The following is a 141,284-nucleotide window of genomic DNA, read 5'->3' as shown; positions in this document are numbered from 1 at the left end:
TGGAGAATGAGCTGCCAGTCCCCCACACATCCAGCCGGGCCAGCATCACCACCAACACCAGTGGGACCAATAGCAGCAGTGGCTGCAGCAGCAGCAGCGGTGGTGGCAGTGGCCGCCCCACTGCACCCCAGATTTCTGTGTACAGCGGTATTCCTGACCGGCAGACTGTGCAGGTAAAATCCTATCAGCCTGGGATGTTATCCCTTCGTTGACAGGGCTGCTCAAAAGGAGTGTGGGAGTGGTCTGGTGGGATAGACAGGACAGCTCCAGAAAGGGCAAAGGGAGTATGGGCCGGTGGATACATACTTGTGTGTGATTAAGAGGGGGAAGTGGTACCAGATGTGTGCAACACAGGAAGCTGTGATAGAACCTAGATGGGAAAATCCCTGGCTCCCCCAAGGGATGGATGGTGAGAATGCTGCCTGCGGAGAACAGTTGTGTGAAACCATGAAGGCTAAAACTAGCCAAGAACAAAATGACTGGGAGCTTCCGCTCAGTCAAAGTCCAGACCAGTCATCTAAGTGGCCACTGCATTTAAAGAACTAACTTAAGGGGGCTGCAGGGACGGCTCAGCCATTAAATCGTTTGCTGTGCAAATTTGAAGACATGAGCCTGGGTCCCCAGCACCCACTTAGAAAACTCTGTAGCACCAGTGCTTTTAGGAGTGGAGACCTTTGGCTCCTTAGAACTCATTGGCCAACCACCTAGCCTAGTCAATGAGCTCCAGAAGTGAGAGCTCAAAAGGAAAAAAAGGTTAACAGTGATCAAGATTGGTATCTGACATTGACCTCTGGTCTACACATGCACACACATGTACTAATATGCACACATACATACATGTGCATGCACACATACCCAACACACATACACTCACACATACACAATACATACATGCACACATATATAATATGCATATACATACAAACAATACACATACACACATACATATAAACACACATGCACACACACAATACACACTCATACACACGCACACATGCACAACACACATACTCTCACACACACACTACAATCATGCACACATCTATGACACAACATACATACACATATACACATACACACACACAATATACACACATGTACAGGTACATATGCACAGGCACACATGCACATGCAGACAAGCACACACACATGGACACATTCACACATAAACATTCACACATACACATGTATATGCATATGCACACATACACATGCAGACATGCAGGCACACGCGCGTGCGCGCGCACACACACACACACACAAATTTAGGGCTTCTGAGAACAAGTGGCCCCAGACAATTCTTTGTCCTTGAGACTTTATCACTTCTCTAAAGTTGGCCAAGTGCACAGTCCTCCGGGGAGTTAGACACAGTGCAGCTGTGATCGTGCACTGCCACCAATCACGGTATGCTCCTGGCACCGTGCTAAGCATTTTACATTACAATCTTTGTTTATTGTGAGACAGGATCTCACTCTATTCCAGATTGGGCTGGAACTCACTGTTCAGCACAGGCTGGCCTAGAATTTATGGCAATCCTCCTGCCTCAGCCTCTCAGTGCTAGGCTTATGGGCACATACCACATGGCTGACCGCATATGTCTTCTTCAGTTATGAGAATGACTGTTATTAGGCACAGGTCTACACTTGACGAAACAAAGGCTCAGATGAGGTAATGGCTAACAAGGTAAAGAGGGAGGAAAGAACCTAATTCTCCAGGGTCCTCTAGCAGACGGCCTTTCCCACAGTTATTGTTATCTGTTTCAGCATCCTTGTAAGTAGGGCAGGTCAGAGAAGCCACTACTGAGAAATGTTTAAGTAACTCGGCTGCTGCCGTTTGGACAAACTAGGCAAGTGACCTCATCCTGCCTTGGTCTTAAGCCCAGAAGAGGGGATGAGGGAGAAGGCACGGCAGAGTGGGAAGCCTGGGAAACTCTGCTGTAGACCAGGTCAGACATCCTGGCCTGTCACCCTCCCAGTTATCGCTGTTCACACTTCATCAAGTTGCATTTCCCAGCCCCACCGCAGGCTCTTCCTGGCCCTCCCACACTGGAGTCTTTAGCTCTGGTTTTCGGCATCGCAGTCAAATGTGCCCACCTCCTGGCACTCACCAGAAATGTAGGCAAAAGGCTGTTGGGGTTTCTGCTCTGCTGGGTCTCTGCATTCAGGACCCAGACAGAACCACTGGATTCCTGTCGACTCCAGACAAAGTCACCCCTGGTGTGGAGGAGTCACAGATCCCTGCCACTGCTGGCTGGGCTGCTGGGGGATCACTTTCAGGAATCTGAAGGAACCGGGCCTAGTGTGGGAGTAAGTACAATGGAGCAGGAGACAGTGGGACAGAAAGAATACAAGGCCTTTATGCAGGGTCTCAGAGTAGAACTCACTGAGGCAAAGAGGGATCGGAAATGCATTCATAGAAGATGGGGTTCTGGGGGATACCAGAGCCCTTGGAGGATCTGTGACATCAGCCTGCTAGAACTGAACCCCAAATCCAAGCCAAGAGCCCTGGAGCCACTTAGGGGAGATCCTCACCAGAGACTCTCTGCTAGTCACTGCTGGTTAGCGACAACCCCAGACCAGAGACCGCACTGGGGGAGCAGGGCGAGGACCTGTGAGGAGCATCACATGGGAGGGGTGGCCAAGAAGGGAGGGGAAAGGTTTCTGGCTCTTTTAGTGCTGGTGTTGAGCGAGGAACAAGGACCGTCCTTTGCCGACGACTGCCTGGGGGTAGCCCCTACCAAAAGGAAAGGAGAGAAGAGATGGGGAGAAGGAGACTTAAACCCAGTATGTCTCCTCCGTGGTATGGCCGTGTCCACAGAGGCCACAAAGGCCTTCTCAAGGAATGGCAGGACTCAGAGAGCTCCAGGTTGGCCTTCTAGGGAAACAGTCACTTAGATGTTAGGCAACTTTCCTGGCTCCTCATGACCCTTCAGATTCACCTTTTCTTCCAGCCCCTTCTGCTCACAAACCTTACATATGAGGGTCCAGAGCAAGGGGGAGCGTCTGCCAAGCCTGTCGTGGGAGGCTGTGTTTCCCGAGTTGTGGGCTGAGGAGTGGGGCTGAGGCAGAGCACCCCGTTGGGCAGGAGCTGAAGACAGGCATCTGACAGATTAAGATAGGCAGGCATAAAACTCTGCAAATGGTTCTCTGTGCCGCCTGGGGAGTGACATGGGGCCCTTCTCTGGGGAACTGGTGTTGAGGAAGCATGAATGCAGAGAGGGCACACTGTGTGGCAGTCCATACTCCTGTTTCCTGTCCCACGCTTCTCAGGTGATCCAGCAGGCCCTGCACAGGCAGCCCAGCACGGCGGCGCAGTACCTGCAGCAGATGTATGCTGCCCAACAGCAGCACCTCATGCTGCAGACAGCTGCCTTGCAGCAGCAGCACCTCAGCAGCGCACAGCTCCAGAGCCTTGCAGCAGTGCAGCAGGTGAGGGGCGGGCTAACTCGGGCGCCCGGGCTCTTTCCGAATCTATGGTCTAATACGGGAGTGATACGAGAGGAAACAAGTCCTATTGCTCAGAGTCCCCACAAAGTCCCCAAGCAGCGTGGACTATTGTCACATGTCCTTAAGCAGGTGAAAGACAGATACCAAGGCCTACTGCTTGTGAGTGGAATATCCGGGTTCTCACCCACTGGCCCAGCAACCGCTGGGTGAGCCCACTTAATGACTTACCCAGCAAGCCTGCCTGTCTGGTGATGCTCTCTCCACCCACTGAGGGAGACATGACGTTCACTGACGGATTCATTCCTTCACCCAATGAAATGTCTTATGCGCCTTCTGTGGGTGAAACTGATGTCAGGCACAGTGTGTGCTGAGCCCCTGCCTCATGTGCTGCCAGTGACCTCATGGATGAAGTGGCTGGGATGGAGGTCTGGAGAGAGCTGGAGTTGTTTGCTGGGCAGTGGTGATGGCCAGCTGTCAGAGCACCAGGGCTCTCAATGGTTCCTCCACAGATTGAGTTATTACTGCTCCTTTATGAGACAGGAGGCCAGGTCCATGTGGATGAGGGAAATGAGGTTAGGCCCTAGGGGCTGCTCTTCTGATCTCTGTTCATAGCACTTCCTAGAAAATAAGGGTCCGTGAATCACTGAGATGGAACACACGGATGACCAGAGTTTGTTCTTTCCAGGCAAGCCTGGTGGCCAACAGACAAGGGAGTACTTCTGGTAGCAGTGTGTCCTCACAGGCTCCCGTCCAGTCTTCCTCAGTGAGTATGCTGTGGGAATGGCAGGCAGGGCCCACACCCAGGGACTGGCTCTCGCCTATGAGGCTCCCTAGTTCCTGGATCCAGTGAGGGGAAGGAAGCCTTAGCCATGTAGGGTCATAGCTGGAATCTGTTGTTCCTGCCAGGAAAGAAATGGGTGTGCTCTTTCTAGCTCCCTCATCATTCTGGGGCCAAGGCGTGGCTGCTAACTGTGCTTGCGCCATAGGGTCCAGCCTGCAGCTGTGTGTCCAAGCCAGGTATGCGACAAAGTTAGAGGAACCACCCAGAGCCAAGAGCAGGAGATGGTCCTAAAGGACGCCACATAGGCCATAGAACAGGAGAAGAGGGAGGCAAAACAAATAGAGGGGACACTGCTCGCCCGGCCCCCTGGAACACTGCTCATCCCGACCCCCTGGGACACTGCTCACCCTGGCCCCCTGGGACACTGCTCACCCTGGCCCCTGGGACACTGCTGCCCTGGCCCCTGGGACACTGCTCATCCCGACCCCTGGGACACTGCTCATCCTGGCCCCCTGGGACACTGCTCACCCTGGCCCCCTGGGACACTGCTCGCCCTGGCCCCCTGGGACACTGCTCATCCCGACCCCCTGGGACACTGCTCACCCTGGCCCCCTGGGACACTGCTCACCCTGGCCCCCTGGGACACTGCTCACCCTGGCCCCCTGGGACACTGCTCACCCTGGCCCCCTGGGACACTGCTCATCCCTGGCCCCCTGGGACACTGCTCACCCTGGCCCCCTGGGACACTGCTCATCCCGACCCCCTGGGACACTACTCATCCCGGCCCCTGGGACACTGCTCACCCTGGCCCCCTGGGACACTGCTCATCCCGACCCTCTGGGACACTGCTCACCCTGGCCCCCTGGGACACTGCTCATCCCGACCCCCTGGGACACTGCTCACCCTGGCCCCCTGGGACACTGCTCATCCCGACCCCCTGGGACACTGCTCGCCCTGGCCCCGTTTTCTAACGTGCATGTCTCTCTCATCAGCTGAACCTGGCCGCCTCCCCAGCAGCAGCCCAGCTTATCAACCGGGCACAGAGTGTCAATTCAGCCACAGCCTCGGGCCTTGCCCAGCAGGCCGTGCTCTTGGGCAACACGTCCTCTCCTGCCCTGACTGCCAGCCAAGCACAGATGTACCTCAGGGCACAGATGGTGAGTGTGTGTGTCCTGGGTGTGTTCCTGGACTTCAGGGACACCATCAGGAAAGATGGGAGATTAGAAAGAGGAGCAGAGAAAAAAAGAACCAGGCCCAGGAGGAAGGGGGTGGAAGAAGCCCAGAGACTGAGTAGGAGGCCCTAGAGAGCTCAGGAAGCGTCAGGTCCAAGCTGGAGCCAGGGAAAGTCACCCACAGCACCTCCCTTCCCTCCCCAGCTCAGAACTAACTAGGTCGGTGGGACAGGGTGCATCCCCAGGCAGTGCCTAGAACTCAGAGGTGAGCAGACAGATACAGAGTCCAGCCGCTCCACAGAGATGAGCTGCTCCCGTGACAGTCCCTCAGCTTGCCCCATTCTACTTCGGGTGAGCTTGTCCCTCGCGCAGAGCCCACCTGAGCTGGCGGTGGCATGCCCGGATCCTTCAGGTCTGCCCCAAGGGGTCCTTAGGTCTGGGAACAGCAGACTGAGAAGCAACACTAACCATGGACTAACCATGGTGGGCCCAGTTGGCAAGTCCTCGCTCATGTGCCCGTGCTCAAGCTAGTTTTCTCTTCTGCCCGTGAAGACAGTGTAGCCCATCCCTGCCTCCGCTGTTATGGCCAGAGCATCGCACTCAGAGCTGCTCTGGCCTTGTTCCCTAATTTCTCTCACTGGTTCTGAGCTTGTCGCTGCAGGTACTTTCCCCTTCCCAGGCAGTGCCTCAGAGAGCATAAGACGGACTTCCATGTCCCCAGAACACTGGCAGCCACACCTCACTTAACTCTGTTCCCACCGGGGTCCCGATGCCCATGTTCTGCCCACTAAGAGCAGAGTGTACACAGAGGGAATGATCCAGGGGGCCCAGCATTGAGATGAAGGGGAGGGAAGGCCCCTGTTCAGACACGAGCTTACCCACATGCACGCAGAGACCGGGCCACACAGAGGTCAAGGTGCCAGCCAGCACCGACTCATTACCTGCGCCCCTCCAAATGAGATGCCATCACCATAGCTCCAGGCAGTCTCCTTCCTCTGCTGTTGCTGCTTCTAGACCCCCCCTCCCCACCCCTGCTGAACCAGAGCTAACCAGAAGGTGACCATTGTGTGTACCTGATTTAATACTTTTTGAAAGATGCTCTTACTCTGATCTAGCCCTGGAGACAGAGCTGTCTTAGACCTGGAAGATGGGCCCGTGACAGCTGCCCCAGGTTCCTCCTCACCAGGGTTGAGGAGACAGTGGCTGATTCTGAGGAGACAGAGTCTCTCAGAACGAGCTCCTCACAGAGGGCTATCCCCTAACTGTCTGGCTTGGTTCATCACACCCCAAGCCTTTTAAGACATCTGTTCAGTGTCCCTGGGCTTCCTGCCATCTTGGCTTGTGCCGTGCTTGCCTACCCATCTATTCCCTGGCTAGAGCGCTCTACCCTGTGGCTGAGTCCACACCAGGCAGGTAAAGGCACCTCGTTTCTATTCCCTGGCTAGAGCGCTCTACCCTGTGGCTGAGCCCACACCGGGCAGGTAAAGGCACCTCGTTTCCTGTGATTCCAGGCCCAGCCAGGTGGCTTGGTGCAGGTAGCTAGGAGCCTAGGCCGCACTGTTCCTTGGTAGCTCGGTGCAGGTAGCTAGGAGCCTAGGCCGCACTGTTCCTTTGTCCCCTCAGCTCATCTTCACGCCCACGGCCACCGTCGCTACTGTACAGCCTGAGCTCGGCACTGGCTCCCCCGCTCGGCCCCCTACCCCTGCCCAGGTGAGGATCCCGGGCTTGTGGGTGGGCAGGGGGGTGGGCAGCTCTTAGAGGGACAGGGGTGCTGGCAGTGGTAGGACTCGTCTGTGAAGCAAAAGGAAAATGGACTCGCTCATTAATTCCCATCCGGCTGGCCTCAGCACCCCTTGGCTGTTTTGTCCCCTCTGAATATAGGTACGTAGCAGAGGGCACTGTAAGCCAGCACTCAGGGGTGGGGTTTGGAGGCAGGGGAATTCTGAGAGAAGGAACAGGATGGGTCCTGGCCTCCTGTCTTCTGCTACAGCATGTAGGTGATGTTCTGTGTGAGAAGTCTGGGGAACCTGAGAACCGACCTCTTTACTCTGTCTTCCCACCCCATGTCCAGAAGGGGACCCACACTCAAGGATGGAGAAGCTAGGTTAAGAGTCCGGCACTGCCTCCCTTTGTCCAGCAGAGGGCAGCAGGGACTAGGCTGAATAACATGCCTTGGCACTGCCTGGCATTGACCTGATTGTGAGGACAAGCTGATCCTCTGCCTGTCATTCTTGTCCTGGGTTTTTCCATACCGTGCCTTGCCTTAGTGGCACGCAGCGAATCCCGATAGTGTCAGAGGGGTGGGAGAGTAAGGAAAGAAAGGCGCTGTTTCCCTGCCCCTGGCCATCCCAGCTGGGCAGTTCCAGAATTCAGTTCTGATCACTGGTCACTAACCATACTTCCTGTGTTCTTTACAAACTCCACCCACTCCTGGCTTCTCTTTCAGCCCCTAACTGCCCACCACCCCGTATGTCTCTCTTTCTGCTCTCTCTTTTCTATCTCTGTCTCTTCCTCTCGCTCTCTCCATTTAGAGCCCACTTTTGAGTCTGTAGTGCTGGATCTGCCCTGACTTCCTCTCAGGCGTGTGTTGCTATTGCCCCAGCCCACATTCTCTGGACTCTCACAGGTTCCCTTCTTTTCAGATACAGAACCTGACACTTCGAACACAGCAGACACCAGCAGCAGCAGCCTCGGGCCCTGCCCCTACCCAGCCCGTCCTGCCCAGCTTGGCCCTGAAACCCACACCCAGCAGTAGCCAGCCTCTGCCTGCCACACCACAGGGCAGGACCGTGGTTCAGGGTTCCCCTGCGGGTGCCAAGCCTAGTGTGACTGACAATGTGACGGAGCCACTCAAGACAGATGGCAACAGCAACATGGAGGCCCGGCCTGGGCCTGACCGAGCCACTGTTCCTACTGTGGCTACTCACCCGCTCACTGCACCAGGTAAGGTCCCAACACAATGACTTCTGGGTTGTGGATGAAGAACCTTCCAAACCTTCCTTCCCGTGCGTGCATCAGGACGCCAGCCTCTCCCTGACCTCTCCCGATCCTGGGTGTTTGCCAACTCCAGGCTCCAGTTCGTGCTTAGTCTGACTTTAAGGAAGGAAACCCCATTCTTGATAAGCTTTTTCACTAACATGGCCCTGACTCAGGGGAGCTGGTCACAGCCTTGGCCCTGCATGGGTGGAGACTGGTAGTTGGACTATTTTGGGATTCCCAAAGTTACTGAAAAGGATGTGGCCAGCCAGAGCCTGTGGGAGCCAGAGGCAGAGGAGAGGCAGGAAGCCGACTCTCATCCCTTCACAGCCCTCAGCTAACTAACGTGGGCAAGGTTTTCTGTTGCCCTGAGTATGCAGAGGCCAGGGAGCTCAAGGAGGGTGGCACTGTGGCCTGTTCTGTGTCCAACCAAGCTCTGAGGCCCACAGGAGAGTGGAAGGCCCACCTTACCTGGGAGACAGGAGCCGGGAAAGGCTTACCGGCGATCGCCACACTTGAGAGTAAATCTAAAAGGTTGGAAAAAATAGCTGATTATTCCCAAGGCATATTCTGCGAACAGGGATGAGTCTGGTCTGAGAGTGGCCCCCAGCCCTGCCAACTGAGCCTCCCAGCACTGGTCAATAAGAACATCTGCCAAGGATTCTGGACACAGACTTTCTAATCAAAGGATCAAGTGCAAGCAATTCAACAACAGAAATAAATATAGCGAGAACATACTGCGTGGATTAAAGACAGTCCCTGTGGCCAACCCTGTGGGCAAGCCACTGACCCTCATGCTCACCCACACCACTTAGATTCCGATAGGGTCCGCATGCTCTTTGAAGTTTGCTGGAGAACCTCTCACTAGATTAAAACCAAGGTGGTTGGGCTGGGGGGTAACATAGTGGTACAATACTTACCTAGAATATGTCAAGCCCTGGCTTTGATGCCCACTGTCACCAAAAAGGGTTTTTGTTTTTTTATTTTTCAAGTTCAAGTATGATTCCTTACCTAAGAGAGTATACAGTTAAAAGCAAATCCACTCAGGTTTTTAATCCATTGTCGATGTGGCAGGCACAGATGTCCAACCCAGAGGACGCAGCACCTGAGTCTTTGTATATAGCCCAGGCCAGCCTAGAACTCCCCGTCTTCCTGTCTCAGCCTCGGGAATACTGGGGTACGGGATGTGCCAACACACCCAGCTGGCAGCCAAGTCCTGAGGCAGGAGCGGCAGGAGCCCAGCTCACCAAGGAGGGAAGTCAGGCGTCCCAGACAGGCAGAAGCGAGCACAGGTCAAGCACGGGGATGCAAGTCACTCCTTCACCTTTTGGAGACCACAGAAATCGCCCAGGACAAAGGACAGGTTAACTGCCTGGCATAGGTCCTGCCTGAGGTGAGGAGAGCCCCCCACCCCCTGCAGAGGCCAGAGGTTCCCAGTCTCCCACCCGCCTGGCGTCGCATTTCCAGAAACTGCTCCAGCCTCGTTCTTTGGTGGAAAAGGAGACTGAGACTGAAGGGCCAGACTTAGGGGGAGCCACGTGTGCTGAGAACATTAGGCCGGAAGTAGGGCTCCAAAGCTGCTCCTCCCCTCCTCTTCCTCCTCCTCCTCCTCTCCTCTCCTCCTCCTCCTCTTCCTCCTCCTCCTCCTCTTCCTCCTCCTCCTCCTTCCTCTTCCTCCTCTTCCTCCTCCTCCTCCTCCTCCTCCTCCTCCTCCTCCTCCTCCTCCTCTTCCTCTTCCTCCTCCTCCTCCTCTTCCTCCTCTTCCTCCTCCTCCTCCTCCTCCTCCTCCCCCCCCTCCTCTTCCCCCTCCTCCTCCTCCTCCTCCTCCTCTCCCTCCTCCTCTTCCTCTTCCTCCTCCTCTTCCTCCTCCTCCTCTTCCTCCTCCTCCTCTTCCTCCTCTTCCTCCTCCCCCTCCTTTTCCTCCTCCTCCTCTTCCTTTTCTTCTTCCTCCTCCTCTCCCTCCTCCTCCTCTTCTTTAGATTCAATTAAAACATTTAAAATTTTTATTGAAAAAAACCATACAGTATATTGATCATCTTTTCCCCTCCCCCAATTCCTACCAGATTCTCCCCACCCCCAACCATCCGACTTCTCTCTCTCTCTCTTAAAAAAACACACACAAGCAAACAAAAACCAAGAAATACACATCAAAAATGGAAATCATACAAGCCAAAGACCAATAAGACAGAAACACCCAAACAAACAAAATGAGGTAAACTTTCTACAAAGCTAGCACTGACTTTGGTTTGTGTTGGCCAATTACTCTTGGATATTAACCACACCTATCCTAAAGTATGGTTAGTAAACCAGGGAGACGCCACTGGAGAAAACTAGTGCTTTCTTTGCCAGTGGCTATCAGTTGCAGATAGCACGTTGGTTAGGGCTGGGAGCCTGTGTCCATTTGCCCCTCTCTCTCTTCACTGATAGGTCTTGTGTGTGCTGTCACGGTCTCTGTGAATTCATACATGAATCAGCCCTGTTGTGTCTGGAAAACACTATTTCCTTGGAATTACCAGTCACCTCTGGCTCTAACGATCTTTCCAATGTCTTTTCCAAAAGGGTCCCCAGGCCTTGAGGGGAGGGCCAAAGCCCCACTTCTAAGTTCCATCACTGGAGCCATTTCAGGACCTAGTACCTTGGGAATCCCATTCCTACCCAGACCAAAGTGTAGCTTCTCTCTAGATCAAAACCAGCCCCAAATTCTAAGGATTTTGAAACAAAACAAAGCAGGTCTTGAGTGTCTCCAGAGACGGCTAGCATCTCTGTGATCTCTAAGAAACTGGACAGAGAGAGGAAAGATGCCCACGGGCAGTCTGTCCTTCGTTGAGAGCATGCCCCTTCTCGCTACCTTTGAGAGAGCCCTTTCTCTCTGAGAAAAGCTGAGGCCAGGGAGATCTCCCCAGGAACTTACATCATGCAGTCCTCAGAGTCACAGGTAATCAGTGAGGGGCTGGGTCCAACTCTACACCTCATATCCTCAGTTCCTGCACCCTCAGTCAGGCCAAGAGCCACTCCCAATTCTTACAGTGATTTGGAGCCTCCTTGCTTCTCCTCTCCTAACCCAAAGCTCAAAGAGGCTGGGGGTGTTCTATCTAAGGCTGTTTGGGGATTTGCAGATCCAAATGGCTACCTTTCTGTGCTCTTGAGCCCCAAAAGGTCAACAGCCTTGAAAGGCAGGCTTGAGGGCCCCGGCCTAGGTGTGGTCTGAGCCTGACAGTGTGGGTGTGATGCAGATGAGACCGGTGGCCCCACAGAACTTTCCGTGGAGCAGCTGTGTGCTGAGGAATACAAAGACCCTCTCCCCAGAGACACAGATCAGTGGGCTTGGCATTGTTCCTGCCTCCCACTGTCTGGCCCATTCTTCCTTTCTCTCCCACCCCCTTCCCTTCATAAGCCTCTCTACTCTTCAACTCCCACCTCCCAAAAGGAAGGCAGCTGGGGGAGGCTTAGGAGCCACTGGGCCTCTCTGGGCCTGTGGAAGGAACAAAAAGACTGAAATAATTCTTTCAACCTGATGGGGGGTGGGAGACAGAGCAAGCAAAGCAGCACCTGTCAGACTGCACAGTTCCTCAGGCGCAGAGGTGATGGCTGGCCTTGTGCCCAGCCAACCCACTGTGTGTCAATGAGGAAGGGGCGAAGGCGGGAGAGCCAGGCAGGCAAGCTTGTGCTTGTGAGAGAGCAATGTGCACTGGAGGAGTCTGTTTGGTTATGGGAGCATTTTTTAAAGCTGGCTGGCTGCCCCAGGAGGAAGGTAGGCAGTTGAGACTTGTGGGGGGCAGGGGCAGAGTAGCAAAGAGGAATGTGTCTTCCCTGGGGGTGTCTCCTCCAGAGAGGCAAGCCCTCCTGCCCCAGCTGGGACCGCTCCCACTGACAGCTGTTTGGGGGCAAAGCCCCTCCCCCATGGCAAGCTCCCTGCTGTTCCTGCTCCTGTCACCTTGGCAACCAGCTTCTTTAGGCTGTGCAAATAGAAAAGGTCCCTTATGCCCTGAAAGAGTGTGGATGGGGGGAGGGGAGGCAGGACAGGAGAGCAGAGCCGAAGATGTTGGGCCTTGGAAGAGAAGGCAAAGGGTCTGGCCTTGCCCTTCTTAGGGCTAGGGGGACTGGGGCACAGAAGCCAGAAGAGGTCAAGCAGAAGGGTCCTGTGGGCCCGGCCTCTGGGGCAGCCGAGACCTAAGGTAACCTGGCCATGCTTGGTCCTTTGAGTCATAATTCTGTGATAAACTCCAGTTCCTGGGTACCACTCAGGCCCAACGGTGAGGAGACAGTTGCTGACCAAGAGGAGTGTGCTGTTGTAAAAGAGAGTTGTTGAGTCTGAAGATCCTGGGTCCCTTGCACTCAGATATACCTCCAGATGCCAGGTCTTTGTTCTGTCTCCTCATTGGCTCCGAGGGGGGATCTTCTGATGGGCAGGCCTGCCACGTAGCTGGTTTTGTTTGTCACAGAGTGGATTTGTGTCAGGGTGCAGAGGTTTCCATCTGTGGTAGGCTGGGCGTAGTGATGCTTGCTGGTTCAAGGATTCTTGAGTTGTGTGTTTTCCTCCCAAAGCAGCTGCTAAATTAACGGGCCACACTTTCACTGGAAAAAAAAATGCGTTAAACAGCTAAGCATGCAGCTTATTCTGCTATCCAGCTGCAGGGCGAAATTGCCGGCAATTTTGATGTTAAAAATCCTAGAACCAGCCTTGAAAGTTATTTCTGCTATGTAGGACCAGATTTAGATTATGAAGACTCTTAGACTCAGGGAAAACTCAGAACACATCAGTTATCAGCAGGGAGGAGAAGGTGTTTACCCAGCATCCTTCACTGCATGGGTGGGTGTCAGTATGTGCATGCACGTGTGCCTGTGTATGTGTGGCCATGCATGTGTTTGTGCCAAGAAAGAGAGAAAGTCAGTTGCGGTGTGTATCTCCTTTCTCCCACGGGTGGGCGTCCCATCTCACAAATGAAGACTACGTGTCCAGAGAACAACCAACCACCATTCCCAACCACATTCTCCGTGTCAACTGTTCCATTCAGTTCAAGAAATATCCATTTGACACATATTTTGTGCTCACTGCTATGCCAAACCATGGGAGGTGCAGAGCTGAGCGAGAGCTGGAATCCTATGAGAGGCTGTGGAAATCTGAGCCATGCTTTGAAAATGGACTAGGAGAGCCGCCTCAGCCAGCACTGGGGGACACGGCAGTCCAGAGCGACTCACAGGGAAAGCTCGCAGGGGCCCTTCGTTGTCTCTCCCTCTGCACCTCCCAGGCCTGACACCCTCACTCCATGGACTGGCTGTCTGTCTTGCCCAGAGGCAGCTGACAGAGTGATGGTCTACAGGACACCACAGCCTTAGCCCAGTACTGCCGTGTATTGTCGGCTCCTTTATTTATCTTCGGGTAGCTTCACTTTGTCTTCTCTTCCCTACTGTGTGTGACACGTTGATCACGCCCGTGGTCTAACGCTGACTGTAGGGCCTTTGAGACCCTGTCACACTGCCCGCATGTCAACTGCCATGCTTAAAACGGAGCTCTTACACTGACTGCTAGAGCCACTCTTCTCTCTTCTCATACCCAAACTGTGACTGACTTGCCCTGAGTGTGAGTTTGTCTGTCTGTCTGTCTGTCCGTCTATGTACCTTTGCCTACCTACCCTTTTCGTTGTCTCTCCAGGGTCAAAGTTCTCAACAGCCATGGCAAGCACTCATGGGCTTGCTGTGTTCACGTATGCTTGCTGATATGTTGTTTGCTCATACGCAAGACACCATGCCTCATCTGTCAGCTTCAACCCCCCCCCAGCCTTCTGCATGGGAGATGCCACTGGGAGCTCCTTCAGTTCCTGCTTGTAAGATGAGAACACTACTCATAGGCTTACTGTTAGGAGAAGGTGAGATTTATCATGATAAAATGATTAAAGTCATTTGAGACATTCAAAGCTATAGAGCATCTAAGAGCAGCTACTATGAGCCCAGTGTAATAGAGCACGCCTTTGATCCCATCACCAGGGAGGCAGAGACAGGCAGGCCTGTGCTCAGTGTGCCCAATGCCACCTTGCTCGCCAATGCTAATAATCCTCTTGCCATTGACTTTTGAAGGCTGATTGGGCTAAACCCATCTTTGGGGAGCGCTGCCTTTGGCAGTGTCCCTCCAAAGCTGAATCCTTATGCACGTGTTCTTCATAGTCTAAGCTGCTCTCCTGTCACATTTGCCAAACCTCACAAGAGCCCCTGTCAGCCATCTGATCTGGCTTCAGAGAGGTCCACTCCACAAGCAGGTAGGACCTCTGATGATCAGGTTCTAGCAACGCTCAGTGTTTCCTGGCCTTTCCCCTGACCTTGCACTGCCTCCTGGGAATCCTAAAAGGCCAATTCGCTGCTCTCAAACAGTTTATTGGTAGTGTCAAGGGGAGAAAGATCTCCTAAGCAGAGGGGCTACCTGCAAGGAGTCGCAGGTGTGTCCACTCATCCCCGGTTGAACTGCTAAGATTTGTCACTGATAGGTGTCGGTTGGTCTCAAGGCTCCAAGTACGCAGGAGACAACAGTTCACTGTTCCAGAAGTTTCCCACTCCAGCCGCAGGCTGGCATCTGCCCAGGTTTTTCTGGGTATCTGAAACTTATGGAATCACATGATCAAGGTAGGATGCTCATAGGGAAGAAACAGCATCTCTCTTTAGTAACCACTACATTTCAAGATTTAGAAAGGTAGCATAAACTTCTGACATCTATCCACTGAACAAGCATTTCCTGAGCACCTACCACAGACTAAGTACACGGTCCCTAAAATGGAGTCCAGTAAAGAGCATTTAGTGGCCCTGTCAGATGGTTGTCCACAAAACACTGGCTCATGGGGCTCACCAAAAAGCACCCGTTAGGTGCCAAGCCTGTTTTTATGCCTGAGTGCCTCTTACTATTCCGTGGTTGTGTGTTTCCTTCTTGATCACCAGCACTGCCACCCCACACCATAACAGAAAGGGGTGGTAAGACTTTGCAGAGTTCTGATTGATATCTTTGGAGCCCTTCCGCTGGGTTTCTTAAGAGCAGTGGAAGTTGCAGTGGGTCCTTAGGAAGAAAGAAGACAGATTCAGAGATTTCTGGGTATTTAGAGTCCACAAATGAACCCCATCCTAGCTATAGGGAGTCAGTCAGGCATGGTTTCTTCAGTGGTAAAAGCCCCTTCAGTGCCCCCATATTGAACTGGGAGAGCCTTAGAGAGGGCAAGAATAAACTAACCTGCTTTGGTTGGCAGCAGCCAGTGTCTGAGTGCCCTGTAAAGGTGTAGAATATTCTGTTGAACTGTGCAGAAGGCAAAAGAAACTCATCTTTTAAATTAAACAAATGCATGTCCTTTCAGTTAATCATAAAGTATGTCTTCAACTCAAAAATCATTCAGTCCGGCTAGAAAGATTAGGGCATATGTATAGAAAAGTATGCCCCAAAATTCGATTTCACCAAAGACCCCGTGATGAAAAGCTGCTGTCTTCATTGACTCTTAGAAAGGGACACACTGTCTGTCAGTCAACTGACAGTGCTCCCCTGTGCGTCCCAACTGGAAGATGCTAATGTGGAGGAAGGGATCAATGTTTAAAGATCAATGGCGTGCATATTTAAGCCAGGCTGTGCTACCTCACAATGGATACGACAGAAGAAGCATCAATGAAAACAGCAGTAGCTATGGGTCCTGGCAAATGGAAAAACCGGGAAGATAGCCTGATCCAAACCCCGAAACCAGAGGTCGCTGAGCCAGAAGGAGCACTTTCCAGCAAATGCAAGCATTGCCGCTGAGGCCCCAGGGCACACAGCGACATGCCCTCTCCTGGCACACGTAAGTCAGCCAAGGTTGCTGAAGCAGGTCCAAGAAGGTAAAGGGCCAGGATGGGACAGGCTTCCAGGGAGAGCAAACCAGTGAAAGGTCCTACCTGTCAGTCACATTTGCGCTCAGAGAGAAGCAGTTTTGTGGGAGAAACAGATCCCACAAATGGAGCCCTATCTCGTTATCATTCAGTGAGTATCACCGGTTGAGCCATCTACCACATCCAAGTAGTTTTAGAGGAAACAAGGAGGATACATAAATTCTGCCCATCAAGGAGATTAGTGGTTTATGGAAATAACTATGACATGGGCATCGTGCTTAACCCCATTTTAAAGATGGTGACACAGAGATCCAGTGCTAACCAGTATCACACAGCTGCTGGGTGGCAGAGCTGGCACTCAGACCCGAGTACACTGGTTCTAGACCCCCCACTAACCCTCAACATACTGCTTCTCAGAGACTGCAGAGTAGAGCATGCTCAGTGGCAGCTCAGAGAAAGGAAAGATCCTGGCGATGGTGCAACCCAGAGGAAGAGGAGTAGCATTCGGTCTGTGACCCGAACCAAATGGCAACACTGCTATAAAGGAAGCAGCAAAGCTTGCTTGGTCAGATAAATAATTAAAAATAAAACATTAGTTTATGCTACAAAGAGATATTGAATGCCAGGGCTTTGGACAACTGGACAAAGGGAAACCCTTGCTGCCTCTTAGTCGGGGTTGTATCTGTGCACTGGGGCGATTCATTAGAGCTCTGTCCGTAAGATGGATTACAGCGGGAGGAAACCAGAATCAGGAGGACATAGTAGAAAGCTACTGCAATATGCCGAACAAAAGGATTTTTGACCCAGGATAATGCCGCAGTTAAGCCATGGTCTTTGCTTTCTATCAACCTCAAAAGATTAATGACACACACTTCCCCAAAATGCCTTCCCTGCTTTGATCTATGAGCTCACTCGCCCCTATGAGCTTCCCCCTAGCATGGGCAGATATGGCATCATTTGTCCGGGAACAATTGTAGTTTCACAGAAGTGCCACAGTTTGGAGCAAGCGTAGGCGGCGACTCTCAGGACAGGGGCCAGGAGGCCAGCAGTTCCCTTTCCAGAGATCTTGGTGTGTTAGCTCTGTAACCCAGTGCTGTGGTCCTCAGCTGACTGAGAGAGACGGTGCCTCAGCTCCCGTCTCTGTAGCGTCCTTTCCACTGCTGCTTGGCTTTGCTGCTTCAGGCCAGTGGCAAGGCAACACATCCTGGTGGGAAACCGTGGCAAAATGAAAGTCGCACCCTAATGGTCAGGAGCTGAGTGTGTTCTTTGCCTCCTAACTATACTCTTTATGTCTTTTAGCTTTAGAACCATTTTCCTCTTCAACTTTGTTTTTCCAACTTCATAAATCCTGAAATATTTTGTTCATGTGAATGTTCGTGTGTGTGTGTGTGTGTGTGTGTGTGTGTGTGCGTGTGAATGTTCGTGTGTGTGTGTGTGTGTGTGTGTGTGTGCGCATGTGCGTGCGTGCGCGCACAGGCCAGAGGCATTATGTGAGCACATGGGATCCCAACTGATTCTTATATTTTCATAGCAAGTAATTCCCACATTGGGCCCTTTTCCCAACTACAAGACATCCTGAACTGAAAACCATTTTTCGATGTAGAGCTGGAAGACATGTGCGATCTCCTAAACCAGATCTCTGCTGCCCTTGTCTTGGGACCATCGTCCCCTGATGCCCTCCCCCAGACCTGGCTCGTCTCCAGCTCTCCCTCAGAGGGCAGCCTGTGGAATGGCTCTGGCCAGGATCTCATCCACGGTTATTCTAGTGGCTGGAACCTGACGCGGAGGCCCTCAGCACCTTCCAGGCGTCTCACTAAGCCTTATCTTTATGCCCAATGAACAGTTTTGGTTTTGGTTTGCTTTGTTTGGTTGGTAAACTCGGAGCTCTCCAATGAGGGATTAGGAAGCAGGGCTTAGGCTGGAACCACTGTACAGTTCATAATCCCCAAATGCCTGCTGGCAGTGTCTGCGGGGCTCCCCCTCCCCTCAGGACCAGCCCCCCCCTAAAATCACACTGATCCCCAAGGGTTTTTGGTTCATCACGTGTTGTCCTCGAAAGGCCCTGCTGAGCTGGCCTGATGCACTCCGTCTCCATAGGGGCCAGGCCTGGAGGCCGTTCTGCTCCTGCCATTCCACTCGTGCTTTCTGCTACCTCTCCTTTCTGTTCCTTCTTCCCTATTCCTGTTGACAACCTGCTTGGAATTCCACATGGGGCGATGGCGACAGCTAGAAACTTGCGTGTAAAGCGGTGAAACTGAAGAAGACAAACCTCCCAAACCCAGTTTGAAGCCTCTATGGCTGCAGGCGCGGGCTCCGTGGCTGCAGACACCGGCTCTGTGGCTGCAGACGCGGGTTCTTGGCAAACGTTAGCTTGATCCCGTAATCTGTCTGTCCTTATGTGGTTGTACAGACCTGGTGTGAGTGTGCAGCTGTGGTCCTCTGCGTCTGGCTGTGTACCTGTTCACTCGGCTGTCTAGCTGTCAGAGTCACTGTGGAAGGGGGCACCTCAGTAGGACATATTTAGCTGACCTGTTTGCATTCTGAGCTGGCCTGGATGCTCCCTGAACTGCATTTCCTGGGTCATTATTACATATAAGGCAAAACTAAAATCACAACAGGGACTACTAAAAGATGTAAGAATCCGAGGGCTGGGGGATGTGGGAGAAGGCTCAGGCAGTAAGTTGCCAGCCGTGCAAACACAAAGACCTGATTTTGGATTCCCAGCATCCATTAAAAGCAAACAAACAGACAGACAACGACAAAAGCAAAACAAAATGGAAAAAAGAAACAAAAAACAAAAAAACGAACAGGTGTTGGAGTTTGGATCCATAACCCCAACCCTGAGGGAACAGAGAGGGACAGATCCCTGGAGTTCACTGACCTGCCAGCCTAGCCAAAATGATGACTTCCGCTACCGTGAGACACCCTGTCTCAAAAACAGTGAAGGGGAGAGTGCTTGAGGAAGACACCTGGCTTGGACTACTGCCTCCTCACACACGGAGATACACATGCACATGTCACATACCCACACATGCAGACACACATGCACATGTGCATATACATGCGCGCATATACATGTGCGTGTACACACATACATGTATACACACACAACAGATTTTTACATACCAGATCTTTACTTCAAAGAGCCAGGCTTGTTAAAAATGGAAAGAAAACTGGCAACATATGGGAACACTGGGTCAGGACAATAAACTGGTATGTTTATAACATGTCCTGTTAGGTACTAGTTTGAATTCTGGGTAAAGGGGACATGGTAGATGCTAAGGTAAGGATCCCCATCTGGAAAAGAAGATTTAACAGAAGAGAGGACTTCCCAGCTCTGGCATTAGGCAGGCCGTCTCCATGCAAAAGGAAACAGGGAGGAAAACAGGGGACCCTGGAAAACTGCCTTTGTATGTGAAAGGGACACAACAGAGGAGGTGACCGTGCCCTCTAATCTGACTTTTCTCTCTGTAGCTTACGCTCAACTGCAGCCACACCAACTCCTCCCACAGCCTTCATCAAAGCATCCACAGCCCCAGTTTGTGGCCCAGCAGCAACCACAGCCACCACGGCCTACACCCCAAGTCCAGTCCCAACCCCAGCTTGCCCCAGTCTCTCCAAGCCTGGCCCTACAGCCCAGTCCAGAAGGCCATGCCATGCCTCTAGGCCCAGTGACACAGGCCCTGCCTCTCCAGTGCTCTACTGCACATGTCCACAAGCCAGGGAGCAGCCAGCAGTGCCACCTTCCCACACCAGACAGCGGGTCTCAGAATGGACATCCTGAGGGTGTGTCCCACGCCCCCCAGCGAAGGTTCCAGCACACCTCAGCTGTGATCTTACAGTTGCAGCCCGCTTCTCCAGTGGTAAGTAGGCTGCTTTCAAGGCATTGGGAACAGTAGGGAGGGCCCTGGCTCAGGTGGTCCTGCACCCCAGGGAAACCAGAGCAGTGTCCGAGAACACAGAGATGGTTCACCAGACATCTGTCCTGCCCCTTGACAGCCCCAGCAGTGTGCTCCCGATGACTGGAAGGAAGTGGTGCCAGCAGAGAAGAGTGTGCCTGTGACCCGGCCAGGCCTGTCCCCACACCAGCAAGCCATCATCACTGCCGTACCTGGTGGCCTGCCTGGACCCAAGAGTCCCAACATCCAGCAGTGCCCAGCTCACGGTATGAAGTGTTGGGGAAGGAAGAAGTTGGCTTTGCCAGCCGCTTCCTGACACCTCTTTCTTGGCATCTAGGAGGGGAGGTAAACTGCCATAAACCTAGAAAAGCACACAGAAGCTGGGTAGCTGGAAACGGGGAAGTGAGGGTGTGGGCCAGGGACAAAGGTGGCCGGGGAGCTAGAGAAGCCGGAGGATCAGAGGGAGAAGAGGAGTGGACCCTGCAGCTCTTTTGCCCTTGGATTTGAATGCTGCATATATGTGGGCCAGGCCGATAGTGGAGGTGTCAGAGGGACTGAGATTAATTATGGCCAGAGGACTGCAGAGTCTCTCAGAGAGGGGAAATGCCTCAGAGGAGAGCCAGAAGGGGACTCGGAATGAGCTCTGCTTGCCAAAAGCGTCTTTGAGGGCACCGTGCTCATCTCTGGGGTCTCCATCTGTCTATCTGAGTGACAAGTGGACTCCCATGGTCTGGGCTTCAGGACACTCTGCTGGAGCTCTGCACCCTGTGGGGAGAGTCACAGTGGGACCTCCGCCTTCTGTCGCCATCCACTTGCTGGCCTTCCTCTCAGCCAGTCCGTGTAGTGAGCTTGGCCTAGATCTCAGAGCGCCCGGAGCCGAGCCGAGGGCTGCCGACAGCTCCGGGCACAGTGCTCTGAGAGCAGAGGTGGGGGAGGCAAGGGGAAAGATGCTCGGACATTGGAGATTTGAAGGGAGAAACACTTAGGGATGCAAAAACAAAAGGTGAGGTAGGAGAAGGCAGAGTCTTCTAAGGAGTGGGGTGGGATGGAGAAAAAAGAAAGGAAAAGATACTGAAGAAAGAGCTCTAGGAGCTGAGAAGATGCTAAGAGGGCAGGCGCACCCTGTGCAGGCTTGCACGGACAACGGTACCGAAAAGTACCAAGGCCGGGCCATGGCTCGGTGGCGCAACATTTACTGGGCATGTGTGAGACCCTGGGTTCTATCCGCAACTCTGAGGAAAGGGAGGTGGGGAGGGGAACAGCCCATCCCCTTACAGAATCCATTCTAATTATCAGAAAATTATCTTCTACTCGCACCAGAGCCCGCTGTTCTGGAACTTGGTCGTCATTGGTTGTGACCCTGTCTTACGAGTTTACAGCTCCATCTCACAATGCTTCTAGAAATTTGTCCTGACCTGGGCAGACGTGGGTCTAAGACCTGAGATTTTCTTTTTTCTTTCCTTCTGTGGCATGCCAAGTCCTCATCCCCACATTTCTAGTCATGCTTCTCTGTGTTCTAACTTTCCATTGATTCTCTTAAAATGTAGCTCCCCCAATTAAGCTCACTAATTCCAAATATCAAAAGCTACCGTCTCCATAAGGCAGGAGGTATTAAGAGGCAGGACTGTCCCCTAGGTACATGTGGGATGGTCAGAAAGAATAGACACTATGTGCTGAGAACCGTTCTAAGTCCTTAACTCACCCATCCCCCCACCACCACCACCAGAGGGTAAGTGTCATCACCCTCTTCCTTCTACAGTGGGGACAAAACCCAAGAAGGAGCAGCTCCAGGCTGCGGTGCTGTGAGACGGCAGCTCCCTGGCTCTAACTTCAAGCGTGGCAGCTCCCTCACCCACCTTTATCGGGCCTGGTGCACATTTTATTCCTCCATCTAGCAGGAACAGCCCTTGGATTAGTGGATTGTGCCAACCGGAAGCTGGGTCTTTGGCTGTGGCTGTTTCTTTGACAGGAGTTGCCGCCCCTCTAGGTCTCCTTGGTCTCCACCTGTACTATTTATATTCTGAGCCCAAGTCCGTTTACTTAGGTCTGCCCAGTGATTTTGTGTGGACTTAGCCCACAGTTCCAGAGACTAATAACTGTTCATAAAGCTGCCAGACTTTATATAGATTTCCTCCCAAATCCCAGGAATAGCTCTCGGGGATCAAAATTCTGTTATCCTCCCTTTAAAGATGAGAAAACTTAGTTGCGGAGTCAGTGGTGGGGCCGGAATCTCTTGGTCTGAACTCTGACGTCCCTGGTGTGAACTCCGCTGCACAGTGTGGTCATAGGTGAGTTACAGGAATAAGTATTACCCTGCTCTCTATTCTAGAGGGGGAGACAACACTCAGGACAGAGCCGCAGCCCAGTTCCCTCCAGAGTGTGTGTTCTTTTACCAACCTGCCGATGGTTAGGAGCTGCCTGAGGATCCACACAATGGCTCTAGTCTGCTCGCGATAACACTCTTTGTTCAATATAGTTACCCAAAATCCCCCTAATCAACCGGGATTTGCCTTCCTTCTTCTGGTTGGCCCATAAGGTCCTCAATTTTCCTGAAATCCAAGCAAGGCAGTAAGAATAACACACGCATCCTGCTCTTGAGGGCCCCCATCTTCCAAGAGAAGTCAGCTTTGTACAGCAAGGGCAATTGCCAGCCGCCCAAGCCTTACACAGCACGGGTTATGCATGTTTGAATGCCTGCTCCAAGGCAGAGCACTGTAGGATGGGTGGTAAGGCCCTGAGGAGTACGGACTGGTCCCTACCATCAAGGAGCTTAGAGGCTGCTAGGGAAGACGAACACACAGGAAATTACGATGAAATCAGTAATCTGATAAGTGCCACAGGAGGCTCTTAGGCAAGTGCTTTCCAAGTTACAGAGGGAAATGTGACTGCCAAGTGGAGATTAGCAGGCTAAATTTCAGAGCGGAAGTGGCATTGCTGTGAAGCAGGGGTTGGCAAACCATAGCCCGCAGGCTACATCTATTACCTTGGCGGTGTCTGTACATAACAAATGTAATGATCAAAATAATACTATTTCATGATGTGTGAAAGTATATGGGATTCAGATGTCAGCGTTCACAGTGAAGCTCTGTGGAAACAGCCACACTCACATAGCCATTACGGCAGCTCTCAGATTCAGCAACAGTAAGCTGGAATAGCTGGGACACACAGCGTATACTGTTTCCTTCCTCTGTGGTCCCTCCCTGAAGAAGTTTGCCAACTGATGGTCTCTCGTCCCTTGTCCCCCCGGTTTTTAAAACCAAATGTGAGTGTGTGAGAATGAACAATGTGAATTCTACTGCAAAGAAGGTTTGGAAGTTTGGAAAGTAAAGGGGAAAGAGGACGAATGAGGAGCGAGAAAGGGAGAGAAGTAAGCCTGCAGGACACAGAAAACGTGGACAAAGCAAAGTTGGTGGGGGCAGCCTGGTAGAGGACGGTAGGAACGAAGAAAATTAATGGATGGGAAATACTGAGACTAGACAGCAGTCAGGAATTGAGGGATGGGAGTCATTGTATCCATCAGCAGCTACTGTTTGAGGGTGGTGCTACTCTAATGTCTGAGTACCCTCGGGCGCTCCTAGCCTGCTTACTGAGTGCTTACTGTCTCCAGGACAGTTCAAGCTACCACTGTGTTTGGGAAAGAAAACTAACATTTATTGGGCTCCCACTGTGCACCAGGCACTGCAGGCAATTTGTAAATCAGTTAACCCTCACATTAAACCTGGCGGTAGGGATTACGCCTTTTATGGAGGTAGGACTGGGTCCCTTTGCTCATTACTTCACCTCTGATCCTCGCTCCCAGTGGGGAGGATAATGACCACTTGGAGGGTTATTGTGGACAATAAGGGAGAGGGTGCGTGCACTTCGCCCTGACACGCACTAACCCTCAATCATTAAGACTCGTCTCCGAGACCCCACAGTGAGCCACCGGGGCGGGGGTCACAGGCCACGGTCCTCGGGGGCCCGGAGCCCGACGCTTTCGAGCCTTCCGGAGGACGCGGGGCGGGGCTCGGGTGCACAAAGGAAGCGCGCGGGCCTCGTCGGCAGCCGCTCCGCCCCGCGCCGCCTAGCCCCGCCCTCGCCCCGCCCCAGCGGAGGCGGCCCGGGAGCCGGCCCGGACGCGCCGCATTGTTTCCGCGGCGCCGCAGCCCTTGAGCTCTCGCCGCAGCCCGGCCGTCGCCTACCGCCCTCCCGGCCCCTGCGCCCGCGCCTTGCGCCCTTTGTCCAGGCCGCTGGGCCCTGCGGTCGGATGCGCCGCAGCCCCAGGCCCCGGCTCGGAGGCTCCCCGCGCGGAGGACGCAGCCCGCCCGGGCCCCGCTTCCAGGCGGCGCCGGGCCGAGGGGCTGCGTAGGCCCCGCCCGGTCAGGCCCGCCGGGCCCCGGACAGGTCAGTGCTGCCGCGGGGGGGATCGTGCGGTGCCATGAACGGGCGCCGCCCTGGGCCTCGCGGAGGCCTGTGGGCCGCGCCGCCGCGCCCGGCCTCCGGGGAGGGCCCGAGCCGCCTCCGTTCCCTCTCGGGCCCCATGGCCCCGCGGGGACTTGTATTGATGGGAAAGGACAAGTTGTTTTGTGCCTGTCCTCTTCCGTTTTTAGGAGAGCGTTTTCTCGCCCTCCCGTGCCAAGCGAAGGTATGCTGCATCTGCGGGCTCTTTACGTTAAATCCGGAATCTGTGAGCGTCTGTTTAAGTTGACGTCCAGAGAGGCAGGTAATGTGCACGGCCAGAATGCGAACCGGTGAAGTTGTCGCCAGAGCGCCTAAGCCCTGCTTCCCTCGTCGGGTGCCAGTTTGTACCAGTGAGACCCTCCGGCACCTTAGCTGCTAAAGATTTCTCTAGATTAATACTGACAGTTCTATCAACTTTCCTTCCCTGGCCAGACCTAGTCTGCCTACCTTTCAGCGCTGTCCGCTGAGCTCACTCTTATTCCTGCTTTACAAATCAATGACAGCTTTACCCTCAGACTTTTCCCATCCTTGATCCTTAATCCCTCCATTAGCATATTAGGCCCAGAGGGTCTCTTGGGAAGTGAACTTCCGACCGAAATCCTCCGGCTGTCCGCAATTTTCCTAGGATGGACCCACTTTAAACTATTCCAAATCCTCCGGCTGTCCGCATTTTTCCCAGGATAGCCCCCACTTTAAACTATTCCAAATCCTCCGGCTGTCCGCAATTTTCCTAGGATAGCCCTACTTTAAACTATTCCAAATCCTCCGGCTGTCCGCAATTTTCCCAGGATAGCCCCCACTTTAAACTATTCCAAATCCTCCGGCTGTCCGCAATTTTCCTAGGATAGCCCTACTTTAAACTATTCCAAATCCTCCAGCTGTCCGCAATTTTCCTAGGATAGCCCCACTTTAAACTATTCCATCCCATTGCCTGCCTTAGCTTTCAATTTCAGGTTTAGAAAGTAATGTCACTTTCACTCTACCAGTATAATGTTCACTGCACTGGCCTGGCCTTTTTCAGCCATTTGGCCCTGGGGCATTACTGGGTAATCCAATTATCATTCACCTGGGATTTTTCTAACCCCTCCTGAGTCAACCCAAATGTTAGAACTGCTAAGATTTCTAGGTCAGTGTGAACATTACAGGCTAATGAAGCAAGGGAGTTGTTCCTTGTTCTTGTATTTCTGCACGCGCGCGCACACACACACACACACACACACACACACACACACACACACACACACACACACACACACTCCCTTCCCATTCTCTCCAGCTTTTATTCCCATACAAAGCTACAGACCTGTAGCACTGCCTGTTGGCTAGCGTTTAGATTTGAGTCACCAGGGATATAGGAAGCCCCATCATTTTGCCTGGAAAATAGAAAGTAGTGTATTAACAGAGTAGTCATCAGGACAAGAGACTTTTTTTCTCTCTTGAATCTTCCCACAGCTGAGCAGCTCTGGTCTTGTTCAGTTCTATTTTGCACATTTTATCGGACTCCTGCTTTATGTAAAACATTGTTGGGCCCCACAGACTGTTTAATAAAAGATAGCCCCCAACATCCAGACTGTTTGGAAACCTTCAGACTTTTGTCCACAAACTATTTCCCACCGTTCATTTCTGCTCCCGAGTGCCAGCACGGGTGAGGTAGGGATTTGGCTTCTTCACAAGGGTGGCATGTTCTACCGCGGGTCCAGCAGATGGGGAGTGGTGCTCTCTTGGCACCTGCTCTCTCCTGGCACTGTCGTTAGAGTTCTGCTTCCCTGCTCACCCAAGATGTCCCAGGCTTGTCTTTATATACCACGGAGAACAGATGTCTTTTTCCCCCCTGAAATTTTAAACTTGAGAAAGCGGGTAGTGTCTTCGTTCCCTGTGCTGTGGACTCGGGAATACTTCTTGTTTCACTCCCTGCTCCCCTCCTGTAACTGTTCTGTGCTCATGGCTTGGGCATTGTTGAATGTTGGTGTTTCATCCTGTAGCCATTGCCTAGCCCTTTGCACCTCTGGGTGTTTGCTTATGGCCCTGGGAGTGGAACCCACAACTGTGGACCCTTTCCACTTTCTCCTGTGCTTAGCTTGTCCATTTAGTTCTGCCAAGTGGGCTTGGTCCACACGGTTTCCTTCCCTAACAGTGAAGAGGAAAACGCCAGCCCCTTCCTTCTGTGGCAGAAGCCGTTCTCTGGCTGCAGGTCTGCAGTCTGTGTGCTCCACACCCTCCTTTAGGAAGGCGTTTTTTTTCCAAGTCTGCTGTTGACTTTAATCTAAGCCGCTGACCCTGAGATTGCCTTTTCTGCCAAGAGACCCCTTCCCCCAGCTCTGACCTGTGCTGCGTGTTTGCTCTGGCTCAGCCCCAGAATCCACTCTTTTCAGACCACATCCTCTTTCCTGCCTCACTCATTTCCTGTCTCGCATGCTTTGGATCTTTACTTCTGATTTCTTGGAGGCAGAGGGAATAAATCGGAGAGGGATGGAGGGAGATACAGCTTAACATTTGAATCCTCCTCGTGGGTAGCGTACATGTCCTTTCTTGCTCATCTGCTCCTGAGGTTGTCTTTTTAGGGAAACACACACAGATAAAACAGTTACTAGCCAAGATTCCGTGCTAGAGAATGCTACAGGGGAGTAACTTTTCTAGCTTTTTTTCTTTCCTGTTGCTAATATGTTGAGGTGACTTGCCTGCATTCTAGGTCTGCTCTCTTGACCTCTGAGGCCCATCTGTCTCCTATTCAACCCTTCCAGAAAGCCAAAATGAAAGCTAAAAACTAGGGGACAGGGTGGTGACTCTGGACCTGTATTACATGTTAGAATAAAACTAGCACTTTTCTCTTGAGTGAGTTCAGTTTGTATTGAAGTTCTTCCAGCTGCCCAGTGTGTAATCTCTAGGCATTTGGTCCCATGCACAGAAAAAATTCTTTCATGACAGATAGTAAGGTGCCATCTTAAGTAGTGGCTTCTACCTCAGTCTTATGCCTCTTGGCAATGGGATGATGAAGGTGATGGTTTGCAGTAGTTGGGGAAAATCTCAAAAAAGTTGTGCTCTCCCTTTGGAGACCGTCTTGAAGCAAGGACCTATGTGAGCTTTCTACCCCTGGGGGTAGCAGGGTGCTTTTAAGCACTGTGGTTGGGCCTTGTTTAGTGACAGAAACCTCTCACCAATGATTTAGTGATTCAGAGCTGGCCTCCCTTCAAGGTAGAGGCCTGAAAGTACATAGATTTATGACTTAGCTGGTAGTGTGACTTGGCACAAACTTTTAATACACTCAAGTCACCATTTGAAAGTCTTGGAGCATGTTTTTTTGTGCCACTTAGAATAAATATAATCTACAAATTAAATAGATGTAGGTTTCATTTTAAGAATTAATATTTAAATTTTCTATTTTGAGTGCCTAGCTATATTAGAATACTAGTTTGGTATTTGTAAAGATATTCAGAGGCAAAGTATCTTTAATTCTACCTCATATCATAGATACTTGAGGAATTGTTATGAAAATAGCCATTTACCTAAGATAACATTCTTACTAATTTTAGATTTTTTTCTATTAGTAACAAAATGGAGTCTAACCAACATGACCAAGAAATGAGCTGTCTTTAACATTTATTTTAGATTTATTTAATTTTCTGTGTGTGTGTGTTTTGCCTGCATGTGCACTGCATGCATGGCCCAGTGCTCCTGGAAAGCCAGAAGAGGGTGTCAGATCCCCTGGAACCGGAGTTACAGACCACTTTGGTTGCCATGTAGGTGCTAGGAGCCAAATCTGGGTCCTCTGCATGAGCGGCAAGTGCTCTTAACCAGTGACCGTCTCATCCAGCCCCAAAACGGTTTTACAGTTAACCAAGGGTTATAGAATACAAAATTAGTAGGGAGGTATGTGTACATGTTCATGTGTGTATGTATGTGTATGTGTACATGTTCATGTGTGTGCATGTATGTGGTGTCTACCTTTATTACACTCCTCCTTTTCGACACAGGATCTCGCTGAACCTGAAGATCACTGATTGGCGGGATTAGTTGGCCAGGAAGCCCTGACAACCCTCCTCCTGCCTCTGCTCCCAGCACTGGGGTGACAGGCATGTGCTGGGAATCTGAACCCCTAAAGCAAGCACTTCTACAGACTGAGCGTCGCCCCAGAATTACCAGCTTTTGAAAATGGGAGTGTAGTCAGAAACAACCTGATTTCAATAGTAAGGTCTCACTCTGGGATTTACTGTAACGACACACAGGCCCCTTCATGAGCTTTACCCCACACCCCGCTGTTTAGTGAAAGGGGACATGCTCTCCCTGTCTTTCAGTTTCCAAGCATTTTAGTTCAGATGAGTCCAAAGAACACTGTACATTTGCTCAAGAAAGACTTGCTATTTGATGTAACTTGCCAGAGGAATCCAGGTGTTAGAGAGGCTCGTTTTTCCCTTTCCACTTTCTGTAAGCACGCTCACCAGTAACCGTATTACTCCCCTCTCTGTTAAGAAAAGATGACTGATGAATGCTGTGTTCTAACCAAGTCCTCTCCAGTAGATCGGGGAACCAAGCCTGATGCCGTGCCGGAACCCTTGGCAAGAAAGCAAAAGCTGGTGACTACTGAGAGTTCTTTCCAAAGCCCTAGCTTCAGTGCTCTTGGGCTTCAGACACTGCATATCATTCCTAGTTACTGATATCGTCAGAATATTCTAACCATCCTTATGTTGCCCAGAGCACACAGCTGTATTGACATACAGAACAAGCAAAGCAAATGGCACTCTAAAATTAATGTGAAACAAACACGTGTTTTTAAAAAGCGTGTTTGTTCCATTTTTCCAGACATCCAGTTATCAGTACTCAGCAAATAAGATGATTGAAAGCTTAAACAAAAATAAATAAATAAATAATATTTTTCTAAAACTGCAAGTGGCTCTGCCAAGCCCGATGTCTGTTCCATACAGACAGATCAGACGTATATCCATGCGCAACCTCCTCTGTCATACGATTAAATACACACTAAGGAAAGTAGTGCTTTCTGAGAGAAGCCATCAGAACTGACTGGTTAAAGCCATCTGGACAGCTGAGCCTGGGGCCACCCAGCCTTGCCGCCATTTGTCACCTTTGGTGATCCTAGAGTTAATAGCCAAAAATAGTAAAGTTGGCACATCAGGGGGCAGGGCTGCCTTTCCTCATTACCAGCCTGAAGATAATTAGAACATTTACTGAAGATTTCTAGATTTCTTTTGTGAATGGAAAACTCTTTCTTCCATGATTTATTTTTAGCATTTTAAACTGATTTTCTTTGACAGGTAAAACCACTTCCTGGCCTTCTAAGTTCCACCCTAACCCTTATATTCCTAGGTAGGGGTTCTTCCTTTAACTTGACTCAAAAAACCTTCCTTTGGTTTCTGGGTTTCTTCTGTGTTGTTTCCTGATGATTCTTAGGCTCTTTATGAAAGATGACATAGGAAGGAAATCTGGTGTTTGTCTCCTTGGCCTTTGGATTAACAGTCTTGGTGCACTGACTTGGCCTTCCCTGAAGAGAGGAGAGTGCGTCTGTTATGTTACAGTCTTGTCAGAGCAGAGGTAAACAACGACTGACTGGAGACCGACCTCGTGTGCAAAGGCAGGGCGCACGGTAAACCCTTGGGAGGCAAAGCAATGGGAAACAGGAACAGGCCTCTAGGACTGGGTGATGTCAGCCTTAGTGAGAGTGAGGTCAGGGCCCCTTCTGAGTGTTGTGCTTCCTGCTTTTACTTAAATTCCTCTCTGCAAGCACAACAGCTATGAGCGTGTATGTCATGGTTGAAGACATTGAGGCTTATAATAACTTGATGACACCACAGGCTAAGGTTTAAACCCAGTGTCTTTATGCTTCTCTGTTTACTCAAAACCAGGATACTTTAACCGACTAGACACGGTGAAGACTGTGCCTAAAGCTACCACAGGTGGAGCCAAACTGAGCCCAGACCTGACCCAGAGCCAGGGTTCTTCCTGCTCTGCCATCCCTGATTTCTTCTCCTGGACTTGGGATAGCTCTGTAGAGCTTCTCCCTTGGTCCCAGATGCCATGTGAAATGGTAGTGTCTGCCAGAACCCTGGTGGAGACAAGCAGGGAGACTCTGAGCTGGGCCTCGGGTGCAGAACAGACAAGACTTTGCCTTGCCTCTGCAACCAGGACTAGCCAGCATTCCTGGTGCTGGAAACCAGCATAGCTTGTCGAAAGTCACTCTGTGATCCTACAGAAGCTAATTCCACCACCACAGCTCCCTCTTCATCTGCACTCAGCCTGAGAGCTAGAGAGCAGCTCTAGCTCTGGGTGGAACTCACCCACTGCTCTCTTGTCCTCAACTGCATGGGGGAGGGTGGCTGCTGCCTGCTTTGATTACTTCCCTCCCAGCTCTGGGTGACAGCTTGGAAGACATCCAGCTGTTTACAATTCCACTTCTGCACACTCTAGCCTGTGATTTGGGATGAGTCGTCCAGGCCCTCTCTGCCTATGTCCTGAGAGATGGCATGAAAGTCAGCTAGCTGTACAGTAATGGCTGCCAGGAGGGAGGGTTTGGTCCTCCAGCCAAGACTGTAGACAGAGACATTCAGCACTTACCCAAAATCCCGAGAAGCTCATTTGCCCTCTGGGCCTGCTAACCAGTGTCGATGAGGTCATCCTGTAGTGACACTCAGTCTGGCTCAGGTACTTTCCCACTCTGCTGGCCAGCTCCCTCCGCCCTGACCTAGGTTTGGATCCAGAGTCTTGCTTCTGTGCCTGTAAATCTCCCTGCTGTGCTGGCACAGTGTCCTCCAGGACCCCCTGCCACCGCTGTCTCTTCCTTTCTCTGGAGAGGTTCTTCAGAACAGCTACAGTTGGCCCAGCTGAGGAAGGAGCTCTGAGGGCAGGCTGAAGCCACAGCCATGGTTTTGGCCTCCAGGCACCAGGTCTTCTGTCTCACAGCTCTATCCTTAGAAGAACTGAAAAGGTGACAGGCATTGGCTCCTCTAGGACTCAGAGGGCCCAGTGTGGGAAGGAGCCTGTAATTTTCTCACCACTAAGAGCTCCTTTGGTATATGCCCTAGAAGATACCATCTTCCAAATGACATTCACTCTTGCTGGGTTTCCAGAAAGCACACCTGTAACTTGTGCCATCTGCATGGGAGATGCATGTGTGGTCATCGTCTAAAGTTAGTGTAAAAATTGGGGGGTGAGGGGAGAAATGACTCATCCTAAATTGTAGGTGTTGGAAACATGGCATTAAATAATGGTGTGTGAGGCCTATTGAAAGAGCATGTGCTCTTTCCCTTCTGACATTTTGGAATGTTAAGTGTAGGGCCTGGATCCTGATTAACCGTGCTCCTTTTCTTATTAGTCCAAGGCTCCATCTGGGAATCACTCATCTAGATCATTGCCAGTCCCCAACCCTATGTCCCAGACCACACATGATGGATGCCTCAGCCTCACTGCCTCGGAATGCGTTTGCATTTCCTGCCTCCTCCCTCAAGTGCCCTCACATTGGTCCCAGCCAGGAGCACAGCCCTCCCCTCACTTACACAGCCACTGCCGGGAGATGAAGCCACCATGTCCTGCTCAGGTCTTTCATGACCTTTGGTGTTCTTGGTGCTGTGGCAAAACAGGCAGCAAGAACAACCTAAGGGAAGAGGGTCCGTTTGGCTCACAGTTTAAGGATGCTCTTCACCATGTCACAGTAGGCGTGGTTCTGGGAGCTAGAGGCCACTGGTCACGTTGGAATGGTGCTGACCCGTACTCAAGGTGACTCTTCCCACCTCCATTAAACCTCTCTGGAAACATGCTCACAAACAAGCCCGAGGTTTAGCTCACACGTGACTGAGCCCCTCAATCCTGAAGACTAGTTGCCTCGTCTGGAAAAGTAGGGCTTTAGACTTGGCCCTTTCAACTGGATTTGGTCTCCTCACCTCCCACCATACCTGGGTCCATAAGCAGGGTAGGAGAGGGTTGGAAAGGGTCTGCTCACCTGAGCAAAGCAACTAACAACAGGACCTGAATGGCCAAAACCCCACCTGCTTTTTTTTTTTTTTTTTTATTAACTTGAATATTTCTTATATACATTTCGAGTGTTATTCCCTTTCCCGGTTTCCGGGCAAACATCCCCTCCCCCCTCCCTTCCTTATGGGTGTTCCCCTCCCCACCCTCCCCCATTGCCGCCCTCCCCAACAGTCTAGTTCACTGGGGTTCAGTCTTAGCAGGACCCAGGGCTTCCCCCTTCCACTGGTGCTCTTACTAGGATATCCATTGCTACCTATGAGGTCAGAGTCCAGGGTCAGTCCATGTATAGTCTTTAGGTAGTGGCTTAGTCCCTGGAAGCTCTGGTTGCTTGGCACACACCTGCTTTTTTAAAGAGTGTTCGTCCTGCAAATCTCTTTGTGGCGTGCCTAGATTGAACTCCAGCCCACCACTCCACCTCTACCATGCCTGGCTTCTACTCCGTCCAGGGAAGGGACACCTCCCTCACTTTCACAGTGCCAGTAGTTTCTTTGGGGATTTGAATATAAAGAGATTATAAAGTGGGCCCCAGACTTTTCCAGGCCTAACCACTCCACCTTCAGCTTTCCTCTCTGTAAGGTGACCTGCTGCTGGGACCAGCTGTGGCCTCCTGCTGTCTCCTGGATACAGGCTCAGCAGGCATCATCTTGCAGGTGCCTCCCTTACATTCTCAACTGGCTGAACAAAAGGAAGCACAGAGCAAGAGTGAGTGAGTGAGCTGTGATGGCAGTGCTGAGCCCGGAGCAAGTCTGCCGGAGTGGCTCATTTGTTGAGCCAGGCTACCAGTTACTATCTCCTTAAATTCTCTGTTAATTTCACTAGCTTGTTCTCATGCTGTAGCCAGCCAAGACATCCTTTGTCAACTCAAGCTTCTACATGTACACACACACACATACACACACACCGGGAAAACCCCTCCACATTCTAGTATAACAGGTAGTTTATGTGTCTGTATGTCTCATCTGTGTATAGGAAGGACCTGGTTCTGAACTAGCCAGGATTTTCAAGTCTCGGACCAGTTTGATCTCGCTTCAGCTGGCTGGAAAGTGTCTTTCTAGGTGCCTCCCTGCCTCTGCATCTAGAGGTCATCCTACCTTGACAAGTTTCTGCATCTGAGTTGGTGTTCTACCTCTCCTGTGCACTGGCAGGCGCTGCCAGTGGACTAAAGAATAGTAGCTGTCTAGGGTAGCCTGCAGAAGTGCCGCACACCAACTAAGCCTCTCACTGTCACAGCTCAGAGTAGTCTAAGTCTCACCTATGACAGATCTCTTTGTAGTACCAAGGAGATTGTATTCTGTATGGTGATGAAGACTGACTTATTATTATTTTTATTATTTTACATTAGAATTCTTTGCAGTTTAACATGCCTTAAGCATGTGTCATATATTGGACATTGGATTAGTCTCTGGGGACAGAGTTAACTGGGTCACAGCCCCTGCCTTTGTTAGAAGTGACCAGTCCCAAAGAGACTGTCAGAACAGTGGCATAGACAGGGCCCCTGGGTAGGCGTCCCTGTTCAATTCTTGCAAAAGCAGTTGGGAGCCTGTGATGAGATCAGCAGTGAGGAGCAGCCTAATTGCTGACCTTGTGTTTACTAAGACAGCACATACTAGTAGTCCAGTGAGGTCAGCTTAATGGCAGTTCCAACCTGCCTTTTCCCAGTGGGGCTTGGCCTATTTCCTCCTGCAGCCCCTGGAGCTAGAGGAGTGCCCGCCATTCTGTGGAGGTGCTCACTATAGGAAGGCATCTGAGACCTGTGGGAATCCCCAGCAGAGCTTTCAGCGCCAGGCATTGGTGGAGCTCACTGAAGAACCCAGTTCCAGGGACAGAGTTCCTTTGTCTCTTTTCTTTGCCTCAGGCCAGCAGGGCGGGTTTCTGCAAGTTTCACTGTCAAAGCGGCTCCCCCCCCCCCAACCAGCTGCAAAGCAGTCTGGGAGAGTGGGAAGCAGATTAAATTAATCTCAGTGTGCTGAGCATGGCAGGGGGCAAGACCGGTTGGTCATTCCAGAAATAGCCCAAACCCTGTTACAAAAGCAGGTGATGAACTGTGGGCCTTCCTGGTGGTGGCAACGCCAGACAGCTGTGAACCTTTCCTGGTCACAGAACACCCTTCTCTGCCCCTGGGTTCTGTCTCCTGTAATCTGTCCCAGGGTTATGTCAGCATGAGGAGTTTGTCTATCTTGAGAGAGAGAGACAGACTTAGACAGACAGACAGACAGACAGACACACACACACACACACACACACACACTGACTGGAGATTTGAGAGCCCTTGCTTCCCATCTGTGAGCATTGATTTGTACCTCAGCAGGTAAATGCCTGGAAGACTGCCCTCCTCTGTCTCACAGGTTCTATCAACAGGTGCCGCTCTAAGGCAGGAAGGAAGGGTGGGGACAGCTAGAAAGAGCCCACAAAAGGGGGCAGGGTATCAGGAGCAGTCGGGTGAGTGCCAGTGACTGGTGGTAGGCAGCCATGATCCCAGAGCAGCAGGCTTCTTCCAGTTTAATCCCATAAACAGCACCAGGAGTTTGTAAAGCACACCCTTCCTTCAGCCTGTGCCTTCAGGCCAGAAAGTGGCTGTGTAGAAGCAAACAGGAGCCAGGTGCAACGGTGCACAGCTGTGATCCCAGCACTGGGGCTGGGAGAGAGCTCAGTAGGGCCAGGACGGGAGGATCTGAGGCTGGCCTGAGCAACTTGGTGAGGTCTTTCCTCTAGATGGGGAGACAAATAGTGAACCAAAAACAGCTGTGAGTGAGTTCTCTTGAGGTGCACACTTGGTGGTCATGTTAAGGTAGGTCCTAACATCTTTATTTTATAGCCCTTGGAACAGGCTGAGCAGGCGAGGGTGTGGCATAATCCACTCACTGATGGAGACAGTCCCTAAGCCCTGTCTAAGCCCATGTTTGCTCAGCGTACATAGCCAGGGTTACTGGGCAGAAATTAGCAGAAAAACAGATTTGTGCTCATTATGAAGAACTTGTACTCCTCAAGGTAGCAGCAGATGGCCTCAGAGTTATTTCCTCTGTCGCTAGAAGCATTCAGACAGACAAGTGCTAAAAGTCACTGGGCAGGGAGCACTGTAGAGGATGATGTTTGAGTGCTGATTACAGACTGGAGACTGGTCTTGCTCTTAGTGGTCCACAGGGTGTTCAAATCCACACAGGCTGTCCAACTGGTCTGTAATTAGAAGGAAACAGCCATCATTAAGTGTAGTATTCAGCTCTTATATTTGAACAACATTTGTCCATCATTTTAAATAAAATCTGTATTTCTTTATATATTTAAAATTTTAGAATATAAAAACAAAGGAAAATTAAATAAACACAGACTTTAAACTTTAAAAGAGAAACTTAGTTTGATCGCTTGTGTTATTAGCTCCATCCTAGCTATTTCTAGGTTGTGAAATTGGTAGAAGTCTTTATAATTGATAAAAAAGTTAAAGTTATAATTTCTAACATTGGTACAAAATTTATCTTGATACAGATTTGAGGTTTTCATTAGTGTGAATTTCTTGTATTGATACAAACATCGGGATTGGTATTGTTACTCTTAGATAGGCATTGTGCCTGTGCAACACATTTAAGAATACAGAGCTTAGGGTTGGGGATTTAGCTCAGTGGTAGGGCGCTTGCCTAGGGAGCACAAGGCCCTGGGTTCGGTCCCCAGCTCGGAAAAAAAAAAAAAAAACAAAAAAAAAAAAAAGAATACAGAGCTTAGACCCAGTCCTTCTCTAACTGCTATTAAAACTGTTCTTAGATGATCAAACAGTACGAGTTAAGTAAGGGCCAGATAGCACATTGGCGTTCGGAGTTAATTGTAAAAGGGTGTTTTCGCGATACTTCAATTAGAAACGGCTGAGAGTAGTCAAGGCTTAACAGCTCACATATACGTTACATAGGTAGTTTTCAAAGGCATTAGAAGTCCACAGAATGACATTTAGGCCATTTCTTTATTAAGGATCATTTGACTAGAGACCTGTCTGTTCCACACAGTACCCCTTCTTGGTTCAAAGAAGAAATTGAGCATCAATGGCATTATTTCCAATTGTGGCAAGACAGCCACTAGGCAAGAATTTCCACAATTCACCTACAGACAAAATACTGTCCGGAAAAAAGACACACTATGCAGAATAGCCGACTGGTAGCTCTGCCGAGACAGGGTAAGCAGTCCTTCATGATTCTGCATTACAGAGAACTGTCAGATGATCCTGGGTCAGAAGACTGAAGATTGATGCTCCAGTGTTTTAAGAAGTTAAGAGACTGTCCAGGTAGTCAGCCGTCTCTACAAATTGATTAAGTTTTGGAAGCTGTGTTTTGTGCTTTCTGTATTTTTAGGTAGTATTTAAGTTGCTCTCAGATTTTGATGGGGTTGAAGACTGGTCTTATAGTCTTATAGCCAACCCAAGCTGTTTAGCATTGAGAAAGATGATAGAGATTTGAAAGAAGGTTTTTTAGATGGTATTCAAACTAAAACCAGGACATAATTCAGGTATAGAATTGTGTAAGCCTTTTAAGTTAGGATAGATGGTAGAGTGATTTATCTAATTTGACAAAATTGATGGACTGGGTATTAAATATATCTTATACTTTATAAATTACATAATTGTAATAGTTATGCTCAGTTTATATCTGAGAGAACGAGCCTTTTAATTGGACAAAAGAGGGGAAACGTTGTGGGTTGCCGTGGTGCTATTTGTATTCTGATGTTAATTCTCCTTCCCCGTGAGGAGTGGATCCCATACTCAGGTGGTTTCATGGGAACCTTCTCCCCATTCTAACTGCTCAAATGATGACTGGAGCGTGTGATTGGGCAGTGGAAGGGAAAGAGGGGGCTGGAGGTTTTAGGTGTGGAGGAGGGGGAGACGAGGGAGTGGAAGGAAGATGGAGCAGAACCACATGGCCTGGAGAAACTGCAAGTAGCAGGGATCTCCTAGCTGGGGAACAGAGCAGTGCGGTGGTGAATCTGCCCAGTCTAGGCGCGCAGCTTACAAATATTGTAACTGAGTTGTGTGTTCTTTGCATGGGCTTAAAGGGGTTGGAGATTTATTTACTACAACATAAAATTTGGGTTTTTTTTTTCCATTTCTAAACACTTTTACTGATTAAAAAGATTCATTCTAAAGGAGAGAATTTCTACTTGGGGGTAGTGGCACACACCTGTAATCCTAGCATTCAGGAGGTAGATGCAGGAGGATCTCTATGAATTTGAGGCCAGCCTGGTCTGTAGAGTGAGATCAAGGACAGTCAGAGCTGAACATGAAAACTTTATCTCAAAAATTCAAAGCAAAAAAAAAAGAAAAAAAATGAAACTCTCACTAGTTTTCTACAGAAAAACCAAACCTAATAAAACTTATTTCACATTAACACAAACACAGAAAGGGTATTTTTTTTAACTTGCTGGTGTGGCTTTGGGCCAAACGCAAATTAAGGTTTAAAAAAATTATTTGTGTGTGTGTGAGCACATGCACAAGCACAAACACATATATTAATGTACTGGTGTGGAGGTCAGGGGGCAACTTTCAAGGTTTGTTCTCTCTATAGTAGGGTCTGGGTGTCAGACTCAGTCATAAGGCTGTAAGACACTGATACCCACTGAGCCATCTCACCAGCCACAGGAATTGGTGTTTAAACCCCTTGTCAGTCACCTCTCCTGGGCAGCTTCTGCTCAGCTGTGCGGTCTGTTCCTCATTGGGGTCTGGAGGAGCGGGGGCCAAAGGCATGTCGTAGCGAGTACTTCGTCGTTTGGGAGGTCGGCCCTGGTGTTTAGAAACAGGAGAGCTGTAAGAAGGTGAAGCAAAGGTCAGAGATGTGCTGAGCCCCTAGACATGGTTACTAAAGTGCTCCTGTTGTTATTTCCTTGTGTGCATGAGTTTTCCATTTTCTGGGAATATTTTGGGTTCTTATTATGAAATACCATCTTCATAGAAAGTGTCTTACAAAAGTCACCTAAGTAACACCATTACTTTTATCATGGTAATACTGTTTAAACTTCGTCATACAACACTGGCTGATGCTTAATATCAACAGGCTTACTGCAATAAAGGAATGGCTTTTCCGCTTTTCTTTTTTAGGAAGTTCCAGGTTAAAGGCACCTCAGCTCACTGAGCACTTGGTGGTGACAGAAAACAGCCTTGGGAAAGGGACCGGGGAGTGGGCTCTAAAAATGTGGTGTTGATGCCCTGTATCTCTGAAGCAGTGCGACATCACTTGGGAGATGCTGGCAGAAGGAGAGGAGGCCAGCCTGATGGGTGTGGGAAGCACCCATCCCACTCTCCAGAGCATTTACTATGTTGTTATCCAAAGGAGAAGTTGGGAAAGCTGTCCACGGAGGGAGGGGGGGTCCTTCGCTGAGGGCTAAATGGCGTGCATGCTGCGCTCTGAACAGGAGGTATGATTAAAAAAGCAGGGGTCAGCAGAGAGAAATGGTGGCAGTGCTAACAGCTGCAGCATTGGAAAAACAAAATAACCGTGTAGCTGAGTGCAGTGGCCTCCCAAGGACGGCGTGTGCTGGGGTGCCCTCCCTCCCGGAGTGGCCTGGGCATCGCTCTCAGTGCTGTTAAGATCTGGCCCTCCGAGGAATCTCACAGAAGGTGACTTTAACCCTGTCCACCAAGCTGCTCTGTTATACCAGGAGCCTGGGTTTAGTGGAACTTCTTGGTTTGCCTGTAAATATCTTGGTCACTATTTGGAATTCTCTGTAAACTGAGTGTTGCTCTGTCTAACCCAGTACTGGCTGAAATTTTACCTCCTCAGGGACAGAATTCTGGACTCTTCAGCCTGGTTAGATCTGTCTTGAGTAGACCTTTTAAAAATGCTGCTGGGCATAGAGCCAGATTATTGCAAAACTGATAGCGTTCCCACTGGGCAGTGCGGCCACTCGCACTGCACCCCTTGTAAGTAGGTTGTGGGGGTAGGGACTGCTTCGATGACACTGTGGGTGTTGGCTGTCCATCTCCAAGCTGGCCTCTGTTCTGATTGAAATCAATCAGTCTCTTTTCTCTCTCCCCCCACCCCTCTCTCTCTCTCTTTCCCTCACAGAGACTGGGCAGGGCATTGTTCATGCACTGACCGACCTCAGCAGCCCCGGCATGACCTCAGGGAACGGAAACTCTGCCTCCAGCATCGCCGGCACTGCCCCCCAGAATGGTGAGAATAAACCACCACAGGCCATTGTGAAACCCCAAATCCTGACGCATGTTATCGAAGGGTTTGTGATCCAGGAGGGGGCGGAGCCTTTCCCGGTACGGACTACTTCTTTTCCCCTCTTTTTTTAAAAAGTATAATTTGGATGTGTACTAGAATATTTTTACAATTCCATGTAAAACTTCTGAAAATGTGAACAGTTTGTTCTTCCTTTGCTAATTCCCCCATCCTCCAAATGTTGGAATAATTTCTCTCTAGGATTGAGTTTCTCCAGAGTCCAAAAAGACTTGGTGATCAAGGCTAAGGGTTAGGGTTAGCTAAGGTTAGGGTTGACAGGACCCCTTGGTTACAAGTTTATGCACACAGGATTAGGTGTACCCCTGACCTGTGACCCCTTAAATAGAGGTTTCCCTGGGGATATTCGATGAAAGACAGTGGGCTTTGGAAAAGTATATATTATTGAGTTTTCAATACCAAAATGTGAACAGCAAAACTTTGGCCAGTTAGCAAAGGAACCTGTTAGTACAGAGTTCTAGCATGTGAGAGATCAAGATGGTGGCATGGGAGTGCAGTCTGAGATGTGCTTTCTGGGAGTAAAGCCTTAAAGGGCGTGAGTGAGGTCAAGGGCCTTCAGACAGGACCCTGCTCAGGAGGACTGTGTGTATTGGACCCCCACCCTCCTGGCCATCTGCCTATTGCTCATGCTTTGGACCCATCGGAGGTTTTACAAGTCACCAGGAGACTGACCTTGACTCCTACAGTGGATGAGCCTATTTCTGAACCACCAACAGACAGGCACATTTGTGGCCTCTCTTTCTGGAGGTTGGCCAAGGCCAATGGCAGATCTCCCGGGAGTAGCTTACTGTATAAGGAGCTAGCTCTGGTCCCTGCCCCTCTCTACTCCACTCCAGTCCTCCTGCTTGTGGAGAAACACTGGGAACCTCTGAGCCTGCAGAGTGAAGGCAGACAGAACTGCAGCTCACATCATCCTAGAGCCACACCTCTACCCATTGAGCTGACCACCAGTTACCCAAACAAAGCAAGGGCCAAAAAGAGGCAAAGCCTTGGGTGTTGCCGGCCACAGGGAACATGTCCTCTGTGGCTGAGGTCAGTGTGTCCTGCTCTCCCACGTGGCTGCCTGTTCCTGTGGCTTGGCTGTGGTCAGGTAGAGGACAGTATGAAATCAAAACAGGGTGCTGAGTCTTTTATAAGTACACCCTCACACGTAGCCCTGCCCTCCTGGTGCCCTCCACCTGATCAGGGAGGGGTGAGGGAAATCTGATACCTGCCCATAGACGCACCTGGGCAGAGACTGTCTCTGACTTCTTGAGCTGTCCCTGTACTCTGGTGCCCACTGTTTCTTGATTTGGGAGCCAAACAGTAGAACAGACAGAGGCTTGAGTAGAGCATCCTTGGATGATGGCATGCAGGTGGCTGGGGGTGGGGGGTGGGGCTGATATCTGCCTGGCTATTGTGTACCTGTAATATAATGAGGCTGCACAGCAGGGAGTCCAGATCTAACCTGGTGGCCTCCATGTCACCTGTCCTCTAGGTGGGACGCTCGTCCCTGCTGGTGGGGAATCTCAAGAAGAAGTATGCACAGGGGTTCTTGCCTGAGAAGCTTCCACAGCAGGATCATACCACCACTACCGACTCCGAGATGGAGGAGCCCTACCTGCAAGGTACGAGCCAGCCACGGGGCTCAGATCTCCTGGCATAGGCAGAAGAACAGGCCTTACACTTCCCTGACCAGGACTGAGTAACATTCCTTCCCACTGAACATTTCACCAGCAGCTCCTCAACCTGTCCCTGGAGAAGGTAGCACCGTGGTGGGAGGAGTCTAAGGCCATGGTCAGGCAAGGACTACATTTAGCTCGTGTGAGCCTTCTGCTTCCTCCATGGTCATGGAGAAGGATGCTGCTCTGCCCATGTCTGCTGTGCCTTGGCCCAGTGTGCAGGATCCATCACCAAACACTCAGGGCAACCCCAGGGGGAGACCTAGCTTTGCAAAAGCACAGGCAAAGCTGGTCATTTTTTGGGTGGATGCCACTGGGTGCCACATCCCAGAGACATGAAGGGGCAGGATAGGGAGCACCTGTGCCTGTCTAGAGCCTGTCACAGTCCCCCCCACATTCAGCCATTTCCATACTTTACAGAATCCAAAGAGGAGGGTACTCCCCTCAAACTCAAGTGCGAGCTCTGTGGACGGGTGGACTTTGCCTACAAGTTCAAGCGTTCCAAGCGCTTCTGCTCCATGGCTTGTGCGAAGAGGTGAGTGGATGAGCCTCACTGCCAGGCCCTCCCCATCCAATCTTTCTGTAAGCATCTACCTCGGATGCTGTAGTAAAGCCCGTCCATCCTCTGTCCCCTGGTCTGCTGAGTTAGGGCACTGTGTTCAAGTGCACCAGCTGAGCTCACAAGGCCCAAGAAACCACAGTGGAGGGTTATGAGAGGAAGCATTGCCGACCAAACCCAGAAAGTAGCCTGCTAGCTGTGCCCTGAGGGCAGCCATGCACAGAAACAGTGTAGCCCAGAGCTGTGGCAAGCCTTTATCCAGCCTGGAAAACTGATGGTGATCAACCACTGTCAGTTATTGAGAAGCTGTTCCGAGGCTGGGCACGGTGCTGCAGATCTGTAACCACAGACTTTGAATGAGGCTAGCCTCCACTATAGTGGGGCTACTGAGGAGACCTTGTCTCAACCCCAGACAAGGAACAGGCGGACAGACAGCTAGGCAGACAGAGAGACTTGGTGCCAGGGCCCTGCTAGTCAGGTGACCGTCTCGGCATCTCGGTTAGCAGCTAACTAAGTGCTGTCAGCATTGCCTATCACTGTGCCCTCTCTCTGGGCTGGAGAACTCCAGCATGAGGAAGGAGTGCTTGTGGCCACCTCAGGTGGCCCAGATGATGAGTCCTCGGGGCTTTAGGCTCACACATGCCCTGTGCTCTTTGTAGGAGCAGCTGTACCTTTAAAGCCCAGAACCCGAGAAGAACTCTGTAGGCTTCATAGAGGGTGCTGTGTGTGGTGAGCCGGGGCTCCCGTCCTCAGCCGTGGTGCCCAGGCCGTGCTGAGGGAACCTCAGCCCCTGGTCAAGCTTTGTCAACTCCAGCAGGGCAGCAGCAGGGGAGTTTCTTAGCATCACAGTGTGTGGCAGCCACTACGCACCCATGCTCTGGGGAGTTGAATTAAGAGTGTCACTGGCAGTCCTTCGTGTCCTCATGAGACCAGTTTTAGAAGGCAACTGCTACCACACCCTGCCTCCCCGGGAAGGGCTCAGAGCTCAAGTGCTTGCCCAGAGTCACAGAGTCCTGTCAGCGTCCTGGAGTCAGGATTTGTACCTGTAGACAGACTGGGATTTTCCCAGACAGTGACTGTTTGTGCCACCTAGGGCCCCAGCTCTGACTTGTTTGCTCCTGTCTGACAGGTATAATGTGGGATGCACCAAACGGGTGGGACTTTTTCACTCAGACCGGAGCAAGCTGCAGAAGGCAGGGACCACAACCCACAACCGCCGGCGGGCCAGCAAGGCCAGTCTGCCCACACTTACCAAGGACACCAAGAAGCAGGTAAGAGACCGCAGAGCCCACTTCCACATTGCTCCGGCTTCAGTCAGCGTCTCCTTCCAGCATTCTGCTCTCACCCTTACAGGCCTCACAGCCAGCCTCCCGGGCCCTGAGGAAGGTCCTTCTTTAGACCTATCCTTTCCAGTAGTCTTTGCCCAGAACTAGCCCCTCTTGGGGTTACCATCCATTCCTATTTCTTGGGTCCCGTCCTCGTGACCCTGTGAAGACAGGCTGTTCTGTGTCCTCCCTCTTGGGCCAGGAGAGATGGCAGTAGCCTCCACTGCCTTCTGCCCCTGTGAAAACTGGAGGGCTCTATCAGGACCATGGCTATTCAGCTGTTAAATAGTTTCCTAGTGGTTCAGAGCTAGGAACTCTGCTATGTGCTAACGATCCAAGGACATGGTCTTGAAGGAGCTCACACCCAGTCTGGCAGTCTTTGTCCTTCTGTCTGTCTGCTGGGCAGTGGTGGCGACAACTCTGTCTTGCACCTTGCTAAGAATCTGCCAAAAGCTGCAGTTCAGAATATACACATGCCAAGAAGTCCCCCTTGCTAGTCCGAGTCACACTGAACACCACACAGAAGAGACGTAAAGCAGATCACTGTGGCACGGTACAGTAGTGGGACAGTGCTGAGGGACTGAGGGTTCTGAGCAGGAAGCACAGCAGCTGCCCCTCAGGAATAGTGAACCCAGCAGAAGAGGGGGCTGTGCCCATCTCTGCCCCTTGTTGACGCCAGAGTGGTCTGTACCCCAGTCCTGAAGAACGATGTTTCTCTCTGCCCCCAGCCCTCAGGCACTGTACCCCTTTCAGTTACTGCTGCCTTGCAGCTGGCACATAGCCAGGAAGACTCCAGCCGGTGCTCAGATAACTCAAGCTATGAGGAGCCCTTGTCACCCATCTCAGCCAGCTCATCCACCTCCCGACGGCGACAAGGCCAGAGGGATCTGGAGCTCTCTGACATGCACATGAGGGACCTGGTGGGCATGGGACACCACTTCCTACCAAGTGAGCCCACAAAATGGAATGTAGAAGATGTCTATGAGTTTATCCGCTCTCTGCCAGGTAAGTTCCTTGGAACTTCCTTGATGGGGTAACAGAGGGAGTGGGGGACCTTGTCTCCCTCCAGGAGGAAGCAGGACTCAGGGTGCAGCGGTAAGGGCCATACGGTTCCTGCATGTGAAAGCTTCTGTTCTAGCACAGCACAAAGTCTAAGGGCAGAACTGAAACAGGCTCTGGCAAGTTGAGAGACTGCCCGTGGGAGCAGCTTGAGCAAGGGCAAGGAGAAAGACGTGTGGCATGGTGGGTGCAGTGTGTAGCCCTGGGGATGGAGGAGACAGTTCTGAGGCTGGTGTCGAGGCTCATACTTGGAAAGGAAAATGATGTAGCATTTCATTTCAGAGTCCTCCATAGGAACTGACTTCGTACCTTTTTGCTAGCCTCATGCATCCACTGCCAGGTAGCAGTGAGGTGGCCATAAGCCTGTTGCAGAGTGCAGTGTGGTATAGACGTTAGGAGCAGACTTGGAGGTCAGACACGACCTGGTCCAGTTCTAGTGCTCTCACGTAGCCTAGTGTGTCTGTTGTCCATCACCAGACCCCACACTTGTCAGAGCCCAGTTACTTCTGGTAACGACTTAGGAAGCCTCTGTAACCCTAACTCAGGGTCCCTTATGAAAGGGCAATTTTGTGTCAGCCAAGGCCAAGGCAACCCGGAGGCTTCTGGGGTTATAGGGTCATCTCATACATGGTTTGTAGGAAGGGGCTGGCTGTTGTCAGGAGGCCTCTGTATGAACCTTGTGTACCAAGCATGACAGCAGGTTTTCCCCACAGCTAGAGAGCCATCATGCCCTCTTGGACCCAGCCTCAGAAATCACATTCTGCCATTCCTACAATGTCTCATTGGTCACACAAAATAAGCTCTGTCCTTTGGGGGAACCCCCAGGCTGTCACAGTTAAGGTTTCTATTGCTGTGAGGAAACACCACAACCAAAAGCAAGATGGAGAGGAAAGAGTTTGCCTGGCTTACAGGTCCACATGTAGTCCATCACTGACGGAACTCAGACAGGTCAGGAACCTGGACACAGGAGCTGATGGAGAGGCCATGGCGGGTGCTGTTCACTGGCTTGCTCCTCATACCTTGCTCTGGCAGATTCCTTACAGAACCCAGGCTCACCAGCCGAGGGGTAACCCCACCCACCAACGGTCACTAATTAAGAAAAGAGCCTTCAGGAGGCGTTTCCTTGAGTCAAGTCTAGGCCTGAGGAGCGCTGGCCCTACTGCACAGGTGTGGTGCCCTGACACGGTTGTTCCTGCCCACCACACCCCAGCATCTAAGAGCAACTGAGGGAAGAAAGGGAACATTGAAGCAGCTCCGACCTACACCAGCCCTAGCCCTTTTTGCCGTTTCCTTCTGAGGATTCAAAGCCTGGAGCTGTTCTTACCCACTGGTGCTTGGTCCTGTGCTCAGAGTAACCTGCCATTTCTGTGCAAGGCAGCCTGAGTGTTCAGTGCAACTTAAATCACAGTGCTTATTATCATTCCTGCTTTTATTTTGTGTTACCTCTGAGCTTTTCAGTCCCACCTGGAAATACTTCTGACAATATAATTTTAAGATCTTTATAGTCGGGGTTGGGGATTTAGCTCAGTGGTAGAGCGCTTGCCTAGGAAGCGCAAGGCCCTGGGTTCGGTCCCCAGCTCCGAAAAAAAAAAAAAGAACCAAGAAAGATCTTTATAGTCTCTGAGTCTTGTTGGGGTTCACTCCATCAAACAAAAGTACACCCCAGATTACTTTCAGATAAGCCTTTCTATAATGTTGGACTTGTTCTGGAGCTCTTAGGATTCTTGGAAGTCCTATAATTGGTCAGAATTTGTGAGGCCAGCCCATGTGCACTGTGCTTCCCCTCCAGGGCATCACTTTAGGTCTACAGAAGGCTGGGGCTTTGTTTAAGACAAGATCTTTTATGTAGCTCAGGCTAGGCTTGAATTTCACAGCCTCCTGCGTGAGTCTCCCAGTGTTTGGATTACAGGTGAGAGCCACCACAGCAAAGGCTTAAAGGGAACATGGAAGTTACACCAGCAGCCTCATCCCAGCCTAGAGACTGCTTTAGGGTTTTTCTGGTTGGTTGGTTGGTTGGTTGGTTGGTTGGTTGGTTGGTTGGTTGGTTGGTTGGTTAGGGTTTTTTTGAGACAGAGTCTCATTATGGAACCCTGACTGTTATAGAACTCTCTCTGTAGACCAGGCTGGCCTCAGACTCACAGAGGTCTGCTTGCCTCTGCCTCCCAAGAGCGGAGTTTAAAGGTATACACCACCACACTGGAAACTGTTCTAATCCCCGGCCTCATTGGCCATCTGAGGAACCAAGGGCTTCCTGAACCAGCAAATACTGATGATGGTATACAAAGCCACTTTCTTTCCTTTTCCCTTCCTCCTCCCTCCAACAAAAAGCCAGGTAACACCCTTAGGCCGCTCAGCTCACTGGGAGCTTTACACTTCAGTTCCCAGCTCCGTCCTGCTGCATTTGCTGCTTCCTGAACAGGGAAGACTCAGGGCCCCAAATCACCTTAGGCAGTCATTGCTGCTCTGCCTGTCCTAGCCACTGCTGGCCCCAGTACAATGCTTTCCCTACCAATTTAATTTTAATGTCTCACCTCTCTGTAAGGTATAAAGTCTGTATTATTGATTTCTGTATTATTGATATGTTTCTGTGACACAAATCACTTCAAAACTTAGCTTTAGGCAGTAATGATTCATTCATCTTCTCGAAGTTGTGTGGGTCAGCGTTTGCTGTGGCTCCAGTCGAGCCATAGGCAGTCCCACTGAGGAAGCCAGCAGGGACAGCAGCATCTGTGGCTAAGGCTAGCATCTACTTCCAAGCAACTCAGTCCCATGACAAGAGGTCTCTTCTGCTATCACTAGCATCTGTCTAGAGGGAGCTGATGGAACATTCTGATGTGGTGAGAGAAGAGGCAAGGCTGCTGTTCTCCCTCCCAAGTTTCAGCAGCCACATGCTGGTCTCTAGCAACCCTACACCTAGAACAGCTCGTGGAGGCAGAGGTCTGAAGAAGCGTGTGCCCACAGAGGCCTGCATCATGACTCCCCGGCTTAGTAGTTAGCCTCTCAGGCTGCGAGACAAGAAGAGCAGTACTGCCCTGCGGTACCACACTGAGGCTGTCCCGAGCTGATCCAGGGCTTGTCCCTAACTGATACTGTTTGTCCATGGTCCTCAGGCTGCCAGGAGATCGCTGAGGAGTTCCGTGCCCAAGAGATTGACGGGCAAGCCTTGCTGCTGCTCAAGGAGGACCATCTAATGAGCGCCATGAACATCAAGCTGGGCCCTGCCCTGAAGATCTACGCACGCATCAGCATGCTCAAGGACTCCTAGAGTCTGCTGCTTGCCCACTGCGCCACCAGGCAGCCAGGGTTCTAGCCCCAGGCGGGCCCCGCCTCCTGATGGAGCAGAGCCACACAGACATTCCTGAGGAGCCCAAGAAAGGGCCAGTTTGGAGGGAAGGGCTCTCCCTAGGGGTGCAGCTGTGAGGAGGTCTGAGTACCTCTTCAGTGGCTCTCAGGGGCCATTTCTGTTGGAAGGGGTAGAGGTAGGTGGCACAGAAGATGGGGCTTTGCGCTTGTAAATACTAATAGCACTGGCTTCCTCCAAAGTCCCAATGTTCTAGCCCCCCCTCTTCTCCTTTCTCTGTCCCCCATTTTCCAGGGGGTTTATGGTCAGGGCTCCCCAACCTGAGTTGGGTTATTCCCAAGGGCAGCCGCAGGCCTGGACAGAGGTCTTGAAAGCCCTTGCCTTCTCTCCCCTTACCCCCTCCAGGCCTGGTTAATCTTCCGTTGCCAGCTTCTCCCACTTCAACCTGTTCCCACAGCACCCAGGGGTTCTACCCCTGTACCCACTGCAGGTGGAGAGAGAGAAGCTGGGCCCAGTTTGGCCATGCCTGCTGGCACAGACGCCTTAACGCTGTGTGTATGACTGTGTGACTGGGAGCCTGGACTGGCTGACAGGCCGTGAGAGCCCTCTGGCATCTCCAGGTGTTTTGTAGCAAACAGCCACTTAGTGCTTTGTCCTGGACTCCACTCAGCCTGAGGCTGGGGAACATAAAAGGCAGACCCCAAGAGTTGGCGATTAGAGGTCCCCTCCAGATAGCAGGAGGTTTCTAGGAAGGTCTCCACAGCAGACTTGCAGTGCGTCCTGCTGGTTGGCAAACAACATAAGCTACAGGGACGAGACCATGTGGCCCAAAGGCTGTGCCGACTGAAGGCTGGCTGGAGGCACTGTGGACGCAGCCTTTGGTTTTCCACTCCATACCTGCTCATAAGACTTGTATAGCAGTGCCAGCTACCTAAGGAGGGGCAGGCAGGAAGGGCCAGGGCCTGCCCCTGTCCTCACCAACTCTGGGAAGTCAGCTCTTCCTGAGAGGGGTAGGCACCTTCTCAGCTTGCTATGCCCTTTTCCCCATACCTCCAGGCAGGGTTGGAAATGAAGGACTTTTTTAACCTTTTCTTTTGTTTTTAAAAAATAAATGTGTAAAATCTGCCTCTCTGTGGCTTTCTCCCAGGGGTTATGTGCCTGATCTTTTGTTCACCAGTGAGGAAAAGAGTGAGCACTGGGTTGGGGAAGGATGTATTTATTAAACTTGGCTAGGACTGGATCATTTCATTGTCCCGACCCCAAATCAGCATCCCTCAAAGTAAAAAACCAAGGACTCTTCAGCTCTGAGCCTCCCCTCCTGCCATTCCCACCAAGGCCACATGGAGAGGCTGCATCCTCCATAACACTTGAGCCAGATCCCAGACTCCTGCCTCCAGGAGGTGCCATCCAGATGGAGCTGCTCCTTCTTCACAAGATAGAGGGACTTGGGAAAAGCTTTGGTTCACTGGGCACTGACCAGTCATTGTATGCTAATCCTGTTATAGAGGAATTCAGAGGGGAAGAGGCACCTGAGCCTCTCAGAGAGGAAAGAGCAGCTGTGGTAATACTGTAAAGGCCCAGAGAGGGCAGGACCAAAGCTGGACCCACTGAGCTGAAAGCTCCCAGCTGCTAGCTGGGATTGGCTGGCTGCCTCGTGTATGAAGGTGACAACCCAGGGCGTACATAGCCTAAGCCTGCCACTAAGCTGCAGTCAGCTGGGCTTTTCTTAAGGTGCCTCTGAGCCCACCAGAACCTCTACAGGGAGGTTGGACATGGTAATTTGAGAATCAACACTCCTAACCCTGGGAACATAATAAAATGGGATTACTCACGGGGGAGACACTGAGTAACCCTCTGTGAGACCTGGGAAGTCTGGTGTCTCTGAAGCTTTACCGGGGAGTCCCCCTAGTCAGGAGAGCCTCCACCTGTCCTTTGGCTCCCCGTGGGCTGTGTACTTCGGCAGCCAGGATGGCTTTGGCCGGTGCTGCCACTGGGACCTCTGTTTTCCTTGGTTGGGGAAGAAAACAGGTCCCACTCAAGTTTGCTTCTTAAGTGTGTGATGGTGAGGAAGCCAAGGCTACTCAGAAATAGGTAATTTTAGGTCGGCCAAGTTGTCACATCAGATGAGACAAGGTTGGCTTCAGGTTGTCACGGCTGGTCTGGACCTTCACCTCCATAGTGGTAAGGATATGGGTGAGCCTGCTCCTGGCTGTGGCTGAGCCTGAAGGCTGTATTCTTAAGTAGATACTTGTTCCTGGTCTTTACACTCTACGTAGACTCACGAATGTTTGGTCAGGACATTTTCCTGCCGGGTATTGCAGCACATACCAATCCACACTCCGAGGCAGAGGCTAGCCGGTCTCTGAATTTGAGGCCAGCCTGGCCTACAAATTTGAGTTCCAGGACAGCCAGGGGTGGTTATTTTTAATTAAAAATTTCCAACCTTGGAAATATAAATATATACACTTTAAACATGTGAACATGGGCTGGAGAGATGGCTCAGAAATTAAAAGCACTCCTGACTGCTCTTCCAGAGGTTCTGAGTTCAATTCCCAGCAACCACATGGTGGCTCACAATCATCTATACCGGGATCTGATGCCCTCTTCTGGCATGCAGGCGTACATACAGATAGAGCACTTCATACATAAATAAATCTTTAAAATACGCACACGTGTGAATAGTCCCCCTTCTGTACAAACAGTTTAAAGCTCTGTCAATCATTTCCCTATCCAACATAAAAATACCTATTACACCACTAAGCTGACTTGTGGGCTCTCCATACAGATGCAACTTTTAACATGACTACCAGTGCAAGCTTCAGAGTCGAGATCTGATGTGACTCAGACCTGGTGACAGTCATAAGCACCCCGAATTACTGGGGAGCCAAATCGCTCTGAGGACTGAAGTTACCCATGTCACAGTGCTCAGAGTTTTTTGGCTCTGGCTGGTGTGAGTGCCCTGTGGGTGGGGATGTAAATCCCTGACCCTGACCCTGACCCCTCCCGGAAACAGCCCCTCCCACCCCTGCTGAAGAGCTCCAAAACCCAAAGCCGGGAGGAGAATGGGTCCATACCTGTTACCCAGGCCTTCCCACCGGTCAGTCTAGGCCTGTTCGCCCACTCTTTTGTAGATGGTTGGCCCCACGGGACTTGCCAGCTCCACCCATCAGTTCTTTCCTGTAAGCCCCACCTCCAGTTTCTGAGTTTATTGGTGATGCATTCCAGACTGCCTCGGGGTGTGGTTCCGAGTCCAGAAGGCAGAGAGGAACTGGTTTGTCCCCCATACATTGTCACTTTCATTTCGAGCAGGTCATTTCTTCTATCTCTCTGGGCTGGAAAAAACCCGCATGGCAGGTTTTCACCACTGACTTCTCCCCATGGCTCTGGAGGGACTCAGGTGAGTGGGTTCAGTGCCGGCCAGATGGGAGGTACGATTCTAAGCTCTAGGCTGATGGACTCAAGAGGGGTTTAATCAAGAGGTTGAGTACCTGAGGGAACAACGGAGCTCCAAGAACAAGAGGGGAGGGGCGGAGAGAGGAAGCAAGGCAGAGGGAAGCTAGGGAGATCCCTTCCTTTGTCCTGTGTGAGGCAGAAAGCCAGGGTCCAGAGCTGCTCTGCTCCCTGTAACTGAGAGCTCTCGAAAGCAGAGAAAGGGGCAAAGGAACGGGGATTGAGCGCTGAGCCATCTTCCACACTGAGCTGGAGTCCACAGGTCCTCTAGCAAAGGTGGAAGAGTAGGTCACACTGGTCCTTCTGGAGTAAAGCTATCTAAACTGGTGCCCTAGGGAAGCAGAGGGTAGAACCGTGTAGTCATCCCACTCCCATCTGGGTCCCAGCTGTCCTCACCCAGCCCTTTGATTCAGCTTGGGCCACTCAAAGCCAGCTCTGCCTGAATGCTCCCACTAAGGCCCGGTGTCCAAGATAAACACTGGTTTCCCTACTCTGGGGTGGGAGAGAACAAGGGAGAGGACTGGCTAAAAATGTGCAGCAGTTGCCAGGGACAAAGGGAAGTCCATGCCAGCTTCTCCCTGTAGCTGCTGCAGAGCCACTCCAGCCTAGTACCAGGGTTCAGAGTGGGCTTCAGGCAGAGTGGAAAGGGTCAGGTTTCTCATGGGAACCACACTAGCTAGATATGAGACCTCAGGATCCAGGGACCTCTGTGAGAGGAACTGGGCGTCACATCTGGTAGGTCAAGGCTTAGCACCAGCACGTACCAGCCACTTCCCTGAGTACGTGAGACCCAGCCTCCCCACGGACAGAAGGGTAGCAATCCAGGTTCCCCTCCAGGCACTTAACTCCTGGAGCAAATGGAATTTTAAGCAAAGAAGTAGCAGTGGGGTGGGGGAAGAACGTGAAATTAAATCTAGGTTCATAACTTCATTCAGTTCTAGCAAATGATCATTAATGCCACCAACAGGTTCTGGGACTTGGTACCAAGACTACAGTCTGCTAGGAAAATGAGTTCCTAGGGCAGACACGGACTAACGGGGAGGTTTGGGGAAGGTAGAGATGCAGGGAGGAGGACTATATGTCAAGGATCTAGGAAATGGATAGAAGCTGGAGGAAGTGGTTGGGCAAAGACGGGGTGACAATCCCAGTGAGTTTTGGCAAACCCAGGAAGTTAAATGGTCGGGGCTGAAGGGTGGTACCCAGCATCCTGACTGGGAGATGGCTACACAAATCCAGATGTAAAACAGCGAGGCAGAGAGAGAGGATGTTGCAAGTGAGCCTGAAAGGAGCGTCTGTGTATGCAGAACCCGGAGACACAGCTGCTGTGACAGGAGAACGTGGTTCTGGGACCCCAGGAACACAAAGGAGAGAAAGGGCGGGGCAGGCAGGAACTCACAAGCTGGTGGTGTAGATGCTGTTAGTTTAAGGTGTGTGGGCGACACCTGGGCAGGCACAGCCATCGAGAGGATACGAGATACCTGTGGCTGTTGCCTCAGCCAGAAACTAGAAATATGGGATGATGGGCACGCTACAGAAGTTACGGGCTAGTTAACAGAACGGGCGTGGCCTTCTCGCGCATCGTTGTAGACAATCGGAGAGCACTGAGTCAAAAGCAATTGTTACAGGCCCTGCCTCTGTGCCTGGAGCTTTTCCGCAACCACCATCACCAATCTGGTGGGTACTCCCATAATCTGGCTATAACAACAAGCATCAACATGGGGCCACTGAGCACCCCCAAAGCAGGCTGTGTTAAGTCGAAAGTAGAAATTAGACTCAGGATTTAGACTTAGAAAAAACAGGCAAGGAAATATATCAATTTTCCCACTGATGACATGTCCACAGGATGTTTTGGATGTGTTGGCATAATTAAAAATAGGTAAAAATGATTTTCACCTGCTTCTCTTTTGTAACGTGGCTACTGCAAAGTGTGGCGTCTCAAGGTACAGATCACATTTGGTCCTAGGGGCTTTGCTGTCCTAGCATCCCCCAGGGGAGGATAATGCAGCTCCTATGAACACTGTGCCTGTCAGCACATGGACATGCTAGAAAAGGCCCCTCCCCCACCTCCAGAACTGAGCCCTGCCTCGCCTTGGAGTTCTGGTCTAATCTCTCTCTGTTCCACGGTGTGCACGCCTCCAGCTACGCTCCACTGTCACATACACATCAGGCATTTCCCCAGTCCCCGCTGAGCTTGCCTATGTCCATTTTTGTCAATTGCTTTTTGTGCGTTGGTTGGCTGGTTGGCTGGCTGGCTGGTTGGTAAGTTGATTGGTTCTTTTGGGACACGGTTTCTCTGTGTAGCCCTGACTGTACTGGAACTCACTCTGTAGACCAGGCTGGCCTTGAACTCAGAGATCTGCCTGCCTCTGCCTCCTGAGGGCTGGGATAAAAGGTGTGCACCACCATCTCCCAGCTTTTTTTTTTTTTTTTTTTCTTTTCTTTTTTTGGAGCTGGGGACTGAACCCAGGGCCTTGGCCTGGCAAGCACTCTACCACTGAGCTAAATCCCCAACCCCCACCTTTTTTTTTTTTCTTCTTTTTTTCTTTTTCTTTTTTTCGGAGCTGGGGACCGAACCCAGGGCCTTGCGCTTGCTAGGCAAGCGCTCTACCACTGAGCTAAATCCCCAACCCCAACTTTTTTTTTTTTAAACTAGCACACAACACTGAACAGTATGGCAGCTTCACTGTGACGATTTCAGACAAAACTCATCATACTTTACTCATATCTATTCTCCCTCCTCTCATTAGTCCCCTTCCTCCTACAGATACACATATTCTTTACTCGTGTGTGTGTGTGTGTGTGTGTGTGTGTGTGTTTGCCGCGAGCCCACAGTGTGCGCACTCGAGTGCATGTGTGGTGGTCAGAGGATAACCTACAGGGAGTCAGTTCTCTTTCCTGCTTCCTGTTTCCACGTGGGGCCTGGGGACTGCACCCAAGTCGTCCACCAGGCTTGCCAGCAAGCAACCTCCACCATCCCACCAGCCACCATGAACCTGTCCAGGTCCTGCTAGAACATTCTCAGACAGCCTGCTGTAGAAATGGGAGATCCGGTGACAGGATAGGACTGAAGGTGACCCCCACAGAGCACAGGCTGTGTTTCGGAGGCTCCTTCGTCCTGCTAAGGGACCTGACCATGCCATTATCCAGAGGGGCTAACTCTCTAGTCCTTCATTTAAAAATCAACGCAGCTTATGAAGACCTGAATTTGAACCCAGAACCTACATTAAAAACAAAATAGGGCCAAGTGTTATGCTACATACATGTTAGCCCAGCCCCGAGGAGCTGGAGACAGATGGATTCCTGAGACTCTGCTCAGTCTCGTGACAAGCTCCCAGCTACAGAAAGACCTGTCTTTAAAAACAAAGCGGAAGCTGGGACCATGGCTAAGTGTAGGGCGCCTACCTCGATCACGTGAGACCCTAAGTTCAATTTCCAGCACTGAAAACGGGGAGGGGCGGTGCCAACAGGTCTTTAGAAGGATGCTGAGGTTGACCTCTGGCTGATCTACATACACACTTACATGCTTACTTCCACGTGCATGAATCTGCACACGCATGAACAGGTCCACGTAACACAGACAGGCAGCAACGAAAGAACATCGTAGGCACCTGAGGAGGTGCGGGAAACCCCTCCTCTAGTAATTTTAACGTGCCTTTAAGTGCTTGCTTTTGCCCCCATTTTCTGGGGCCTACTTTTACTCTTGCTCAGTAAGTGCCGTGATGCGTGTCGTTTTTAGATGCTGCCTTTTTCCCTTGAGGTTCCCGTGGGGAGCAGCTTTTCCCTTGTCTTCATGACAGGTGCATCTAGCCAGTCCCTCTGGCTAGACACCGGAACCCTTTTCAGGTCTGTCCAGACCTGAGACCTGAAATCCAGGCAGCGGTCAAAGGAAGCTGTGTGTACCCCAACTGCAAACCTTTAACTTCTTCAGCTTCTATCTATCTCTATTCTTTACCGTCCGCCACAGGACAGGACCCTCCACCCCTATTATCCCACCTCCCACCTCCCACCTCCCACCTCCCACCTCCCACCTCCCACCTCCCACCTCCTCCCACCTCCCACCTCCCACCTCCCACCTCCCACCTCCCACCTCCCACCTCCCACCGCCCACCTCCCTCAGCTTCTATGCCCTCACCTGGCACGCACATCCCTAGGGCTCAGTGCTGGGCTGGCCTCCTCCATCCCTGTGCTCCCTCCCATAACACTCCTGTGCTCCTGATGAATCCCAGAGCTCTCTGCTGAGCTCCAGGCTTTACCCTAATTAGAAAGATGCAGTTTGGCCCTTGGATCCAGATGCTCTTGGATCCAGATCCCTCTGCCATCAGTGACCACACCCTGCCCATTAACCCTGCCCAGATTCTTCTCGACGCAGCCACCGATGCTCTGCCTCACAGCCCAGCAACCCTGGCCCCTAACTGGGTTTCTTGTCTCTAGTCACACTCTCCAGCCCAGTCACCACGAACAGAGAACAATCTGAATATGTATATTTTCCAAATGAAATTACCCCCCCCCGTGATCCTCCCCCCACACATACTAAAAACCTTCCCTTAACGGGAGGTCCCTGGGTACACTGCTGTTTCCTTGTTGGAGGCTGCCCTTCCCCCCACATCCCTTTTTAAATAGCTTTTAGTTCTCTGAGGTCAGCAATTCCAGGAAGTCTCTGAAAGCCTGGTGCCCGGCCCATCCCCTCCCAGGCCTGTGTGCTACAATCAGGGTTCACTGCTCTGCTCTTACTTCGCCTTCCCCGATCCTCACTCCACATCCCGAAGGCAGGGTTTGCCTTCCCATCTCTCTTACCTGATGTCTTGGAACCAGCACAAGGCTCGGTGCCACAATGTGACCAAGAGCAGGGCCAAACAGATCCTGGCGTATGACCATCTTCTATACCAAAAGGCATCTTCTTCAAGCAGATGGGCAGAGGCTGGGGCTGTTGGGCATCAGGGGACAAATACTGAAAGCTAAGTAGCAGCCCAAAAGGCCAGGATAGTTCCCACTCTACCAGCAAGCCAGGAGACGACTTCTCAGACTGTATGCTGGCAACCTGGCTATTTTCCTATTTTCGCCATAGCTTTTTTTATTTTTTTTAAGGGCGATCATTTTATAAACAAAATCTGCCGCTGGGTTCTAATTTGCATGTCTTTGCCTACTAGTGAGGGTGAATGTTTTTCCATTGATTTGCCTACTGAATGCATTTTTTTTTCCTCTTTGAGAGTTAAGCCGATAGTTTGACATAGGCACTGTTAAAGGAGGTTGGTCTTTCGGGAGATGGCTCTGGGGGGCTGAACAGGGAGTGAGCTGGCCAGGGTCACCCGGAGTTGGCAAGGAACAGGAAGGACAGAGACAAAGAGGCCAAGGGAAGCGACCTGGGGACTTTCACAGTAGGTGAATGTGGGAGAGGGACAGGCTGGGCTGCATGCAGTTTTCTGGCTTAGCCGCCCTCCTGAGGCACCCTGTGCAGAGAGGATTCCCACAGGAGCAGAAGTTCAAGGCGGGCTCTTTGAGTAAATCCTAGGCACGTACGGTGTGGAGCTACTCCAAGAGATAAAGGAATCTGATGTAAGTGCCCTTCTTGAAAGAGATCACAGAGACTGTCGGGGGAGTTATAGGGCAGGCGGGGAGTGGAGCTAGGACTTATCAGAAGGAAGAGACCGCAGGAGCCGGGTGCATTGGCAGTGCCGTCAGCAGCCGAAGTCCAGTCCCTTGGCTGGCGTGAACTCCAAGTTCAGGCTCAGCCTCAAGGATGCTGCTATTCTAATTACTCCATCTCACTCGTAAAGACTGATGCCCGGAGGGCCAACGTTGCTAACAAAGAGTGTGACACCAGAGTTCAAAACCTGGGCCGCATACCTGCTCTATACGATGAGGTGCTTACAGACAACAACCAAAAAACCAAAAAACCGCAACCAACAGACAAACCAACATAAAACCTGACCCCGGTCAAATCCCCATGCCCACTCCCTGTCAGCCAGGCCTGCGGCCTCTGAGCTATGTGGGAGGAATACCAGCCCAGGTTGAACTGGCTGCCACCGACATGCCTCTATCTGCCGAGCTCCTCACTCTAGCTACCAAGTCGTCGATTCTTTTCCCCTCTTGGACCTCCCTCACCCCCCCATCAGTCAGCTTCACCACAACACATCAAGCACACCAAACCTAAACGCCACTGCCCTCCAAGCCTGCCCAACTTAAACCCTGCCACACTGCTGTCCAAAACAAAGGAAAAGACTCAGAGCTCCTTAGACAGGAAGAGGAACTTCTCCAGCCCAAGGCATGAGGGGCAGCTGGGTAGAGGGTAGGGGGTTCTTATGCATCAGCAGAAAGATTCAAGGGTCAGCAAAACCTGCGAGGCATAGGACAAATTGTCCGGGACGATGGCCTCTGTGGGAGGAGTGAGAGGAACGAGGAGTGTGTGTTGGGACATCTGTATGCGCCCTCCCTGCACCTCTGGAGGGATGTGGGACACACCGATCCCACGGACCCCCTATAGGCAGAACCGCAAAGGCTCTGCACTGTGCGAATTCTTGAGTCCTTCTGAACGTCGGTGCTGTGTGAATAGAAGAATAGGTTCTTGCTTACAAGTGAAACAAAGCAGGAAGATCGGGCAGTCGTTCCTCCCGTGTAAGTCAGTCTCTCATGCCCTTCCCCATTCCCACCACCCCAGGGCCAAGAAGAGACTCCTGTGGCGCCTCTTCCTGTCTGCGTTTGGTCTCCTCGGCCTGTACCATTACTGGTTCAAGATTTTCAGGTACACTTCCTTCCCTGGGGCCGGGGCTAAAGTGGATCTCTCCAGGGGCCTCCTGGGGGAGGGGAAGGTGGTAGCTGGCTTAGCTTGGGCAAACATTCCAGCTCTCCTTAACAAACAAAGACCACACCTAGTGTCTCTTCCTGCTTGCACCGCCCACAGGCTCTTTGAAGTGTTCATCCCCATGGGCATCTGCCCTATGGCCATCATGCCTCTGCTAAAGGACAATTTCACAGGAGTGCTGCGTCACTGGTAAGCAGCCACTATTCTCCCGCTCGGGATGCCCGCAAACTATATAGGTCTGCCCCAGACCCCTGCTCTCTGCTCTCCCACACAAAGGCATTCTGGTTTGGGGGAATCCAATGGGGGCCCATCGGGTCACACGCCACCCTGGTTATCAGGTTGGGTCTAAGATAGGGATGCTTGGGGACAGGTCTGATATGCCTGAGGGTCCCTAGGGCCCAGTGATGGGGAGATGGCAATAATCAGGTGCCAGGCAGCTAAGTGAATACAACTGTGTTTCTTCCTGCTCATGGCAGGGCCCGGCCTGAAGTCCTGACCTGTACCTCTTGGGGAGCCCCAATTATCTGGGATGAGACCTTCGACCCACACGTAGCTGAGCGAGAGGCGAGACGGCAGAACCTTACCATTGGACTGACTGTCTTTGCGGTAGGCAGGTAAGGCCCAGAGAGGAGCTCACGCTTCTAGGTAGGGAGCAGAAGGGTGTGCCCACGGACAGGTATTCACGAAGCCTTCTTCCATACCATGGGAGCTCCTAGGGCAGCTACAGGCTATACCCACTTTTTCAGACTCTCGGGCAAGCACAGAAGCACTCTCGGCTGAAGGACAGGTGAGGTTTGGCACACATGGAAGCACTGGGCTTGTAGGGAGGACATAACAGAGCTTTTCAGGTCAATGATGAGGAAAGGGGGTCTAGCAACTGGTTAAACTAAAGTGCTTAGCATAGGTGACTCAGCCTAGGGGTGGCATTACCAGGAAGTCTGAGGAAGGAAGAAGGGCTAGGAGCTCAGGAATTTAGAAAGGGCGTGCCTCCAGGCTAGGCACAGAAGGACATGAGAGCAAGGAGCATTGGAGAGTGATATATTGGCAGCGACAATTAGCAGATCACAGAGCTCAGTGAGGTAAGCCTGTGGGTGGGTGAAGGGTCAGGGTACGTGGGCTGGATGAATGGGTGAGAGAGGCTCTCACGTAGTGACATAGTGACATTTTGGAGGGGCGACATGAATAATGACCATGTCCAGGGGGAAGCTACAGAAGCAGGTGACTGAGGAGGACAAAATCGTTGCAAGTGAGGCATACAAAGGTGTAAATGTAACTCTTATTTATACGCCCGAGATGTAATGGTTGTCTCAGAAGTTTACTGCCTGTCTGCTAACCTAGGCCTAGTCCTGGAAGCTTCCAGCCTCTGTACAATCTTATCTAGGCCTAGAACGTTTTCAGCCTCTGAGACTTACTGCTGAATAAGCTCACCCTTTCTAGTTCTTCCTGAGCTCTGGCTGGCTCAACTCAACTGCGGTGGCTCAAACTCCTCTCCAAGCTGACTGATTCAAACTGGATCCTCTTGCTGCTGATTGAATTGCTCTGCTCAGGCCTCAGACTAACTCTGGCGGTCTGTTCTAATCCTCTGGCTCCTTCTCACTCTCTGCCTCATTCTGTCTTCACCTGCGTCTAGCTTGTTCTCTCTGCAACCTGTCTCTGTGCAGTAAAACTGTCTCTGCTTCTCTCTGCGCTTCTTCCCCTCAAGTAGCCTCTCTTTCCTTTCCTCATGAGAGTTGGGCGGGCATATCCTACTCTGTCAGATCTTTCTATGATTCGTCACTTTGTCCGCCACACAATTAGACATCACTTTTAAACGTGAGCTTTTCCTTCTACAAACTAACGTAACCTTCATTGTTTGGGACTAAAGATGTGGCCTAAGGGCAGGTCTGTATTGCAGCCAGAGGGATTAAAGGTGTGGGCTAAGGACTAAGCCACACTACAACACAATCTCGGGGGTGACAGTGTGAGCAAATATCCTGCAACACACAGGGTGGTCCTCAGCTGTAGAAGGAGCTAAGAAGAGACAAAGGGCAGGACACTGCCCTCCCATTGTGGACGAGAGGGAGAGTCCAGGGGGATGACCACTTTCCAAAGTGATACAAAGGGGACTCCTGACTGGGTGTGGAATCAGACCTACAACCCCAAGTCACAGAACAATGGAGTACAGGACAGGGTAGGGAGTGGGCCAGGCTCCTGTGAAATGAATGGGAATGCTCACCTGGGAAGAAACACCCCCAAACCTGGGCAAAGAATTCTGAGCTACTGGATATCCCAGAAAACCGTTTAAGGTTTTTCCAACCGTGTCCCAAACACCCACAAAAAAGACAGAAAGCTAGGAGTGTCACTGCAACACAAGGCGACTGAAAGATCACTAGGGCTGGCCCAAGAGCAAGGGGACAGAGCTGCTGCACCCTTGGGGCCACTCCTCTGGCCTGTGTACCTGTGTGCCTTAGGGGGCCAGGGGCTCCGGAAACTAAGAGTTCAGGACTGTGAACCCTACGCTTTGAGATGCTGACCCATGACCCCAGATTTAGAGCATATGCAGGTCAAAGGACTGGCCCCAACTGCAGGGCGAGCCAACTTTTGCCTCCTCCCTTTAGAATTCTGTACGTGTTGTTCAAGTGACTCTAGCTTTAAACAACAAAGCAAACAAACAAAAAACAAACCAGCATGCACACTTAGCAGTGTGTGCTATGTGGCAAGCATTCAGGCTATTTGGCTTGGTCACTGTTCCTTGGAACTGCTGGTGCCTCAGGTTTTGAGGGAGGCAAATTGTCAAGTGTTCTGAGCAACCTGCTGTCCTTGGAAAGGAAAGCAACAGACTTTATGGCTTAAAATGAGTAGCTATAGTCAGGAATTCAGGAAGTCCCAAGAGGGCCTGTTCACTCCTGGATGTCTGGGTCTCCGCCAAGGAATCAACAACGAAAGACCCATGGACGCCTCTCACTCCACACAAGTTCCCTCCATGACTGGCTTGGGCTTTGTATTAATTTGTTTTGTTTTGTTTTTATTGCTGTGATAAACATCATGTCTGAAAAACACCTTGGAAAGGAAAGGGTTTCTGTCAGCTATTTCAGTTGGTAGTCCATCAAGCGAAGAAGTCAGGGCAGGAACCTGGAGGCAGGAGGGATGCTGCTCACTGTCTTGCTCCCCATGGCTTGCCCTGCCTACCTTCTTTTACACCTCAGGACCCAAGGGTGGACGTAGTGGCTAGTCATTCCCACATCATTGCCTACAGTGCACTCTGATGGTGACGTTTTCTCAGCTGAAGTTTTCTCTTCCCAGATAACCCTGACTTGGCAAAAAACAAACAAAATGAACCCCCCAAAACAACTAAACAGCACAGGCTTGCTTACATCGTAGCAGTCTCTGGTCCTGGGACCCCTTCCACAAGGCTCAGAGTACTTCAAATACCCCCTGTCCTTCAAAGGTGTTCCAGCTCAGTACTGCCTGGGTCAGAGGAATCGGGAGTCCATATTTAAGGGGAACAGGGCAGGGCAATACATCCAGGCAGACGGCAACAGCTTTCAGTGTCCGTCCCCCCCCCCCAGCCTTGCGCTTGCTAGGCACGCGTTCTACCACTGAGCTAAATCCCCAACCCCGCGCTTTCAGTCTTTTAATCCACCACCTCAAAGCTGGAGATCTGGGATTGCATGGCCTGGTATGGGCAGGGGTGGAGGGTATCAGGACTGACTCTGGCCTGACTGCCTGGCAGGTACCTGGAGAAGTACCTGGAGCACTTCCTGGTATCGGCAGAGCAGTACTTCATGGTCGGCCAGAACGTGGTGTATTATGTGTTTACCGACCGACCGGAAGCAGTGCCCCACGTGGCTCTAGGCCAGGGTCGCCTGCTGCGGGTGAAACCAGTGAGAAGAGAGAAGCGCTGGCAGGACGTGTCAATGGCTCGCATGCTCACGCTACACGAGGCTCTGGGAGGGCAGCTGGGCCGAGAAGCTGACTATGTGTTCTGCCTGGACGTGGACCAGTACTTCAGCGGTAACTTCGGACCCGAGGTGCTGGCAGATTTGGTGGCGCAGCTGCACGCCTGGCACTTCCGCTGGCCGCGGTGGATGCTGCCCTACGAGAGGGACAAGCGGTCGGCTGCCGCGCTGTCGTTAAGCGAAGGCGATTTCTACTACCACGCCGCGGTGTTCGGGGGCAGTGTGGCGGCTCTGCTCAAGCTGACGGCCCACTGTGCGACTGGCCAACAGCTGGACCGTGAGCATGGCATTGAGGCACGCTGGCATGACGAGAGCCACCTCAACAAGTTCTTCTGGCTGAGCAAGCCCACCAAGCTGCTGTCGCCTGAGTTCTGCTGGGCAGAGGAAATTGGCTGGAGGCCAGAGATCCACCACCCTCGTCTGCTCTGGGCACCCAAGGAGTACGCACTGGTGCGAACCTAGCAGGCCACCCTGGCCAGGCGGGCACAGGAACGTCTTTGGCACTGCGAGTGTTGAATGGAATTGCAAAATGTTTCAAAAGCACGAAGTCAGAGCCAGTTACACTGCCTTTGGAAGGGGGACTTCGGAACTCAGAGGTCCTGTGCCTGGGGCCATACACCCTTGTCAGCTGGCCAGAGAGCCTTTTTGCTCCAACCAGATGCAAATTATGGAAAGGCAAGAGTTTGTCAGCTTACTTTGCCTACAAGGCCTTCCTTAGCCCTTGGTAATGGTTGGTGTCTCAGCTTCTGTCCGGACCTTAGGTTTGACAGCTGTCTGGAGCCATTCCTGTGACCAGGACCTGCAGTTTCTCTTCTCTTTCTCCTCACGGTCTTCTGTTCTACTTCAGCCCCCAGCTCTCCATTCTCTGCCTGTGCTAACATGCAGGTCCCTGTCTGCATTTGTTCAACTGCTTCTTCCTCCGTCATCAGGAAGGTTTCCATTCCTGCAGCTGGGCTGGCTCCCTGACCCAGTGAGCACTTCCCCTTCAGCTCCCAAGCAGCTGGCTGCCTTGCTGCTGTTGTAGTGTGGCTGGCAGACCACTCGGTTGTCACGGCCTCTGCCACCACCACAGCTGTCTCTTCATGTTCCTAGACAGCCCTCAGCCTTGGCAAGGCCATTCAAGGGAAGCCTCTTGTGGGACCCTACAGCTCGGTCGGTGTCAGGAAAGGAGCATGGGAGAGTGTCAGCTCTCCTCCCCAACCCCATCCCTGCATGCTAGCTCACTAAGGGCAGCTGATCATCTACTTTTACAGCCATAAAAGAGGTGTTTAAGCCAACCCAGCCTCCTCTCTCTGGGATATTCCAGATGTTCCTTCCGCTAGACCTTGTCTCTGTGTGGGAATGGTTATGGAGTCTTCTAGAGTTCACAAAGGCTTTGGCAGCAGAAGGTCTGTTTCAAATAACCATGGTTTTAAGGCTGTGCCTTCAGGAGCTCTGACTGTTGTACGGCACTCTCTAGGTTTCCGAGGGCCGTGCAAGAAAGACACCGGGTGTGGCATGGGGCTAGCCCAACACCTGCTAACACAAGAGTCAAGTTGCCCCTCCCTGATGACTGTGCTTGTGATAGGACCGTGAGCACCGAGGGGGAGACCGTTAACAGTAAAGGGTCTGAAGAACTTGTTAGCACACGTAGTAAGTGTAAGAGATTTTCGACTTTGCTTAACACCACTCAGGGCTCCAGGAAAGGATGAGACCCTCCCCCAGCTCCTTTCACCCCTGACCTTACTGCTTCTTTTGACATATTTTTTAAAATAAAGAGACTGGGGCACAAAGAGGGACCAAACTGCCCCGACACAAGACCTGTTCGAGCTCTTGTGACATCAGTAGCAGGAGAATGGGGATTAGATCTTCCTCCTGGCCCCTTTAGGGATGAGCCACTGAGAGAGGAGAGCGGGCGTTCCAGTCAATGGCTCTGCTCTGCTATCCCCCTTGGCTGTACAGCGTGTGCATATTCGAGGAGTACTCTAACAAACAAGCAATTTCAAAATGATCCTTACGGGATTTTCTTCTATAGAGTGAATACTAAAAAAGGAAGGAAGGAAAAGAAGGAAAGAGGAAGACAAGAAGAGGAGATGGTGGCTGAATTTCCTCATCCACATATTCACTACCATTCTCCTCTGTAAGAGAGACACGGGGCACTAGGGATAGCTCAGTCAAGTAAGCGTCTGTGTCTTAGTTAGGGTTTTACTGCTGTGAACGGATGCCGTGACCAAAGCAACTCCGACAACATTTCACTGGAGCTGGCTTACAAGGTTCAGAGGTTCAGTCCATTATCCTCATGGTAGGAAGCCTGGCAGCGTCCAGGCAGGCCTGGCACTGGAGGAGCTGAGAATTTTACATCTTGTTTCAAAAGGCAAACAGGAGAAGACTGGCTCAGGGGCAGCGAGGAGGAGGGTCTCCAAGCCCACACCCACAGTGACACACTTTCTAATAGTGTGGGCCGAGTACTCAAACACATGAGTCTAAGGGGTCAAACGTATTCAGACAACTACATTCTGCTATGCCGGCATGGATGCCTGAGTTCAGATCCTAGGGATCATGTGAAAGCAGGCATACCGGCACATACTTGGCATGGGGAGGCAGAGTCAGGATGATCCTGCTTGAATCAGTGATCTTCAGGTTCAGTGAGGGACCCTGTCTCAAAAACTGTGACGGAGAATAATGGAAGAACATACCTGACATCCACCTCTGGTCTCTGCAGGCACATGCATGCACATACACATGCATGTGCACACGCACACATACACAAGGACACACACACACATGCACGCAGCATGCACACATATGCACACACACATGCACATGCCACACCATTGCGTGGCATGTATTTTACAGACTGGGCTGTTTACCCAAGCTCCTGATTTTGTACTTTAGTCTCCATTGCTCTCAAGTAGGGTAATCACTCTATTTGTCTGGCCACACCCTGATAGTGTTTTACAATCTGATTGTATTTACTGGTATTGCTTCCGATATTGCTTCCCACGTCGAGCAAACTATCCTTTTTGCTTCTCAGTGACTTCTACCTGCACCAGATGAACAAAAGCCAAGCCCTTTGGACTCTAAAAGAGGGTGTGAATGGGTTAAATGTGATTAAAGGCAGATGAATGCTGGCTATGAACTGTCGTGGCTCTTCCTTGTGTGAGACAATGCTTGTCCCCCATAACAAACCCCATGACACTCACCAGTTCTAACAAGCTCCGTCCTGCTGAGGAGCTGACGATAAACCAGAAACATCTTACTGTGAGCCTTCCCTTCTATGAAGTGCGCGCGTGCGTGTGGTAGCAAGTTCCTTATTTCTGCTGGAGATTAGTTTATTCATAGGAAATGTGAGAAGTCAGAAGCCCTCCTTGCCACAAGGGAGGAGGTGCCGTGATGACTCCTAAACCATCTTGCTTCCTCCCCCTCTCTGCCTGTCCCCATTGCAAGCAAGGTCATAGGGAGAGAGGGAGAGGGATCCTTCTGAGAACGGAGGATCCTGGGTTTATAGAGGAGTAAGGGGAATGAATGAGCAAGATGTTCTAAGACCCAGACTCTGAGGGAGACCCTCTGAGGACTGGACAGAGGATGCAGGAACTGGCAGGTGCAGTAAGATGGTAACCTCCTTGGGAAGTTTCCCACCCCTCTCGGAGGCAGGAGTTAGAGATACGTGGGACAGGAAGGAAGGAAAACCCCACCCCTGCAGAGATCCACAGTGGCCACAGCTGTCCTCGGGTCCACAGGACTTGCCTATCTACTCCCAGCAGAGGGGAAGAAAACCAGAATCTTGTTCTTTGATCGTCAGCACTACAGACAACATCTAGATGTGGCTATGCGCCCCTGTACTGTGCCCTTATGGGTGCTACTACCCAGAACCCCCCCAACAGCTCTTTCCGTCTATGGGCTGGGGGTGGGGTGGGAGAGTCAGGGTAGGGTTGGGGTGATACCTGGAGCATACCCGAATGTTTCACACCTGCGGGTGACTCTACCTTACCCTACTAAATGGGGTGCTATTACTGATTTCATTGGACAAAAGGTGCAATCGGGCATCGATCGAGAGGTCAGATAAGTGACTCATTGTCCTTACATTACATTGTCCTTAGCAGCTTACATTCCTGAATGCCAAGAACAAACAGGAGATGAAATGTGGCCGGAGGCTGAAGACTGAGGTGACCCCTGTCCTCAGTCTCCTCTGGTCATTTCTACGTGCTCTGCCTCCTTTGTCTTCTGCTCGGGTCCGGCTGAACACAGCGATCCCAGCACGTGGTGTGAAGGGTCTCCCAGTTCACCTACCCGCCATCTCTTAACTAACTTGGAGTGGAGAAGCAGCCTGGAGAGGTGGCGTTATACAATGACTTGCTGGTAACTAACCGGCTCTTCAGGAAAACAGGAAATGGCTCCGTTGACTGAGTCTTTCCTGAGAAAGCCTGAGGACCCAAGGGCTGAGGGTGGTGGCTGGCTGTAATTCCACAGCTGGGGAGGCAAAGACAGGCAGATCCTTCTGGCCAGCCGGCCCATTCAGCGAGAGAGCCGGACTCAAAAAACTAGACTAAGAAAGTGGGCAGAGCCTAAAGAGTGTCACTCGAGGTAAACCTTTGGCTTCCATATTCCTGGACATGCAAACACACCCTGGTTAATTACAAGTCACCAAATGCTCCCGGGTGTGTAGTTGGGGGTGGTGTGCACCATCTGTTCTACTGAGCCAGGGAGGCCACGGCCCCTCTGGCTGCCTCTGTGTGAGGACTGAGTCAGGTGGTCATCTCCGGCCAATCAGCTGTGAATAGTGTTCGTAATGTGACACGGACATAGCTCAGAGTCCAGCTCTTCCTGGCATGGCAGGACAGAAGTCAACCTTAGAGAAAGTCCAGCGGCCTGTGAGGTTACCAAAAACATGGCGGCTCTATGCTAATTCATCCTCAGTTCGAGGGTAAGACAGGGTGATCGTTATAGGCATAAAGTGCAGCCCCAGAGGGCTTAGTCCTCAAGGGTGGAGCCAACTCTTGAAGGCTCTGACCCAATCAATGGATTTACCCATTGAGGAACTTGCAATACGATGGCATTTGGGGAAACAGCCTGGCCGGTGAAGCAGGTCACCAACCGCTTGTCTTTCACAGTGCCTCTCCCGCTCTTTGTCTCTCTCGCTCTGAGGTGAGCACCTGCACCCAGCCACGCCCTTCCATATGGATGTTCTGTCTCCCATAGTCCCAGCAACAATGGAGGAAGCCAACTAGGGGACTGGACCACCGGCAGAAGCCACTGGCCCAAGCCCATGTTGCTTCCTATTCACCAGCTGGTATTTGTCACAGGATGAAAAGTCTGGAACATGAACAATTTATACCGGAGAATTAGGTCATCGCCACGACTATCCTTTGGGATTGGTTTGTGGGAAGATTTTGGGAAAATCTTGATAAAGTCTAGAATGCTATAGGCAGAGATCTTGGGGAAGTCTGCTGGGAGCTTGGACAGGACTGTGAAAACAAGACCCTTTGCTCTCTGGGTTTCAGATGGGAACGGGAAACTGAAGCCCACTCATGTTCCACTGAGCCAGAGAATTCATCCATGCCCCTCCTGCATCCACATCCTTCGACACTGACATTGGCCCTATACAGGCCCAGAACCCATAGAGGCATACCTTGTCCCCTTTCATTCCTGTTGCTCTGTATCCTGGCTGCCACAGGGGTGAGCATCTCCCGATACACACTACACACCCCTCTCCCTTCCATGTTCAAGCCTGAGGCCTAAACTGATGGCCAAGAGCCACTGGACTGACGCCCTAAGTCCAAAGCAGTCAGTACTCCTGTGAACTGTCCTACCCCGCCCCAGGTATTTGTCACAGTGACAGAGCCTAACACACATTCTGGTTCCTTCCTGGGGAGACGTACTTCAGATCTGGCGATGACCAGGAGCTGAGACATCGCCACAGGGCCAACCTTGATCAACTGGGTGGCAGCAATTCTAGTTTCCTGCTCCTCCTCCTGGATACCAACACACTAACTCCACCGTGGAGGAAAACCTATGTGAGCCCGCTCCTATCCCAACACTAGGAACAGCTTCCGAAAACCAGACCCTTGGGGTGGGCGATCAGAAGGTGGGGACACAGGGGTTGGGGATTTAGCTCAGTGGTAGAGCGCTTGCCTAGGAAGCGCAAGGCCCGGGGTTCGGTCCCCAGCTCCAAAAAAAAAAAAAAAAAAAAAAAAAAAAAAAAAAAAGAAGGTGGGGACACAGGAACCAGCATACCCATCTCGAAACTAGAAAAACTGGCTATGTGCAACGTCCCTGCCATTCAACTGGGCAAAATGCTTCTCTTGGGTTGCGGTCCCTTCCGGGGTCATTACGTAGCATTCCAGCACACAGCATGGAAGCCCACAGCAAGCGGCCATCACCCTCCTCGCCAAGCCTGGAGCAGAGTAGTGCCAAGATGGTCTCCCACACAGCACCCTACACAGCACCAGGCAGTCTACACCTCCTCCATCCCCGCGGTGTGTAGACAGTTTATTCTTCACAACAGAGAATTACAAAGAGCAGAGGGGCCGCGTCCCTTTGTCTCTCGCCCCCTTACGCGTTGTTCTCCGCATCCGACTTGTTTGGCTTCGTTCCCCTCTTTAGAGCCGAAGCTTCTCTCCTGGAGCTCCGAGAGCCCTCACCTCCCTGCCACCAAGATGTAGACTGAAAAGCCAACAGACTGTTTTCTCTTTTTTAATAAGGTAACTATTTCTAAATATGGTGGCCTGGAGGTCCCATAGAAAAAAGCAAAGGATGCCAACGGTATTGGAACAGCATATTTACAGGGTAGTAACATGCGGACGAAAGCTACAATACTGAGTATCAGACGACGCAAGTCAAACGAAGGGGTTGGGGTGGGTGGGGGGCTGAGACCCCTCCCAGTGGAAAAGAAACCCCAGGAAACGTTAAACTGGTAAATCAATGGCGAGTTAAGGCTTAAAAAGTGTATAAAAATAACACAGTTAATATTCAAACGGACTCCAGATACAGAATATATAGATGAGTTTTGTCTAGTTTTCTTCTCTGGGGGTGATGTGGAAGGGGGCTTCTCTGGGTTCTGTACATAGTTCCTATATACACGGACACGCATGGCTTTCGGATTGGGATATGTCTTGGGGGGCTGGGGGCAGGGTCTGCTCCTGGGGCCTCCTTCAGAGGCTCCTATCCCTGCCGCAGGGCCTGGGGTCTGGGTTGGGGGAGTCCCCGTCTCATCCGTGGAGAGAAGGACAACCCCTCCCTGGGCACTGTACCCTTCTGGAGGAAATTCTGGGAAGGGCACTTAGTCCCAGGCCCCCTCCCTCTCCATCCCCCTGCCCACAGTCTGGAGTGGTGGGAGAGGTAGCCGATAGGTTTCCTGGCCAGCACCGAGGTAGACTGGGGTGGTCTTCAGGGCAGCAGGGGAGGGGCCAGGTCTCACCTGGCACACCCCCAGCCCATTCCCTGGGCTCGCCACCCAGCCGTCACTGCACCCTTTGGTCCCGCAGCTCTCCAGACCTCTCTCATTTTCCATCCCCTAAAGCCAGGCAGGCCTGGCAGCTGCTGTACCCGCTGCTCACAAGGGCTAGGGCTAAGCTCAGACAGTTTGACTGGGTGACAGGGGCGAAGGGCTCACTCCAGCTGCCTCCTGTCTCTTCCCACCTGAGGGAGGGAGTCCCCTTTGAAGTCCAGAACCCCAGGCCTCCCCTCAAGACCTGAGGTTGTGGTCAGAGAAGTTCCCACGCTGCCCTCTGGTTCTCTCTGTATCCGTCCGTCCAGTCCTTTGAATCTCTCGTTCTTAGCAGCACCAACATTCTGGACAATAAATATCCTTTTGTTATTTCCAAAACAAACTTAAAAAAAAAAAAAAAAAAAAAACAAGAGACAGTGAAGCAAGTGAGGGAGGGGGAACAAAAAAAAAGAAAACCCGACAGACAGGTTCAAAGTGCTCTGAGATCGTCTTTGGATGCCACCAGAACAGCCCAAAATCTTGCAGTTGGCCTGGCTGCCCAGGAGCCGGATCAGGCAGGGCTTCTGTGGACCAAGCTTTCTGGCAGGTTGGGTAGGTCGTGAGAGAGCTTGGTGGTTCCTGGAGGCCCCAGCGGGGGTTAGGCTGGGTGCTGCCAAGTGGGCGGGGCGGCACCGCAGGTGGGCTCAGATCAGAGAGATTCGCACCGGGATGCCGGGGGACTCGGTCCTCTGGGGTGAGTGATGGCTCACCAGGTGTTCCACCACTGTGTGTTTGGACATGTGCTTCATCAGGTAGGTCTCCTGGGGGTAGAAGGGAGATGCAACAGAGTCACAACAGAGGCTGCAGTTCCCAAAGCAGCCACTAGAGGGCAGCCCACTGTGGCTACAGCCTTGGAGCTCAGGTGGACCTGTGGAATGGGTTCTAGGGGTCCTGTTGATGTTGTGGTGATTCCTTGCTTTGCCGGAGTCCAGTCCTACACAGTGATGGCTGGAGGGGTGGGACAAGACTCACAGGCAACTAGGCTCACCCTCCACAGCTTCCACCCAAACCCTGCAATCCCCACCTCTGCCCGCCATTGCCACCCTCCAACCTCTTCTGTATCTGGTCCATGTTCCCTGTGGGGTTGAGGCAGGAGCCTGAGAGGAGTTGAGTTCGCCATTTTTTAGCATTGGGGCAAGTCATGTCCCCAGTCTGCTCCTAAGCCTCCGTTTCCTCCTCTGCAAGAAGGAGCTGGATTTAGAGCCCTCGGTTTCAATGAGGGCTACGGGACACTCCTTCACGGTCTCAACAGTTTTTCCAGTTGGAAGCAGGAGTCCTGACCGCTGCAAACCTCCAGGTGACCCTGTCTTGGGGGAAAAGCCACTCCCAAGCCATCCTGTTCCCCACTGGCTCTACTAAGTCTGTCCTGAGACATCATCACTGAATCGATGAGGTGACCCGGGCTGTCTGCATGCCCACATCCTCCACTGGCTCTGGCCAGGAGCAAGGTAACATACCCTGTCCCTGGCTGCCACTCAAGATGGGTCATCAGGCAGAGACGGAGAGAGAGCCTAGGAATGTGGCAAGGTGCTGCCTGCATAAGCCAGCAACAGCCAGGATGGAAACCGGTCTCCAGTGAGAACAAAGCAAGGAGGGAAGGATGAGGGGGGACTGTGCCCTAAAAGACACTGACCCAGGCTGTGATGGTTTGAATAGGAATGGCCCCCATAGACTCATGTGCGTGAATGCTAGGCCCATGGGGAGTGGCGCTATTAGGAGGCGTGGCCTCGCTGGAGGAGGTATGTCACTGTGGCAGCGGGCTTTGAAGTCTTAGATATTCAAGCTAGGCCTAGTGTGGCATTCACTTCTGCTGCCTACAGATTAAGATGCAGAACTCTCAGCTCCTCCTCTAGCACCATGTCTGCCTGCGTGCCACCATGCTTCCCGCCATGACGACAACGGACTGAACCTCTCTGAACTGTAAGCCAGCCCCAGTTAGCCGTTCTCCTTTGTGATTGTTGCTGTGGTTATGGTGTCTCTTTGAAGCAATAAAGCCCTAACTAAGACACAGGATAATATGGGAATCTTACTTGGGTCTTGCTCTTTAAAAATAAAAATTCTATAAATAAAAACATGGCATTGACAAATGACTATTCCCACGCCCTCTGGGTATTGGACAACAGGGCCTTTGGGAAAGGGGCTATAAAGATATCGTGAGTGTGTTCTAAAAGGAGCCATGGCCCTTAGAGACAGAAAGCTTTTTGCAAACAAAATGATAGGATGTTTGGATTTTGCTACAGAGAGCAGGGGCTGAGGACAGTCAGCAACCTGCATGATGAGCAAACACGAGGACCCGGGATGAAACCGTGATATCCAGAAGCCAAAACAAACCCTTCATCTTCTCAATCAATTGTCTGAGACCGTGACAGGGTCCCCGGCCCTTACCCTAGTATGTGTCCCTTCCTTGGAGGACCTTGTTTGGACCGTCCCCCAACTTTGTCTCCTCAGACTCTTTACCGTCTTTCAAAACACTGGTTCCCAACTGAAAAGGGGCTGTCCCCTCCAGTGGACATACGCAGAGTCTCAGCACATTTCTGGTGATCTCATCTCCGAGAGGAGAGCTCGCTACCCGCATCCGGTGGGTAGACACAGAGGTTGCTTAACATCTTACCAGACATGAGGAAGTGTCCAGCCCCAGAGGGGCATCCTGCCCAGGGTTTCTGGGGCTAGTTCTGAGTAGTCAGTTCTGCTCTGAAACAGTAGCCACTATCTACCAGTAAAAGATTACGCGATTACGGATTTAATCCCTCCTGTGTCAGTAGTCCGACTGACTTGTGTTCTCTGACTCATTAGTGCAAGACTCAGTGTCAAGTGGACAGTAAAAGAATAAGTCGGGGTTGGGATTTGGCTCAGTGGTAGAGCGCTTGCCTAGGAAGCGCAAGGCCCTGGGTTCGGTCCCCAGCTCCGAAAAAAGAACCAAAAAAAAAAAAAAAAAAAAAAAAAAAAAAAAGAATAAGTCACTGGCTTGCTGATACCTCCCTGTTAGCCAGCAGCCCTGTAAGTAGCCACTCCATAGCAGGAGGAGACAATACCCGTGAACACTCTTGGCTATGTGGCCTGTTGCCCGAACAGCCAAAGGGCTAGAAGCGTGCACGTAACTGACTTACCCGAGTACCCAAGGCTCTCTGGAGGATTTTCCCACCCAAGAACCATCTCTGGTCCCCTTTCCCTGAAGGATAGGTGTCTCTGGCGATGGTACTGTGCCCCCTGCTGGACTTGGCAGGGACTGCAGCTGCACCAAGTAGGAAGGAACTCTGCACTCCTGGGCTAAGGGAATCCCAGGCCCACAGCCCTGCCTCTAGGCTCTGGAACTTGGTGCCAGGCAGCAGGACTCACCGAGGTGTAGGCCCGCCCGCACATGCTGCAGCAGTAGGCCTTGGCGTGCTTGATGGCATGGGCGGAGAGGTGGATCTGGAGGGAGGCGGAGTCTGAGTAGGCCCGGTAGCAGTTGGGACATTTGTAGGGCTTGTCCTTATTGTGCTGACGCTGGTGAGACTGTAGAGAACGTGACAAGGGGATGTGAGGCGCTGACTGTACCCCGCCTCCCACCCCTTTCTCGGGCCCCTGGAATGGGGGCCGCAGCTGGGAGTGGGGGTGGCGTGGGAGGGCAGGCAGGCACTCACCTGGAGGTTGGAGAGTTGAGTGAAAGCCTTTTCGCAGCCAGGATGTGGGCACTTGTAGGGTCTGTCGCCTGTGTGGATTCTGCAAGAGCAGGCCCAGTGAGGGAGTTACCCCTGCCACACCCCCACGGCAGTCCCAGCAGAGCCCTTGCCTGGTCACAGCTAGACCTCTGCTGCCAAGTACCTCTCTCCCCAGCCCCCACTCACTTTCTGTGGTGGTCGACAGTAGACCCCAAATAAGAGCTAGGGCCTACAACGGCCACCGGCATCCCTCTCTGGACTCTGTGGCTGGTCTGAACACAGTTTCCCACTCCCCCAATTCCCTGTGGCACCCTACAGTGTGGCTGTTTTCTTGGCTCCCTCTATGAGAGCTAGACCTCTCTGGGTTTTACCCCTGCCACCTCCCCAGAGTCTGATGTAAGCTCAGTAGACAGCTGGGGACTACAGACAGACGGAGGAGGCTCCTCGTCGCTAAAGTTAGCCACTGACAACAGAAATAAGATTCACATAAGATTCTGGCGTGCTGCTTGCCAGACGCTGCTGCTTTTAAGTGTTGGTTGGCTGACTAACATGGGCCCCTCCAGGGACTTAGGTTCTTCCATAGAAATGCATCAAACCTCTCGACCAGCAAACCACCCCCTGCGGACACCGTCCATCCACATGTCCAACCGTCCAGCTTACTCCGTGAGTCCTCAGCCTCAGTATCCTCCCAACTTCAGCTATGATGTCATCCCCGGGGCCTGCCCTTGTCCGGTCCTGGCTCAGCAACCCCCACTATGTCCCTGTTTGTCTGGGACAGGGTCCCCGGCCCTTACCCTAGCGTTCACATTCTGCCTTCGTTCCTGGGTCCTCCTCTCTGTCCCGGCTTTCTGCATCACACTCCCTTCCCTGGCACACATACAGCCTCGAGCCTCAGGAAGGCCTTTGCCCTCTGGCTGGCACGTGGGGCCTTCAACACCCCCACATAGTCCCCTACCATACCTCTTTCATGGGCATGTCCACATACACTGGCCTTCTCACAGTGGAGTCATAAAAGGGATCCTCTTGGGCCAAGGCCTGCCCCTACCACTGACTTATCCCTGTATGAGGCAGCCAGCTCAGGCCTACCTCAGAAAGAGATTCAAGGAGGGGCAGCCATTGGACAATGGACTGAACTGCCTGTCCCCACTACCTACAAAGGTCTCAGTTTCCAGCACTAAAATATCAGACCGCGCCCATCGCCGGGATCCTGTTCCTAGCATCTTCCTCCTAGCAGAGCTCCCAGCCTCTGTGCCCACATCTGTTAAGATAGGAGGCTCAGTTTGACCTCGGCCAGTCCCTCTTCAAGCACAAGAAAATCCAGCAGACACAGGTGTGCTGCTGGCCCCCAACCCCAGGATCCCAGCACCATGTGGGGACCTCAAAACCAGACCTGCTCTCTCACCTAATGCTTGCTCCTCCACACAGCCCTTGCAGTGCAGACCCAGACACCCCCTCCCTTCCATCTGGAGCCCAGGCCACTTGAATCACACTTCCGCCACCTCTCGGCTCCCTGAGTCCCAAGTCTGCATCTCTAAAATAGGAATAACGGTGAAACTCGTGGGCACAAAAGATTCCATCTAAGGCTGTTCAAACCACACTGTTGCAGTGTTGGGGAGCCGACTCTCCACCATGTGAGCTGTAAGCATCAAACCTAGGTCATTAAGCTGGGCAGAAAGTATCTTCACCAGCTGAGCCATCTCACCAACCTCCTTTTTGTTTTAAGAGTTCTTTATTTTATTTATATGAGTACACTGTCACTCTCTTCAGACACACCAGAGGAGGGCATCGGCTCCCATTACAGATGGTTATGAGTCACTGTGTGGTTGCTGGGAATTGAACTCAGGACCTCTGGAAGAGCAGTCAGTGCTCTAAACCTCTGAGCCATCTCCCCAGCCCCTTGTTTTGTTTATAAGGAGGGTCTCGCTCTAGCCCAGGCTGGCCTGAAATTCAAGGCAGTCTTCCTGCCTCAGCCTTTTACATGCTGGGACTTCAGATGTGAGCCCCCACACGCCGGCATTTTCCACTCCTGGGTGGCTTGAAGTGCTTTGTATTTCATGATTAAAATGAGGGTAGATGAGGAAAAGTTCATATTCTGAGTTCCCTCTCCTTTTACATTCTCTCCTGTGAAGAAACACACTCACCCCATACAAAGACTTCAGAAGCCCCTCCTGTGTTAAAACACTTCATTGTGGGCACATGGGCCCTTGGGGCTGGATAGCTGTTCTTAACGTGTTATTATTGTCATCAGACTTAAGAAAGCCAAAGGACACTGCTCCCAGGGCAGTTAGCATTATGCATGTATATGTATGGTTGGGGTTATACACACACACACACACACACACACACACACACACACACACACCACATCACACAGCCAGGGAAAGAAAAGCAAAAGCAAGCACGGTTTGCATCCTGCATATGCAAACAAACGCAGGTAGTGTCACCATGTCTGGCAGTAGCCTCCACAGACGGACAGACCCTGAATGCTCTCCTGTACTTCACCGAATCCCTCCTGAAGCAGCTTCCTCCCTGACTCTCACACCCCAGTACCTGAAGGATGTGTTACCTTTCACCTGTGTATCTCTTTGTCACAACTGCATAAGACACGCGCTGTGAGACTACCGTGAACAGACACACAATGTCCTGCTTGAAGCTAACACATGCTGGTGGTAGGTACCACAGGTAAGACGATCTTCCCGAAGTCTGGGCTCGTGGGTACAGATTGCGGGGGTCACCTGCTCTTTACCTGTGCCTTCCTTTCAATACAAGTTCTTCTGGGAGCCACTAAGTAGGATCACCCCAACGGTGTTCTGGGGGACAGCCCGTCACACCTCCTGCTAATGCTGCACTTTTCTGACTACTCAATACAGCTTCTGCTCTGGATCTACCCCTGTACACCCTTCATGACCGTAATTGGGAAGATGTGTGTGGTTTCTCAAAGGGCAGGAGGACAGGACACAGTCTCCGCAGAATGGGACAGGTTGACTCCTTGATTCAGAGGATGCTGGGGGTTCTGGGGCTTGGGAACACGGTAAACTCTTTGCCACTGGGTGAGGGCATGGTAGCTTAATTGTAGCCAGAGCCCTATGACTTACAATTATGTTCTAAGTGTTGACAGACTCCTTATGCTGTTTCGCTTCCTGCCTATTACTATGTTGAATCACACAAATGAGGAGACGAAAGAGAGACATAAACAAAACAAAGCAAAACGGACGAACAAACAAAAAAACCAAGAAACAGAAGCAATCCCCCAGCTCTGGGAACATTTTGGCAAAATGGCCCCCTTCAAGGGGACTAAAGCTCCTCCTGCCCAGCCTCCTAAGAGCTGGGAATACACGTGTGAAGCTCCCACATTCATTCTCACAGACGCTCAGACAAAGTGTACTCACGAGCAACAACCCAATTCTTAACCATCACTATTGCTCGCCACTGTGTCATTTTTCTCTTAATTTTTAAAAAATGATTTATTTAATTAAGTGTGTGTGTCTATGTGTGTGTGTGTGTCTGTGTGTGTGTCTGTGTGTGTGTATGTGTGTGTGTGTCTATGTGTGTGTGTGTGTGTGTGTGTGTGTGTGTGTGTGTGTGTGTGTGTGTGTGTGTGTGTGTGTGTCTGTGTGTGTGTGTGTGTGTGTGTGTGTGTGTGTGTGTGTGTGTGTGTGTGTGTGTGTGTGTGTGTCTATGTGTGTGTGTGTGTGTGTTTGTGTGTGTGTATGTGTGTGTGTGTGTGTGTGTGTATCTATGTGTGTGTGTGTGTGTGTGTGTGTGTATGTGTGTGTGTATGTCTGTGTGTGAGTGTGTGTGTGTGTGTGTGTGTGTGTGTGTGTCTATGTGTGTGTGTGTGTGTGTATGTGTGTGTGTGTGTGTGTGTCTGTGTGTGTCTATGTGTGTGTATGTCTATGTATGTGTGTGTCTGTGTCTGTGTGTGTGTGTGTGTCTGTGTGTGTGTGTGTGTGTGTATGTATGTGTGTGTGTGTGTGTGTATGTGTGTGTGTGTGTATGTGTGTGTGTGTTTGAGTGTATGTGTGTGTATGTGTGTATGTGTGTGTGTGTCTATGTGTATGTATGTGTGTGTGTGTCTATGTTTGTGTGTGTGTCTGTGTGTGTGTCTATCTGTGTGTGTGTGTGTGTGTGTGTGTGTGTGTATGTGCATGCCAGTACAGGTGCCCACAGAGGCCAGAGGAACTGGATCCTCCCGGAGCTGGACTTACTGTCATCCTTGGGCCTGTGGACTGTGGCAAGGATCACACTGAAGTCTTCCGGAAGAGCTGCATGAGCTCGTAGCCACTGAGCCCCAACTGGGTCTATTTTTAACTGATGCTGACTTTGAGCTAGATGGCCTTTCCCAGGTCTAGACATTTACTTCAGAATAGTAAACGTTTCCAGTCCCTTCTACACACAAACACTCACGGAGTTTCCAGATGGCCGCTGGACAGTACCAACAACTGGAAAGGAGGGTGCTCAGAGGGAGGGAACTGACTGGTACCCTCCTGTTTTCAGTTAGTTGGACATAAAATTACAAATGCCCCATGGAATCTGCAGCCTCAGGAAGGAGTAAATCCCCCAAAAGGAGCTCAGTGCGCAGGGGTTCATGTCGCACACAGATGAATATCTAATACACATAGATCTTCCGTGCCCATTCCGCTGTTGTTTGGAATGAGGGTCTGACATAACCCAGACCTCAAACTTACTATGTAGCTCATGGCGACCTTGAACTTGACTCTGGCTTCTAGCTCCCGAGTGCTGGGATCATAGGCACACCATCAATCCTGGCTTGTTATTTCAAAAAAGTTTATTGCGTTTCTGTACTGATTGCATGTATGTGTACAGGCACGCATGCTCACACACCCCAATGTCACAGTGCACGGGTAGAGATCTGAAGACAAATTGCAGGAGTCATTTCTCTCCTTCCGTCACAGGAATTCCAGATCTATATAACTGCAATAACTTGGGTCGTCAGGTTTGCCCGCAAGTGCCCTTACCCACTGAGCCATCTCTCCCGTCCACAGCATATACTTTTAAAGATGGACCAAAGAGGGGCTGGAGAGATGGCTCAGCGGTTAAGAGCACTGACTGCTCTTCCAGAGGTCCTGAGTTCAATTCCCAGCACCCACATGGTGGCTCACAACCATCTGTAATGGGATCTGATGCCCTCTTTTGTGTGTCTGAAGACAGCTACAGTGTACTCACATATATAAAACAAATAATTTTTTTAAAAAAAAAGATGGACCAAAGATGCTAATGTGCAGAGACTGTCCAAGAAAAGGTCAACAAAGCATATCTTAGCTGGGGGCACCCAGAGGGCAGAAGCAAGGGGCTCTCTGTGAGCCTGGGGGCTCCACAGAGCCTGTTCCAGACTAGCCAGAGGTACAGAGTGGGAGCCTGTCTCAGACAAACGAGCCATACTGTTACACGTCTCCAGATTGGGGACACAGCCCAGTGGATGACAGTGTTTGCTGAGCAAGCACGAGAACCTTAGTTTGAATCCCCAGCACCCCATGAAAGCTGGATATGGCTAAACACATGGACTCATAATCCCCGTGCGGGAGGTGGGGGCAGAGGCAGGAGGAATGCCGGGGCCTGGCTGGGTGCCAGTCTAACCCCAAGCTCAGCCAGAGACCTTGTTTCCAGGAGTAAGGCTGCCAGGGAGAGGAGAGGATCAGATCTCTTCCCCTGGCCCCTGTACTTGTGCGTACGTATCCCCGTATGGGTACACGCCAGCTACATACACCACCCACCCACTCCTCCACCCACCCACGCCTGCACTCGTGCAGCTCAGTGGTAGATGCTTGCCCAAGGCCTTGGGTTTGACCCCCTGACCCACAGACACACAACAATTCTTTCTAGGCATAAAATACGTTCTCAGTTAACTATATGGGATAAAATGGAGGCCTCTGAGCTTACTGGGTACATCTTGTGCTTAGCACAAAAAGCAGCGCCCAAACACTGGACTCTGCACTCCCTTCCAACCTTGCTGACTGGGCAGAATCATGCCGTCCTGTCGAAAGGTGTCTGAGCCCTTCACATTTGCCCTGAGCAGCAGGGCAGAAGCTTCCAGAACATCAAGAGAACGGAGCCTGGGAGAAGACTGTTCCAGACTTTGGTTCCTTGTGCCGCAGAACCTGGGCTTTGAATGCGATATCAACCTGAGAACAGTCTTCGTTCTCGACATGGACAGCATAGCCCAATTGACTGACCAACATGGGGTCAGAGAACAAGGGGTGATCACCAAGGAGAATGAAGCTAATTTCACTGTGGTTAATATTTTATTGTCTAGAGACCAAGGGAACCACCCTCTACTTGGTCTGTCTCCGACCCTTCATGTAGGAAGCTACATTTAACAAAACAGAATGAAACAGCCTCCAAACACTCGGCCTGCTTCATTTAACCCTTCAGCTCCACAGAGGAGAGGGGCTACAGAGACTCCACATCCTTACATCCTAGTAAGTTACCAAGGAGAATTTAAAGTCACACCTCTCTCAGCAGTGGCGCACGTGGTGGTTGGCCTTGCCTACGAAACCACACAGAGCAAGTGTGGAGCTTCGGTGAGACCCTCTTCTGCCTGGGCGAGACCCTTCCCCTTTCACCATCGTTAGCTCTGTGAGCAGCCTCCAAAGGAGTCCCCTCTCCTTCCTAACAGGATACAACTGTCTAAATCAAATTTGTAGCCGTGACCATGCCAGAAATGTCACATTTAAAGACAAATCTCATTTAATTAGGCATGACAAGCCCGAGTGAGACAGTGAAAGTGAGTGAGGCCACCATGGAAATGGCTGGACATGCCCCACAGCCTGTGGAGGCGAGGCCTTGTGTGTGTGTGTGTGTGTGTGTGTGTGTGTGTGTGTGTGTGTGTGAGAGAGAGAGAGAGAGAGAGAGAGAGAGAGAGAGAGAGAGAGAGAGAGAGAGAGAGAGAGAAAATTTGTTGATTGGTTTTGTTCTGTTTTTGAAACAGGATCTCATGTAGCCCAGGCTGGCCTTGAACTTACTGTATAACTGAAGCTAGCCTTGGAAGCCTGATCCTCCCACCTCTGCTACTTGTGCCTTATTGCCCCCTTCTAAAGACAAATAAAAGAGAACAAGAAAACAGCCCAAAAGCCTTGACACGGGGACCCTTGGACTCGGGGGGGGGGTACCCCTGCTATCCTACAATCTGGCAGAGGTGAAATCTGTTAGTTCTCAGTTCACTGATCACTAATAATATTTTTAAAACTTCACATATATACGATGATTAAAATGCTGGCCCAGGAACTTGGCAGTCTCCTGACAGCATTCTGTACCAGATGCTGTAATCCTCCAAGCCATAGAACCAGCAGCAGCTCTCTGCTTATCCGTGGATACCACAGATGCGCATACCCATGCGCATCGGACCACCCAATTTCTTTAAAATCAAGGCATGACCACATCAGAAAATTGCTGAGACACACGTCCACAGTCAAACCCGTGACCGGGGAGGCACAGGGACGGGGAATGAAGCTGTCAGCTTTACCTGGGCCATGTTGTCAATGTTGCACCTACATATTATTCCCCGCAGCAGAGCAACGGACAAGGCGAACCGCGTGCACCCTGGGATAAAGGCTGCGAAGACCACAGTGGCAGATGACTAACTAGCAACACTGTGCCCAGCAGAGTGTGACCGGGCACACGCTATAATCCTAGCTACTAGGGAGGCAGAGGGAAGACAGCAGGTTCATCATCGTCCTCATAGAACAAGGCCTTGTTTCAAAGGGGGAAAAAAAAGAATAATTTAAAGATCTGGGATGTAGCTCCATGGTAGTCAACTGCTTAGCACGCCAGGCTCTAGTATCCCTGAAAAAAAAAAAAAAAAAAAAAAAAAAGAAAGAAAGAAAAAAATCATACAACAAGACTTTACCAGGGCTGGGGATACAGCTCAGTGGTAGAGCTCTTGCTTTGCACACACGAGGCCTCGGGTTTGATTCCCAACGCCATAGGACAGGTGATCTTTAAAGTAACACTCACAGTAAAATACAGTGTCATCTGTGGCTTTAGTCCATTACAGGAGGGGAAAATTTTAGCAGTCAGTAGTTACAGACTCTGCAATCAAGCAGTCCTTTTCCTGTTGTCACTGGTAAACATGTGACCTACTTTCAGGACACGACAGTCACATGAGCAAGATGTACTGCTCCCCTCTCTGAATGCGTGGGACACACAACTTCCCAACCTTTGCTCTTTAAAACTCTGCTCGATGTGTGTAGGGAGCCGGTCTTCCCAGCCTCTCCCCGCTCTCCCTTGCAGGCACTGCTGTTTCCTGAACTCTCCTTTCACACGCTCAGCTGGGCTACGCACACCACCAGGCAGAGCATTTTGCCTGGTTTGTTCCTAGAATTCTGTCTGGCACAGAATGGGGGCTGAGTAAAATGCCTGTTAAGTGGATGAGTCACGTTCGCTGTCCAAACTAGGTCTCTCTATTCCATAAATACGTAGCAAACGCCTAAACGCTCATACGCGTAGCCACCCACGGCGGGGATAGATACAGAAATACAGGACACCACGCCCTTGCTTTCCACGGCTCCCAAAATATTGAGGGAGGCAGAAAAACACACAGGCAAGTATGAGACAGCCTACTCCTAACTCAAAGGAGACAAACGGTCCCTGGATGCTCAGGGCCTGTGGGCACACGGAAGCCACACTCCAGCTATGACGGAGAAGTGGGACCGAATGGTGCAGAAGAGGCGGCCAGAGTCTCAAGTGCCTGGAGACAAGGAGGGCTGTACAGTAGTCAGAGCAGAGCTCAGTGAGGCTGAAGGGCTTCATGTGGCATGGCGCCCTCAGAAAGGGCTTCATCCAGAGTGGCCTAAAAGGCACATCAGAGGGCTCTGGTCTTGACCCTGGGAGCAAGAGACATCTGAGAGTCCCTGCCCCTCTTTGCAGTTGTTCTAGCACTGAGGTGCTGAGTGGGGAAGGGAGTGAGGCACCCACCTGGTGTGCTGCTGGAGGTGGGAGAGCTGCCGGAAGGACTTGTCACAGTAGGAGCAGTGGTAGGGCTTGACGCCCAGGTGGATGCGCAGATGCTGGGCCAGGTAGGAGGCATTGGCAAAGGACTTGGAGCAGTGTGGGCACTTGTGGGGCTTGGCCTCGGTGTGCGACTTGGAGTGGATCTGCATCTCAGACTTGGTGAAAAAGGTGAGCGGGCATACCTTACACCTGCAGGCAAGAGGCAGCTTCACGCCTGGGAAGATCCCCGCCCACGTCAGCATGTCTCCAGCGAGACCTCCTCTCTCAAAGGGCAGGTCTCCAGGGAGACCTTCTCTGCATGGGGCAGAGTCTACTTATAGAGTCCAGAGGACACGGCCCGCTTGAGAGAGACGGGCCGGTTCCAGCAAAGGCACCTGCTAGTCTGGAGGAAGCTCTGACCTCTGGGAACAGCTGTCTGGGGGACAGACAGACAGACACGGGAAAACAGGCAAGGTCCTGCCTACGGCCACACCTGTGGTCCTGGGGGAGGAGGCTCTCATAGGCTAAGCCAGTGTGACCTCGCTGTGTATCTGGTACCTTTTGACCAGTACAGGTATCTACTTCCCCATCTAAGCCCCCTCCACCAAACTAACTCGGACCTCGTGGAGGTCCAGCCTTGGCAGTAGCCTTTTGTCAAAGTGCATCAGGCACTTTATTGTGGCTCAGGCGACCCTCATGGGCCCAGGAGAACAGGACTCAGCACCCCAGGGTGCTGCCTACCCTGGACACCTCTAATGGGGTTCAATTACTTTCTTCCCACCTCCTTCTCCCTGATACATTCATTGGTGTGGGTCTGCCCTGCTCGTTGACTCTTAGCTCCCACGATCACCCCTGGGGCCACAGTTCCCAGTTCCAGGCACACACACCCGCACCACCACCTCACCCAGACGCCATCTGCAGGGACACTCACCTGTATGTCTTGCCCTCCTTGGCGGTCTCACCGGAGGCCAGGATGGGGTAGGGGACAACAAGGACAGGGGGACCCCCTGGGTTCTCTGCCTTGATCTTTTTGCGGCCGCGTTCAGACTTGGGGGGGCCAAGCAGGCCGTGGCCCTGGATTGTCTTGATGGAGTCCAGGAGGGGGGGGCTGGTGATCCCTGAGATGAGGGTGGGGGATGAGGCGATGAGGCGGCTCTGGCTGGTGGTGGTGGGTGTGGATGGGGTACTGGTGCCTGTGCCCGTGCCTGGGGTTGACTCGGATGTACTCACAGCGGGGGTCCGAGAGGAAAGCCCCAGACCTAGGAAGACACACAGGGGGATCTTAAGGACAACTCAGCCACAGGCCACCCAGTGCTGTGACTGACCGCAGGCCGTCGTGCCTTGATGAGCTACCCCGAACCCGAAATCATTACCCAGAGGTAACTAAGATGGCTTGCATACACATCAAATGCCTCGAATAAGTTAAACACTGGGTCACGTTAAAAAGCCAGCGTCGAGGCTGAAGGTGCCATTCCCTCGTAGAGTGCGGGCCAGCACAGGGCCTTGGGTTTGTACCCAGCACTTACAGAAACCGAGAAGCACTTTGGAAATAATTCCACCCACAGAAAAAGTCCCTGGCACGCAGACGCTCGTCACCACGCTGTCTATAATAGCAAGATTTGAGAGACAACCGAATTATGCAAATTGGGGAAAGGTTGAACGAACGGTGGTCAGTCTTTTCTTTCGGAACTTCCCGTACCTTTGTCTCGAAGGGCTGGGTACGTAAGGCCAGGAAATGTGAGCGGGCTGCGTGCATCCCTGGGGTGCAGGGCAAATCCTAAAAGTAATGGTCTGTTTTTCTGGCCCTATCACAATGAAGATTAAAAAAGGAAGAAGAGCCCCCTCCTGCCAAATTCTGCAATGTCTGTTTTTATTTATTTGCTTCTTTTGTCTTATTTTTGCTTTCTGACACAGGGTCCTGTGTTGCCCAGGCTGGCCTGGCCTTTAAGTCCTGAGCCTCTTCCCATGTGCTCAGTAGCTCTTTTAGAAATGGAGGCAGGAGTGTTTGCCTAGACCTTGGGAGCCGAGACAGAGGAAGGCCAGTTCCAGACCTGCCTAGACTGCACAGTGAGGCCCATCAGGAAGGAAGGGAGGGGCTACAAACATTTATAATGAATAGCATTTGTAGATAAATGCTTTACAGTAGATAAAATAGGACCCTAGTATTTATCATCTGGCTCAATGCATTTCTATCTCTCTGTATTTTTAACTGAGCCAGAATCTGTGCAGTAAGCGAACAAGGCCCAGAGTTGGTGCGAGCCTGGTTCACGCCTCACTCACGCAGCAGAAAAGCATGCTTACGGGTTCCACCGAGGACAGTCTGACAGTAACCACTGAAAGCTCAAATCCTCGCTCGTAACTCTTAGCCAGGCAACGGATTCTACTTCTAGAAATCACCACAAAGAGAACCGATCACCCTCGAGCCCTGAGATCTCCACGCAGGGGCTTTCCACACAAAGCTGTGATTTCCCACCATGATATAAAGCGCTTGTCTCCAGCACGGGCTGTGGCACCATGTACCATGTGTACGGAGCCAGAACAGGTGAGCTGGAAGGTAAGCAGCGCAGAGGAACGCCGAGCTGTGCCAGTCCACGGGGGCCATCGCCCCCAGAAAGCACAGTCTAACTGCATGCAGGAGCATGCCTGCTGTGAGTGAGCCAGGAGGGAGTTAGACCCCCGCCGCTCCAGACCGCTAACACAGCCCTCTTCACTGACCGAGGGAGAAGTTTGGGTAATGGGGGATTTTCCATATTTTGTTTATCTACTTCAGGATGACTAGAATCTCTGACTTGGTGAGTTCGCTGATCTTTCCTCACATCTGCGATCAGAGGATAAAATAAAATCAATGATGGAGAAAACGCATGGGAATGCTAACAAAAGCAAGCGAGGCTGATGATTTTCTCCTTTCGGGTTCTCTGAAATTTCTAAAAATTCAGCAATGATTATGCTGTTACTTTTACAATAGATGTGCAAAGAACGATGTCTGGGAGAGAATGTCATATGTGGTGGTTGCAGAGGGGATGATGACGATAAAAAAAAAAACCCAAAAAACAAAACAAAAAATAAGTTAAGTCGTGGATACAGCCCTGCCACAAACACAGCAAACGCATGCATATTAAAGAACAAACAAAAGATATGGAAAAGGAAAAAAAATGCACCAAAAGAGTCTCTAAGATTCTGGGTTAGGGGAAAAAAAAAGATTCTGCGTTAGGCCCTTGGGATTATGAATAATTTTTTTCTTAGTTCCTCCTTTTCCCAAATTTCCTTTAATATGCGTATATTGCTTTTTTAATATTACTTTTACAATGAAAAAATAAATTTAATAAAATCATAATAACGGGAGATGTGCAGAGTACAGCTGGGGCCTGGGGAGGCTCACAAGGCCCATAATTTTTGGGCATCTCTAAGAAGGGGAAGAAAGGCACTTGGCAGAGGCTGGGCACTGAGGGAGCAGACCCAGCTGTAGGGGTGGAACACAGTGGCTTCTGCCCCGCTTTTCTGGTCAGAGGATGCAGTCAGGAGGCTAGAATGCATCAAGATGCTGGTTCTGTACCAAAAACTGTCCTTCAACCCAACACTCCCTCAGACCATCACCAGGCTGCTGAGAGGAAGGACTGTTACCACAGTGCTAGCTGGAATCTCTACTACAACAGCGACCCCGGGTTCTCCCCCACCAAACACCCTGGCCTCTGGTCTACTACATACTGTCCCCGCCCCCTGCCAGGGCCTTCCTCTTGCTCCTCCACCCTCTAGTCTGCCTTGAGCCTTTCCTTTTTCTTCTCCACGGAAGTAGTCTCTTGTCTCCTACATCTGTTCAAACTTCTGGAGGTTCTGAGTCCTCCTCTGTAGATAGTCGTTTCCAAATGAGCATCAGGCTGACAGAAGGGATTCTCATAGTTCAAGGTCAGAGGAAGAAGCCGGGGGGCTGTGGCTAGAACCACTAGCCTCTCTGCCAAGCTTCCTGTACAACCTCCAGTCCTGCCCACCCCGTTCTCAAACAGTCAAGTCCTACCCACACCAAGTCCTACCTGGACAAGATCCTGCCCCAACATTCTTAACAGACCTTCCCGGCCCGGCCCCGCCCACTCCCCAGGCCCCGCCCACTCCCACCTTCAGCCCCGCCCACTCAGGTTACCTGTGACAGTGCTGGTGGCCGGCCTCGCGTGCAGCGCCACGTCGGGCTGCGGCACGGACTGCGGGTGTAGCCCGGGCACCTGCTGCAGCTTGGGCAGCGACATGACCGCCTGACTGCTCTCGGCGGGCGCGGGGGGCACTAGCAGTGGCTGCTGTGACGAGGCTGAGGTGGGTGGCAGGTGAGGCGGCCGGATTTTCTCCGCCATCAGCTGCTCTTTGATCTTGTTAATCAGGACCAGGTTGTCCAGCTGCAGAAGGGAGAGGAGCGGAGTTGGAATGGGTGGGCCGCACCCCAGGGCCCTCTCCCTTGCAAGCTACAGCCCAAACCCCAGGCAAAGCACAGTAGCTCCCATTCGGAAGGCAGCAAGAGCTGGTGTCGGCAGTCTTACCTGGCTGGGCATGGTGGGAGGAGGGGGCCAGAAGTATGGGTTGTTAAATCGAGGTTCGGCCATCCTGCAGGAAGGGAGAACACCTGTCACTATCAGCTATGAGATCTCTTTACCCCTTGAGACCCAAATTCCTTGGCTAAGTGGGCCTCCCACCAAACCCAGGGACCCACATTCCTAGGCTGAAAAGTCAGGAATTCAGTGTCTCCCTGGGTGGACCCTCAAGGGGCAAAGGTCACATTCAGACCAGAGTGCTCCCAGTACAGGGGTTGGGGGAGGGTGCCAGGCCAGTTTCCATCCTCTAGGTTTCAGAGCCAACCCAGTTGCATTCTACACAGAACCCTCCCTGACCCAGAGACAACCTGGGGAGCCCAGGGAACACCTTTGGTAATAGCCACAGAGCAGAAGCAACTGACTATCCATTCTGGATCCCTGCCCTTCTGCCTTAGCCCTTGGGGAAGACATCCTCATCAGAATACGTGAGATGTGAGATGGGGCCAAGATACAGCCTCTCTGAGGGAGGTGGAAGAACAATCTATACAGCCCCCAATAAGCACTTCCTTGTCTCAAAAATTACACTTTGCAAAGCCTGGGCATGGACAGGTGTGTAACATCTGACTTGCAAAGATGGGGTGTCAGGGTGCTGTGCTTAAGGGAAGAGACTGGGGAGACCAGGGGTTACCATAATGTGACAAGGGCACCCGGCAGTCCCCACTGCTGGCAAGTTCAGCAGCCTGTGGGCTGGAGGGCCTTTTCAACCAGGGCAATACAAGGGCCAGGCCCTCAAGACTAGCTTTGTCCTTCCTCCCCGGGGAAGGGGTTGGGGACTGGGAGGTGGGGTGGAGAGGTTGAGTTTTCTGTGATTCCAGTAAGTCAAGAAGTGATCTGCAGAGAGACTGGGTGCACACAGGTGTTCCCTTACTCGTTGCTTCCTATCCACGTTGACGGAGTAATCTTTCAGAAATAACTTTGTGTGATTGCAAACCCTACCTGGTACTGCCACTTCAGACCAAAAAGAAATGCCTGCAACCCAACGAGCTCCAATGAGCTTGGTAAGCCCCTCCTGGACCGGGGCAGAGTCTGAGGACGGCCACCAAGTGGAAGCCCTCTTACCTGAGTGTTTTCAGAAAGAGCTTTTACATGGATCTCCTTTTGTGATCTTTGCTCGATAAGGGTGCACAAAAGACATCCCTGTCTCTTCTTCTAGGTGAAGAGGCAGGGGCATGAAGAGGCCTCCCAGCACCTCTAGGGTGCTAGGTTAAGCCTGGAAGCTGCTTCCCTGGCCCTTTGCTTTGTAAATTCTAGACCTCAGTAGAAAGGAGGCAGCACTTGCTCTAAGTGTAAAAGTCCTAGCCCTCACTCACAGCCCAGGGAGAGGCTGCTCTCAGCCCCTAGGTTGGAGCAGAGGGCAGAGGATGAGGGGTAACCTGGACAATTCCCATCCTGGGGCCCTTCCCTCGGCTGTCAAAACCATGCTAGACTCTTACAAAAAGTGCATTCTGCCTGCCCATTTCCCTGACTGCCCCAGACTCATCTGCCATCTCCCTGACTTCCCATACCCCAGGCCTTTGGGATTTCTCTCCCAGGGGGAAAAAAAAACCCTCCACTCAAGACCACATGAGGGGGCTGTGGGTTCCGAGGGTTCCAAGTGCCCACCTTGTACCAGGCACACTGACTGTTACCTAGAATAGGAACTCCCGCCGTGCCCGCTTTTAGAAGTGAGGAAACAAAGACTGGAGTGCCAGAGTGACTGGCTCTGATCATACTGCAAGTAATGTACTACTGAGACCCCACTACCCTCAGACCCCAAGACCGGTGCATTAGCTCCTGAAGTGTTCAGGGAGAGGACAGAGCCTTCTGGCCGTAGGCTTGTGAATGTGTCCTGCCTCCTGGTGGCCTGGTTGTAACCCCATGAGTGGACATGAGGTAAGGATGGGGGGAGGGGAGACCGAGGAGCTAACCTATAGGGGAGGCGGGAATGGGTCCACCTGTCCTGTTCACCCTGATATCCCCGGCCTCCGGGACTAGAGTGCTTCGGTGTGGATTTAAGGAGGGAAGGAACAGAGAATAGGATCCCGAATTCTCCGACAGGCAAGCCCTCCTGCTTTCTAGCTGCTCGGTTTACACAGGGCTCTCTGTGGAGAGCTCTTCAGAAGCCCATGAGGATGACAAGCAGGGAAGACATTTTGCCACCATTTCTGGAGGGACCCATCAGTCATTAGAAAGGACACCTCCTCCGGGCTGCAAGGACTGGTACCAGCAGCCTTGGATACAGTCCCCTGGGCTGTTCTCTGCATCAGGAAGATGGGGTGAGACAGGCTACCCTGCTCCAGGGCTCTGACCACTGCACTAGGCTGCTTCCAAGCAGTTCTGGGGAAGTTGTTCTCCACTCCTCCACTCCTCTAGGGAGCCGAGGGCTTGCCCAGGGTCCCACTGCTGGAATAAAATATACACTACTGTTTATCATTGACCACTGAGTAGCCTGGGATAGCCCCTGCCTTAGTTACACAGCCAAGCACAGAAGGGGAGGCTTTACCAGGGCATCACACAGCCCCCTCCTGGTCTTTCTCTGCCCTTCTCCAGCTAGGAGTCTGTCAATGACCTTGGTCCTGGCATCCACCTACTGTATGCCAGTGGCAGAGAGCAGGATAGGCCCATTGCCTGGTACTCACGGGCAATCTGGCACGTGGGCAAGACGTTCCCCGAGGAAGGGTGTGATACAGGAGAGGCAAGGACGGGTACTCACTCAGGACAGACAGGAGGAGGAAGGTACAGCGATGTGGAAGATGAACACCCTCCCAGGACTACAATGGTAGGGGTCACTGAGGTCAACCTTAGGGCCTTGAATGCCAAGATGAGACAGGGGATAGAAGGAAGGCAACAAAGAGCTGGACCAAGGGAGCAACGTGGCAGAGGGGACACGAAAGTCGGAGGGGAGTACACTGTGGTAGAAGCAGGAGCCAAACCTGTGGGGGCTGAGTGTCCACACTGGATGGGCAGAGCAGACACGGGCAGGCAGCTGGGGCCTTCAGCACTGGGCAGAGACTGGCAACAGAGAGCCACGCACCTTGACCCTGACCCTTGCAATTCACCTACAGCTGCCATTTGTTTCTCTTGTTCTAAAAGGTAAGGGAAGTTTAACTGTGGAAGGCTGACATTGTCTCCTGGAGCTGTTTCACAAACTCTGGGCCAGACCAGGGACCAGCAAAGGGGTTGGTCGGATGTGACTGCCTCCTGAGGCAGCGGCAGGGACTCAGAAAAGAGCTCCCACTTATGAGGCCTACGCACCACCAGGCCACTCCCTGCAGAGCCACCTGAGCCCACGAGGGGTCCCTGTGCATCTGGGCCTTCTTATCTTTTTCACAGTTTCCCACCCAGCCTCCTACCCTCAGAATCGGGCAGGACCCCCATTCCCTAGAAGCTCAGCACCAGTGGCCTATCCACCCAGGAGCTCTAAGTACCAAGAAACCTGAGCCTCCACCTAGAGTTTAGGCCCAGCTCCCTCCTACCCCTGCCCCTCCACAGACTGTCTCAGAAGCTGCTCTGCAATCAGTCCGCCTGTGCTGGCCCTGACTTTCTCCCGTGGCAAGCCCCTTCCCCTGTCACCCACCTCTGAGCAAGTCACAGACACACAGTGACCCTCCCACCTCAGACCGGTCCCAGCTGAGAAGGGTTGAGAGGCTTTTTTCAGACACTCTCCAATCCACCCATGCCTCCCCAGCAGTCTGGCCTTGAGCACTTCCCTCCCCCCCACCAGGAAACAGCAGGCTCTGGTTCTAATCCTGATTCCACCTCAGAATGTGTGACCTTGGGCAAGTCTTTTGCTCAACTTCCTAGTAAGGGAATAAGCTGCCTCGATGCTGGCCTACCCTGCAGAGGTGAGCCAAGGAGGCCTCCAGGGGAGATGAGTCTAAAAAGAGTGAGTGGGACTCAACCAGCAGATGGGGCAGGCATTCGGGTAGAGGTAGCAGTGTCTGCAAAGGCCTGTAGGCAAGCGAGATGAGGGGATGTGTGGCCTCTCAGAGAGACAACAAACAGAAGAACATGGACAGTCAGCCTGGGCGTGGCTCTGAGGTGACCCCTAGTTCTTAGGCCCGGGGTCTAGGTGTCTGCAGCAGTAGGTAAAGGGGTGAAAGGTGTGGTCTGTAAGACCCTGTCAGTTACAGCAGGTTCTAGAGAAGCCAGAGTGGGTGGCAGGGGAATTCCCAATTAGAAGTATGAGTTTAGGGTTGAGGCTGGAACCAGAGGGGAGTGACCCAAGGGGCCTCTATGGAGAGCAAGTGGCCAGGGAAGGATACAGCTGTCCCCACAGTGTGGCCTAGATCTCTGGACACTGACGGAGACAAACAGTTAACACAACATGCAGACAGCACCAAACCCAGACGGGACAGACACAGACCTGTGGCCACAAGCATGGACCCATGGGAACAGGAAGCCAAAGCCACCAACACTAACAGGGCAAGCATACCTCCCCCATGAGACCCCCAGAGGACAGCAGTGAAGGGCACTCAGCACTCTGATGGACACAATGCCTTGATCCCCAAAGAACAAACCCCTCGTTAACAGACCCGCAGTCTGGAATCACAGGTTCCTTACCTAGAGGGTCCTTTCCCACTTGGTGAACTTCTACTCATCCTTCAAGACCCAGCTCAAGTGTTCCCTCTTCTACGGAGCTTTCCCTGAACCCCCAGTCAGTCACTTCCTCTGTGTTCCCAACGGCACCTTGTATATGGGAATAACAATAACAATAATAATAAAATGACAGCTACGGTTGATTTAAACACCAATGTGCTGAACAGATTATGATTCGAGTTATTGACTCTTCCCAGTGACTTTGTGGAATGAGCACTTGACAGAAGCGTAGCTCATAGACATCAATCAACTTGCTCGGTCACACAGCAAGTGAGTGAGGGAGTGAGGTGCCACCCAGCCCTGTCCCAACCCTAAAGGGACACATGCATTCTGGCGTGGTTCTTACACAGTGGCTAGAGAATCTATAAGCTCTTCCCAGGTAGGCTGGAATCTGGGATCTCACCTGGGCCAGCATCCTACCCAAGGTGGGCCACCTACAATAGGCTGAGGACTGTAGCAGGATATTTACAGCCATTACTGCAATAACAGACCCATAGTACAGATGAAGAAACTGAGGTCCAGACAGGCTAGGCAACGGCTGAGGCTACGGAGCTCAGTACAGATTTCAAAGCAGGTCCCTCTGTCACCTTTTCCCAGAAAGCCTCTGAAGCCAGTTTAGCAAACTCCAGAGGGAAGGGCACACTAAGTACCAGGCTCTGCCGCATGGGGAAAGCACAGACTTGGACCAGGGGACACAGAGGACACACAGCCCATGGTGGGTTGTAGGTAGTGGGGGGCACAGCTGCTAGGGTGAAGAAGTGAGGATTGTCAGTTCAACGAATTTAGGCTCTGCCCTCCCCAAGCCACACCACAGACATTAAAACTGAGATCCCCCAGTCCCACATGGGAACAGACTTTCAACAAAGCCAATTGGGGTGGGAGTGGGAGGGTAGGGATGGGGAAGTGGGAGGAGCCGGATCTAGACAGCAGGGCCTCTGATTATAAGGAGGCTGCAGGGAACCACGCCCACGGAGGGGGGCCGAAGAGCCCAGAGGGCGGGGCTAGCCTCAGCTGCATGAAGGGGAGGTGCTAGCCTCAGATGCATGGGGTTTTGTCTTTGTTTCTCTGATTTCAAAATTCCCAGTCATGGCATTCCGTTTCTTTAAAATGAAGACAATAAATTTATTATTTAAAAAAGTAAAAGAAAGTGCTTGGGAGCCTAAGGGGATAAACTAGAGACTCATGGGAAAGTCAGCTCAACTGATGCGGGGCTCTCCAGAACCACTGCGCATCTGGCCTCTCACAGCCCAATCCTAAAACTAAGCTGGGGGAATGTCAGGAGGGCTTCCTGAAAGAGGCAACACAATGTGCACTTTGACCCTGATTAGGACTCCACAGGTTGGAGCCCAGAGTAGGTCTCTGCCGCTCACCAGGCACTCTGGCCCAGTCCTTCCGCTCTGGCCTCCGCTATTGAAGAATCCCGCCCCTGCGGGCTCTCCATCTTCACCCTACCCTAACTACTCCACTCACCGCACCCCGCCCTACCTAGAAGCTTTCCAGGCTCCCTACTGCAGTGAGGATGACTTGGGTCATGTGGCCAGTTCTTGTGGTCATTGGTTGTCCTCTGACCTCATTGCTTGACCCACTGCGCAATGGCCACCCAGGCTGACAGTTCCTCTCCCCACAGTATCCACTTTCCCTCTTGCTTTCTCTCTTTCAAGGACCCCAGGACCACTCATTGGCCAATCCCAGCCCCGCCCCCCACGGTTCTCGATGCACAGACTCTTCTATCTACATGTGGGGTCGGCTAACCCCCCACGTGGGCTCTGTGCCCTGCGCCCTGCACGCCCATCATCAGGGCCCTTCCCACACCTGTCTTTTCTTAGCCATCCTAGACATGGTGCTCCATCAGAAAGAATCAAAGACCTTTTGGCAGCATCTGGTGTTTGAATGAGCGAGTGAATGAATGAATGAGTGAATGATTGAATGAATGAATGAATGAATGAATGAATGAATGAATGACAGTGTGCATGCATGGTTAGGAGGAGGGAACTAAAAGTGTTACAGTCTGGATGAAAGTAAGTGTCCTCCCTTCTCTGAGTGCCCCCTGCATTACACTCGGCCCTGCTGCCCATATCTGCTCTATCCCATCCCCGCTGACATGAGGAGGGGGCAGTGTGTGTGCCGATCCTTAAAGATGGGAACAGCCCGTGCCCGCGGCCAATGGTTCTGCCTCACTAGCCATGGAAAGTCAGCTGGCTTCCGCCGCCAAAGGGGCAAAGAGAACTCTGAAAACGAGAACACCCAATTACTGGTGGGGATGCAGTGACGGCGACCCTCCTGTGGGTGATCGGAGGGAGTGTGAACCGGAACGAGCATCTCCAGAAAGAATCCACCCATGATGTGTGAAGAGCTCGAAGCACATTCAGAACCCCCCGCTCCCCAGCCTAGTGAGCCCAGGCTTGGTCAGCCATCCCTAGAAAACAACCCGAGGTTCCATGCACAACGCTGCTAATGTCCGTGGGTTCTTAGAAGCAAAAACCTAGGACAGCCAAACTTGCAAGCGATAGAGAGATGGCTCTGAAGTGACTCTCCTGAGACTGTGCACAGAGGCACTGCTGTAATTTGTTCAATGTGCATATGAGCCTCTTAGGGACCAGGGGCACAGAGGACTAGGGAGCTGCCCACAGCCAAGCAGGGAGTGTGGGGATCTGATCCAGATTATGGGGGTCTGGAGTTCAGGCTACCACACCCATTAAAAAGTATAGTTAGTAACGGTCCATGGGCAGTTGGGAGTTACTCGTGAGACAGCAGCCAGGAGGCCAATGAAAGATAAAAACCAAGCTCAAGATGGGCTGCCACTAAGGAACTTGAATGCTAACAGTGGTGCGGGGGGCTGGAACAGGGCAGAGACAGGGCCGGGGGCTGATGTACTTCATAGCTGTGTTTTACAACTTTTCTATAATGTGGCTATGTAGCTGTCTTGAGGGATGCTCTTAGAATAAAATCGCGGCTCTTGCAAGCTTTGTTTGAAAAGCAAGGCACCCTTGCCTCCTATCGAAAATGTGAAGTTCTCCAAATTTTTTCCAACAGAGAAGCTAAGGGTCTCACTGCAAGCCCCAGCAGCACCCATGGCCCCAGTGGAAGGGCAGTTAGGAAAGGACTCAGTCTCATTACATCCAGGGGCTCCACCGGCCAGGAAGACAGGCCAAGGGGTAGCCCAGCCTGCCTGTCACTCACTCTCCCACAGAAAGCCTCTTATAGGTCCACTGCTTGGGGAAGTCCTCACTCCACAGCTGTCAGCCAAGGCTTCCTCCACAAGGTTCTGCTGGCCACATTCTTCCCCACCATCCTCAACCGCACCTACCCTTCTGCCCCTCTAAGCACTTGTACTGCCCACCCCAGACAAGCTGCTTTTGTATGCCAGCCTGGGCCACGCATATGCAGGTTCTAGAGCAGGAATCCTGAGACCACACTGCCATGGGTGAACGGTCTGGTCATTTGTCTATCCAGTTCCCCACACAAGCTGTGAGCTGGGTGAGGACAGCTTATCTGAGGGTTCATGGTTACAGTCCCTGTTCCCCAGTCGGGCCACATGGCTCAACAGACAGGTCTTAGACTCAAGGCAATTTTCCCCCAATCTTTCCCCCAATAGGAATCAGGTTACCCAGTTCCACACTCCTTTCTCAGACCTCTAAATATGGTCACCCCAACAGCCAAGTGTGACACTTGAGGTTAGGACCATAGCAAAGCCACCAAATTGGAGGTGGGCAGGGCCCAAGTCACATTGGTGCTCTATAAGGCCTGGAAGGGCTCAGTGAGGCAGGGTCCCCTCATGTCAGAAGAGCAGAGGGTTAGACAGAAGCATTCCCAGAGCAGTGAACCCTGCTCTCCCTGACCCTGAAGAGCAGATGTGCACAGGCAGGAGTCAGGAGACGCCATGGCAGCATGGTGATCTGGAGCAGGTAGAGTGTAAGGCAGGTACAGAGCGGTTCACGTACTGAGGGAGGGCCCTGAGCAATCCAGAGTAAAGTTTCCAGGACACAAACCCTATGTGGCCAGGGGGATGGCTGAGAAGGGACAAGCAAGAGGCTTTGCGAGACGCTCAGGTGAGATTGCCTCTGCCTGGCTCTTTGAGACCCACCCAGCCACCCATGCTCAACATCTGCCTCTCACAGCCCCTCTGTCCTCTAAGTCCCCCATTCCATGAAGCCCCTGTTGCTGACCAGTTCATTCTACCCTTAAAACTGCAGCGAGGCCAGGCCAGCCTCAGGAACTGGCCTCCGTGAACTTCCTGTGAAGAACAAGACTGAGGATCCTGGATCCAATTAGGGCAGGTTTCGTAGCCCCACAGGCCTGGGAGGGCAGAGAGGGGTGATCCTAGCAGAGGGCTGACCTGTGCACACAGTGCCCTCCCTGACCTCCCACTCCCCCATCCCTGTACCCTCAGCAGATTCACACACAGCACCAGACACCCCGAGACGGCAGGGCAGTGAACCTTCTGCAGCCTGAGATACCATCACCTTACAGGGGCTTTTCTCTACTGCGAGCTCTCCCAGGGGATGCCGGGCTGATCAGGGTGATAGTCTCCAACCCAGGTCCCTTGAGATGCTCTCCAGATCTTTCTCACTTTCCTCCCAACCTCTCAAGAATGATGCTGCGAACATTTTGAAATGTGGCACACTCCCAGAAAGATGTCTAGAACCACCTGGGCAGCATGCTAATGTATCAAAAAGCATCCTGTCAGGACATCTGGGTGGGTGGGATGGGGCTTTACCTTGTTCTACTTCAGATCTGCCCAGTCCCCAAGCCCTGACCTTGCCCTCCAGATTCTCAGAGCACTCCCTGATTTTGGGTTGGGCATGATGTTCTGTAGTTACTAAGCCACTTAAGTTTATAAATCGATGAGGGCTGAGGGAATAGAAAAGTTTGACAAGCCTTTCTGGGTCTCTGGGTCCTTCTCTAGGAAGTGAAGGGGCTCAACCAATCACTGCTGGGAAGAGGTGGGCCTAGGCTTCACAGGGCGGTTGAAAGGGTGGGTTTTATAGTCAGAGAGCCCAGGCCTGGGCCTTGGGAACACCACAAAGCCCAGAGTTCAAATCATATATAAAAATGATTTTATATATATATGTGTGTGTGTGTATATGCATGTGTATGTATATATATAATATACATATATACACACACACACACATATGTATGTATGTATGATTGGCCTATAGGAAAGTCTTTGACAGGTGAGGGTGGAGAGTGTGTCGCAGGACGGCCACAGGGAAGACAGTACAGGTAACATGCATAAGGTTCCAGAATAGTGCCTGGCTCTGTGATATGCAGTCACTACGCACGCTAACCTGCCCGGGACGGGCTCCTAAGGTGCGAGGAGAGGAGCCTTACATACGCGCTCCAGTGTCTGGGGTGCGGGAGCCCCCTTCAGCTCCTCTGACTTTTCCCCACACCAGGGCTGCTCTGCTGACTGACACGGATCTATCTGTCTTCCAAGACAGGTCCCAAACTGGGAATCCCAGAGTCTGCTCTGAACTCCTCCATGAAGTAGTTCTTCCCCTCCCATGTAGGCCATCTGCGGCCAGGTCAGGCAAGGCTCAGGCCTGAGTAAAGGCTAGCAAATGGAACGGACCCCAGGCAGAAGGACCGGGTGGTCACGTGGGTGAGCGGTCCGGGGAAGACTTACTACAAACTGGACCAAACTCTCCCCAACCCTACCTGGCTGCTCACAACCTCCCCAAGTTCTCTGCCTTCTCCTGTTCATGAGTGACTCCACTTCTCCAGGAAGATCCAGGCAAGGAGTGGACACCACTCACAGGAGTGCCAGGGGACACAGGAAGACTCAGGAATGGTGGTAGAACATGTATGACTGTGTGTGTTTGAGTGGAGTGGGGAGTCTACTCACCACAGCCAGGTGTCCCCCAACAGAACCCCAGTACCTGGCTAACTACACTATTCTCTGAGGTAGAGGTTCTCAACCTTCCTGATGCTGTTACCCTTTAAGGCAGTCCCTCGTGCTGTGGTGACCCCCAACCATGAAATCATTTTCATTGCTACTTCCTAACTGCAATGTTGCTACTGTTCTGAATGGTAACACAAAGATTCCATATGCGGGATACCTGATATGTGACCCTATGAAAGGGTTGTCTGGGACCCCCACCCACCCACCAAGAGTCACAGTCCACAGGTTGAGAACCGCTGCTCTGCCTTTGCCCAAAGCTCAAAATGGAGTATCTTTACTGGCCACCACAGTAGACAAGAATCAGCAGGTTGAAGACTCCGTAGGCCTTACAGTCATCTCTCTCAGCGTGTCTGTCACACCTGACCTACTGATGACACCACCTAGCCACTTGTCCCCTCTGGGGTTCCAGAAAGCTCTCCTCCCACCACAGCCCCAACACACTTCCACAACAGTTGGCTTCCTCGGTGTCAGGCATAGCCCTTTGCTTCAGGAATGTTGCCCCGTGATGGGGGGAGGGGATGGTACTCAACGGGGCATGGCTACTCCAACCAGGGCTTCCTCCTGCCCTTGAACCCCCAGGCACAGGCTGGGCAGCCTGTTGAAGCCTGAAGAAAGCCTCAGGAGACGCGTACAGTCTTAGACACAGCCCACTCCTCTTCCCTAACCCTATAGTTTCCCCAGTAAGAAGACATCGGCTACACAAGCATCATCAGATGCCCACTACAGAAGCAGAAAGTGAGTCTCATTTCCCTGAGGACGTCAAGCCTGTCAGGGACCCCAAGCAAGTGTCAGCTACAGAGATGGAAGTGGGGGTGGGGGGCGGGGGGAGGGGCGGGCTCAGGCAATACTTAGCGGTCTCTGTATACCCATCGGTTCATTCACTCGTACGTTCAAAACTGCGCACCAAGGCCACCAGACTGACCCAGTCAATGCCCCCTGGAAGCCGGAACCCTAATGTGGCTTCCCACGGTCATTCACAGGAAGGTGTAGGAACTCTACACGTGTAAAGAAGAAACGGTATCCTAGCAGTGACAGCCACCTGACCTCCATGGGTGACAAGGGTTCTGGGGAGGAATTCTAGGGGAGAGAGCAGAGGCTCTTCAGGATGTGGGCAGAGGTCAGGTAAGCTGGGCTTCCCCACAACAACTGTGGGATCCTAACCAGACCCAGCAGTGCACCCACCTGGCACCAACCACTCCTCGATTCCCCAGAGAGAAGCTCCCTGACTTCTCCATGTCTACACATCCTCAGCTGCAAAAGAGGGTAACAAGGACAACTGCTTATCTCCACAGGCACAAGGCCTCGGAGAACGAGGTCTGTCACAAAGTAAGCACTCTCTGCTGCTCCCTAAACACATGGTGGCGATTCATGACAGGGTCACGGTCAAAGTGTCAAAGGTTCTGGGTGGAAAAGCTGCTTGGGTTTGTACCCATTCTGAGCCTGAGTCTGTGATTTAATCATCTCATTAATGCCTAACAACAGCCCCAAGATTCCCAGGGGAAGGTGACAGACCTCGATGTAAGATCATCTCCCAGGCAATGCCAGGACACCGCGGCTGCCACCACACCTGGCTCCACAGCCCGTCCCCACCGCTGCCAGAGCCTCACTGGAAGCTTGAGGGGAGCTTAAGCTTCCCTAGAACTTAAACATGTCCCCGGGACAGACGGTGAGAAGTACAAACAAACAGGAGAATGAGAAGGTCTCAGAAAATACGAAGAAAACACGAAGGGGCTCACGTGACAGTGGGAAACTATTTACAGCAAATGGTCAGCAAAGGCCCCTTTGAGGAGGTGGTGTTCGATGGTGCCACCAGCTATGCAAGGATTTGGGGAAAAACATTCCAGGCCAGGGAAGGTGCAAAAGAAGCTATCGCGACTAGAGGTGGTAAGATAAGGGGGTAGCAGGGCAGAACAGGGCAGGGCAGGGCTGGTGTAGGAAAGCAGAGGTGAAAGGCCAAGGTTGGAACTACAGAAGCCCCCCAAAGGCCCAGCATTAGGCGACTCCTTCTTCTTCTAAATGTTCAGGAAGCAGGGGAACTTTCAGCAGGGGAAGAGAGAGGCAGGATGGGACTGTCGGGGTCCACAGATCATTTGGCATTCTGAAAACTCCCGTCATGGTTTACAAAGTCAAGGCAGGGCCTAGAAAAGTCAGCGACAATCCTTGTGGGGCAAGGAACATGCAGAGATCCCAGCACATGCCCGGCTGGGGGTGGGGGACATCCAAGCCACTGTTGTTACTTCCACCTAGGGCGGATGAGACTAAGGAGAGCACTGTACAGGTGCTCACTCTGAAGCTCACACAGGTACAGAGCATGCTCAGAGCCGACCCAGATGGGGCTCGATCTTAGGACCCAGGCTCCCTGCTAAAGAGACTCTGACTCTCTCAATCCCTAGGAACGTATCTGAAGCCCTGGCTTTTCTCCCTTGTCGGCATTAGAACATGACAGGGCTGTATTTGCCTCTCATATCTGTCCAACCTGGGCTGGGGGAGCTGGATTGATCGGATGGATGGATGGATGGATGGATGGATGGATGGATGGATGGATGGATGGATGGATGAATGAAGGGACGGACAAGCAGACTACTGAACTGACTAAACCATAAACTAAGGAGTAGACAGTGGAAGAACAAATGAATGGCCTAGCCACAAATGAGAGACTATACGAACAGTAAGAATATGGTGGGGGTTGGGGAACCACTGCCTAGGGAAAGGCAGGGCTTAGCTAGCTTCAGACCGAGGCCACAGCTCCCTCACACACCAGCCTTCTCGCCTACAACCAAGCTGGCCTCCATTTCCCAAGGTCACAGAGGGACGACTCTTGAGCCCCCAGGACCGACCTCTTTAGTGTGGCCATTATCCCCCCCAGCCCCTGCACCAGCTAGCACCTCGACACTGGGCCCAGTGGTTCACTATCTCTCCAAGCATCTCATAGGAAAAGGAGGCAGGAGAACAGGGCTCCATCCAGAACTAGCGGGGGCCAGACTTTCAGCCAGTGCCTTCCTCTCTTGAGTCCAGATGACCTCCCAGGGCCTTTCCATCTCTGACATTCTTCGGGGTGGGGATGAGCCTCTGGATTTTTTACACAGCCACTGGGGTCAGCACAAGAATTTCAGACCAAAAACTAGAAGTTGGGAAAGGTCCTGCCCACAGCACCACCCACTTAGGAAAGGCCCACACAAGGAGTCTGCAGGCCCGAGTTAAAGCCCTCCTCCGGTCACTGCCCAACCTCTCCAAGCCTCAGTTTCTTCTATCTTAAAATGAGGTCAACTGTCCCCCACCTGAACATCTGACCTCAACTCAGTTTTGGGAACGGTCTACCATGGCTGCAGCCACGTATGACACTGTGCGCCTTGCAAAGTTCCGGTTCCTGAAAAATTTTGATAACGGGGTCCAAGGGAAAATGGGGGGGTCACACTGTCCTACTCCTGTTCAGTTCTGTCCACGACAAACTATGTGGGTGACAGCTCTGCAGAACAGTACAGCAGACAGAACCCAGCAGTGGATCCTGGCCTCAGCTCTCCTCTACTGGGCAGAGAAGTGTGACTCTTGGGCCTCAGTTTCCCCATCTAAGACCTTGTTGGTTCATAACCTGGTGACCTAGGCATGCCTACCTCTGCAGCTCAACATTCCCAGACCTTGTCACCACTGACTGCCCTGAGGAAGCTCACAGAGCCTGGTGAAGCGAGGATACAGATCTGAAGGGAGACTCCTAGTGTTTTCCCTCCAGGAAATGGGGGTGGGGCTGGGGTGGGGGCCCTAGATAAGCACAAAGGCTCTATGCTTATACAGAGCAGGGTCCTCCCAGGACAGATTCTCCCAAAAAGGGGGAAAGACCAGGTTCAGATTTTATGGGCCTGGCCTCTACCACTCTGCTGCCTGCACAGTCACCAGCAGGTCCAGTCAGACACTTCAGAAACTCAACTGATGTCCAATCAGGAGACTTTAAAGTGGCAGGCCTGGTGGCAGAAAGGAGTTAACACAAACAGAGGAGAGGCCCTGTATCACAAGGGCCAGGCAGCCAGCTACTCCTATGTAGACCGGGACCCACAGGAGCTGCAGGCCTGTTCCCAGCTAAAAACCCACCACTAAGGACGTTCATTAACAGAAGCCATCTCTGGAGGCTAAGAAGACCACCCATAACTGAAGGGGGTTCTTCGACTGCGATCAATCAGACTTGCCCTAAGAGGGGGCTACCAAAACTTCCTGTCCACCAAGGGGCTCTGGCCACCCATGAAGTGGGCAAGCCTCCCTCCACCTCCAACACACACAGCACCTAAAGGGTCACACTGCTGGAGGACAGGGTGACGAGAAGGGTCTTCATGACAGGGATCTTAGGTCCAAACCCTGGGCCCACTCTAAGCCGCTAGAGCCAGCCACCTCCCCCAAATCTGGGGCTACAGTTCCTTACAGTACCACTTTGATACAGAGCCTCGTCCAAGCGACTCCTCCCCAAAACTCTCACCTCAGCCCTACACACACACACACACACACACACACACACACACACACACCCACACACACACACACACCATCCCCACCCACGCAGCTCTGGGGAAACCGGCAGTTAACTTTTCCTAAAAAACCCTGCAAAGGCGACTAGCTGGGGGTAAGAAACAGAGAAATGGGCCCCCATATCCTTTCGCGGCATCTCAGGGCCCTCGGGGGAAGAAAAAAAAAATCTTAAAAAAAAAAAAAAAGCAAGAAAGAAAAGAAAACTTTCAGAGTTAACTTTAAATTCCCAGCCCCCTCCCCCCAAATCACCCGGCAGCTTCTCTCCCCTTTATTTTTCCTTTAAAGTGTAATTGTATTGTGTCTCACCTCCCCGAAAGGCTCCCAGCTCTCTCCAAAGAAAAGGAAAAAAGCCAACCCTTCGGGTGCCCCCTCTGCTTCCAGCCGCCTCTCCCACATTCTCAGACAGTTTTATTAAAATCTTCAGACAAAAGAAAAACAAAAATGGCAGCCTGGCTTATTTTTAAAACAGGACAGGGACGCCATATTCTGCAGATCTGCAAAAAAACGGAGAAATCCGGCACTGGCCGCTCCACCCGGCCGGCTGCAAAGTGCGCGAACCGCGCCGTTTGCAATCCGTTTATTTGCATTAAGCCCCATGAATCATTGTTTACCGGAGAATTGCAGCAGGTTTGAATAGCCCGGCTTAGGAAAACACACACGCACACACTCGGAGACCAGCCCCAGACACGCCGCGGGAGACGCTGCCTACCCCGCGCGCGCAGCCGTCGCCGCCGCAGCCGCCCCGGGGCCGGGCCCGAGGCACCGGCGCGACCCCCAGGCCCACGCAGCGCGACCGCCCCGCGCTGACAGCGCTCGCGCCCGCCCGGCCCCGCCCCGCAACTCGGCGCAACTTTCCCGCGGCGGCCCGCTCCCCCGCGCCCCGGGCCCGCACGGACCTGGCAGTGCTGGCGGCGCTCCGGGACGCGGCCGCAGCCCCGAGCCCGGCGGCCCGAGCAGGGCCGGGCTGGGGGCTCCCGGCTTCGGCGGCGGCGGCGGTAGCGGCGGCGCGCGGCTGGGGCTCGGTGCGGAGCGGCGCGCAAACCTTCCGGGTCGCCTGCTGTTCACTTCTGGGTTCTGCAGGCGCCGCGGCGGCGGAGCCGGCTGTGCAGCCGCGCGGCCCCCAGTGCGCTGGGCCCCGCGAGCGAGCGGCGTCCGGCCCCCCGCCTCTCGGCTGCGCAGCCCGCCCCGGCCCCGGGGCTCCGGCAGTGGGCGCGCCCGGCGCTGGCGACGGCGAGGAGGGGGGCCGGCGGGGCGGGGACGGCCGCGCGCTGGGGGCCCCCGCTCGGCCCCGGGCCTCGTCTCGCGCTCGCCGCCGCCGCCGCCAAGGAAAGTTGCGCGCGCCCCCTGCCCGCGCCGCGCCCGCCGGAGGCTGAGCCACAAAGGAACTCCGCGCCCCCTCCGCCCGCCCGAGCCGCGCGGGGAGGGCACCGGCGCTCGGCCCTAGGACAGCCCCTTCCCCAGCAAGGGGGCTCCCGGGGCCCGGACGGCCCCGGCCATTGTCCCGCCCAGACTCCGCTCCCGGGTGGCCGTGGCCTGGGGACCCGGGACTGGCTGGCCACGCTGCTCCTGGGAGGGGTGGGGGTGTCCCTCCTTGGGAAACCACAGGCTGGTGCGGACCCCCACGGTGCCCACCCCCCTCCACGGTGACAAACGGTCAGGCTCAAAAATCCGTGCTAAGATTTTTGTTATTTATTTCTGGAGAAAGGACGTGGGGGCGGGGTGGGGGTGCAGAAGTTTGCTCAGGCCAGGACACGGCTTCCCAACCCTAGGCCTGAGCCCCAGCGGTGGGGCAGCCAGGGGCTGACAGCACTTCTGGAAAATCTATCAGAGGTGGCACCGGCTGTCCCCCAGCTCCAGACCTCAGAGCCATCTACGCGACTCCTCCTCCCGCCTCACCCTCCCCAGCCAATCAGTCACCAAGTCCTCTTGATCCGGCCTCTCGGGCTGTGTCAACTTCTAAACTTCACTTCTACCTGAGGAGGCAGACATTCCCGATTCCAAACCGCCTTAGATTTCTGTTACACTCTGACGTCCATCTGCCGGCCTAGAGGATCAAGGCTGCCTCTGCTTTCAAGAAGCATCCCAGGGCAGGAAGGACACAAAAACTGTCCTGCCTTCTAGGAAGTAAAAGTTCACAGGCATGTGTGCTAGTTGGCTAAGAGCACAGTTCTGCAGAGTGGACAAAATCGCTGTCCTCGTGGGGATTCCAGTCTAGCACAGGATGTCGCACACTGGGGTAGCTGCAAGGTGGGACCCACAGAAGTGGTTGGTTCCTGCTCAAGCATGAAGCACACAATTCAATGCACAGGGCAGAGGCACAATAAGCAAGCGACACGAATTTACTGGAATGGTATTGTATTGACAACACAGAGAAGTCCATGCTCCTAGAGAGACAGGAACTGTTTTCAGAACATGGCTCTGGGGTGAGTCTGAAGGAGAAGAGAGGAAGGCCTTTTGGTTTCCAGAACAAGGGTAAAACAAAATGACTAGCCCAGAGCTGAGAAGGTTCTGTGAGGAAACGCACCAGCCAGCGATGGCAGTGAAGAGAGAAATCACCCATATAGAAGACTCAAGGTGGGGGACATGGGGCGTGGGTTTTACAGAGTGACTTCCTTCCAAAGAGCACAGTCGGAAAAGGAGAAAGAAAACTGATGAAGGTCACATCAGCGGTGATGAATCATGCTGATGTGTGCACATTTTGACGTGTGATGAAAAGCAAACCTTCCGGGGCTGGAGGGATGACTCAGAGGTTAGAGTGCACGGGGCTCTTCTTTCAGAGAACCTGAGTTTGGTTTCTACCACCCAGCTACTGTAGCTCACAATGGCCTATAATTTTAGCTCCAGGGAATCTGATGCCCTCTTCTGGGCTCTCCAGAACCTTCACTCATAGGTGCACCTACCCCCTCCCCCAGAGTAATTAAAAGCAATAAATAATCTTAAACAAACAAACAAACAAACAAACAAGCAAAACAAAACTCGTTAGAGGTTGGAGAGATGGAGGACTTGCTGCTCTTTCAGAGGACTAGTGTTTAAGATTCCAGCAGCCATGTTAAACAGCCCACCACTGGGGGTTGGGGATTTAGCTCAGCGGTAGAGCGCTTGCCTAGCAAGCGCAAGGCCCTGGGTTCGGTCCCCAGCTCCGAAAAAAAGAAAAACAAAAACAAAAACAACAAAAAAAAAAACCAGCCCACCACTGCCTGTAACCCCAGCTCCAGGAGATCTGACCCTCCCCTGTGGTCAGTCAGGGGCTCATCCAAAAATCTCCGTGGTGCAATGAAGGTGAAGGGTCCCCAGCAAGGTGGGACCCTGAGACCTCTCCAGTCCGCTGAGGGCCCACCACTGGCTAGACTTGCCCACCAAGCCAAAAGACGGTGAACGATACTTAGGCAGGGCGAAGTCAGAGGAAACTCTGGTGAAGGTGCAGCCTCAGTTGTAGTTTACCGCCCAGGACTGAAGAGTCGTGCAAAGGATTTGAGGCTTGGCACCATGAAGAGAGCCTATGAGAGGCTACTGGGGAAGCCTAGTTGCAGCAGAAGACCCCAGTGTATTGGAGATGCCAGAACCATGGGATCAACACCAAGAACAGCATCGGCAGTGGAGTGGATCGACCTGAGCTTAGAGTGCTACAGAGGGCAGAGCTGGAGAAGTGATGTCAGCTCTTTGGAGGAGCCCATCAGCTCATGTGTGAATTCCAGACATTGAAACAAGAAACTGTAACATTGAAGTTGCCTTGGAGACCCCGAGATGTTCCAGATGTTCGAGTTGCCAGAGTCATGGGCTATCTGCTGAGGAGAACTGCTAACGGAGTGGTATCAGCTCAGGAGAAAAGAAGTTTGTTGCAGTCAACAAAGATGAAAAAGGAATTGGAGATCAAGACTGCTTTGACATCAGACATGGAGGTGCAGAGTTTGGAGTCTGCCCAGCTTATTTCCTGTCTTGATTTGGGAATCACAGTTAAGTGATTGGATGGATCTCAGAAGAGACTTTGATCTTTTAACATTGTTGAGACTGCTATAGACTACGGGGACTTCTGAAGTTGGACTAAATGGATTTTGTGTTATGCTATGTTTAGGTATGGCCACCATAGACTCATAGGTTTGGACAAGCCTATGGGGGCCAGGGAGTGGAATGTGATGATTTGTAAATGCTTGGCCTAGGGAGTGGCACTGTTAGGAGATGTGGCCTTGTTGGAGTAGGTGTGTCACTGTGAGTGTGAGCTTTAAGACCTCATCCTAGGAAGAGGGGAGGGGAAAAATAAAAGAAAAAAGAGACCCTCACCCTAGCTGCCTGGAAGTCAGTCTTCCACTAGCAGCCTTCAGATGAAGATGTAGAATTCTCAGTTCCTCCTGCACCATGCCTGCCTGGATGCTGCCATGCTCCTGCCTTGATGACAATGGACTGAACCTCTGAACCTTCAAGCCAGCCCCAACTAAATGCTGTCCTTTATAAGACTTGCCTTGGTCATGGTGTCTGTTTGCAGCAATAAAAACCCTGTGGGCACGCACGCGCGCGCGCACATACAAACACACACACACACTTTCCTTTTTTTATTTTATGTGCATTGGTGTTTGTCTGCATTAGTATCTGAGTGCATCAGATGCCCGGGAACTGGAGTTACAGACAGTTCTGAGCTGCCATGTAGTTGCTGGGAATTGAACCTGGGTGCTTTGAAAGAGCAGCCAGTGCCATATCTCCAGCCCCAAGTGATTTTTTTTAATGGCAGTACCTTGGTGGGATTCTTTTCTATGAGGCAAAAAATTTCAGGCATATTCCACTAGTGGTGAAACAAAATACCCCACTTACTTCTCAGACCAGTGAGGATCATTAAAAAACAAACAAAGGGAAACCAGGGAAGTCTGAAAGTCACAGCCTGGCAGAGCCTCAGAAGACAGGACAACTATGTGCAATGGGATTGCCCTAGGTGAGGCATTGGGGCAGAAAAATAGGTATTAAAGCAAAACTAAGAATCTCTAATCAAACTATAGATTCTAATTAATTATGTCAATAAAACTATCTACCAATAATTGTGGAAAATTGTATCACTTAGTCATAATATGTTGGTAATGGGGGAAGAGTGTAGGAGTATATAAGGGGGACCCTCTACTATATACTCGAAGTTTTGGTAAATATTAAAATAGCCCTTAAAAATAAAGCCTAATAATTGGGTGTGGTGTTGCATGTCTTTGAGTCCAGTATCACAGGGGCAGAGATAGGAGCATCTCTGTGAATTTGAAGCTAGCCTGGCCTACAGAGCAAGTTCCACAACAACCAGAGCTACACAGTGAGACCCTGAATACATACATTCATATATAAATACATATATACATACACATATACACATATATACATACACACATACATAATACATATACACACATACATACATAATACATACATAATACATATATACATACACAATATACACACACATATATACCATACACACATATATACATAGATACATGCATACACATACATACACACATACATACATACATACATACATACATACATATTAAGCCTAAAAAGAAAGCAACCCTGACTATACTAGTTATGGCGTTGTTGAAAGGTTCAGCTCATCGCTGCCCTGAACATCCTAGGGGTCCTCAAATGTAACTGTGTGGCCATCACTCGTACTTAGAATAACCTTAGAAAAGGCATCAGGGCCCAAGTCCAAGGACACAGGACACTGAAGGCATTGAGTGCAGAGTTAGGGGTTTGTGTGTGCAGAAAACATCAGCAGGCTCATCCCTGCCTTGCCGGTCTTTTCTCTGACCACCCACAAAGCTGTTACAACCAGCATGGGCACCATCCCATGTCGCCGTATCCCTTTTCTTATGTGGCTCCCCCATCCAGGGCTCACCTGTCCTTCCACAACACCCTCCCTGACCAGTTTCACCTCACCCTTCAGATTTTAGCCTAGCCATTTAAAAGCTGTGAGGAGGAGAGGTGAGGGGGCTGGACAGAGAGCTCAGTGGTTAAGAGGATCCACAACCGGAGGTTTACAACTGCCTGCAAGTCTACTTACAGAGGACTGCTGTCCTCCTCTGGACTCCTTGGGCACCTGCACTCACACATACATGTTCAAGCCCATATGAACACACACACTGTACACATAATAAAAAATAAATAAAGTAAAATCCATTCAGAGCCTTCCAGAATTTTATTAATGTGGCCTCAAGGTAAATGATATGCCATGACACACAGAAGCCGGAAATAGGACACTCAGCAATTTGCCATTGGTATTGACATTCTCCCCGCTAAAGCCAGGTAGGTGGTTCCCTGTCCTTCAGCCCCAATCACCTCCCTGCCCTTGCTTGCGCTCCTCCATCTAGTTTGGATCTCAGTGGTTTTCTCGATTTCTTCTGTCTGGGAAATGTCTATTAGTCAAGCCTGCGAGCAAATATCAACAACGTTTCTAGGAATCCATTGTAGATCCCTTGTATGATAGAGGTGTGCCTTCTGGTTCTACAGAACTCCTGGGGCCACCAAACGTCCTGCTAGCAAACTGGCTACAGTACATCCAGTAAGTGCTTACTGAGCAGACGGATCCTCCGATTCCACGCGTTTTTACTCTCCCTTAGGAAGCCCTCTGTGACTGAGGCTGATCCCTCTCCCCGACCCCATTTCTCTAATGTGGACAGTGTAGCTCCGGACTCCATTCTACCTGCTGTGTAGATCTACTTATCCCTTGAATATGAGTTTAAGAAAAAGAAAATTAGCAGGATCTCACTGGGTAACCCTGGCTGACCTGGAACTCTCTATGTAGATCAGGCTGCTCTCAAACGTTCAGAAACCTGCCTGCCTCTGTCTCCCGAGTATGAGGATTATAAGCAAACACCCTGATACCAGGCCAGGGTAATTTGCTTGAGGAAGGAACCATGGCTTACATCTTCAATAATTTAGCACATACTCACCAAGTGCCTACTGTGGGGTCTCATTCAGGGCCCGAGGTTCTGCAGAGGCAGCGAAGGGCAAACCCTGGTTCCCATTCAGACAGAGCACAGTACTACCCAGACTGTGCTGTAGTAACAAAGGGCTCCGAACCTCAGGTGTAGAACACAACAGGAGATTGCTGCTGGCTTGTGCCACTTGCTCACATGGATCCCCTGCTCTAGTCATCGAGGACCTTAGACTGGCTAGTCACTGATATCTTTGAACAGTACCATTGGAATTTAGTATTGTCTGAATGGCCAGGTGCATGGGTTTTCTACTGCTCTTGCCTGGAAGTGACTCCTCTCACTCCTCACCATCCATTGGCCAAGACTAGTCACATGGCCTGTCCAACCGCAATGGACGCTGGGAGATTGAGTTCCCTGTGAGGAAGAGCCGTAGCTATTCGTGATGTGCGTGAACTCTCCAAAAGTTTGTTCTCAGGGACAGGGTTTAGCAAAGAATTCCTGTACTGGTTTATTTATTTATTTATTTAGGGCTTATGAGCACTACAGAGGATAGATCTGAAATGCCGGGAGGCAGAAGAGATCCTGGTGAACTCTCCAGAGGAAAAGGGATTTAAGCTGAAACCAGGAAGAGAACTGTGATTCTAAGAGAGAGACTGGCATATAGAGGCCCAGAGCGAGGAAGAGCTTGCCACACAGAAGGGATAACAGACCTGCAATCAAAAGAGGCAACTGTGACATGATCCTGAGGGATGGGTGCTTCGTGTGGGCCCAGGGAGAAGAGGATTTAGGATTTCGATTTTATAAAAATCAGGCATCGTGTAACAATCCTATTATGGACCTCTGTCTTGAGAGTATGGCATGGTGTTGCTGACTTGACATCACAGGAGCTGTGCTTACACACATGCGTCCCACAAGACTTCTCAAATAGAGGTAGCGAAAATCACCGGAGCCTCAGCTCAGATTAAGACCCATTCCCTCCTGACACCCCCCCCCAGATGCTGTAATCCTGCCTTAGCTGCATCTGGCTTGGGAGGTGCGATTTAGAGTTCTTAAAGGGTGGTTAACTGGAACGGGCACTCCAATAAAGCTTTGGGGTTTTTTTTTGTTTGTTTGTTTGTTTTTGTTGTTTTGTTTTGTTTTAATTAAGAGTATTTCCCATGGAGGAGAAGGGCTTTTCAGTGATGTGGCTGTTTGGGGCTCACCTATGAGTCCTTCACCCACATTCCTGTAAATAGACTCAATTCGTTGTTTGCCAGACTGGAGTCACTCAGGTAGATGGAGTCTTTGGCTGGTTGTTGATGCCCAGTCTGGGTGAACAGACATTTAGTTGTTCACATGTCCCTAGGAGAAATCACACGCATGACTTCTGGCCCGAGTTCTATCAAAAGTGCTCATATGGTCACGGGACACCAACAGACTGGAATGGGACAAAGAGCGGAAGTAGGGGTGCCAAGTGGGGAGACTTTCAAAGTCTTCTTCACGAAGGATGAATACAGCTCGGACCATGAGTTAGTGGTGCAAGTGGAGCCACTCCGATTTAGTGCTGGACAGGTATGGGGGAAGCAAGAGGCTTCCAGGGCAGCCCACATTCTCGAGGGAAACTAAGTATTTAGCTCACTATTTAAAAAATAATCTTGTGTGTGGTGTGTGTAGGAGTGGGTGTGGGTGCTGCAGGACATGTGGAGGTCAGAGGTTAATCTCAGATTCCACCTGCCTATGCCAGACTAGCACCCGGCATGCTTGCAGTCACTCTCCTGTCTCCTACCTCCTATCTCGTTGTAGGAACGTTGGTAATACAGACACTACATGTGCGGCTTTATGTGGGTTCTAAGGATTTTAACTCAAGTCCTTCCACTTGCATGGTGCATTAGTTAGAGTTCTCTAGAGGAACAGAACCCACAGAGTAAATACCAAGAGAGAATTTATTAGATTGGCTCACATAATATGGTTGGGCAGTCCAACAATAGCTGTCTCACACCAGGGAGGCAGACAGCTCAGTAGTTGCTTGGATTACAAGCCTGGCTGCTTCAACAGTTCCGATCTGGCACCGGCAGCCTAGAAGATTCCTGGAGAGCTGCTGGTCTTCGGTTCACGTTGGAAGCCTAAAGAAGCCGGTTCTGATGTCAGCGAAGGAGACAGAAGCAAGGCAGGTGAAACTGCCACCTACATTCAAAGTGGCTCTTTCCTCATTAATTACGACAATCAAGACACCCCCACAGACACGCCCATGGGCCACCTCAATGGACCACCGCTCCCTGAGAACCTCTCCCAAGTGATTCTAGCTTGTGTGGAGTTGACAGTTAAAGCTACCCATCGCACATGGCAAGCACTTTACCCACAGAGACATCTCCCCCAACCCGCTAGCCTATTATTAAGCAGACAGATCTTCAGAACTTGAGATAAACCACAGTTGTATGTGAGCTGAAGAAGAAAAGTTCTGCATTACATGGTGGATTTGAGCCTCCAAACCTGACTTTGGCCCTTACTGATCTCTGTCCTTAACTAACATCGGATCCCACCTTGGTGTCTGTCTCCAGCCACACAAACCTGGGCAATGCGTATTATTTCATTTCCTGCAAGGCTTTGCACACGCAGGCTCAGACTGGATGCTCCACCTAACCACACCCACAGTCTCTTCACCTAGGGAAACCCTTGCTCACCCTGTGTCAGGACCCAGAGCTGGCATTCTAAGGACAGCCTTACGCCACCTCCAGGTTGCTCTCGTAACTTCAAGGGCCTCTCTCCTTTCTGCACAGCTGTTCCAGCTACGATTCTGCCTTCAAATTCCTAATCGTTGGCTCTGATATTGGATTGCAGACTCAATACTTCCGTGCTCATTCATGTCATACGAATGCAGTGGGTATCAACGTTTCGAAGGTGAAAGGGGCTCAGAATGCATGAGCTGAAGTCTGTGATCCAATGTTGACTTGGTGGGTATGGTGACTGGGAAGAGGGGAGACCCTGGGGAGGTGGCTCAGTGCCCTGCGCGAGAGAGCAGATCTTTCTCGGCTTGCTGCCCCTTACCTTAAAGTGATGTAAACATCCTCCGGCTCCTTAAACATTTAACAAAATGAACCACGCACTGTGGTCAGGTGGCACCAGGTATCCTGGCTTGGCGCTTGGGGGTGGGGTGGGAAGGCTGAGTGGAGAGTACAGACAAGTGGAGAGGTGCTGAGATGAGAATGCAGGAGGGAGAAGTGAAAATCACTGGGAATCGAAAAGCTCTTGAGCACACTATTGGACTTCCACCAAGGTATGGGGGAAATTCTAGTTAACTATTATCCAAATCTGCAAGGCTGAGGGATCAGGGTTCGAACAGGAGGAAGGAATGTCCTGACTGGGCTTCCGAGACAGCCCAGAGACCACCAGGAGTCTGTAATTCCAGCTCTGCAGTTCAGGTCCACTCTCAATTGCCCAGAGGTAAAGGCCTCATTTTAGCCATCCTCCTGTCTCTGACATCAGGAGGGCTGGGATCAGGGATTAAGATGAGTGGCAGAGAACAAGGCAGACCAACAGAGCAGGGCCAGCAACAGGCCAGAACCTCATCAGACAGGGCAGGACAGAGGACACGAGGTCCCAATACTGTTAAATCCCTGAGCTTGTCGGTGCCTCTGGGCTTTTAAGCTCTTCGCCGGAGAAACGGCCAATAGAATAAGGACCAAGCTCCATCTATGGAGAGAGTACCAAGGCTCTGAGGTCCGACACTTGGGGGCCAAACCTTGCTTTCCACTACATATAGGACCCCAGGAGATGTCAGTCTTCTGCTCCGCCTTGACGTTTCCCACCTCCGTCCACTGACCTTGAATTCAATAGGTAGCCATGGATGAGGGACTTGGGATCCTCCCACTGGTATCATGGATGCCGCCACACCTGGTTCATGCAGTGCTGGAGGTGAAACCCAGGGCACGCTAGGCAAACACTCTTCCAAGTGAGCTCTGCCTCCAGCCCTGAGATACTAGTCTTCTAGTCCGTAAATGGGTACGGTAATCTCTCCTCAGCGGGGCAGGGTGTCAGGATTAGAACACATGCCAAGCATTAGCTGTAAGAAGGCATCTACTGGGCTTTCGGTGGGAGGATCTTGTCCAGAGAAGAGCAGGTACCTAGAACTATGCCCAGTGCATGCCCAGGGATCCTTATTCCTAGGAGGATTAGAGGAGCTGTGGGATGTAGGAAGGTAGAGTCATCCACAAAACACATTTAGAAGGTGATGCCCCTCGCAGTAACCTTCAATAGCCTTTCTCCAGGCCTGGGCCACGTTCTCTGGAGGGACACTTCCCACAGCGCTTTGCCAGCTCTCTTTTATTGCTGGCCTAGGGCTGTGAGAGATGGGCCCGCAAGGCCATAATAAAAGGACCAGCAATTACTTTCCCTTCTAATTACCACTCCCAGTAATTAAATAATAATGGCCTTTGTCCCCTGGAGACCTCAAAACAACCAGCATGCTAACATCTAGCCCCCTTCTGCCAGGAATGGAGAGCCCATAGGGACAGGATAGGGAAACTGAGGCAGATAAAAATTAAAGCCAGTCACCCTAGGTTACACACAAACCCCTGAATTAGGGAAGGTCCTTAGAGAGAGGCTCAGAGTGGCAGATCACTGAGGAGGTGTGTTTGAAGTCCCCCCGCACAAACATTTGTGGCCTCAGTGGTTCACTCCCTTTTCTAGGCCTCGGTTTCCCCACCTGCAATAGGAGCTGAACCAACATTGGGCTTCAGTGCCGTGTGCACTCGCCACAAGTGGATGGTTCCGAGTTTTACTCCGCGCATACACGATCTTTTTGCAAGCTCCATGTTGCAAAAGACAGAAGTCTATCTTAAGCTCACAAATAAACAACGTCGGGGCTGGGGCGCGGAGCAGCAAAAGCTGTGAGCAAATCAAGGACCTCAGTGTTACAGTTCGGATGTGGAATGGCCTCCGAGGGGCCATGGCTGAGGGCGTGGTCCTCCATCCAGCAGTTTTAGGGAGGGTGGAGACTTGAAGGGGTGAGGTCGAGGGAGGGGTCTTCTGCTGGTTGTGGGCGTGCACTTGAGGGGCATATTTAGACCTTAGTCCTATGATCCCTCATTGCACATCCTGCCCATGAAGTGAGAAGTAGTGCCCCACCCCCACGCGTTCCTGCCAAGGTGTGGTCCCTAAAGCAATGAGCCCATCAGTCCATGAACTGGACTCTCTAGGACTGGGACTCAAATAAACTTTCTCTCTCTCTCTCTCTCTCTCTCTCTCTCTCTCTCTCTCTCTCTCTCTCTCTCTCTCTCTCTTCTCTCTCTCTCTCTCTCTCTCTCTCAGTCCACAGTTCAGAGCTACAACCACCTATGGGCATCCTTCTTTATTGGCCTTGCCTTTGTCAGGGGACCACCTATGGATTCATCTCTGCAGCTAGTAGGGCAACATTCACTCCCAATGGTCACTTCAAGAGAAGGGGCCAGTTCCAGGAGAATTAGGAGCCCGAAGAAGGCAGGTAGCTTCACAGCTGGAACAGATGTTCTGCCTTGGGCCTGCCCAACAGGGTAAGCAAGATGTCATTAAACCAAAGTGACAACAGAAACTTCCAGGAATGCAGAAATACTGGAGGCTTACCTAGGAGGAGGAAAGAGAGCTCTGGGACTTCAGGGATAGGCTTAACTTCGGAAGCCACTCCTCCTGACTGGGCACCCACTGTGGAGAGAAGCACTTCGCAGTTTTTTTGTTTTGTTGTACTGTGTTTTATGGCCCATATAGGCCCCTTTCTTGGAGGGTGAGGCTCAACTTGGCACCCCTCATCTTTAGGAATGACTCTAGTGGGGGCTAATGGACCCCATGACACAAATCCGCCCGCCCAATCACCCCTCGTTTTGGGTTTTCTTTTGGAGCTGCTGGAGGCCATGGGCCCAGAGGAAACCATCTGAAACAACAGAGGGGAGAGATGGTCGCCTCCTGCCTGACCACAGCTGCCCCAGAGTGCAGCCGCTCTGCAGGCCTAATTTCCCTTTGGGCAGCTGTATTGGTGTCTGGGGCTGAGTTACCATAATGGTAGCTTGAAACAATGGGGATTTATTATCTTTCTTCTGGAGGCCAGGAGTCCAAATTCGATGTCCATAAGCCCACACTCCAACCTCAGGCTCTAGAAGAGACTCCTCCTTTAACCCTGATGCGTGCCCGGCTCTCATCTTCACCTTCTTTGTCTCTCCGCTAGTTTCCATCTTTTAACTCCGAGGGACTCTAGTCGGTGGGTTAGGATCCAAACGGGAAATTCAGAACGATTTTTTTGTTTGTTTGTTTGTTTTTCTTTTTCCTGCTTCTGGAGATTGAAACCAGGGCTTTGCATAAGCTAGACAAAAAAACTCTCCCACTGAGCTGCATCCCAGACCAAAGGAGTTCTTAGCATTCCCTAACCCCCGCTAGCAAGATGACCCAGTGGGTGAAAGCTTTTACTGGTGGTAGCCTCATGACCTGAGTTTCAGGCCCAGGAGAGAAGAGGAGAATCACCTCTTGAGAGCTGCCCTTTGACCTCCTGCAGCCAGTCACATACATACCTGTACTCTCACACGCCTGAACTCACACAGACTCACGCCAACACATACAGCACGTTTTGAAAGATCGCTTCATTCCATTGACAAAGATCCTTTTACCAAATAAGTTCACTTTTTTTTTCCAGTTCTGGGAGGCAGGATGTGAACCTATCTTTGGGGAGGAACCACAGAACCCACTGTAGCCTGCCTCCCCCCTTAACGCCCCCCTCAACCAAAACAATCCTCAGTGGCTCTCGGTGTCGCATACCACTGGGTACAGTCTGTTTACGGTTTGAGCTGTTTGGTTTTCTTTTGTTTTCGGGAAGAGTTAAATGTTCGTGTTAAGGTAATTTCGATTTCCTCGAAAAGTTGCAAGCTAGCATAAGAAGCCCCCCGAGTGTCTTTTCCACAGGTTTGCCCTCATTCGCTGCAGCTTTCCGTAAACATATATTTTTTTTCACATAAAAATATGCAGAGGTTCCGAAAAAAAGAAAAAAATATGCAGAGGAAAGCATCTCGCCTATTAAACATTTTAGAGTGTGCTCCCTAAGAACAAAGTTCCCAGAAGAAGCAAAAAACGCAATCACAGAAAACTGGATTGAGCATGAGGCAACAGCTCTGTTTAAGCCACGGTCCACAGTTACATGTTATCAATCTCTAAAATAAAACCTTTGAGAACTGTTTTCCGGTTGAGTGTATAATCCAAGATGGTGTGTCTGTGTTTATCCCTGTCTCCCCATTCCCCTTTAATCTGAAACAGTTAAACATCTTTTCCTTCTTCCTCCAACTTGACGTTTTTTTTCTGTCTATCTTGAACTTGACATTTGGAAGGTTCTCTAGGCCAGTTACTTTGTAAATGTCTTTCGGTTTGTTTTGTCTGATGTTTCCTTGTTCAGAAGCCAACCTTACACTTCTTACAAAAGAATGGAATAAAAGCTACATCCTTGGTGATTGTCCTCGGGCATGGGCATCCAATACCCTAGCCAGATATTTTTACTTATTGTTATTCTCGCTCATGTGACACAAATTTTTCAGAAATAATAATTTTTCAGTTATATAGATGATAATGGCTAACAAAGAAACAGATGTCAGTAACAATATCAGAAAGTAAAATATTTTAACACACAAATTTTTTTTAGATTTGTGATTTCGTTTTTACAATGTATGTGTGTATGATGTGTGTATGCTTGGGGGGGGGGTGGCACACTTAAGCCTCAGCATAGACCCTAAGTGTGGAAGTCAGTGGATGACCTTTGGTGTCCACTTTGTGAGAGACAGTGATTCTTGCTACTCATCCATGCATCTTCCAGAAGAACAGGCCTATGAGTCCCTGGGGATTTTCCTGTCTCCCCCTCCTGTCTCCCATAGTGGCATGCTGCGTCTATAAGCATGTGGTACTTCAGACAACTTTACCTGAGCTCTGGGGATTTGAACTCAGGTCCTGATACTTACACAGCCAATGGCTTGCCCCACTGGAGTCATTTTTCCTCAGGTCAGGTTTATGATTCTTTTTTTTTTTTTTTTTCTTCTTTTTTTTTTTCGGAGCTGGGGACCGAACCCAGACCCTTGCGCTTCCCTAGGCAAGTGCTCTACCACTGAGCTAAATCCCCCAACCCCTGGTTTATGATTCTTAATTTATTAGTATAGTTTCTAAAAAGAAGGGTAAATGTGGACCTACATACTGGTCTGAGAGATGTAGAATGACTTCATTCTTACTGTTTCTGTACCTTCACCTCCACAAATTTCTCATGGCTTCATCAAATCAAAATCGATATCCACACTTAGCAAAAGTCTGGTCACATTTATAAATTTGTATTTACCATTGATGGAAATATGTTTATTAATTTTAATTTTCACGAGTCATTTCACACGAACCTAGTTGTTTGCTGTGTAGACAAGAAGGACCTTAAATGTTGTGATGTCAAAAACACTTGAAAAATTTCCTATCAAGACAGGATAGGAATCATGCCTACAGATCTAAGACTTGGCTGAGGCAGGAGGATTGCAGCTAGCTCAAGGGCAATCTGGGTTACATAGTGAGTTCCAGGCCAACCTAGACATTGTGTGACACTGTTTTAAAACAAAACAAAACCTCCTTTCAAAATATTTATTGTCGTTGTTGTTATTACTGTGACAGGGACGGACCCAGGTCTTCACTTGTGTTCTATCTACACCGAGCAGTGCCTCTAGTCCCTTTCCTATTAAATGGGATGGCTGTTTCTTTGGAACTGATACTGATTCAAACACTACTCTGCTAAGCAGAGAAAACATATTCACCACCCAGCAGTCAGGAGGCAGAGGCGGGAGGATCCTGCTTTGCAGGACAACCTGTGCTACATAGTGAAACTTTGTCTTAAAATAAACCCCAAGGGCTCCATCAAAAAATTAACGCCATATGTTGCAAGCCTGAGACCAGGTTCGGATCCCCAGCAGTCATAAAAAGTCAGATGGGGTTGGGGATTTAGCTCAGTGGTGAAGCGTTTGCCTATGGCGCTGAAGGCCATGGGTTCAGTCCCTTTTCGGGAAAGAAAAAAAAAAAAAAAAAAAAAATAAGATGGGCATGGCGGCACACCTGCAGAGCCAGGAGCTGGAGGGGGGACCCCAGGGTAGGGGGGGACCCCTGGGGCAAGCTGGCTACTAGACTAGCAAAGTCAGTGATTTCCAGGTTCTAAAGGAGATCTTGTCTCAGTAAATAAAATACAAAGAAAAAAAAATCCAATGTCAACCTCTGGCCTCCCTAAATAGGCACAAACACACACAAGGGCTTGTGTAACTACACACATGTAAGCACACATATACAGATGCACATATACCATACATACACACACACACACACACACACACACACACACACACACGCACACACGGAAGTAAATATAATGTATTCACCGCAGATTCATCAGTCATTTCTGCTGTATTTGATTAAAGGTAACAAACAAAAAAAAATGACAAAAACCAAAATCTATAACCAAAAGATAAATAAAAAATAAAAGTCAATCAGATGTCTCAGTGGGCAAAGGCATTTTCCACCAAGCCTGAAAACTTAAGTTCAATCCCAAGAATCCACATGGTGGGAGGGAAGAAACTCCTCCTATAAGTTGTTCTCTGACCTCAAAACTCATGGTATGTAAACACACACACACACACACACACACACACACACACACACACACACAAAGATTTTTTTTAAAATCTGTTTTGTTTCTTTTACAAGAACAGAAAAAATGGCTGCACACTGATACAAATTGCTTCATTGTCTCTAAGAGGACCCAGTTCTTTGGTTGAAGGTGGCCATGCCTTTCAGAATTCCCTCTGTATTTCCTCTAACAACCCAAGATGAGCATTTCTCCTTTTCTGAGGTTTTCTTTGCCCGTTGATTGTCTCACAGAGGAAACGCTCAATTCCTTCATATTGCCATCGCGTGCACAGCCAGCAGACCCCTGGAAGGAACTTATGAGGAGGAATTTCGTCAGAGCTCGCTGTTTTACTGAAACCGAATATTTTTGTGTCTGATTGACCTCCCTTGAAACTTCCCAGTTTAAAAAAAAAAAGGACAACTCCGTGAGTGGGAAAAGGGAAAAGTCATCCATTTTGGCAGATCGATAACCGGAAAGGCTTGCCCCTTCAGCGACTCCGTGCTTCAAGCATGGGTGAACTTTCTGCTTTTACTGTCTCTTGACAAGCTCAGTTCTGTGCAGACGCATCATTCTGTCCGAGGAAGGCTTTTCACTCTCCCAACTGTATGCGTGAAGTGGGTCTGAATGATCAAGCTTCTCCTAAGTGCCCCACAGTGTGACCTCAGGGAGGAAAAAAGCCCAAACCTCCAAGTCACACAGATACCAGAAACTTCAGTTTCTTGGTTATCGTTCTGCTAGCCTTCCCTAGTTCCAGTGTCCTCTTCACACACAGGGACACATGACAAAACAGGCTGGGAAGCTTCAGCGGCTGGGACTATGGGGGTGGGGTGGGGTGGGGTGGGGTGGGGTGCACAAAGACACCAAGCTAAACTCGCACCTGCACGCTGAGTGCAGCATTTACTAAGTGATTAAGTCTTGCCAGTGGTGCTGCGGACGTAGCTCAGTGGTATAACACTTGCCTAGCCTGTATTAGGCACTGGGCTCAGTCCCCACAATCCACTGCGGAAGGAAAACAACAACAAAACACTTGCTAAATTGTACGGTCTGGGAGTGCGTTCACTCAAGTTTGGGTGTATGTCTGTTTATAGCAGTTAGCGTCCATGTTTTCAAGGACGTCGGTTGGTTTTATCGCCAAGTTATTGGCACGTGCCGGAAATAAAAGCAAATGAATTTTAGTCCGTTTTAAATCTGAGGCCTGAAGAGATGGCTCAGTGGATAAGGGGTCCTGCTGCATGAAGATTAAGTTTGAATCTTCTGCAGCTACATAAAAAGTCAAGTCTGGTCACCCAGGCCTGTGGAGGATGGAGACCATAGGATTACTATAAAGGTCAGCGAGAGACCATGTCCTGAATATGATGGAAAGAGAGAGACCAGGACACCTGATGTCTTCTGGAAAACATACACATACATACACACACACACACACACACACACACACACACACACACACACACTTTCTAAAATCCAATATGGCTGCATGGACATCAGAGGACTCCCAAGTGCAGCCTCTCCTTGGCAAAGGCGTGACGCTGTGCACCTATCAGGAAGCACGTGGTGTCAGTTAGACCCAATATAGGTCATATTTGCCTTGGTTTTTTGGTGAGAGCAGATTCCCCTCTAAAGCCACCATGTGCCCCTGTGTAGGTAGTAACATGGGGTGGTCCCTCTGAGGCCGCTCTGCTATCTCGTTCCATACTACGCTGTCACCCGTGGGTTCTACCAACCTTCGGAGATATTCTGACTCAGTCTTTCTATTTATTTCACTGTAAAGAAAAAACATTTCCTGCTCCTTGACTAATTTTTGAGATAGGGTCTTGCTGAGGAGCCCAGGCTCGCCTCATCTGTCCCTCAGCCCTGTGAGCCCTCTGTACCACTCCACTGGGCACACCGTGCACCTTCCTCTTCATTTATTTACTTCTTTCTATCGGTGCGAACCTACAGCTCTTCCTCTCCCCACCCCATAGCTCCTAATGCATTACTACCGTTGTGCATTTGAGTGAGTGTATGATCGTGTAAATGCAGGTTAGCGTGTGTGTTTGCGTGACTGTATGACAGGCACCCACAGGACAACCACAGTGTCCTTCCTCAGATGCTGTCCATCTTTGAAATTAAATTTACTTGGGTTTTGGGGGGGGGGGCTGGAGGAGGGGCTGTGCATGCCACAGCATACATGTGGAAGTCAGCGGCCTCGTGCAGAAAGTGGTTCTCTTTTTCCGACATATGGGTTCTGGAGATCAGATTTAGGAAGTCAAACATGGCGCAGGTACCTTTGCCTGCAGAGCTGTCTCCCAGGCGCCACTTTTTCTTTCCCCTTTTCTTCCCCTCCCCTTCTTTTTTCTTCTTCTTTTCTTTTTTCTTTTTCTTCTTCTTTTTATTGACAAGGGTCTTTCACTGACCTAGAGTTCTACAAATAGGTTAGGCGGACTGACCATTGAGCCCTAAGGATCAGCCAGTCTCTCCTCCCCAGTGCTAGGACCACAAGTGTACGCTACCACACTCAGTTTTTCAGAGCCTGTCGGGTTTAGAGGTAATTCTGGGGGCTAAATTTAGGTCCTGGTTCTTGCAAGGCAAGCCCTTTACTGACTGAGCCATCTCCCCAGCCCTGCCATTGCTAATTTTCATTTCAAATTGTCCTTCATCTGGCCGATGAGAGTCCCGTCGAGCGAGCTCCTCTGACACATTCCCAGCAGCCTTTGAGCACTTTACTCACTTTCCAGTGTGAACCTGTATGTGTCTGCAGAGCCGTGTGTGGACACACACCAGTGAGTAACTAAATGATCTAGAGGACCCCAGTGGAGTCCATATGGGAGCCCATGGGCAGACCAGGGCAGGAAAAAGCCATCAAGAGCCACTATGTCTATAAACCTCCATCCCAGGGGTACTGCCTCACCCCACCCACATTCCTGTTGGCAGTGTTCTGGAAGAGTGATGCTAACACAATCAAGGGAGTGGAGCAGGCATCCCCGGGCCCAGTTTTTCCTCCCAGTTAAACCATCATACCTGTACCACCCCATCCCATCCCGCCCCTAATAACTTCTGTACTTTGGCAAACCACTTCTGAATCCATCTGTTCAGGCTATCATAACACAATAGTACAGACCAAGAAGGAGCAGCAGATGGTCCACTCCATAGTCTGGAGGCTGGAAACCCAATACCCAGGTGCTACCAGCTTGTCTTTTCTCTGAGTACACAGAGAGCAGAGAAGGTAAAATGGGGCGGGTAACACACACACATCTTTCCTCTGTACATCAGATCTGGAGTTTACGGCTTTGATATATGAATTAACGGGTCAAAGTCCACAACATCTCCCTTTGTTCTGGACATATGGTCCGATCTTCCTGGGCTAAGGTTAGCCCAGGGCAATTCTTCTCTTATTTTCAGCTAGTGTGATTGGTCTAGCTCAGAGTACACGACTCAAGTTTGCTTTCCCCAGATGTGGAGACTGCAAGCCCAGTTTCAAGGTGAATTCTGTTTTGTTTTGTCATTTATGTGTACACACACACACACACACACACACAGAGAGAGAGAGAGAGAGAGAGAGAGAGAGAGAGAGAGAGAGAGAGAGAGAGAAAAGAGAGAGAGAAAGAGAGAAAGTTAGGGTTTCCATTGCTGTGAAGAGGTACCATGACCTTATAAAGGACAACATTTCCCTGGGGCTGGCTTCCATGTTCAGAGGCCCTCGTCCCACTATCGTCTTAGCAGAGCGCAGGCAGATACGGTGCTGGAAAAGGAGCTGAGAGTTCTACATCTTGATCTGCACACGGCAGACGAGGACTCTGTCTGACACTGGAGGGAGCATGAATAATTAAGACCTCCAAGCCCACACCTGCGCAGTGACACACATCTTCTAACAGGGCCACGCCTCCTAATACGGCCACTCCCTGCGGGCCAAGCATTCACACACACACACACACACACACACACACACACACACACACACACACACACACACACGCTTTTTTTTTTTTCAAGACAGGGTTTCTCTGTGTAACAGAGCCCTGGCTGTACTGGAATTCACTCTGTAGACCAGACCTCAAACTCAAAGATCTACTAGCCTCTCTCTGCCTCCCAAGTGTGGAGATTAAAGTCACGTGCTACAGATGCCAGTTCCTTTATATTTTTAATTAAAGGATGTTATTTCTTTCCTAATTATTATTATTATTCATCCCTAAAATTATTTATTTCTTTATTAAAAACAGGAATCCTAGTAAATGGCTCTGGCATAGGCTGGGGTCTGTGATCTAAATGTCATCCAGGTTGGACTGTAACTGCCATTGTGATCTGTAGGAAGCAGTGAGGCCTTTGAGAGGAGATGAGGCCAGCAGGGCTTCCAGGGTCACGGGGTGGGTGGGGGTGGGGCTGTTATAAAAGAGGCAGTCCAGCCCCCACAGCACTTTTGCCTTCCATCATATTAGAAGCTTCAAGAAGGCCCTTGTGGATGCCAAAAAGCTAATATCAGACTTCCGTGCCCTAGAGCTATGAGTCAATAATTTTATGCTCTTTATCAATAATTTAGTCAACTCCCTGCAACTCACTGGCCATGCTGGCCAGGGAAGCAGAGAGGAGAGAGCTTCAGATCTCCTCCAAACCCAGTCCCCCAGTCTCATCCCCAGCGGTGTGGCAGACTACTGTGGTGGTTTGAATGAAAATGGCCCTCATAGGTTCCTAGGGAATGGCAATATTGGGAGGTACAGTCTTGCTGGAGTAGGTGTGGTTTTGCTGGAGAAAGTGTGTCACTGGGGGGGGGGTGGACTTTGGGGTTTTAGAAGCTCGAGCCAGGTCCAGTGTGACTCTCTCTTTCTGCTGCTTGTGGATCAAGATGGAGAGCTCTCAGTTCTTTCTCCAGCACCATGTCTGCCTGCACCCTGCCATGCTCCCCACCATGACGATAATGGTCTAACCCTCTGATCTATAAGCAAGGCCCAATGAAATGGTTTCCTTTATAAGAGTTGCTGTAGTCATGGTGTCTCTTCATGGCAATGAAACCCCAACTAAGACACCTACCAAGCTACCCACAGCCACCACACTGAACCAAAGGGCACACCGGAAACTAAAGGACGGAACACTGCCCAGCAAAGACAAGACCAGACAGCAGCTCCTAGAACTACAGTCATCCTAAACAGGGATGCCTAGACGCCAGTGTGCAGACACAACCACTAACAGCCAAGACAATGTCTCCACGAGACCCCAGAAAGTCTGCCGCAGCAGGCTCTGCAAAACGCAACACGGTTGAGGCATAGGACAAAGACCTTAAAGGAGCCTTTATGAATATGTTAGAGGTCCTTAAAGAGGAAAGGAATAAATCTATCTACAAACCTATGAAAGCACAAACAATGCTGTAAAACCCACAGAATATGAGAATCGAAAGAAAGAAGCTAAGTATCTGAAGACAAGCTAAAAGAAATAAATAACCCAGTCAAAGGAAATGTTAAATCTAAAAATCCAGGCATGGGCTGGGGAGATGGCTCAGTGGTTAAGGGCACTGACTGCTCTTCCAGAGGTCCTGAGTTCAAGTTCCAGCAACCACATGGTGACTCACAACCATCTGTAATGGGATTCGATGCCCTCTTCTGGTGTGTCTGAAGACAGCGACAGGCTGAAGATGAGCTACAGTGTACTCATATACATAAAATAAAAAATAAATAAATCTTTTTTTAAAAATCCAAGATATATGGGACACTCTAAAAATGACCAAATCTACAAATAACAAGAAGAGAGAAAGAAAAGAAACCCAGATCAAAGGCACAGAAAGTATTTTCTGTTGAAATCATAGAAAAAAAAAAATCCCCAACCTAAACAAGGAGATGCCTATAAAGGTACAAGAAACATACAGTACACCAAATAGACTGGACCAGAAAAGAAATTCCCTATGTCACGTGATAGCCAAACACAAAAGCTGCGACAGAGAAAGACCGAACAACGTACAGAGGCAGCGCTCTTAGAATCACACCTGACTTCTCAATGGAGACTCTAAAACCAGAAGGACAGATATTCCACAAACTCTAAGAGACCACAGACCCCAGCCTAGACTAGTATAACCAGCAGACCCTTCAATGACAATAGAAAAGAAAGACACTCTAAGATAAAAACCAAATTTACTCAGTATCGATCTACAAAGCCAGTCCTCCAGAAGGTGCTAGAAGAAAAACATCAATGTGAAGAGACCACACTATGGAAGCACGGGGGATAAGTGATATCAGACAAGCACATCAAAAGATGGGGGGAACCCACACACAGGAACAAAATAACAGGGATTAACCAGCACTGTTCATTCATAACTCAATAACGCTCAAATGTCAATGGTCTTGATCCCCCAATAAAGAGCCACAGACTACCAGACTGGATTCAAAAACAAGATCCATCCAAGAAACACATCTTAACGTCAAGGAGAGACATCACTTCAGGGTAAAAGCATTAAAAAAAAAAAAAAAAAAAAAACCACGATATTCCAAGCAAATAGACCTAAGAAGTAAGTCAGTGTAGCCATTTTAACATCGGAGATAAGAAGTGTCAACCCAACTAAGTCATAAGAGATAGGGAAGGACACTGCATATTCATCAAAGAAAAAAGCTCACCAAGAGGACATTGCAGTTCTAAGCATCTAGGTAATGAATGCAAGGGCACCCAAGTTCATAAAATAAACACTGTTACAGCTTAAACCGGGTATCAGTTTTCACAGTGATAAAGGTTGATTGCTCCACTGTTGCCAATAGGCAGCTCACAAAACCAAGGGAGAAACACTAAAGCTAACCACACCATAAACCAAATGGACCTAACAGATAATCACAGAACATTCACCAAACACAAAAGAATGCACCTTCTCAGCACCTCGTGGAAACTTTTTCACAAATTGACAATGTATTTGAACACAAACGAAGTATTGACAGAAAAAAATTCAAATAATGCCCCATATCCTACCGGACCATCATGGATTCATCTTGGGTATCAACAACGGAGACGACAGAAAGCTTATAAACTCACAGAAACTGAACGAGTAACTACTGAATGAAACATGGGTCAAAACAGAAATTATGGGGTTGGGGATTTAGCTCAGTGGTAGAGCGCTTGCCTAGGAAGCGCAAGGCCCTGTTCGGGTCCCCAACTCCAAAAAAAAAAAAAAAAAAAAAAAAAACAGAAATTAGGAAAGATATTTAAAGCTTTACAGAATAGAGCGAAAATTAAAACACAACATGCCCAAATTTATGAGACACAATGAAGGCGATTCTAAGCGATAACTTCCTAACACTAAACACATTTATATTTAAAAAAAAAAAAAAACAAATTGGAGAGATATTAGTAACTTAACAGCGCACCCGACAAACCAACGGTCTCGAGTCAACACGGTAGCGGCTGGAGGTACCTGTGGGACCACAGGGCCACTTGGAGGAACCTGAGAGACCCACGAAGCTTTTAAGGGGACATGCGGTGACAGAGGATGAGCGAGCGCACAGTATCTCCGAAACAACCAAAAAAGGCAAGTCTTATGGGAAGATGCTTTTTAAAAACTGGTTTTGCGGAGTTATTTTTAAAAGGATGGCACGAACGGAGTTGAGTAAGTGGTAGACACAAGTGGAACTAGAGACGCTGCGGCAGCAACAGGTATGGGAGTGCAGCCATAGCAGATAAAGGGTCCCCAGAGGGCTGGTCCTTGGCCACCAAGAGGCTCAGGCCTCCCACTAAGCCAGGGTTGCCTCTTGTCCTGCAGGTCCTGCCTACTTGTTTGCTGCTGCTGCTGCTGCTGCTCTCCGAGCCCTATTGGAGGCGGGGGTGGGGGGTGGGGGTGGGGGCACTGAACTACAGCATTGCCTGAGGGCCACAAACCTAAGGGTAATGCCAGGGTTACATGCCGTGCAACCAGTGCGGAGGGCAGGGTGTTGTCCAGTAGTCTGGAGCTCTAAATTGTGCGGCCCAGTCGTGTGCGGCCCAGTCACACAATCACCCTAGCTCTGAGCAGCAACAAAATATCTAAGATGAATCGTTCACTTTCTGCATTAAGCCTGCTCAAGAGACCTCTGTGGTCCGTGGTACCTCCGGAGGCCATGTTGATTTCCATTGTCTGTGCTGCGGCTGCTGGAGACCATGTTGATGTCCATGATCAGGGCTGCCATAGGAGATCATGTTGATGCCGGGGGGCCGTGCTGCCACTAGGGGCCATGCTGCCACTAAGGGCATGGTGATGTCCATGTATCCACCGTCTATGCTTCCACTGGAAACCACGTGGCAGTCCACGATCAGTGCCGCTGCCAGCTTCTGTGATCCAGAAGGCTTCTTTTGGAGAGGTAGCAATGACTGCTGACCCAGAACGGGAGACATAGAAGGCTTTTGTGACAACCTCCTGGGGCCCCTCCCTCACCCTAAAGGAAACAGTCCAGACACAAAGCTGTGGAAAGGAGTCCTTAAATTTTGTGGTAAAGATGCTGAAACAAAACTCTTCACAGCTGACAGCTTCTAGTGAGGGTGGGGAAAAGACTTGGTTTTCTTTGAGGGGCTGTCCCCTGGGAGTTTGACCACGCTCCAGTGAATATATGGGCAACACATATTGGAATTTTTTTTTCTTTTTTGGTGGGGAGAGCACAAGGGCGGGAGGGTAGACCTGGGAGGAATGGGAAGTGAGTATGATCTGGGAGCATCGTATGAAATTCCCAGATAATTAATAAAAATATTGTGTTGGGGAGGGGGAAAGTCAGTGAATGTGGTGGTTTGAATATGGTCGGCCCAGCGGAAGTGCTACTATTAGGAGGTGTGGTCTTATTGGAGGAGGTGTGACCTTGTTAGAGGAAGTGTGTCACTGTGGGGCTTTAAGGTCTTCATGCTCAAGCCCAACCCAGTGTGTCATCCTGGCCGCCTGTGGGTGACAGTCCTCTCATGACTGCCTTTAGGAGGACACTCAGGTCCTCCAGCACTAAGTCTGCCGAAATGCTGCCTTGCCTCCCACCATGATGATAATGGACTGAACCTCTGAAAGTGTAAGCCAGCTCCAATTAAATGTTTTCATTATAAGAGTTGCCTTGGCAAAGTTTAGAACAGAGACTGAAGGAACACCCATTCAGAGCCTGCCCCATACATATACAGCCACCCAATTAGATAAGATGGATGAAGCAAAGAAGCGCAGGCCGACAGGAACCAGATGTAGATCTCTCCTGAGAGACACAGCCAGAATACAGCAAATACATAGGCGAATGCCATCATTAAACCACTGAACTAAGAACGGGACCCCCGTTGAAGGAATCAGAGAAAGGACTGGAAGAGCTTGAAGGGGCTCGAGACCCCATATGAACAACAATGCCAACCAACCAGAGCTTCCAGGGCTAAGCCACTACCCAAAGACTATACAGGGACTGACCCTGGGCTCCAACCTCATAGGTAGCAATGAATAGCCTAGTAAGGGCACCAGTGGAAGGGGAAGCCCTGGGTCCTGCCAAGACTGAACCCCCAGTGAACTTGATTGTTGGGGGGAGGGTGGTAATGGGGGGAGGATGGGGAGGGGAACACCATATATGGAGGGGGAGGAGTCAGGGGGATGTTGGCCCAGAAACCGGGAAAGGGAATAAAAATCGAAATGTAAATAAGAAATACCCAAGTTAATAAAGATGGGGAAAAAAAAAGAAGAGTTTCCTTGGTCATGGTATCTCTTCAGAGTTGCCTTGGTCATGGTATCTCTTCAGAGTTGCCTTGGTCATGGTATCTCTTCAAAGCAATAAAACTCTAACTAAGAGAGTGAAATTCCAGAGATTACAGGTAGTTTTTTTTTTTTATGTAATATCAGTAAAATAATGAGTGGTTCTTTGAGAAAATCAGTTAAGATTCACAAACCCTCAGTGAAGTTAACAAGACGGCAGAGAGAGAAGAACCAAGTTAACAAAATCAGAGACCAAAACAGGGACATAATCACAGACACCAAAGAAATCTAGGGAACGATAAAGACATACGTTAAAAACCTGCACCTCAGAGCTGGGGAGGGGGTGGTGACACACGCATTTAATCCCAGCATTTGGGAGGCAGAGGCAGGCAGATCTCTTCAGTTGAGACCAGCCTGGTCTACAGAGCTAGTTACAGGACAGCCAAGGCTACATAGAGAAACTCTGTCTCGAAAAAACAAAACAAACAAACAAACAATACAAAACAAAGGCAAACTTGTACTGCACTGAAGCAGAAAATCTAAAAGAAATGGATAATACTTTCAATATATACCACTTACCAAAGTTAAGTCAAGATCAGATAAATAATTTAAACATACCAATAACCCCCACTGAAATAAAAGTCTCATTAAAAGTCCACCAAACAAAAAATCCTGGGACAGATAGTTTTAGCACAGAATTCTACCAGACATTCAAATTAGAGTTAGCCTTAATACTCCTCAAGTTATTCCACAAAATAGAAACAGAAGGAGTGTTGCCCAAAATTTTAAAGAGGCAACAGTTATTCTGATACCTAAACCACATAAAGAACCCCCCCCCCAAGAGAGAGAATTGCAGAGAAATTTCCCTGGTAAACATAGATTCAACTCCTTTCCGCCGGGGCACCCACCTTCCAGTAACTCGCCAAAATGACGAACACAAAAGGAAAGAGGAGGGGTACTCGGTATATGTTCTCTAGACCTTTTAGGAAAAATGGAGTCGTTCCTTTGGCCACATACATGCGAATCTACAAGAAGGGTGATATTGTAGACATCAAGGGAATGGGCACTGTTCAAAAAGGAATGCCCCATAAGTGTTACCACGGCAAAACTGGAAGAGCCTACAATGTCACCCAGCATGCCGTGGGCATCGTTGTAAACAAGCAGGTTAAAGGCAAGATTCTGGCCAAGAGGATCAATGTGCAGATTGAGCACATCAAGCACTCAAAGAGCAGAGACAGCTTCCTGAAGCGGGTGAGGGAGAACGATCAGAAGAAAGAGGAAGCCAAAGAGAAGGACACCTGGGTTCAGCTGAAGCGCCAGCCTGCACCACCCAGAGAAGCCCACTTTGTGAGGACTAACGGAAAGGAGCCTGAGCTGCTGGAGCCCATTCCATACGAATTCATGGCCTAAGGTACACAAAGGAAACAAAGGACCTGGACTGCAAAGTCAAAAAAAACAAAAACAAAACAAAACAAAACAAAAAAAATAGATTCAAGAGTTCTCAAGAAAATACTTGCAAATTGAATCCAAGAACGCATCCACTATGACCAAGCTTCATCCAGAGACGCAGGCATGGTTCAACATTCAGCAATCAGGAAATTTAATCCACTATGTAAACAAACTGAAAGAAATCCACACAATCATCTCGTTAGACACAGAAAAGGCTTTATATAAAAATCCAACACCCTTTCGTGATAAAAGTCCTGGAGAGCTTAGGGGTACACAGGACATGACTCAGCATGGAAAGGCAAGTCACAGTCCAGACCCAACATCGACTTAAACTAGAGAGAAACTCAAAGCAATTCCATTAAAATCAGGGACGAGACAAGGTTGTCTGCTCTCTCCACGCATATTCATTTAGTATTTGACGTCTTATCTAGAGTAATAAGACAACTAGAGGAGGTCAAGGGGACATAAATAGGAAAGGAAGAAGTCAAATTATCTTTATTTGCGGATGATATAATTGTATACATAAGTGGCCCTAAAATTTCCACCAGGAAACTCCTGTAGCTGATAAACACTTTCAGCAAAGTCACAGGATACAAGCTCAACGCACAGAAATCAGTAGCCCTCCTCCTATAGGGCAAAGAACAAATGGACAGAGAAGGACATCAGGGTAATAGCATCTTTCACAAGAGACTCAAATAATATAAAGTACTTTGGGATAACTCTCACCAAGGAAATGAAAGACTTGTACGATAACGAGTCTTTGAAGAAAGAAACTGAAGAAGATATCAGAAGAGGGGAAGATTTCCCATGCTCAAGGATCAGTATATTAACGGCAAACATGGCCATCCTACTGAAAGCAATCTACAGATCCAGGGCAATCCCTGTCAAAGTTCCCACACGATTCTTTACAGGAACACAACAACCCAAGGATAACTAAAACACTCCTGAATGATACAAGAACTGCTGGAGGGATTGCCAACCCCCATCTCAAATCGTGCGGCAGATCCAACATAGCATTGGTACAAAAACAGAGACACGAATGGAGCAGGACTGAAGACCCAGAAATGAGTGCGCATGCCTACAGGCACCCGCTAAGGTTTTGTTTGTTTGTTTGTTTGTGTGTTTGTTTTTATAAAGAAGCCAGAAATAAATACTGAGAAAAGGACAGCATCTTCAACAAATGGTGCTGGTCGAATTAGAATGCAAATAGAGCCATATTTATCATTGCTGCACAAAACTCCACTCCAAACGGGTCAACGACCTCAACATACAGATACACTGAATATGACAGAAGAGGACGCGGGGAGCCGGCTTGAACTCACTAGCACAGGAGAAGGCTTTCTGAGCTGAACCCCATTCATGCTGCCACTACGATCAACAACTAATAAGTGGACATCGTTAGGTTTAAAATCTTCCATAGGGCAAAGTGCATCATCACTGGGGCAAAGCAACCGCCTACAGAATGGGAAAAGATTTTTTTATTTTACCAACTATGCATCTGTTAGTAGGATAATATCCAGTATATATATATTTAAAACTTTAAAAAAAAATTAAAGATTGGACATTGGGAAAAGAAGTACCTCAGTTTTAAAGTTTTGCAATGGGGTATAGATCTAAGAGAATTCTCGAGAAAGAAAACTTAAATCCCCGAGAAGCGCTTAAAGAAATGTCCAGCACCCCTAGTCATCAGGAAAACACAAAACCAAAACTACTTGTAAGATTTCACCTTACACCGATTAGAATGGCCACGGCCAAATAACACAAAAGGCAGCTTATGCTGGTGAGGATACGGAGCAAGGGGAACAGCCATCCGTTACTGACGGGAGTGCAAACTGACACACTAGGGAAACACACAGGTCCCAAAGGACCTTTCACCCTACTACATAGACGCTTGCTCAGCCATGTTCACAGCTGCTCTATTCAGAACAATCGGAAATTGGAAACTACCTAGATGTCTGCCAATGGGCGATGAGATAAAGAGAATGTGGTATATTTGCCCAATGGAACACTACTCAGCCAGTAAAAAGAAGTGAGCCCATGAAATTCACAGGTAAACGGAGGGAACTAGGGGAAAAAATGTCATCCTCGGAGAGGCTACTCAGACCCAGAAAAACAAACATTTGCTTATCTGTGTTTGTGAGCTGTTACGTCACACACGAGCAAGCTACAGTCCGTATAACCGTAGAGGTTTAGGTAGTGAGTGAGGGACTACAGGGGAGGGGTGGATCTCCCTAGGAAGGGGAAATAGAATAAATACTTGTGGGTGGATGGGCAAAGGGCAGGGACTCGGAGGAACAAACGGGGTGGCAGGAAAGGTTGGTGGACGGAATCACAGCTAAAACTAAGGGTTATTTGAGGGGTCATGTGGAAACCTAATGCAGCAGACACTTCCTATAAGATATACATATACAAAGGCAATCTAAATGAAATTACCAAATTACAGGGGAGATGCAGCCCCAGTTGAACAAGCGAAGCTTCCTGTAGTGGGAATGTGTTACATCTAATCCAGTTTTTGGCCAAATGAGTTCTATGGAATCCCCCAAACAACCCGTGTTGTTGCCAAGGCTTTGGTTACTCCACACAGCCTGACAATACACAGAGACTAAGAGACTGTGGACCAGTCAGCCCTAAAAGAGACGTCTCCATGAAATCCGTCCCCTCAGGGTCCAGGGAGCCCTGCAGAAGAGGAGGTAAAAGGGTGCAAGAGGCAGAGGGAACGAAAGACACAATGAATCTAGGATTAAGGCCTTCCAGACACAGCAGGGCTGACACACATATGAGCTCACAGAGACTGAGGCAGCAGGCACAGGGTTACACAGGTCTGCACCTGACGGAACCCTAGAACTGAAAGGAGAAGTCGACAGTAGAGGAGATGTGGGCCCATGCCACCATCCCTTACCCGGAAGTTAGTTCCAATTGACAAGCCTCTTGCAAGTGGAAAATTGGTTTTCTCTAAGGGAGTCTCACTGGGGGGAAGAAGTCACTCTTAAGGGCAGGCTCCATGCCCAGAAGTAGATAAACAACACAAAACAAAAACAACAGCAGCCTGGGAGGTCCTTTGCCTCACGAAGTTAGGTCAGGGCATTTTTTTGTTCTACGCCACAGGACCTTTGTGTATATGTCATATCTCCTGGTTTGGGGCTCTCTATGGAATTCCTGTGTGTGTGAACATGTGTGTCTCTGTGTCTATGTGTGTTTCTCGTACTTTCCCTTTGTCTCGTTGACTCGTTTGTTTGCCAGATCCCAATTTGCTCACTTCCATTTCATTTCATTATTAGTCCTTAGATGCCGATCTGTTTTCTAATGAGATACAGAAAGAAGGTGGATCCGGATGGGAGGAGAGAATGGAGGAATTCGGAGGAGTAGGAACACTGTAATCAGAATATACTGTATGGAAAAAAAATCTATTCTCATACAATATGTGAAAATTCACGAAAAAACAATTAAATTACCCAGTCTCAGGCATTCTGTTGCAGTGGCCTGAAACTGACCAATATTCAGGAAAGGGGGCACTTCTCTTCCACACATGATCTGTGGAAAGGAACTCCGTATCAAGTCTTCTGTAAGCATCACAGACTCCTTCTCTCATGCGGGTCTACTGTCTGTGATACATGACTTCCAGGATGACGTGTTCTCCCCTGGCAGGCAGGTTACAGGAAGAAAGAGGGAGAGGAAGATTTTCCCTCCAAACTGGCTTGAACCATGGGTGACTACTGCTGCCACCCCTTTGGTAAGAAGTAGTCACGTGGCCCCATGGATGGAAGGAGCAATGGACTCCCCTCAGAGCCAGTAAGACTGACTGTGCCATGGCCTCTGCCCTGGGTTATTAGGAGGCCAGAGTACGAGGACATTTAGGAAGCTGGAGGATGAGGAAATAGTAAGGCTGTGGACTGTGTAACCCACAATGAATGTTAGCCATAGGTAAGTGTCTGGAAGCTGGAGTGGGAAGGGAAGAATTCTTTTCTTTTTCTTCCTTCTTCTCCACACTGATGGCTATAGCTGAGGCTCCTACCCAGAGGCAAAATCCAGCCTAAGAGGAAAGACAGCTCAGGGGTTGAGAGCTGTTCTTATAGGCTGTTCTTCCGGAAGACCCTGGTTCCATTCCTGGCACCAGCGCAGCACCTCACAGCCATCTGCAACTCCAGTTTCGGGATATCTCATGCCCTCTTCTGCCCCCCCCCTGTGGATGCAGCATGCGTGTGGTACACAGCCATACATGCAGGTAGAAACACCTATGCACATGGAAAATAAGTTTAAATACATTTAAAGGAAAGGGAAGAACATAGGCATGCTCAGAAAGAAGCCACAGAGGCTGAAGAAAGAATTCTGGGAATTATTGCAGGGCCCGTTGAGGCAAAGCCTGTCCTTTAGTGTTTAGTCTGCTGCTGTCACAGCCACAGAAGGCAGTAAGTCTTATGATGTGTCACATGCTTTGTTAATCTGGATTGGGAGTCGAAGGGGGAGAGTGTAGCCCAGGCTAGCCTTAAATTAATGATTCTCTTGCCTCTTGATATTGGATCCCAAGTATGAGCAACCACACGTTAGTAAAGTGTGTGTGTGTGTGTGTATGTGTGTGGTGTGTATGTGGTATGTGTGTGGTGTATGTGTGGTGTGTGTGGTTTGTGTGTGGTGTGTATCTGTGTGTATGTGTATGTGTATGTGGTGTGTGTGTGTATGTGCGTGGTGTATGTATGTGTGTGTGTTTGTGTGTGGTGTGTGTGTGTGTTTGTGTGTATGTGTGGTGTGTATGTGTGTGTGTGGTGTATATGTGTGGTGTGTGTGTGGTGTGTGTGTGTATGTGTGTGGTATGTGTGTGGTGTGTGTGTGTGCATGTGTGGTGTGTGTGGTATGTGCATGTGTGGTGGGTGTGTGTGGTGTGTGTGTGGTGTGTATCTGTGTGTATGTGTATGTGTATGTGTGTGTGTGTGTGTGTGTGTGTGGTGTGTGTGTGTGTGTGTTTGTGTGTGTATATGTGTGTGTTTGTGTGTGTGTATATGTGTGGTGTGTGTGTGTATGTGTATGTGTATGTGTATGTGATGTGTGTGTATGTGTGTGTGTATTGTGTGTATGTGTGTATGTGTGCATGTGTGTGTGTGTGTATGTGTGTATGTGTGGTGTGTGTGTATATGTGTGTGGTGTGTGTGGTGTGTATATGTGTGTATGTGATGTGTGTGGTATGTGTGTGGTGTATGTGTGTATTTGTGTGTGGTATGTGTGTGTATGTGTATATGTGTGTGTGTGGTGTGTATATGTGTGTATGTGATGTGTGTGTATGTGTGTGTGTGTGGTGTGTGTGTATGTGCATGTGTGTGTATGTGTGTGTGTGGTGTGTGTGTGTGTATATAGGAGTATGTGTTGTGTGTGTATGTGTGTATATTTGTGTGTATGTGTGTGTGGTGTGTGTGTGTATGTGCGTGTGTGTGTGTGTGTGTGTTGCATACATGTGGATGTGTGCACATGGCTTATTGTTCTCCACTGTATTCACTTGAGACAGGATTTCTTGTTGAAGTATATGTTAACGAGCTTTCAGGATTGCCTTTCACGGGTCACAGCATGCACATCCATGTCTAATTTTTTCCTTAAAGACTTATTTAATTTTTGTATGAGCGTTGCCTTCATGTATTTAAGTGCACCATGTGGGTTCAGTCTCTAGAGAGGCCAGGAGGGGCCACTAGATCCCCTGGAATGGGGGTTACAGCTGGGTGCTGGGAACTTTGGTCTTCTGCAAGAGTGGTGAGTTCTCTTACCCACCAAACTCCTATGCCTAACCTTTTAGGTAGGTGCTGAGAGCTGAACTATGGTCCAGAATAAACACTATTTATTTACTTTAGTGTGTGTGTGTGTGTGTGTGTGTGTGTGTGTGTGCCTATGCATGCACATGCTTCTAGGTGTACCTTCTGTGTGCACACAAGTTAAGGGGAGGGATTCAGATGTCCTTCCTCACTCTCTGCCTTACTCCTTTGAGTCAGGGTCTCTCCCTGAACCTGGAACATGCTGGTGTTTTAGCTCAGCTGGAAGCCAGCAAGCCCCAGCAGTTCTCCTGGCCTCAGCAACCATATCCCCTGAGTTCTGTGCACGTGTGGGCTTACCACACGAGTGTGGGGTCCACAATCATGCCTTGTGCTCGCCCAGCAGGCACTCCTCCCCAGTGAGCTATTTCCTCAGGACAACATTACTAAGTTTTAAACCCCCCAACTCATAGCAAGGAAAGGAGTTTTAAATTATTTTTACAGCTGGCATTTTGTTTTTGTGTTGATAAGAACTTTCTGTATAGCCCAGGCTCGCTTCAGACTCATGACACCAGGCTGAAGTAATTTACCCCCCCCTCTCTCTCTCTTTCTCTCTCTCTCTCCTATATATATCGGGCTGAGGACTGAGCCTAGGGTCTAGGGTCTTACACACATGCTAGACAGATGATCTATCACTGAGCTATGCCTCCAGCCTTCAGCATTTTTTAAATCACAGATTATTCGAGAACAGACTGAACTGGAACTGAAACCATCGCAGCCCTTCACGTGTCACAGGAAAACAAACACTGTTTTATGGACCTACGCTGTGCATGTATCTCTCCTGTGTCTTGGCTCAGGCTGTGCACTGTTTCTCTTCCTGAGGGCGGAAGTCTGCCTAATTCACTGACGCCAATGATGCCAGGAAGAAGGGTTATTCTCAACCCTGTCCTAAAGATCCGGAAGCAGAAGCAGCAAGAGGTGACCTCACTTGCTGGGTTAAAGCAGAAAGTGGCCCAGTCAGAGCCTGCAGACCTAGTCTGCCTGTGGACACTCGCTGTGGTAACTGGCATAACGTTCCTCTCATACATCAATGGCTCTCCTGCTTTAAGCTTCTTCGAGTCAGATCTCTGCATTGTCATACCCGAGCATCCTAAATTATTGAGTGAGTGAGGAGAGTCTGGACAGAGCTGATGAAGATTCTTGGTGTGCCCTAACTTCAGTCAGGCTCTTGATGCCCCTCCTGGGCCTGCCTGGACATTTCCTTGTAGATCCAGTTTCACAAGCACCCAAGCTAAGTCTGCTTGGCAAGAGCTCCCACCCTGGATATCTGATTACCCTTGATAGCCGACGTCGCCCATCTTGCCTTCCCTCTCAGCTGATTTCTGACCGTCCTGGCCTGCCTCCAGCAAGAAGCCTGCGAGGTCAGGTTAAGCTCCAACTTCCCCTGATGTTTCTTTCCTCTTAATCACGTTCTTCCCATTGACCCAGTCCGCTCCTTATCTATAAATTCCCTCTTGTTCCCACTGTATCTGCCTCTGAGTCTAACCTCTCCCATTGCAATTCCACCATAATGGTCCTTAATCATTGTGATGGCCCCGGGTGAAGTCTGTCTCCCTGTGCTTTAGTGAGTACCTTTGAATTTATTATTTATTTATTATTTATTATTTAAACAAGGTACAGGAGGCCGGTCTCAGCCTAGGCTCAGTCTAGTGGAGCTTGGTGGAGACCTTCCAAAGGATACCTGGGTCTCTGTTCTCTCAGATAACGCCCTAGTAAAGTGTTAGTTCCTCTTTAGCCCAGCAGGCACAAAGATGTACAAGTGTTGGGCAGGGTCAGGAGAGGACGGCCAGCTGAGGGGCAGGATGGCGGGATGACTGTCAATTTGACTAAAACTGGAATCAGCTAAGAGACATGCCTCTGGGCGGGTCTGCGAGGTCGTTTCCAGGAAGGATTGACCTCGGGGGAGGAGGATCCCTTTCTGATGGTGACTCAAGTGTGAAGAAGTCTGAGGGGTGAGGGCGCTGCTTTCTGTCTCCTGCCCCTTGTTGGTATGAGCAGTTGTTCTATTACAGGGCTTCTCTGGCTTTCAGGGGTAGCTGGAAGACAAGGGCTTCTCTGGGAAACTTCCAGGCTTTCAGCACTAGATCAGAGGCTGCTAAAGCATCCAGCTTCCTGGACTGAGGAGCTCCAGTGCCCTCAGCCTCTCCAGAATGTCCATATCTGTATTGTTGGACTGCCTTGTCTGTGCCGTGTAACCAATCTATTAAACCCTTCCAGAGAACCCTCATACAGATGAGAAGTCCGGCATAAAGACACCATTTGGTCTCAAAGGCCACTCAGATTGTAAATGGGTATTAACCAGGGAGAAATACTGGGTGATTTTAGAAGGATAAAGAAGAAATTCCCCAGTGTCCTAAGGTTCAGACAGATGATTCTAGAACTCCACAGCACAGGAGGGGAAAAATGTGAGTAAGGATCTCAAACCTGTGACCCCAGGACTGGGGCAAAAAGATTGAGGAAACACAACATCTGACGTCAGCAGAGGCCTCTGCAGTTCTCAGGGCTGCACAGCAGGCTATGTGCAGAGCAGGAAGCCAAGAGCTACTCAGAGGGCAGGCAGCTGTAAGGCCTCCTCTGGGAAGACACCCTTTGATCTCCACAACAGCCAGGGGTCCGGCTTCCTGCATCCCAGAATGCCTTCTCCAGGAGAGATTGCTGAGGTCACAGAGTCTGGCCCCACTAAACAGACAAGGCTCATGGAATCACGAGAGACCCAGTCTTTGGTCAATGTCACACAGGGAGCCAGCATGGACAAGTAAGGACCAGTATCCAGGCCACAGTGCTTGCTTGGTGGGACCACAACCCCCAACACCACTGCTCCTTCTGCTTCTACTCTTTCAGCAGGAAGCCTGCAGGGAAAGCTAACTCCGTACTGTGGAGGGGGTCCACTTCCTGCCAAAACCGAGTGAGTTCAAAGGCCACTGGATGGTCTGGGATCTGGACAGTACAAGCAGGAGACAGGGATCCTTTAAGTCACAAAGACTTCTTTATTCTTTGAGATTTTAAGTGGACCAAAGCCAACCCCCTAACATTCTTCCTTCTGATGTGGCCCTTGGCAAAAAAAAAAATTACGCTGCATATACCGGGCTTGGTGCCAGGTCCATCTCTCACAGACATACTCTTTCACGGGAGGTATTGTTTCGTGGTTTCCCAGATGAGGAAGTGGAAGTTCAGGAGGGTGAAGAAAGTTGCTCCAGGTCACACAGCGAGAGCTCAAGCTTGTCAAGTTGCAGGGCCTTCCCAGAGCTGGCCTTTGGGTCACCTCAGAGCCACAGGGAAGTGCGTCCCAGCAACCCGAGTTCTGCGGCAACAGTCGCACCACAAGACGCCTGCCAAAAGTCAACGGCTTTGAGTGGAGGGATAGAGACGTCAACGTGTAGAGCCTACCGAGTCAGACTACGCGTCAGCCTTTATCCTAAGCATGTTGATATGTGTGGGCACTTGAATAATCACCACGATTGTGCGTGCGGGATTGTTCAACATCTCTCTCTACATAGGCAGTACGAGCAGAGGCTCAGGCAGTTGAGTGGTAGGTCAGGCATCAAACATGGAGGTTCTCCATCGCCATGAACTTCACAGACTTCATTGCCCACCTCACCCCACCCTTGAAATGAGAAACCAGAACTCGGAGTCACAGGTAGGAAGTAGACAAACGCCGTGGAACCCAGGGGCTCCCTCCCACCTATCAGGGGGCTGTGAGTAGCAAGAAACTAAAGCACCCCTACTACCCCCATAAATACGGTTCGGGCCATAAGGAGTTCGTGTAACTGCAGGGAGAACTTTGTGACTTGATATTTTCAAGAGCCAGCTTCCCTCACGCATCGATAATATCTCCTTATGATCACAGTGTGAATGGACCAGGGTCTGCCTTTGTCTGTAGAGGTGACCAGTGTTCAATGAAGAAGGCGTTTCCTTTGTATGTCCTGGCAGGAGGACAACCTTGACTGGAAGTCTCCCCTCCCATCCCATTGGCCATGACTAGATCACGTGCCTTTTCATGATAGGAGGACTATCATCACCACCGTTGGCTCCAGCCAATCACGACTGCGTCAGATCGTAACCTGCCTTCGAAGTGCTTAGCTTTCTGGGAACAAGACCAAAATCCCATGCCTTTGCTAAGATAACGACCAGCATTCTCAGAAAGCTAGAAAAACGATTACCAAGTGGTCCAGCCAGCCTACGGTGCCAAAGGCATTAAATCTGTACAGATTTCTGCACTAAGGTGTTTATTACAACACTATTTACAACAGCCAAGATGGGGAATCAGCCAAGGTATCCACGGATGGATAACTGGGTGTCCTGGCTAGTTTTATGTCAACTTGACCCAAGCTAGAATCATCTGAAAAGAGGAAAGCCCAACTGAAAAAAAAAATGCCTCCATCAGATCAAACTGTAGGCAAGCTGGTAAGGCATTTCTTTAATTAGTGATTGATGAGGAAAGGCTCTCAGATCCATGGGCTGGTGGTCCTGGGTTCTATAAGGAAGCAGGCTGAGAGAGCCTCGCAGAGCAAGCAGCATCCCTCCCCTGGGCCTCTGCATCAGCTCCTGCCTCCAGGTGCCTGCCCTGTTTGAGTTCCTGTCCTGACTTCCTCCAACGGTGATGTGGAAGTGTAAGCTACATAAACTCTTTTGTTATCAACTTGCTTTTGGTCTTAGGGTTTCGTTGCAGCGATAGAAGTCCTAACTAAAACAATAGATAAAGAAAATAGAATATGTATCATGGAATATTACTCAGCCATAAAAAAGAAGGAAATTCTGTCTTCGGTGTACCGTGAATGGAACAGAAGGGTGTAATATGAAGTTAAATTAGTCAGACTCAGAAAGGTCAACGCCATGTGTCTCCATCGATGTGTGAGAAGGAAAAAGTTGATTTTGCAGAAGTAGAGACTAGAATATGGTGACCAGGACTCACGAGAGTTGTGGAGAGGGTCCGGGCAGGCAAGCACTGTAACCTGGACACTGATTCTCACTTGTCCGCGGGCTCCCTATGTGACCTTGACCAAGGCCTGGCTCTCTCAGGATTTCCACTGGCATCATCTGTCCGAGCCAAGCTCTGTGACCTGGCAGTGGGTATGGGTACAGCAGTGGTCATGGTATGGTGGTGGGTACAGTATGGCAGTGGCAGCGTGTCCCCAGTGCATCCTAGATTCAGCTCAGGGACTCTCACCCTCACCCACTCAGCTGACATGTATTACCAGGACAGTTATTTATGGTGGACACTCAGAGATGACCAAAGCCCAGCATGCAGCTGACCATGATGGGGCCCCATCGAGCTGGGGAGACTTGGAAAGAGCCACACAGGTGAAGACAACCACAGTGAACTGAGGCTGTGGTACTGTGAGAGACGTTTCAGAGGGTGTTACAGAGATGCCTCAGTCAGAGAAGGGGTTGAACTGAAAGGATGAGGACCTGAGTAAGGAGCTCCAGTATCTGCCTGAAAGGCCATGGGCAGAGGCGAGCACCTGGCATCCCGCCACTGAGGAACAGAGATGGGAAGATGCCTGCAGCCTGCTGCCCACCAATCAGGACAGTAAATGAAAGCCAGAACCCCAGAGTCAGTGCAAAACCTCGTCTCAAAACTAGAGAGGAACTGAGGATCTGATGTCAACCTTTGGCCTGCACACGCGCGCACGCGCGCACACACACGTGTGCGCACACACACATGCATGTGCACACACACACGTGCACGAACACACATGTACGCACGCATGCGCACACCGGCACACACATGCAGACACACACAAGCACACACACAGACACACACAAGGTACTTGCAGACACACACAGACACACACAGACATACACAGACACACATAGAGACACAGACAGACAGACACACACATGCACATGCACACACGCACACATAGACACACAGACACACACAAGGCACACACAGACACACACAGACTCACACACACACATTCCTACACACACATGCACGCACGTGTACACACGCATGTACACATTGGCACACACACAAACATACACAGACACACGTAGACACACACGGGCACACACACAGATACACACAGACATACACAGACACACACAGAGACACAGACAGACAGAAACACACATGCATATGCACACACGCACACATAGGCACACACACAGACACACACAGACTCACACAGGCACACACACACAGACTCACACATAGACACAGACACACATGCACACACATACACATGTACATATGCATACACATAAACACACCCATATGGCAGGGAGATGGAGAGACAGGACTTTGGATGGAATGGATGTCATTTGACTTCCAACTCAGTCATTTAAGTGACTTTCCAAAGCTAATTCACTTAACATCTCTGTGCCTTACATTCACTGAGAAATTGCTGTTGTCCAGGACCATTAGAAACCAAACAGCGGGGTTGGGGAGTCAGCTCAGTGGTAGAACAAGCCCTGGGTGTTCAGTCCTTAGCGCCAGAAAAAAA

The 141,284-nt window shown here is 50.7% G+C and overlaps 4 protein-coding genes and 1 long non-coding RNA gene across 10 annotated transcripts in view; 3 read left to right on the top strand and 2 right to left on the bottom strand.

The window, feature by feature from the left end:
• Positions 1 to 48,765, top strand: part of Phc2 (polyhomeotic homolog 2) — a 99,448-nt gene extending 50,683 nt beyond the window's left edge. The window contains exons 2-15 of one of the 3 annotated variants that reach the window (XM_032897526.1): positions 1 to 173; positions 3,270 to 3,428; positions 4,132 to 4,209; positions 5,220 to 5,384; positions 7,023 to 7,109; positions 8,042 to 8,342; positions 19,680 to 20,068; positions 20,205 to 20,370; positions 39,556 to 39,758; positions 41,213 to 41,342; positions 41,817 to 41,931; positions 43,085 to 43,226; positions 44,009 to 44,285; positions 47,450 to 48,765. The exon at positions 1 to 173 is cut by the window's left edge and continues 55 nt beyond it. In XM_032897526.1, coding sequence (XP_032753417.1) covers positions 1 to 173; positions 3,270 to 3,428; positions 4,132 to 4,209; positions 5,220 to 5,384; positions 7,023 to 7,109; positions 8,042 to 8,342; positions 19,680 to 20,068; positions 20,205 to 20,370; positions 39,556 to 39,758; positions 41,213 to 41,342; positions 41,817 to 41,931; positions 43,085 to 43,226; positions 44,009 to 44,285; positions 47,450 to 47,604 — 2,540 coding nt within the window. In that variant the 3' untranslated portion in view covers positions 47,605 to 48,765. Of the gene's footprint in view, positions 174 to 3,269; positions 3,429 to 4,131; positions 4,210 to 5,219; positions 5,385 to 7,022; positions 7,110 to 8,041; positions 8,343 to 19,679; positions 20,069 to 20,204; positions 20,371 to 24,385; positions 24,488 to 24,693; positions 24,807 to 39,555; positions 39,759 to 41,212; positions 41,343 to 41,816; positions 41,932 to 43,084; positions 43,227 to 44,008; positions 44,286 to 47,449 lie in introns of those variants that run through there. The other 2 variants (XM_032897508.1, XM_032897517.1) reach the window with 2 other exon arrangements.
• Positions 48,766 to 50,856: 2,091 nt separating this feature from the next.
• On the top strand, positions 50,857 to 63,104 carry A3galt2 (alpha 1,3-galactosyltransferase 2). Its single transcript, XM_032897539.1, has 5 exons — positions 50,857 to 51,037; positions 57,746 to 57,829; positions 57,989 to 58,078; positions 58,366 to 58,503; positions 61,602 to 63,104. The coding sequence occupies exons 1-5, from the start codon at positions 51,018 to 51,020 to the stop codon at positions 62,287 to 62,289; spliced, it is 1,020 nt and encodes a 339-aa protein (XP_032753430.1). The 5' UTR covers positions 50,857 to 51,017; the 3' UTR covers positions 62,290 to 63,104.
• A 5,379-nt stretch (positions 63,105 to 68,483) lies between these two features.
• On the bottom strand, positions 68,484 to 102,636 carry Znf362 (zinc finger protein 362). 4 transcript variants are annotated; one of them, XM_032897470.1, is made up of 9 exons: positions 102,348 to 102,636; positions 90,999 to 91,124; positions 86,406 to 86,469; positions 86,018 to 86,264; positions 82,814 to 83,141; positions 81,868 to 82,092; positions 72,916 to 72,994; positions 72,629 to 72,787; positions 68,484 to 70,053 (listed from the first exon to the last, which is right to left on the bottom strand). In XM_032897470.1, the coding sequence occupies exons 2-9, from the start codon at positions 91,034 to 91,036 to the stop codon at positions 69,937 to 69,939; spliced, it is 1,257 nt and encodes a 418-aa protein (XP_032753361.1). In that variant the 5' UTR covers positions 91,037 to 91,124; positions 102,348 to 102,636; the 3' UTR covers positions 68,484 to 69,936. The 4 variants fall into 4 exon arrangements, with proteins under 4 accessions (XP_032753361.1, XP_032753380.1, XP_032753387.1 ...); XM_032897489.1 differs by lacking the exon at positions 102,348 to 102,636 and adding an exon at positions 101,758 to 102,151; XM_032897496.1 differs by lacking the exon at positions 102,348 to 102,636 and adding an exon at positions 102,063 to 102,078.
• A 4,959-nt stretch (positions 102,637 to 107,595) lies between these two features.
• Positions 107,596 to 108,661, bottom strand: LOC116886931. Its single transcript, XR_004386195.1, has 2 exons — positions 108,369 to 108,661; positions 107,596 to 107,844 (listed from the first exon to the last, which is right to left on the bottom strand). It is a non-coding gene; the product is annotated as an uncharacterized LOC116886931 (long non-coding RNA).
• A 19,831-nt stretch (positions 108,662 to 128,492) lies between these two features.
• Positions 128,493 to 129,047, top strand: LOC116886923 (60S ribosomal protein L21-like). The gene has a single exon (XM_032888406.1). It carries the CDS (start codon positions 128,525 to 128,527, stop codon positions 129,005 to 129,007), a length of 483 nt encoding a protein of 160 aa, XP_032744297.1. The 5' UTR covers positions 128,493 to 128,524; the 3' UTR covers positions 129,008 to 129,047.
• The last annotated feature ends 12,237 nt before the right edge of the window (positions 129,048 to 141,284 follow it).

This window comes from Rattus rattus, chromosome 1 (assembly GCF_011064425.1).
Source record: "Rattus rattus isolate New Zealand chromosome 1, Rrattus_CSIRO_v1, whole genome shotgun sequence".
Classification (NCBI taxonomy): Eukaryota; Metazoa; Chordata; class Mammalia; order Rodentia; family Muridae; genus Rattus; species Rattus rattus.
This window is presented reverse-complemented; position numbering and strand designations above follow the sequence as displayed.

Excerpts from the sequence above, each read along its gene's own strand:
- A3galt2 (XM_032897539.1), top strand. The coding sequence starts at position 51,018 with ATGGCTCTGGAGGGACTCAG. Across the intron at positions 51,038-57,745 it reads ATGGCTCTGGAGGGACTCAG|GGCCAAGAAGAGACTCCTGT; the intron begins GTGAGTGGGTTC and ends CCACCACCCCAG. Across the intron at positions 58,079-58,365 it reads ACAGGAGTGCTGCGTCACTG|GGCCCGGCCTGAAGTCCTGA; the intron begins GTAAGCAGCCAC and ends TGCTCATGGCAG.
- Znf362 (XM_032897470.1), bottom strand. The coding sequence starts at position 91,036 with ATGAGTAGAAGTTCACCAAGTGGGAAAGGACCCTCTAG. Across the intron at positions 86,265-86,405 it reads CTCCCACCATGCCCAGCCAG|CTGGACAACCTGGTCCTGAT; the intron begins GTAAGACTGCCG and ends TCCCTTCTGCAG. Across the intron at positions 72,788-72,915 it reads CTCAACTCTCCAACCTCCAG|TCTCACCAGCGTCAGCACAA; the intron begins GTGAGTGCCTGC and ends CGTTCTCTACAG.
- LOC116886923 (XM_032888406.1), top strand. The coding sequence starts at position 128,525 with ATGACGAACACAAAAGGAAAGAGGAGGGGTACTCGGTATATGTTCTCT.